The following is a 121,896-nucleotide window of genomic DNA, read 5'->3' on the forward strand; positions in this document are numbered from 1 at the left end:
ACTTAATATATATTTAACCTATTTTTATGTGGATCTGGATGGGAAGTGTTACTCATAAGGAAGTGTTACTTTCATTAGAAGTCATTTTATTAAATAGCTCTTGCTACAATAATGCGACTAATCTTACTGGGAAATCAGGTTCACGAATCATTGGAACCACCTTGATATAAATGAATCTATTCATATCCATCTCTGGGGATGCAATCCCTAATCCCTGTTGTTGAGTTGCCTAACATGGCCTAACACATTCAAAACTTGTCTACCCAAAGATATATTATATGTATATTATACTAAATTATATCATATTAAATTTGCAAAATTTTGAAATACATTTTGTTGTCCATAGTTTCAAAAGCAGCACAATTTATATATTTATGCGTCAAATCAGTAAATTCTGTGATCGGGCCTTGATATTTCCAATTACGATATGATTTTTTATTAATGGCAGGGCTATAACTAGGCTTGATCCCATGCATCTTATTCAATTTAAAACTAACCACATGAAATTAAATAATAAAATGCTCTTTTAGAAATTATTACTTAAGGCTTGGATTTTATGGACTATTTTGAGCTGGCTGCTCAATCTGGAGATCTGCTGCGAAATGGGCGGCAGTTGGATTTCTTTATGTTCACATTTGCTTAAGTATATTCTAGTTGCGGAAAACCTTTTACAGCAAGTCTATTAACAAAACAATCTAGGCTTACGGCATCCAACTATGGGGAACTGCCAGCCGAAGTAATCGAAGACTGATCCAAACGTTTGAAAACAAGGCACGACACGTTGTCTCCAATGCATATATCTACCACGATAATGCTTCCATCCGCAGCGTTCTGAAGTTCTCATGGGTCAGTGATGAGATCGCCAAAAGCAGCAGTAGATATTTGAGAAGGATCCACCGACAACCCAGCTATTGGCCCGGAGTAGCCGGCTAGGAGATGGACAACCTGCCGCTACAATATTTGGATATCGATCCTTATCGATCGCTTGGAAACGGAGCAAGCTATCGATTATCTGCGCATGAACTAGCAGGACCTACGTTCCTATATGAATGAGTTCATACATACGGACAGACGGATAGACGTACGGACAGACCGACGGACATGACTAGATATGCCTGTTACATACATTTGCACAAATTATACCCTTTTTGCCCATTTTTTCAAACACGTTAGTTTACGCACCTTTGCGCCGTTTCTTCTCTTCTCCGCACACTCTGTATTTGAAATACATACTTGATTAGTTTCGTTGTTTTATATCATGTCTTTATTTAATTTTTAGGGCCCAAATATGGCTATGGGTAGGTTTTGTAGGTGGACCCTCAACTTCTAGAGGTGGATTTTGCAAATTAATTGCCGATCGAATGTATCAACAGCACAAATATTGCTTCTCATAATCTATTGGGGAAACATGTCTTAAGTGAATTTTCATAAAGATCTCGAAGCTATTCGGATGGGTCTTCCAAAACCCTAGCTTATCGGTCACTTACTCTACATAAACTAACCTTACAATCTGTCAGTCAATCAGTCAGTCAGTCAGTCAATCAGTCAGGACAAAGTTTAAGCCTCAATGGTGTTTATTTATGTGTATATGGGAGGGAACATATGGTTCTTCTTGTCAAGCTCGGATATCATTATTTAGTGTGGCAAGGACTATTTGATGACATGAATTTTAAATTGAAATTTTAAACAGCTGCTCGAACGCATACAAATGTAAGAAATATAGCGTCATACATGCATAACTTTCATTCATATGGGCATATATATGTGCACATGCATGTATGTGTGGCGGGATATGAAACCAAATGAGTGTCAACAGCGGGTGTTCTTGTTATTGTTGTTGTTGTTGCTGCTGATGCTACTGCCTTAAAAATGCAAATCAAGTTTCAAATATTTGAACAATAATATTTGTGGAATGCCACGAAATGCCTGAGGAAACCCAAGCCGAAGGCGGCAGCATATTTAAAATGTCGCGTGCCGTTAACTCCAAAATGCCAAATGCCGACTCGCATACATTCTAATTAATAGTGCGAGCAGGAATGGGAATGGGAGTGAGAATGGTAACCCGATGTTGCGGGCCAAATGAAAGGCCAGGCTGCCGCATTAGAAAGCAGCCTGGCGAGACCCGGCCAGACGCAGATGACAATGATGAGGCAACGGGTTTCGATAGGCGGCGATGTCAAATTAATGCATTATGCAAACACAGTGTATGTGCTCCAGGTTTGCCAACTCCAAGGCATTTCCGTCGCTCCACTGGTCACTTAGACGCATCCGTCGTTCCTTATCAGCGGCATTCGAACACGGCTACCGGCTGAACCAGCTACCAGCAGCCGCTTGAGTGCCTGGCCGCAGCTCGTTCTCGTTCTCGTTCCCATACCCATAACCATACTCCATGCCCCTTCCCATTGCCGTTCTCAGGCAACGTTTGGGCGCTGATTTAGCCGGCCACCGGGCGCGTCCTGCTATCGACGACACATTGACAGGACATTATCGGCACACTTGTAAGCGGCTTATCTTAATTGCTACTGACCTGCACCACGTTGGGTCCGTGTCCGTGTCCGTGTTTGTGCTGCTGGCCAAGTTATTTTAAATGCGTTTTTCGAGTGCCTGCATGCGAAATGGAAATAATGTGACGATCGCCCTCGAGGGTCCGCTTTGCGTTCTGTTACTGTCACAAATTACTGTTATTGCATCTGCGTCATATTTTGCATATTTGTGGCTGCCTTTTTGGGGCCGCTAATTGGAGATTATGCGCAGCGCGTGTCCCCGGCATTCCGCGGATCGCTCGCCAGCTGGGTGGGATGGGTGGCATGGGCGAGCAGCTGCAAGCTGGCCAAACGGGTTAGACATTAGAAGCCTGAATGCTCCAAAATGGCAATCGGCCAGTCTCGAGCGACTGTTTGCGTTTCTTTTATTCCGCAGAAGTGTAAATTGCGGCTCAATGTGCGAAATTATCATTTCCATATCGGGTCTAAGAATTTTAACGGCCATTTGTGTGCGCAGTGAGCAACAACGACAACTACGACAACAACAACAACAAACGTCAACGAAATCATGTTGAGTCGTACACAAAAGTTGCAACTGGCAACTGGCAACTTGCAACTCGCAGCTCTGTTGGCGGATTTACGTGGAATTGCTAGCGGCTGTCTTCCTGCTGCAGCTACTGAGACAGACAGGTGGACACCCAATATGGCTATTGAGTTATTCACTTTGACATGCCGGCAGCGACAGTGGCATTCCGCTGTGAGGGAGCACCGCCAGCACCAGTTCCAGCTGGGCGGTCGCTTCCCCCTAGCCAATCCCGCTGCTGCTAAACTGCAGCTGGAATGCGTATTAGCAATAACACTGTGCATATTTTATATTTTGGCAGGGGCGCCGACGCCAGCGGCAGAACAAGAATTATGACAACGTCGCATAGTTACCAAAGTATTTTCGGTGTGCGGCAATTAGCAGCTCTGCTCATACGCCGCGTATGCTGTTGCCGTTGCCCGATGCCATTTTGCATGCAGCTATTGCCCGTTATGGGCCAGGCCCTTGCCAATGGGCCAATTTGCGCATAAGGTCAGCAGCAGTAGCAGCAGCAGCACCAGGAGCAGCGCAGCAGCAGAGTCCGAGTTTGAGTGGTGCATGGAGTTTATCAAAATACGCGAGTGTCCCTGTCTGTGTCCTTTCGCCATTATTGTGTATAAGCGTGTGTGTGTGTGTGTGTGTGTGTGTGTGCAATTCCCCCAGAGGTAACTGTTGTTGTTGCTGCCCAAGTCCAACCCTTGGCAAAGATGTCTGCTTGCTCTGCTTGCTGCTCACACACACACACACAAACGCGCGCGCACACACACACACACGCACACTCACAATGACGGCAAACTGGTTTGTATACTCACACACAGACACGGCCAAGGGGTTCACGCTGTGCGCTTGCATGGGGCGGAGACTTCTCTGCTGCTGCCGCCGTTGTTGTTGTTGCCTTTTTACTTGCTCTTATCTGATGGCAATAAGCCGAAACCCGAAGCTGCCGCCACAGCCCCCTCGGTCCAACGACGGCAGCTTGTTGTTGCTGATATGTTGCATGAAATGAATTGTTAGCTTGCCATGCGAATACATCACACCAGGCGCTGCTGTTACGCACACTATGGTCGTCCCGCTCGCACGCACGCCACTCGGCTTGGGCATAGAGGTGGAATGAAACTAAAACTGGAACTGGAGCTGGAGCTGGAGCTGGAGCTGTAGTTGGGGCTGAAGCCATAACCAAAATGTGTTGCTTGGCCAAAGTTTGGCAAATGTTGCAACTGCTGCTGCTCCTGTTGTTATTGTTGTTGTTGCTGTTGTTGTTGCTGCTGTATGAGGTGTGTCGGTTCGTTCGTTTCTTTTGCGCCCGTTTGTTTTAATATTAAAATCGATCCAACGAAGTGAACTGCATTTGCGGCACTTGCACTTGAATGCATTTTAAAGCAGCTCGGGCGCATATTTTTTGCTGTTTCCTTCTTTTTTTTTATTTATTTGTTGTTGTTGTTTATTTTATTTTTACCGAATTTCAGCGATTTCAACAATTTCTGTTCGCATCCACGAGGCATTTGGCGTTATGAAGTGCATATACATATCTGTATGCGCGCGCGTGTTTCCGTGTGTGTGTGTGTGTGTTTATGCGTGTGCATTATTAACCAAATATTTTATATTCATCTCTGCGTCTGTCTCTCTTTTATTTGTTTTTTTTTTTGTTTTTTCGCTCCGCATTTCATGGCATTCGACTCGTCTATTTGGGCCTTCGTGTGGGTCGTGGGCGCAACGGATTCCCTTTTAATTAACTCAATTTCATGCCATTTACCACTTTTTTCTCTGATCCGGACATATTTCATATATGTTTTACTCTCTCTCTGCTGCGGTAATCAGCTTTTGGTTCTGTTTTGCCGCTTAATATGATAGCATAAAATAATTGAGAAAACATGCAAGTCATGCACGGAAAGCTATCAAATATCCGATGCATGTTTTAATTAACAGATTTCGACAAACTTATTTGAAGTTTTTCTCTTTCCTTCTTTCTGGTCACGAAATGGGATAATTTGGCAATCACGTCACGCTGCAAAAAGTTATTTTAATATAAAGGTATTGTGACCAGATCAGACCAGAGAACAGTTATATATATATATAGGTGATGTCTAATGATACCCTAGAAAAAGCCTACTCTTAGCATGAGGTTAAGTGCAGAAAAGGCTTCTTATGACAGAGATGGGCGTGGCAACAATATTCGCTGTTTTTTCTTTTTTTTCTTTATTTTACGATTTTAAATTTTAATGAAAGTACTTGACTTTAAGATGGCGTAGATATTGTATGAACACAAACAAACTATTTTCTGCTTCTTTTTATCTCTAATTTGTATCCTAATGAATAATACACCATATATATCCTTGGCAGAACGGTTCTGTTTACTTAATACTGACAAATTGCCCATTGTCAGTTTCATTTCTGATTAACATGTACCCTACACTGATAACTCCATGATCTTGGTTTTGAAACTGCCTTGCCCTTAAGCTCATGTATTCCAAATGTAATTTGATGTCTTGAATTTAAAAAAAATTAAAATATTAATATGAAAAAGATGGTAATTGGCTACAATTAAAAAAAAATTGCTTTCCTATAGAGCAGCATATTCCATGTAATGTAATCGAGTCAATAATAATGGAATACTAAAATCATTCTTAGATATGTCGAGTCAGTCAGTCTGGACTTACTTGAAAGCATCATCTCAAAGACGATTCAAACTAATTACGTTGAATTGGATAAAATTTGTATATGCTTCTCATTTCTTTTATATAGAACACTTGGATATTGAACTAAAACCCGTTTTGCTTAAAGGAAGGGAAAGAACTGCTCTTTTACTAGTCAAATGTGAAAAGGATCAAAGTACAGGCCGTTTTTAGACGACGAATCTTATTTGTTATTTGTTGCAAATGTTATATGCTACTCGAATTTCTTTCTGTAAGAGAGAGCTTGAGAGGTTGGGAGATTTTGTATAAATATGTTTTAGGTTCGCTTTCTACATATGATAAGTACAACAAATTGTAAAGGACTTGTTCTCCATAGATAAACAAACACTCTAGCATCGGGAAACTTGTGACCAAATAAAGGGATGCAAAAGAAGTTAAGTTTCATTAAGTAAAATGTGCCGCAATATTTCCCCATTGAGTTTATAATCAAAAATGAGTATTTCCTAATGTCTTAACAGAAGGACGAAGGAGTATGAGCAGATGGTCTGTCTTAGGCCGGGCAAAACTAATAAACTCGCCTTTTTTTCTTCGGTTAAATTTGCCCACATCCGCATTCGCATCCGCATCCTCGTCCGCTTTTATGGACTCTTTGTCTTCTTGTTTGAGTCGCGCGCCTCTAATTGCTGTTTAAAGCGAATATCTTGGCCGAGGTGGAGCGGTAGGTTGGCTCCACAAATTTACCCAGCTGTGCTGGCCAAGTGCAAATGCAGCTACAACTGGAGCTCGAAACGGAACATTTTTGTGAATTATTTTCCCATTATGAACAGATTAGGTTTATTGTGGAGCGTCTTAGCAACGGGCTGCAAAGGAGTTTCCACTCAGGCGAAAGTAAACGGCACACATCGGGTTCCGGGCGGCGGGCTGAAGGAAAGCACAACCCGACGCGAGCCGGCTTTAGTCTTGGCTGCCTTGGGGCTAAGATGGAATGACTCGACCCCCAACCTGGCATCAGAATAAGGACTAGAAGGTGCGCTAAGGCAAGACTTCGTCCTGTTGTCTTGTTGTCCCGTCGCGCTGGCTTGTCATGTCGAAACGGTGAAAAGTTTTCCCGTTGCCGTTTGCCGCCTTTGTTAGGCAAATTGTAAAGAACAAAGGGGAAAAGTATTTTAACGCGGTCTGAATTTCAAAAGTTTGCCAAGGTGCTCAATGTGAGTCTGTTTGTGGGTAGGGAAATGGGGTAAATGGGCTGGAGCAGCTGGCAGACACTTGAAATTCCCGCTTTGAAGCGTTTGTTTTTATGCGCATTTTCCATAATTTTCCCTCAGTTGTGTAACGTGTAAATTACTAAATAACTGACAATGTCATTCCTTGGCTCGAAGTACGCAAAGTACAAGATATCTGTATAATTATGTATGTATATACAAACAGGCATGTGTTTTGAGCACACATTAATTAGAATATCAATGGGGCATGTTTCTTTTCCGATATTGTTCTACAGGAAATGTCAATTGCGCCACCTTACACACAAGCAGAAGCAGAAACAGAAGCTGCAGCAGAAGCTGGGAATCGCCTTTCAGATGGCGAGAGATCAGACAAATAAATCACAATAACGCCAGCTCCTGACGTGACCGGCCAACCTACAAAAACCGCACACACACAGGCACACACACACACACATATGCACATCGAGTGCAACCGCAGGCCGGCGCACAAATGAACCCGAAATGAGAGACGAGCTCAGGCCCAGGAAAATGATGTATTGCTTTTTTAACGCTGCTGATAGTCTGCGCAATCGCAATCGCAGGAGCCGGCGACGGCAACGGAGCTGGAAACGCCACATGGATGCGGATGCGGCTGCGGCAAGCGAACCACAGCAGAAGCAGAAGCCGCATCAGTAGCCGGCTGGATGATTGGATGACTGGCTGGATGACTGGCTGCTTGGCTGGCCGTAATCAGCGCTGCATGTGGGATCAATGGACGGACGTGGACCAAATGAGCAAACATGTGGTCGAAATGTGTTAATTCTACGTTAATTTTAAATTGATTTCTGTCTCAGTTCGCGGCTTTGAGCAGCCAGGACATTTGAGCTCGCATGTGAAATGCCAATGCACCTTAGCTGGAGCCCTAACTTGAGCTATAGCTCAGCCAAAGCCCACCTCCCCCCCAATTAGCAGGCAATTCAGTTTGATCGAATTTACGATTGGCCATTAAGTATTTAAGAGCCGGCACGGGCAGGAGCACGGCTACCAGCTACCGGCTACGTGCCACGGAGTAGCCATAAACTCTGCCCGGAACGCCGTGAAATGCCCCAAAGACAACAATCGACTCCCGCTGGAAATGTTGTTTATTTATGTTTGCGTTTGTGGCCAGAGAAAGGTAATGGGAATCGGAATGGGAATCGGAATGGGAATCGGAATGGAAATGGGAATGGGGATAGGCACGAGCACGCACAAATCCATAACAATCCCGAGCACATTCGGTGGCCATAAAGTGCGTCAGTGTTCCGTTCGGATGTCAGAGTTCCGATAGTTCACACTCGACCCAAATGTGCCCAAAAATATCCGTCTTGTTGTTTTTGTGTTTTTATTATTGTTTTTCCATCTTATTTATTATCAACTTTGGCTCCTCTTTTGACGTAATTTAACACGTCAGGCAATTTGTTCCCGTTGACATCTCCGAGTTCTTGTTTATCTGCACCAAAATTAATTTTCATTCAATTTGAAAAAGTTTTCATTTGCCTAACTCACCTATTGAGTATGCAAATCCAGACTTTTGAACATAGAATTTGAGAACTTATATAAACATAAATTAAGCAACACAGTATTAATTCGGGAATCTATTTAACATTAAACACTTAAGTAAAATATTTAGCAAATAACAGTTTCAGCATTTTCCCTAATTCTATTTGAATTATTTTAATTTTACATTTTACTTGAGTTGTATAACTAAATAAGATATTTAGTAAAGGCTGGTTTACACTAAATTCTGGCAATATATTTTATTTAAAACGAAATGAACTATTTAATGTGTAGAACCCTATTTAATGCTATATGGAACCCCGGTCTACTGCATAAACTATTGCTCAAAAAGCGGGTAGATTTTAAATAAAAACGATAATGTTGATAAAAAATAGATAGTTTTAAAGGAACTTTTTGTATGAATGTGTTCTAGGTGCAGACCCAGCTTACATATGTTTATCTATCGCCCTTCTAAGCGATTCTCACAGAATCAACTTACACAAGTTGGGTTGGCAATCTCATCAATTTTATTTCCTCTGTTACTTGCACTCTATCTAATTTTATACCTCTTACCTTATCTTTTCTTTCTCCAGGTCTTACTCTAACCGGTTCTACACTTAGTTTCTTCTCTTAGCGATGCATATTTATTGTATTTATATTATTTGTGTTCCTATTGACATAATTCTTGAATATGGAGCTATGTATAGAAACGTGAAAGCTCAAGAGCACATAGACACAAATTTATTGCAGCTTTTAAGATTCCGACCCAATTCACAAAGTTGTATCCAGAAGGGAAACTAGGTAAAGACAAGGAGCCTCGATTCCCATAGAGGGTTCGGCTTTCCATGCTAAACCAACTGATTACCACACAATGCGACAATAAACTTGTGATGTAGACTGAGGCTGCTTCAGTTCGGGTGCTGTCTTATTTCGTGTTGGCCAAAACGGAAGGAGGAAGTGCCGCCAAAAACGGAACCATCTGTCGCGTCTCCGAGTTGAGTGACAACGTCGCAAAAAAAGGTGCAGGGCGAGGAGCAGACGAAACCAAAAAAAACGAATTTAAACACTGGCCGTGCAGTTATTAAAAAGCGATAAACCCAGCGCAAACGCATTGGCGAATTGTTGAACACCTTGGCGACCGGGGCGGCGGCCCAGTTAGCTCCGCGAAGTTGTTTCGAGTTATGGAATTCTTATGCTAAAATAATGTGAGCACGGCTGCCACAACTACCACAGCCATCTCTCAGTCTACCCCCAAGCCGGACAGAGCCCGAGTCAGAGCCAGAGACAGAGCCAGAGCGAGAGCTGAGCTGGAACCCGTCTGGCAGTTGGTAGAGTTGGCAGTGGCAAAAAGACTTGATGTAAATACGCACACGGGAGCATGTCGCGCGTTTGTCCGTTTCTTTAATTCATGAGCAGCGGAGCAGAGGATCTCCTGGAGAACGGCTGCCGGGCTGCCGGGCTGCCGATCTGGCTGGCCGGCCAACTGTTTAGATTCGATGAGGCGCGCAAAGTTGACCAACTGCGCGATAAGTCATTGAAAGTCAATAATATGTTACGCGCCTTTCATCGCATTGTATAATAGCAATAACAATAAGAACGTCGCCCCAACTCAGGAAGTGCCTGCTCTTGTATCTGTATCTCAACTTGTATCTGTATCTATAGCTGTGTACCTTTGTGTGTGTGAGTATCGATGCAGTAGCTTCCAGCAACGATCGCGGTCACAGTCACGGTCACAAATTTGTGTCTTATTTGTGTCTTATTTATGACTCGAACTGTGCCGGCGACTATCTGAGATTTGTTTTTCATTAATTATGCATCTTCTTAGCTGGGCACCCTCGGTCGATGATAAATAGCCCGAGATTAATAAGGCGCCTGGCTAAATGGCGTGGCAAACATGCACATGTGAAATTAACGATTATTAAATTTTTTTTTTTTTGATTCGTATCGGGCTCTGGCTGGAAGCTCACGTTTGTTCGAATCATTAGCATAAATTATGACTGCGCTTGCTGCTTAGCAGGATGAGACCCGACCAGAAGGAATCATTCGAATGGGTTAAGCAACGTTTTGATTATGTTATGTAACATTGATGCTTATCGCAGCGATTGACAGGGAGCCAGTAAGTCGAAGGTAAGATGAAAGGATTCTCCTTTTATCTTTAAATTTATGAACTCTTAAATACCTTACTCCAGTAAGGTATCTGAAAGGGCTTTCAAATACATCTTCGCAGGCCAAAACTGATATTGTCTGTAACGTTCTTTGATTTCTTTCTATTATTAGACTAAAAAGTCGAATACTTTGACATATCCTTCTTGTGCTTGGAATACATCTGTAGAATATGGCAAATCTTATCTCTGAAGACACACACATAGTTCCAGTATTTCATTCCCAATAAGAAAAGAAAACAGAATTCGGCATTTTGATTGTATTCAAATTGTTTTTATTTTAGTCATGTTTTGTTTTTGTTGCATTTCAATTTGTATAACCTAATTTGTGAAATTCAAAATTGAAGATATTAAACAAAATAAATTCTAGCTTTCAAAGTTTATGTCCAAGTCGTTAACTATACAAGAAATGTTGATTATTATCGTTAGTTTTATTATCGTCGTAGTAAATTGTTACCAAAAAACTCTAACGCAGATAATGCATAAGAATACATATATATATATATTTATATATCTGTATATATATATATATATATGTATATATATTTAAGTTTATATGTACTTGTGTGTATATATATATATATATGTATATTTTTAATTAATATTTATGCGTGTCTAACTTGCTGATATGGGATGCTAAAATTATGGGTCGTACAATACAATACAAAAATTACACAATTTTAATACGCGAATTGTTTACAATTTAAGAGTAAAAGTATATTTAAACCTCACAGACTCACTTTAATTACAAACAAATTTCATAATTATTCAAATTTCAGCAACGTTCAACAGAGGATATTCAATCTAATCTGGTTGCAATACGCGGAGGGGGTGGTAGTGGCAGCGGGGAAAGGGGGCTCATCTCTATCTGTGTTTAACATAAGTTTGCACATTTAAATATATTTTACTTAATATTAGCGGAGCGTCCGTTTATTGTTTGTTGTTGGGTTTCCTTTGCTTGGTTGTGATTTAGTTGCATTATTTGTTGAGTGTCACTTTCTTTTTTCTTTTTTTTTTTTTTTTTTATACATCAACGAGAATTCCCCTCACACCTGCTGGCGTCGTGGGATAACACTAGAAGAGATACCTCTGGCCGTCGAGCGCTTCTAGAACCAGTACAAATCCTTTGACGATTCCTGCACTTGAGCTTCCAGACCTTTTGTAAACAAGTTTAAAAAAAACAAACCGAACAAACAAACACACATTTCATTAAAAAACACATCTCGGCACAGGTCAAGCGCTTTGAGCCGCACCATCGCCATGACAATAGCACACAAATGGACAAATGCCACAAGTCCTCAAAGCCGGAGTCGAGTACGCACCTGCCATTGTTGGGTAGCTCGAGTAGGCTGCCGCACTCTCCAAGGCATGCGCCGTCTGCTGGTCGTGGTGTAGTCTGCAATGTGACAAAGAAAAAGGTTTTTTTATTTTCATTATAGCATGTGCAAATTTTAAGTCTCAATTCAATTGACATATTCTTTTCATGCTTAAATTCAAGAATTTTTCTTTAATGTATAGTATTATAAAAAATAATATTAATACAAACTACATTTTGACCCAAATCGACAAAAAAATCAAGGGTTCACATAACGTTTTTTTCTCAAATCGGGGTCGTTTCAATAATCAAAACTCTTTTGATGATTTTTTCTGACTATCTCGGGTAAATATCGTCCGATTTTGTAATTTTATACCATTTTGGACTTGTAAGGATCAGTACCATTGATTGGCATCAAAAACAAGAAAATCAAAATTTTGACCCAAATCGACCAAAAAGCAAGGGTAATGTAACATGTATTTTGTCAAAGGGTCGAGGTCGTTCGATAATCAAAACTCTTTTGATGATTTTTTTTAATATCTCAGGTAAATATTGTCTGATTTTGGAATGTTATTTTTGAGTTTGTATGGAGCCCTACTATCAATTGGCATTCAAACTTCAAAATTAAAAATCGATGGGTTAACAAGAGTTGTTGACCAAAAAACGATTCGTTTTTAATCAATTAATTAATTGTACAGGAACAAACAACATATTTGTGGGCTGACAGTATTAAAAGGCTTCATTTAGCATAATTGAGATAATAGAGTAATAAAAATTGTTTTCAACAATTGAATACAATATTTATTTTGTCTATTTGGGGTGCTTGGGGATTTGCTTACCTTGTGCCGTGGCTGTACTGCTGGGGCAGGCGCAGCAGGCTGCCGTACTGGGCCATGTTGTGGTGGTAGGCATGCGCGTGGGCTGCATGCGCATGCGCCGCATGCGCGTAGGAACCATAGTGCGCGGCTGCCGCATGCGGCACCCAGGGATCTGCGGCGTAGCCAGTGTCTGTCGCTGTGCCGTACAAGTCGCTAACCTGGATATGGACAGAGATTGCAGAAAGAGATATTGACGGTCAGCAAAGCCCGAATTACAACTTATTTAAAATGCGTGTGTGCGAGTGCGAGTGCGAGTGCGTCTGGACCTGGGACCTGAACCTGCTCGAGGTGGACTCGTAATTGCGGCACGTATTGCAGTTAATCGTTTTCGTGGCCGTGGCATTGTTTTGCAGCCGACACTTACCTGTGGATGTGTGGGGGCGGGTATGGGATGCACGTAATTGCTGTTCCAGAACGATGGTGGGAAATTGCGACTCGACATGGGGCTGCTGCTATCTGAAAGAGTCGAAACCAAAGAATATCGTTAATCCACATGGCCAGCCAGTGTTAGCTGCAATAGTCTTGCATTTGAATTCCCCGCCCGATTGGGGAGTGCCAACAGCATTGGCAATTGCAATTCAAGTGCATAATGATAAACTGAGCATCTGCTGCCGGGGACACACAAATGGGAGCTGAGGGAACAGCCATGGCCACGTACTTAGTTGTCGTCGGCGCCATGGCTTGTTGCAAATAACTGAGCGGAATGTTTGTTGTCGTTGTCGTTGTCGTTGTGGTTGTCGCTGCCGTGTTCGGGATCATCACTTGTATTAAATGGTTGTAAATCTACGCGTTTATGAAATCGCAAAGACGAACACGCAGACATCTCCATTACGTGGCAACTGGCAGCGGCGGCACCAGCACTTGGGGCGAGTGTAATGGAGCTCTGCCGCTTGAAAATTGTTGCCGAAAATAGCAACAACTTTTGGTTGGCTGCCTCGCTGGCGTCTGTGGCATGCACATGTGCCAAGGACTGCAACTGGGGACTGGGTACTGGGTACTGGGTACTGGGGACTGGCACTGGCACTGGGACATAGGCGCATTTGCGTTGACAACATTCCAAACTCAATTCAAGAGAAAAATATACAACAACTGCAGCCCATCCGCTGCTGTGCTTCTGGGCGGGTGGGGTGTGGCATTGGGAATAGAGCCAATGCGATAGGGACGAGAAGGCGGAGGAGGCAGTTACTGAGGGTAGCTTTAGCTTCGAGGATGTGCTGTCGCGAGTCGCAAGTTGCAAGTCGCGAGTCGCGAGTTGCCCGGCACGTTGTGAGTGTGCCTTGAATGCTGATGATGTGGCTGACTGGCTTGTGACTTGGTTGGTTGGTTAGCGATGCCGCGTGCCCCATTCAGCTGCGAAGCCTGGCAAAAAGTCGTCATCATCATCGTCGCCATCTTCAGCGTCATAGTCATTCACTCACTCGCTCAACTGGCGGCCAGGAATTCCCATTAATGTGCAAACAAGCACCAAGCATCAAGCACCAGTTGCAGTTTTCAGCCAGCGCTGGCAAAGATTTGGCGACGCTTCTCTGCCCTCCCGCGTCGCCTACACGGTTTTCACTTTCATGCTGGCACTCGGAATTCAAAGCGAAAGCCGCAAAGGCTGCACTTGCTGCTGCTGCTGCTGCTGCTGCTGCAGCTACCTGGTGGCCGCTAACCTTTCACCTGATCTTGCCGGCCGGCCTAATGAAGTTGCACCTGAATTGACTGCGATGCTGATAAGCGCCGATCCCACGACCCTGGCCACACACTGACCGTGTCCACTGTCACTGCCAGTGTCCTTTTAGACCAGACCACAAGTCCATCCACATCTGCAATAGGATAGCGCGTTACCCAAATGGGAGCGAGCGGCAGGCAAGTTGAATTTAGTGCTGTTTAGGGTTCGGGCGAGTGCGCGGGTCTTGCATCTGCGCCAGCGGCGGGTGCCAAGGAATTTTAAATCGAATTCTTCGAGCATCTAATTAAATACTCGTAGCATTCGAATATCATATGAAAGTGCCACAAAACCGAAAACAGGCAACGAGGCACAACTGAAGGCTGCAGCTGAGGACGTCGTCTCGGGCCAGCCACATCTTTAGGGCGATGTCGACGATATTTTAAGAGCCAGAACAGAAGCCACAACAACTGAAAGTGCAAGCGTGCCACTCAGCCTGTGTGTGTGTGAGTGTGTGTGAGTGTGTGTGTACCATACAATGCGTTGTGAGTGTATCTCGAGTGAGCAGTTAATTGAAATGCATTTTAAAACCGTAATGAGGAATCTATGCGGCATTCGGCATTGGCACCGCCAGACGAACCGCACAACAACAACAACAACAAAAGAAATAACAAACAGCAGCAGCAGTAGCAGCAACTGCAACAACAACAACATCGACCACATCGCATTCCGGCGACATTTTATAGCACATTCCAACTAGATATATATATACACACACACACACAGAGACACACACCTCATGCATATATATATATATATATATACATATCTATTCATATATACGAAATGTATGTGCGTGTGTATATGTGTGTAACTGCACATCGAGATAAAGAGAAAAATCTATATAAATACTGAATAGTTTTTAAAGTACGTACACAAATGCAAAAATGTGTGTGTGACTGTGTTGGTGCCTGTGTGCATGTGTGTGTGTGTGTGTGTGTGTGTTAACCACTCAAATAGACAAATGGCCAAAATGAACTTTAAATACCATTAAGTAGCGTCACAATAAAGCAAAACAAAAATAAATGAAAACGTGAACAAAGTATTTATATTTATTTATTTATTTTTGTTGTTTTTTTTTTTGCTTGAATTGCGCAAGTTTCGCGACTTGAACAACAACAACTACAACAACAACGTCTGTAATTAAAGCCTCATATTAACAACAAACACAATTTTGAATAAACAAAAAAAAAAAAAACAAAATTGTAATTTAATTAAGGCATTGTATAATTTACTTTGTTTTACTTTCAAGCGAAGACGTTCACATTTAAATTGAGAATGCATTTAGAAAGTTTCTTCTGAATCAAAATACCATATTTATTTCATTAGGCAAAGAATTTATGGCATAGATCGGCAGCAACTGCCTCGTTAATATATATATATATATATAATATATTGTATAATAATTAATATACAATATAACAGCCTAATATATCTCACTGTTATCGGCCTTAAGCTTTGCATAGCTCTGTCTTTCTGTTGCAGGCAGTACTATATGTCGAAACCGGATCGAAGAACTATATCATATAGCTGACAATCTGTCAAAAATTAGGTTCTTGTATGGCAAAAAGTGTTATTTTTACCAAACTCAGCATTTATGAGCTTCACAATTGTCTACAAGCGAATTAACTCTTTGGCGTGCCAAATATATCCTTACTTTCTCTCTTCTTTACGGAAGTATTACCTACTTTCAAGTTGATATAGAAAATGTCTGCGTTCTACATCTAGATATAGAGAAACATAATGAAGCTCTGCTAAGCTCAAGGAGCTAGAGCCTAAGTCTGTATATTATTAACGAGCTTGACAGAAACTATCTGAAATATTTAAGTATTCGTATGGATGTATTCCATTCTATACTACTATTCCATGAGAATATTGTAAACTAATTATAAATTGCTTACAATCATTCTCTCTCATGATTATACAAACTATAGGGATGGCACAAACAATCTGTTTTCCAATTGGAAAACTGATTGCAGCTGATTGGATTTATACGGCCAACATAAACGTGAATTTGCAATTAACGCGTGTCGAATGAAATTTGACGAAATTGCACAATCAAAGCGGAAGTCCCGTGAGCCATAGACACGGTAGACAACAACCACCCCGAAACGCCCTTCCGACTCCCGTCTCCCCCCCTCCACCCTCCCCGCTAAATGGCAGCCACAGAAACTCAATAAAAGCCAGCTGAGCATTAAACGCGACTCTCTCACTTCCGATTAGCGGTAAAAAGAAATAAGCCACAAAATGTTCGAGTGCTCGTTGATTGGCCGAATTTGTGGCCGGAGAAGCTGAGCTCAGCTCAGCTCAGCTGAAGGACACGTACGGGACATTAGCGTACCTGGCGGCGTTACCTGCTTAGCATGCAAATGTGTGCGTCGTGATAATTGATTGATTGAGCAGCTCAGCAATTGGTCTAATTCAAAAACAATCTGTCTTTAGATTTGTTTCTTTATTTTTATGGAAACAATTTAATTTTTAATATATACCTTCCTGGTTTACTCGAAGGAAGTGTTTCCATGGGCTTGGGTGTGTCGCCAATGTCTTATATCTTTAACCTGTTGAACCTGACTGTTTGCTTGGGATTAGCTGGTTTGGTTTGAGGATCAGCTTATGGTTAGAAATAAATTTGAACTTAATTTTCATTCAATTTAACTAGCTACTAACCCGCAAGGCACACAATAGCTGGGCAGATTGTTCTGTGATCTTGGAAGATGCAAAGACAATGATTTTATACACTTTGAAAATAAAACGAATATGAAAAAGTATTTGTGCGACAGTCGCCAAAAGATGCAAGAGATGTGTGCGCACAGACATTGTGTTAGGTGGAAGGGTAGCGGGAAGGCGGGGCAGGGGGCGAGCAGAGCGACAGGCATGAACAAACAAAACGTTTATCTTCATTAAAGGAGGTAATTAATTTTGAAATCGAAAGAACAACCGAGTGGCAAGTGGCAACTTGATTTATTTGGTTTATTGTGCGACGCAATGGCATCCAACGTTGGACAACGGGGGGAAAACGGGACGGCATCGGGGCCTTCGGGAGGAATACGTACTGCAAGCGCCCAAGACTGCATTGTCTGCTTAAAGGCAGCTCTTGTTATAATCAGCATTTGCGAGAGTCATTTGAAAAGTTTCCCTAAAGCAATAGCTGAGGGAATGACTTGAATAATATCGGATCGTTAAAACAGAGTCTATTAAAATTAAGATTGCGAATATAGTTTAATATCTAAGGGAAGGGTTACGAAATCGGTTTCCCACTCTTATTTATTTATTATACAGCCCTGTATATGAGAGAACGTGCCCTTCCCCTTCCTCGTTGCCAGTTCCACTTTCATTACCAATTGCACGCGACATTTTAATAACTCGCTCTGATTCTTGCCTAATTATGAGATTTTGTGCCCTATTCTCCGGCTGCGGTTCTGGTTTGGTTCTCTCACTGGCCCTGGTTCTGGCTGTGATTCTGGGTAATTGTGAACGCCAACACGCAAACTGACAGCTGGGACAAGTACATGACATGCGCGGGTCTTTTGATCAACATGTAAATGTTGAGTGTGGGCCGAGGGGCGGGCCGAGAGGCTGTAGCGTAGTCACGCGGATGACATGGCAGATTTGCTGTGGCGAAGGATTACCTACCTTTAGCTTCCTTATTGCTGTAATTGAGAGCCCGAGAGAAATGCTCGTCCACAACGCTGGCCGTATCGCCCGAGTAGTTGGTGAATACAACGCAGGTGGCCGACAGATACTGAGCGCGCCCTTGGCTGCCGCCGCCGCCGCCGGCGACGCCGCCGCTGCTGCTGCTGGTGTCCAGTGGCAGCTCCTTGGACATGGCGCCCGTGGCTGGGCCGACGCCCGCCGAGGAGCCTCCCCCCGTTCCGTGCAGCGAATGCGGGTGCGCGTGCGGATGCCGCGGCGAGTCTGGGCCAGAGGAGCAGGATGATTCATTGTGATGATGCTGTTGGGAGCCCACCAGACGCGCTGCAACGAAGTCAAGTGCAAATGCATTACATTATGGACAAATCAGTAAACAGGACAGAGTGAAAGAATGTGGGAGAGAGGGAGACAGAGAGAGAGAGGTGTGAAGCGAACCGCATTGTTGCATGTTCTAAGTTGCATTTCCGTAATAAAATATGATATAAATTATTAAATGTTAGCTCATCGGAATGTCGGCGAACAATCTCAAAAATGTGTAAATTAATTAGCCTGCTTGCGGCTCTCTCTCTCTCTCTCTCTCTCTCTCTCGCATCTATCTCTTTCTATATATATATATCTCTCTCTCTCTCTCTCCCTCTCCATGCCGTTCTTGAGTACATTTAAACGGCAGCACATTCCAACCATTGCGAGCAATCGATCTTCGACGCTGACAGCAGAAATGTGATTATAAATGCTTATTTTTATTGGATTTATCTCTTACTAAGGTGGATATAAAAAAAAAACATACATATATAAACATATCTGTGCACACATAAAAATAAATCGTAGCATGTTTGTCTTGCGCTGTCAAGAAAACTAAATTTTCTGCTTTTAAGCTTGCAATATGCAGCCTCATTTTGCAGTACGTGAATATTTAGCCAAGTCCAGCTGATCTAGTTATCTATAATTTATATTTATTTAAATTTATTTATATTGATACATCAAGCTAAACATTATTTCCCTATCTTATTATAAGAAACAATTTTCTTGCCTGTCATATTGTACGAAAAAAAACTCTTCTTAAATATTTCGAGATTTTTTGTTGTTGATACGGATCTCTTATATTTAAAACTAACGCATATTATCAGCCTTGGCTAGTTGCTTTTTCTTAAAATTGTAGACATAACTATTCCGTTTATTCCTCGCGAGCAATTTAATATAATTTACATAGATAATTGAAAATAAGTTTAGAGTCAATCGGATGAAAAACAGCAAAGTCAAATCAAAAATCGTGCAAACACGAATTCATTTGTTGATAATTTACATTTATTTAGAATTAAACTTTTAACTTTGACCCCGTTTTCCAACCAAGCGTGGTGGATTTTGCGAAAGCGTGAATATGTACCAATTCACGAAGGAGTGGATTTTGCGAAAAACGTGAAACACGTCTCAAATTAATTGTAACAAACATGTTTAAAAACTGAGTTTGGCGACAATCGGAAAGTAAACAATAAAGTTTCATAAATATCTCGACCAATATTAACTCCGATCTAGCTTTAATTAAGTTTATGTTAAAAATATTTTGTTACACACGTTTTTCACTATTTTTTCACACTTGTAGGTGGATATTTTGGCTCGCTTGATATCTCTCTCACTCTATCTCTGTCTAGTTTTTCTCGTGCTAGTAATGTGTCTCCTACTGAATATTTAAGAAATTTACCAATTCCTTAAGACACATTTTCTGCTGCCAGTCCTCGTGGGAACCATGTTCTAGTTTCTCAAAATAGTTACTTTTCTCACTTACCTTCAGCTTCGCTGCGCGGCACGATGAGATCTTCTTCTTTGGTTTGATGTGTCCGGCTGTGGATGCCGTGGCCGGGTCCGGCGCTTAGCACGGGACTCATGCCCAGGCCGGCGCTGGCGGCGCTGCTGCCAATGGGCAGATTGGAGCCAAGTAATCCGCTGGCAGGGCCGCCGCCAACGCCGCCGCCCACTGGGCCGAGCTGCAGGCCGGAGGAGGAGGCTTGATTGGCCACCGCCGCAACGGCTGCGGCGGCTGAGTTATGGGCGGCGGCAACGGCCGCTGCGGCTGCATTGGCGCTCACCGAGGGCGGCAGGATGGGGCTGCAGGGCGAATGAGAGCTGCCCGAGGCGCTCGAGGAGGCGGCCAGCTGCACGCCCGAGGACGAGTACAGATCCTGGTTGAACTGCAAGACAAACACAGAAGATTGCATTAGTTGCGAGTGCATGCGCCAGTGTAGGCGGTTGGGGAAGATGAGTTATGGGCGCGTTGGTGCAAATTGAAAATGACACAATACGAGAATTTATGTTGATGGGAAATGCAGCGAGGCCATTAAATTTACGAGCGTTCGCATATTGTCACGCAGTTGCCACCGAAATTGGGGCAGGGGCAACTAACCCATTGGGGAGGAGGTCACAGCCCAAAGCCGTTCGTTCACAGGGCGATAATCACGCCGCAATCTCCCCGGCTTGGCGACGTGTCAAACATAATGCGGCGCTCGAGACAATTTACGAGCGCAGCGCAACACCTTCTACCCCACCCCCTACCCGCTCCCCATCCCCCTTACGACTGCTGCTCCAGCGGTGCACCTTCTCCGGGTGCGCGTCTTGCTCTTTAATGAGCCCATTAGCGCAAGCGTTCTATAAGTGGCCGATAACCCGATGTCGTTTCGGCACATTTGCGAGCAGGCGCTTCTAAATTTAAACCAGCCCCGCACCAGCCCGGGGCCCCTTGGTCCCCGCTCCCGCCCCCGCCCACGCGAAGGCGCACGCCAATTATGAGGCTGCCAGGGGTTAATAATGGGTTAACCAGCACGATCCATTTGAAAAGTGCAGCGGGCATCGACAGCTCGTGGCCCGGCCATGATTTATGTGCAGCAACAATGCGCCGCCTGGCGTGGGCGTGGGTGTGTGCGGCAAGTATCTCGTAGATACATTCCACAGCCGCAGCAGCAGCAGCAGCTGACACAGACGCTTCGGCATCTCACTTTCCGCTGCGGCTTGTTTACAAAGTCTTAATTTGTTCCCCCAAGTGCTAGACGACCTAATTAGATAAGAGCATAGTGCCAAGTCATGGCGGGCGCAGGACACGCCGTCTATGACAACATCAAATGTATCTGTATCTGTGTCTGTAGCTCTATCTGCATCTGTATCTTTGGCCGTCAATCGGTTTAAGCACATAATCAATATGTTGCCGCTGCCGCTTATCGGGCGACACGATCGCTGCCCAGCTCCAGCCAAAAGTGGCCCGGCCAAGTGCCAAGTGCAGTAGCCGACGTGCGAACAATGCGCAGATACAAAAGTATCTGCAAGGGCCGCGATTGCAGCTGCAGTCGTTGTCGCTGTTATTAGCTGCAGCGATATTTCGATTATGCTGAGCGGTCAGCTCGAAGCTCACACGGCATAAATCACCCGGCCAGGGCAGACGAACCTGCGACATCTTCCAGTCCAAACTTTGTTCTCTCCTGTTCTTCTGCAGGTTTTGCTGCGACGGGGTTATCTGATCGCAGCTCGGGCTCGCTCGCCGTTTTGATGTGCTCGGCAAGAACTAATGGCGATACACACAATAAATTAAGAGAAAGGGAACGGGCACGGGCACACAAGCCTCTATGCAGGGGCCCGCCAAAAAAGCAAAGTGTCGACGGGACGACAAAACTGTGCGCAACTTGGCCAGAGCCACAGACCATGGGCAAATAAACCGGTCACCGGTCACCGGTCACCAGGCTGGCTGCTGACTCAATCTGCGATTGGCCGGCCGGCCGAGCCGAGTCCAACACCGAACCCTAACCCTAACCCTAAGCCGGGACGTGCGTATGGCTGGCGGCTCGGTGGAGCGTCGTGCGGCGATCCTGGGTTTATCTGGGCCTCTTTATGGTCATGCAAAAGCATAGAATCAGAATCGTGTCGTATCGGTTACTTACATAAAAGGCCAATTTCGATTTGGTGCCGCGGCCTTGTATAATTGGAACTTGCGACACAAGAATTTCTTTGTGCCACAGCGACAAGCTTCAAACACCGAAATGTAGACGGAGACGGAGGCCCGGGCCCCAGCCTCGCCTCAGTCTCAGTCTCAGTCTAAGGCCCAGACCCAGCCAGGGACCCTTTTGGGCAACTGTGAAGCGCTTTTGGCATCGTGAGAACTTTTCTGTACTTGTCACAAAAAATCACAGATATCTTCGAAATCAATGTTAGCAAAAAACGCAAACAAAGCGACATTTGCTGGCGGAATTCCTTGAATCTTGAGGACTGCGTCCACATTGGAAAACGATTTGCGTTTTGCGTGAATTCTTATGATTTGTTTGGCGGATTTAATTATGCCCTGGCCCAAGGCGAACAAATTGCCACTCGAATTGTGCGTGCTTATAATTATTATGTTTGTGCACATTCAATTAACAATAATTAACTAAAACTCACAATCCAAAGGCAATTATTTCGTTTGGATAGTACCTTTAACCTTTTATCGGGATGCTAGCAATATTTTAACTTGATTAACTTCGGCTTAGGCTGAATTTGCAGCGCAAAAGAAATATTGTTGAATATTTTAGAAATGCCTAGCCCTTATTCTAGAGTACATTTATTTTTCAGATTTTTCTATTTTCGGAAGACTTACGACAACATTTTACCGAATGCCTAAAAACTCAGATTGGTGACACTTTATATTAATAAGGCCAAGATTGCAAACAGGTTTATATTCGAACCAGAATTTGTTAGCGATGTCAATCTTTGCTATGCCATAAAGCGAAGTCTCTACTGAACCGTTGCCAAAGAAAACATCCAAGGTTAAGAAACGACGATAGCATATTTAAAAAAGAATATTTTAAAAAAGGGCAGACCCATATATATTATCTAGTGAGAGGTTTAAAATATGAACTAAAATAATAATACAAGACTTTAGTGTAACCAATTGGCACAGAATATGTATATTGGCTAACCTTAGAAATCGCTAGAGGATTTTATGCGTCTTTATTTAAAGCACGCAAGGATATGACTTTCAATGAACTATTCAATTCTGACTCGTATAATATTGAGATCGACATTCTAATCCTATCATATATATATATATATATTCTTCACCCGGACAACCATCTGAGTCGATTTAGATAGATGTCCTCTTCTGTCTGTCTATTTCTATGGAAATAGGATCTTACACTGCAGATAGATCCCGACCTTTTATATTGAAAGCAAAGCATATGTCTTTAAGTAGGCGTAAGTTTATAACTAGACTATTTTCATCTATCAAGCAATTACTAGCTCTCGGGAAAAATCATATTAATATTATACTACTATATCTTATAGCTCCCTAGGACCAATCGTTCGCAAAGTGAACTTTCATAGAAAACACAGTTAGGTATGCTTTCTTGCTGTATTTCAGATATTGAGATATATTTAAAAAAAAAAATGGTGACTCAAAGTTTAGGCATGCGGAATACCTAGTTCGTGAACAAAATCTGAAGGCAAGGCGCTTTAAACTAAAGCAGCAACAAGAATATTAAACAACGTTAAAATAAGTGAATATTATCATAGGTAGAAGAAGAAGATGTTGACGAAAAATGTGGAAAAAAATGTTCCCTAAATGACACAAAATGAAAATTGATTCTAATTTAAGAACATTTTCAGGGAAAATCAATAATATTAATAGAAAACTACTTTCAGAGAATTTTGGGTTTTTCTTTTTTTTTTAGTCCTTCAAGGTAGTCACAATTATTGATTCTTAAGGCCAGGATCATGGATGTAGGCGTAATGGAAACTTACCCTCTCATATTGATAAAATGAACGACTAGGTCCTGCGCGCCCATACAGATATGGATAATAGGCACCGTACATTACTTCTGGGCAGGACACTGCCATCGTCGCAGTTGCAGTTGTAGTCCCACTCAAATCCCGATCTGTCGATTGAAATTTGTGCACTTCGATGTATTATAACGCGACTGTAACACACGCACACACACACACACACACGCGCGCGCGCGCGTACAATAATCACAGTAATCACAGTTTTCCGTGAGCTTTTCCACAAATTTGCAGTGTTCGACAGCCAATTGGCTATCCCAATTGCCGTTGGCCGTATTCAGTTTTTCAGTTTTCCGTTTTCAGTTCTCAGTTTTCTGTTTTCCGTTTTCGGAATCGCAGCAATGGCCGCGCCTGCGCCTGCGCCTAGGCCTCAGCCCCGGCCTGGGCCTGGCTCTGGGCCGACAAAAATAACGTATATATATAAAGAAATTGAAAAAAAAAAACGTGGCTAAACTCAAGTGCCGGCCAGTGTAGTAAAGTGGAGTAATTATAAAACCGGCTCAGACTGAAGTTGCAGTAGCGTGCTTGTGGTCGGGTCTGTGTTTGTGTATTTGCCGCTGACTTCGTTGGCAATGGCGAATTCCAGGAATGAAAACTCCGCTCGGCTAATTATATTTACATATTGTAAAACACCATCGCGTTTGTATCAAGAGCTTTAATTACTTTTCGTCCATATGTTTTTGTTTGGGTTTTTTTTTTCTTCTTTTCGTTGTTGTTTAAGTTGCTGTGCGTTGTTTTTCCTTAGCGTTTTTTCTTTTTTTTTGTTTTTTCTTTGCTGCTTTCTATAAATTTCCTTGCTTTTTTTTCTTTAACTTTCCTCAGCCGCTTTGCTTTGCTTCTATGCGCAGGCGATTGCAATTATCATTTCCACATTGTTGACTGCTGTTAGTTGTTGTTGTTGTTGTTGTTGTTGTTGTTGGTAGTTGCTATTGTTATCATTGTTGTTGCTTGCCTGGCAGCCATTATGGGGCCGTTCCCTTGTCCGAGTTTCCGTTGAAAAATTGCAAGCTGTGGAAAAGACAAGGCAATGAAAGGCATTAAAATTGTTGCTTGCGTCAAAATACGAGTTCCTACACATAATTAGTTATCTTAATGGTGCATCACAGCTCTCCAAGGAAAATCTTCCATCTATAACGGATCTGCATATACACCTACATAAATCCAGGGAAACATATGGGAATATATCTTCATGTTCAACGTTTATCATAGTACATTGCAATATGAATAAATATCCTTGCAGACAGTATTATAGGCTACATTTTCGACAATTTGAAATAAGAATATATTTGTAATCCGTACCAATCGGCAAATATGCAAGGATATTTATTCTTATTTCTTCTTTTGGTATTTGACATAATAAAAAATATTCTTTGGCTTCCTCAATGCTAGTTTATAGACCGTCAAATTGTCTATTGTAAAAGCAAAATTGAATTGAATAATAACAATAGCATTAATATAATAATGCGTAAATTTTAAAAAGTGTAGTGTCAGACTTGATATGAAATAAAATTGTCTACGCCTCGTTATTTATCAATTTTACTTGTGCAAAAGTAGGTTATGAAACCCAAATGAAAAATAAATAAGCACAATTAATAGTCGAATTTCTTTAGGTCGAATTCTTGAACTGATTTTCTTGCTGCGTCGTCTTAAGTCCATTATTTATTATTTAATAAATTGGTACGCAGCAGATAACCCAGAAAGCGCGACTAACAAAACAAGTTAAAAACTACCATTTTTATATACTTTAACTATAATTATTTATGCGCATTTATGGTATTTGTAAGTAAAAAGCTATAGTTCCTATAAATATATATTTATTGATTCAGAAGAGTCCAAGAGATGCTTTTATGAATTTTCCGCCGGCCCGCCGGCATTTGCAACATAATACAATACAATAGATATTTTACCCAATGTCCGTTCTTTATGAATGCAATCGACTATTAATTATTAAACCATATTAAATGGAAACGAAATTATACTTAATTATTGCCTAAAGTTTCCTAATTTAAACTGAATTGCAAGTTGCAATTTCAAAGACTGAACTATTATTTTAATAAATAAGTTTTTTCTATGTTTATATGAAAATAGAATTTATTTAGAATTGGACTCCATATAAAAATTTGGCGAAATGTTATTCTGTATGATTATAAAACATTAGGAATTAAAGCGCTTTCTACTCGATAAGAATAACTTGCTTTGTTTTTCATTTTCTTTATTCGTTTTCACTTCTTTCCCGCCCTGGATTATCTAAAATTGTATATCTTCTTATAGACGCAATTTAAACCTTTGAATCGTAGAAACTAAACTTTCGCAACCTTGGGGTTGGGTATTTCAATATCAACCAAACTGGAAATAATTCTTAAGCTAATAGGGACTTACAAAAATCCCATGTTAGTCATAGTCATCATAATAGACTGTTCTCTTAATAGTCAGTTATCCAAACTACTTTTAGAAGGGAAACTTTAAGTTACATGACTTTAAAGCAGAAAGCTATTGGCAGTTTGCGGGTTACACGGGGAAATACTATCTGGGAAATATGGAAGTAGAAAAAGTTCGAAAATTTCTAAGATTTACATATAGATGATTTGTATCCCATCCTTATTATTTGTATCTTTCTCAGCTAAAACATTGATTGAGATAAAAACGCCTTTATCATAAGCTATATATAGATTTTTTATATACTTACGCGTCAAAAAGTGAAATTTTATAATCCAATATTCTGCTGTTCCAAAATGTTCTGCTCTCTGAATTGGTGTGAGTTTTGATCTGATTTATGCACTTTATCCATAAGCATATAGACTTTAATTTGTATGGGTACTGTATAAGAAAACACTTGGCTTTGTGATTCACATATGGGTATGGGTAAATTTCCACAGACAGTGACGGATTAATGCCGTCGTAAAAACTCGCGTTTTGCGTATTGCTAGCAGTTAATTTAAATAGTAATTAAATTTATAAGCACCGGAATTTACACGTGAATTTTTAAGATTTTAACGCGGCTTTTATGAGTGCGCGGGTTGCGGGAACGTTAACGGGAACGCGGGCGAGATCTGAAAGCGAAGCGTACACAAAAACATTTGCTCGCGCACTCAATGAAAATATTTTCGCTAAATCCACAAATGCCAAATTCCATAAATTCTTGCGAGTTGGCAGCGCGGCAAAGGCGGCGGCGATGACAACAACGGCGACGGCGACGGCGTCGGTGACGGAAACCGCAACTGAGACGGTGACGGAGACGGAGACGGAGACGACCGATGCTCACATGCACATTAGTTTACGTTATGTATACAGCATCAGTTGAGCTTAAAGTGAAGGTGGAAGCGCATCGACAACGCCGACGGCGACGGCGAATATATCTTTTAATTGCACTCAAATTGAACTGCATTTGCTGCGATCGCTCACATTGACTGGGTCTGAGAGGGCGCGTAGAAGTACGCGAGCGTAAGGCGATGCGGAACCGCCGCTGCCGCTCGATTGGAAGGGAGAAAACAAACTGGCTGCCTGCTGCTGGCGTTCGTTCGATGGATGCAGTCGCGACAGCAGCAGCGGCGCAGCAGAAGCGCAAACAAAATGGCATTTCAACCAATTGCCGTCTCTCTTTGCGCTGCCGTCGAAAGAACGGGCTAGAGCGAGACAACTGCTGTGTGCTGTGCGCCAGCACTCAGCACCGCCCACTTTGGCAATGTGTGTGTGTGTTCGTTCCTGTGCCATTTACGTGCATTGGTTGTTGTTGTTGTTGCTGTTGTTGTTGTTAGTATTGGTGCACGGTGTCTGAACAAACGATGCCGCGGTGTGAAAATAAAATGGAGTGCGTCTCAATTGTGTCTTGAAGTAGACGGACTCGTACTCGTGCAGCAGCAAATATTTGCTCCTGCCCTGTTCTCCTCTCTTTTCCACTGTTCTGTTCTGTTATGGTCGGCTCTCTACTGCGTCTGTCGCTCTGTTGTCTGATTTTAAAGTTCGTTTGCCGATAGCAGAAGCCACGCACAGTTGCTGTGCAACACGTACACGCACACAGATTGAAAGGAATTTGTATTCGTCCTTTTGTTTGACCGAAAAGTATTTGCCAACTGTGTCAACAGTGTTCCAGTTGGACACAACGTGACGTATACGTACTTGCGTACTGATAATAATCTGATTGAGACTGAATAAAATTTATTGTGCTTTCCTCGTTGACAAGGTGTGCACAGCGAACACTTGTCCGATAAGTTCAATAGTATGTCAACGGTTCTCAGTGTATCTTCATCATGCTCATGGCTGTTGCATTATCCTGACGGCTTCATAATGAACTCTTAATCAGTGGCTGACAGTGACAGAATCAATTGTTTTAAGCACAAAGTACGAATTTTAATTAAATCAATCAACATAATAATTGCTTGTCATATTTACAAGCATAAATATTAAATTGAAATAAAAAGATTCTCGATGAGCTGTTTGTGCTAACTCTCTCTTCCAACACACTTACACACTTATAGAAAAACATCTTCAATTCCAATTGTATGAAAATATAAATAAAGCTTAAATATTGGCAGCAAAAATTCGAATTTAAATTTAAAAGAGTTAGAGAGGTTTTTTTGATAATAAAAAAGTAAAAATATCGAACTAAAGTTTGCTTTTTTTATGTGAAATTGATTTCGTTGGTCAAGAAAATATATTTATATTAAGAATGTTGTTAAGTTGGGAATTTAATAAAATAATATAAAACAAAAGGTATATGCAATCCATCTTTTTTTGACTTTAGGCAAACTCTCTGAAATATTGACAGTACTCCCGTAGAAAGAAGATAGATTCTTCACAGATATTATTCACTGAGAACTATTTGATCTTTAATCAGCTTTATTTAGGTAATTTACTTTAAAAACAGACCTGTTATTATTATTAAAAAACAGCTTTATTTCTTGTTATCATATAAACTAAATCTTACAATTGGAATTCTACATGTTTTTCAATAAGCGCGTAATTTCAGTTGTCTCTAAGATCCGACAGATTAAATATACGATACGATAGTTTTTTGTTTGCAATCCGATCTTCCGGCTTCAACAAACATTTTAAAGATCTTTGAGAAAATTCATTTAATGAGTGTTTCTTATTTTTTCGTAAAATCCAGCCCTCTTGGAAGTGAAATAGCTATAAAGACGAAGTTTTGGTTGCAAAAATGTTTATGACATTTTCTTCTACGGGAAGATTTGAATTTTCCAAAGACGGGAAAACTGTCTAAAATTTGAAGCAAAAAACTCGGCCCGGCAAGGCCTGGAAATATCAGCTAGCATATATATATATATATAGGTATGAACTAGTGACGTTAACTGACTAACAAGCAGCAGATCGCTGGCTCAAATCCAGCAGCAATTTTCAAAATTCTATATATTTCTAGTTAATATATTATTGCTCAAACTGAACATAAATTAAAAACCAAAACAAGAACAATGAAATAAATGGATGTCAGCAATGATTATAACAATTTGTCTAGTGTTTTATCAATTACAATGTATCTTTTTTGGGAGACCCCATCCAATCGCCGACATACTGGAAACTTAGAAGATCGAAGGCAATATATTTTCATAAATTTGTGATAGTATATAATATTTGTATAGCCTTCTAGAGGTTATTATAGTTTTTTAATTATAATTTGTGAAATGCATAGAAGGAGACATTTCCATAAGTATTTATCGTAGATCATTTATCACGACTTGATATGTCCATCTATCCCAAACTAGTAAAGTAATCTTCATTCGCAGCACAGCTCTTGCAGACATTAGCACAAAAACGCATCGTTATCCAAGTGTTTGACCCTTAGATGTGCCTTATCAATATGATAAAAAGCTGTAGTCGAGATGATCCGATCAGCAGATACCTGTACTCCAAATCACCGCAAGCTGCGCACTTTTCACATCGCGTTTGCAGTTATTTCCCCTCTGTGCTGCATTTTGGTAAATATTCTTTGAAAAAAGCTGCGTTTCTGTCCGATCAGTCCGATATAATGGCATCATATAAGGGCATATAAATTGCACCAAAACGTGTGCCTTTAAAAGACATCCGTTTTATAAGGATAAGGTTACCTGGCTGGGTCGCTGTGTCCCTTTGTTGACACCTGATCAACATGAAAGTTGTCCGTCAACCTCCATTCTCAGCAATATGTTATGAGAAAAGAAACATGAAACTTTTTAAAAACAACGTTGCTCTAAGGAACCTTAACTTGGCCTTTCGAGTGGACCCACTCCCTGGGCTTAAGATCCCGGCTTTGTCCTTGCTGAACAGAGCCAGGGACCACCCCGAGGTGGGTGACATTGTCAGTACACAGGCATATAGGGCGATATTATATTGAATGTCGCACAATGTTCATCATGCGTCTCCATATATGCAAAAAGCATAGTAAACTAACAAATTTCGGGATTGTCCAAGCTATTTCAACAAACAATTTCCTTTTTCCATAAACTTAAGCTCTAACCGATCGTTCCTTTGGCAGCTATGCGACATAGTGGTCCAATCTGATTAGATCTGAAATACAATATGTTCTGCCTATAACGAAAAGACGGACATGTCGAAAGCTTTAAGGCTGAGAGACTTCAGCAGATAGACGACATGGTTATATCAGCTCGTCTGTTGGTACTGATCCAGAATTTAAATAGTTTTTAAGAGTCGGACATGTCTTCGTCTACACATTTCACATTTTACGACGAACTGTAGGTCCCTCTTCAAATAAACATTGAATGCAATTTTCTTGGCAATTATCTAAATGGTTTTCATTTCATGGATATATTGAATGAGGTACCCGTAACAATTAATTAAATGGGTTTCGCTTTGTTAGCTTGTGTGTTAGCAGTGTCTCCCATAATAAGCAAAAATCGTCCTCTTTTTCCTCTAACAGAAGTTGCATTTGCTTAACGAAACAATGCACATAGAAATTACCAAACACACTTGCAAAGATTTATTTCGTATGGTTTTAAACACTTTGACCTAAACAGTCTTTACAAATTTTGTTGTCAGACAACTTTGCAGTATGCAATTTCTTAAAAGAGGATATAGACTTAGGGAGTAGCAGGCGTCTACTAAAATAAAAAAATGTTGAGAGTTGGCGAAGGTTCACAGATTGGAAAGTTAGAGGGAAATAAAAGATTGTAGCGAATTTAATTCAATAAAATATAAGTTATTGTTTTTGAATCGATCACGTTTAAGGCGTTAACCGTTTGGGATCACGTGGGAACATTGACGTCTTTCTAATGTTATCCAAGCCAAGATACAACATAACGACACGCTCCATGCCAATGCCGCCGCCAGCGTGCGGTGGACATCCGTAACGGAAGGATTCAATGTAAGCAGCGATTTTCGTGGTATCTGCAAGAATGTGCATGCAAAGGATAAGCTTTATACTGCCTGGTAGCAATAATAGTAACACCTACCAATGCCGTGGTGCTTGGCACGCTCAATTAAGTACTCGGGATCGTGTATACGTTGCGCGCCCGACAGGATCTCTTCACCGCGCATGAACATGTCATACGAGTTGGAATAGATCGGGTTGTTGGGGTCGGGCATCGTGTAGAACGGACGTATCGACAGCGGAAACTTGTCGAGGATGTAGAAGTCAGTGTCGTATTTGGCTTTCACCAGGCGACCCAACAACTTTTCATTTGGCGTTGACAAATCCTCTTCGTCCCCCGTCTCGATGCCAGCTTCGCGCAGCATAGCCACGCCCTCCGCGAACTGCAGTATAAGCGGCGGCTCCAGAAACTTGAATGGCTCCACCTTATACTGCTGGCCAACGGCTTCGATCTCTCGGCTGTACTTGTCGCGCAGACCCTTGAAGATGGCTGTAAACGTATTGCCAATCGTATGCAACACTTCGTGGTAGTGGTATTTGAATGCCATTTCCAAATCGAGTCCAACGAACTCGGTCAAGTGCCTGTGCGTGTTTGAGTCCTCTGCGCGGAACACTGCGCCAACAGTGTACACCTTGTCAAAATCGGCAGCGATTGCCATTTGCTTGTACAGCTGCGGAGACTGCGCCAGATATGCAGAATCTGGAAAAGCCAAAAATTAAATCGCATCGGAAAGAATTGTCTCTCAAAAAACTTACCCTTGAAGTAACTGACGGTAAAGACATTAGCGCCACCTTCGCTGGCAGCGGAAATGATCTTGGGCGTGTGGATTTCGGTGAATCCCTTCTCGGTCAGAATATCGCGGAACAAACGACATACGCCAGCCTCCAGGCGAAAAATGGCCTGATTTGCTGGTGTTCTCAAGTCGAGTACGCGGTTATCTAGTCTGGTGTCCTGGTTGACGCGTATGTTAAGTCCCTCGGCATCGTCTGCGTTTTCAGGTCGAGATGCGTCCTCAATTTGCAGTGGCAGCTGTGCCTTTGCCTGCGAAATGACGAAAATCTGCTCCACGCACAGCTCCAACAACTGTTCCGTACAAGACTCAATTCTGGTGGGCACAGACACTGGCTTCGCTTGGATGTCGATAATGCTCTCCTTCGGTATGCTGCAATCAATCAGTACATCAATCAATCAATTACGCATACAACTCAATCGAAATATCGTTACGCTTACTTTCCGGCAAATTTGACCATCTGCTTGGAGATGATGTCGCCCACGGCCAGAATGCATTGAACCGTGCTGCTCTGCTGGCGCAGAATAAGGAAGCACTGTTTGCCCTTTGAGCGCGACGTATGCACGCGGCCACGTACCCAGACCAGACTCTTGCCCACATGCGCATTCAGTTCGGGCACAGACACAAACTCGCGCTCGCTGCGCTTATCTTTCGACTGTATCATCTCGGAGAGACCGTAGCGAGCTGAAGCATGATCCGCTGCATTGTCACCGGCCGCATCTTCCGCGGCGAGGGCAGCGGCAGTGCCGGCTTTCTGCTCAGCTTTCTGTGGAGAGATAAAGTAGAAGAATTAATGAGCAATAACGGCACTAATCAATGTTATCAGCGGTATATGAGCTGAGACTTATGCCACGTCGCCAGGCGCAGCTTACCTTGGCCGCTTTCGCTTGCTTCTTTGCTCCCTTCTTGGAGACCGGCTCCTGCCCAGCAGCGGCGTTTGCACTGGCTGTATTCTCCTTTTCCTCGACCATTTTGGAATGCAACAAAGACGGCTGAAAATTGCGACAATTTTTATAGTTTTACAGACACATCAACCGCAATGGTTGCGATAAGCAACAGGCGAGAGGCGGCACGAATTCGGCACTCAACTATTGCGTCACACACATACATATACACATATGTATGTATTTGTGTGAGTGCATGCGTTCTCTATAAAAATAGCAGCGAATGTAGCGTGCACTAATTTGCATATGCACTGCAATTGAAAGCCGCTGCTGCCGGTTACATTCTGCAGTTCAGTCAACCCCACGCATCAATTGCCCACCACATATGGAAAGCGAGCCAACCTTCTCTTTGTTTCGTGCCGCACTCACACATAACCTAAACATACAGCACTTGGACGACAAATTTCACCATTTGTGGCCTTCATTTATTGATTTTGGTTGCACTTGCAAGACGCTTACCAGATCTTTCCTAGCCTTTTAATACACAAACGAATAGATTACACGAGTGTCGGGAGCTATTGCAGCATGCTCGGCCGTTGTGCAGTTGGTAATATTTAGGTTGTTTCTGGCCTGTTATCGATGGTTGACGTAAACTGTATTATCGATATATTTTAATGATGCATTAACCGGTAAACATTTTGAATAATAAAATGAAAATCCACTTACAAATACAAGAAATAATAAATATTTAACGCTCTGCAAATTTTACTTTATATGATGGTCATATCAAAATTTACAGTTGATTCAAAAACTTGCTGATAGCTAGCGATAGCATTTTACCAACATTGGAAATGCACTCCGTACTAAGCTCAACATTCCGTATCGATATATTTGGAACCATGCTATATCGATATTATGTTCATCCCTAAGAAACGCAGTTTTCTGAAAAAACACTCAAGTGGAAGTTTGTTTAATTTGTTGTGCCACATTTCTGTGCGTATTTAATAAGGTAAATATCGCCGATGGCTATTTTAAGAACAAACATTCTTTGCTAAACATATAGAAACAAGTGTTTTTTAGTTTTTTTTCGTCGTTTTCACCCCAAATAATCACTTAAGTGGTCGTGCGAGTGACTCACCAGCCACTATATAACTGCTTTGCCTTACTTTAAGCAGAAATGCGGGGAAAATTTAATCATCTCGCACAAGTACAGTGGCCACATATCTGGCTAAACCTTTTGATTAACAACTGCACACTTAGTATATGCAAGCATATGCAAATGCCTATAGCGACAATTTTACGTATTAATAGGCATCTGCAGAAGGTTCACACGTCATGTTTACTTTATTCCACAACAAACCACGTATTTTAGGTCGGGCCATTTTCCATTGCTCCCGAAATTCCCCTAGTTAGAAAATTCCCTCAAAGCCAGCTAAATCGTAAGAAATCTGACTGGAAATTTATCTGGGTCTATTAGTTTAAATACTTTAGGGAAATAGTTACATGCGCGTTTCTCTTTCTCTCTTTTTAATATATGTGATATATTTGTTTTTGTATGCAAAGGCTTTTATATTATTTGTATTTTGCCTATGGATTATCCTTTACTCATTATTCTAAGTACAGTTAAAACAAGAGATGCTTTTAATAGGCAAAAAGTAATGTCTAAACAAAAACATTTCGTAATGATAAAGCAAATAAGGAAAGTGTAAATTTTTCAACAAAGTAATTATATAAATTAAATTTCAAAATTACTTAATTAATTACGTTCATTAATCGAACAATGGGGGACGTTGCATTTTTCATTAGGACAATACCCCAATTCGTATTGCCACAAAGACCTTGGGAAAATTCCAGAAACGTGGGTCTAAAAAATCTATTTATTATAGATTTACTTTATTATGCATTTCAATATTTGATTTTGCTTTTAAAACTTGATTTCAAAGAAAAACTTGATGCACTTACACCCAATTATCCAAGGTAGTAACACAACAAATAATAAATTCATCAAGTTATTATTCATTTCTTTTATTTTGCAGGTAAAGCGACATCCATTGAAAGTATCGAGCTGTCACAGCGATAAGATCAGCGAAATGCAGGGTGAGTTCTTATATACAAACTGGAACTAACGGTTTCTTGGGTTTACTTTGCAGTGAACACTCGGTATAGTGGTCCCTAGTAGCTATCTGTAGGAGCAGATCGTTCAGTTCAGTTGAGCCCACAAGCGCGACAAACGTTACAGCAATGTCGTGGCAAAGTGTCCCTCAATATCCTCAATACCAAGGTTTAACTTATTTGTACTTTTCATTTGTTGGTTAATTGATATGATTTGATATGCTTTCTGTTTCGTTACCCGTCGCATGCTTTTGTTGCGTTTCATTTTCTGCCATTACTTACATATTTATAAGGCCTGCTAGCCATTTGTAGCTCTGGTCCATTTTAGAGTACATTACGCCTTGGTTGGATGGTTTATTGTCGTATTCGAGTGCTGTCAAGCATCGAAGTACATGTCATTCATTTTAAATGTAAATGTAAACAGCTTTTCTGATACTTCATCTTTTACCAGAAATTTGTGATAATCAATAATTTTGTTGAATACCCAGAATGCAATTTGGTTTGGGTTTGCGACAATTTCCTTTTCCCTGTTCTTACTGAACAAATTAAATATTTGCACATTATATATATACTTTTCTTTATTTATATATTCCTTCATGGTTCTCCATTCGGACTGATACACATCTTAAGATAACAAAACATATGGGAATTATCGTGCGGTGCGTTATTACTAAGTGCTTTCTTATCTATGCGCCTGAATGAGGGTTACTTAGTAACTTACTAACTTCTTCTTTTCTTCTTCTTTTTCTAAAGAGAAAATACTTTTATAGACTTAATTACATAACGTACTTTTGCATAGAGAAGTACGTTCTCCTCATACTCGTGATTCACAATGACTCTTCGAAATCTGAGCGCGAAATACTTGGAATGATTGTATCCATTGTTATTCTGTCAATTGTGAAAATGACTTAGCTTCTGCATTCCATGACTAATCCTCAATTCAACATTTCACTTTACAAGATATGTTTCACGCTTGAGCTTAAGCTCGACATTACAGACTAGACATAAATGCATTTATTTAGCAATATATTTGCGATCGTTTGGTTTTTAAAACCCAATGTTATCTTTCTTTGGTTTTCCTTAAGCTGTGCACTAGATTCTTAATTGGAATATATTTTTAGGATTTCGTAATAAGTGGTAGATGTTAAGATTATTTTTTGAGTGCTCATCAACAGGTCGAGCTCACCATAAAAGGCACATTTCTGTTCTGTTCGGATTGCATGAGCGAATCCTTATATAGAATAGATTCACATATTACTCTTCCCACAGATCCCAATCAGCAATACAACTATGGTGGTGGCTACCCGCCACAGGGTGGCTATGGCGGTGGTTATCCCCAGGGACCGCCACAGGGCGGTTATCCGCCGCAAGGAGGTTATCCGCCGCAAGGAGGTTATCCGCCGCAGGGAGGTTATCCGCCGCAAGGATATCCCCCTTACGCCCAGGGCGGCGCTCAACCATATCCGCCACCGGGAGGATATGCGCCTCAGCCTGGCTTTGTTCAACCACCTTCTGATGGCTACGGCTCCTACGATGATCCGGAGGGTCAGCCCAAGAACTTTTCATTTGACGACCAGAGCATCCGTCGCGGATTCATACGCAAAGTTTACATTATTCTAATGGTAAGCAGCTTGCTTCTAATAGCATACGTTCCCAATTTTTATAACTAAGACTATAATTGAATTTTGGGTTTTATTGCAGGGTCAACTCTTGGTCACCTTCGGAGCTGTAGCACTGTTTTCCTTCCACAATGGCACTAAGAATTTTGTACATAGCAATAGGTGGCTGTTTTGGGTAGCTCTAGGCGTTTTGGTCGTCACCATGTTGGCCATGGCCTGCTGCGAAAGCGTGCGCCGCCAGACTCCGACAAACTTTATATTCTTGGGAATATTTACAGTGGCGCAATCATTCCTCTTGGGTGTATCAGCCAGCACCTACGGTCAGACAGAGGTGAGTACTGTTTGCAAATGTAATGTCAACTCCAATTGATTTCCTTGATTCTGCAGGTTTTAATGGCGGTGGGCATAACGGCTGCTGTTTGTCTGGCACTCACAATATTTGCCATGCAAACGAAAGTGGACTTTACCATGATGGGCGGCGTATTACTCGCTTGCTTGGTGGTCTTTATGATATTTGGCATCGTGGCCATATTTTTCAAGGGCAAAATCATAACGCTGGTCTATGCGTCCTTTGGTGCGCTCCTCTTCTCGGTATATCTGATATACGACACTCAGCTGATGATGGGCGGAGATCATAAGTACTCTATAAGTCCCGAGGAGTACATCTTTGCTGCTCTGAATCTGTACTTGGACATTGTCAACATTTTCATTTATATTCTAACCATTATTGGCGCCTCGCGGGACTAGAACCATGCGCCCAATTAACTTGCATTCGGCAAACTTTGATTTAATGTTAACAGGCAATGTCAAAAACTTAATTGTATTGTCCTTACTAAAGTTATATTTCTAATAACCGCATAATCTCATTTACCAGTCACAGAAACGAAAGCGTTCGAATATTATTATTTTGAGCTGTTTGGTTGCGGAAATATTACACGCTTTGTTAAGTTGCCAATTTCCTTTATATATTGTATTAAGCTTAAGCTAAAATGTATGGAAAATTCGTATGTTGTTATGCATAAAAATGCACTGATGTTTATGTCGTTTACTTGCTTGATATGTATTTCAAAATTATCTAAAGACTCTGCATACCTGATATTGATTGATTATCCAAACCAAATAATGTCTCATAAAAACAATAAATAGTCGTATATGTAATCACATACAAATAGCTATGTACATACCTATATTTAAATATGCATACGTATGTATGTACATATATGCAGCGTCGCTTGCAGTTGTTAATCGTATAAAACCTAATACATTCGCCCCAAATATTCTATTCTGTGCAACGACACACAGTGGTCAACAAATCAACAATAATGTGAATCTATTTATTTATTAAAACGAATGTAAAACAAATAACAAAACACCCAATCGCCAATGTTGTCTGTATACTGAGGCGAACTCTAAGACAGGGCATTGTGCGAGACTTGTAGGTCTTCCCCATAGCTTTTTAGGGCGTGGCAACCAATGCACTTGCAAGTGTAGTTAATGCCGCAGTCAACTGGCGGCAGTTGCCAGTTGGCGTTGCCTGCGAATGGATTAGTCAGTTTCGACATTCGCCCACATAAACAATATCATATTTAGGTTATTTTCTTATCTGGGGCGATAAGTGTGAGACAACCAAATATTAAAAACTTGTGCTACCTTCGCCGCCAAACATAGTTGCGCCCGGGTCGGCCAGTTTTATTCGGAAGCTTCCAGCAGTGCGTGTGATTTACGGCGACGGCAACGACGGCCCCAGAGAGTCATCGAGATATCTGAAAGTTCCAATACATACCATAAAATGTATCATTACCAGGCAGGCAAGTAGTCAGAACAAATATGTGAAAAACAAATTGCGAAAAAGTGCTAAAGATTAGATATTCCGGCTGTGTACATGGCATATCGAACCACACAAGGGTTAACCGCAGAATGCGAAACTTTCTCGATTCTTGTCGCAAGCTCACATTACAAATTCCACTCAAGAAAGTAGTTTCAGTGCGGCACTCTTTCCTTATCAAATGCATTTGATAAGGTTTGGTGATTCACGGCGAGTTGTACATAATTTACCAATCAACAGGTAAATAAATGGAGCCCAGGTGTGTCATATCGATACGAGACTGGCGAGTGACGCGTTATCAGCACTTACCAATACCAGTGCGGGCTCCAGGGAATATGTACTTCGTCTGCTCGCTTTGGCTGTTATCTAAGGCTTTCGATGTGTTTGTGTCGGCGGCTAATCTTCTGCTATCTGGCATATGGACAAGCGAAAAAGGTGTCAGGCAATATCCATTAGCCGAACGGCACAGACGCATTCGGAGCTAAATCAAGCATCAGATACGAATATACATATATACATATAACCATGAGCAGTACCCATTTTCAATACGGTTAAGCTATGGCACAGGTTGTTTCCATTCCGCATTTTCTCAACCCTCTCTTTCTCTGGTACCCAACAGGCGATAACAATGGCGTCTACGCGGATGCGGAGGCGGACAAGAGTTTCGCATTCGATGACCAGACCATACGCAAGGGCTTCATACGCAAGGTCTACCTGATACTGATGGTAAGTGCATCCGGATTGGGATGTTGACAGACGCCCATTAAACGATCCTTTGACAGGTGCAACTGCTGATCACGTTTGGCTTTGTCAGCGTGTTCACCTTCTCGAAAGCGACCCAGGAGTGGGCAATGCACAATCCCGCGCTCTTCTGGATTGCGCTGGTAAGTTGAAGTTGAAGTTGCTTTGGGCAAAGCGAAAACGGAGTATCTCTATATTTATCCATGTTGTAGGCTGTGCTGCTTGTGACGATGATCTGCATGGCCTGCTGCGAGAGCGTGCGCCGCAAGACGCCGCTCAACTTCATCTTTCTGTTCCTGTTCACGCTGGCCGAGTCGTTCCTCCTGGGCATCGTTGCCGGCCAGTACCAGGCGGACGAGGTGCTCATGGCTGTGGGCATCACGGCAGCCGTCAGCCTTGGACTTACGATCTTTGCGCTCCAAACGAAATACGACTTCACCATGTGCGGCGGAGTGCTGGTCGCCTGCCTGGTGGTGTTCCTTATATTCGGAATCATTGCGATCTTCATTCCCGGCCAAATCATTGGACTGGTCTACGCCTCGCTTGGCGCGCTCCTGTTCTCCGTGTATCTGGTCTACGACACCCAGCTCATGCTGGGCGGCAATCATAGGTACGCGATCAGTCCCGAGGAGTACATCTTTGCCGCTCTGAACCTCTACCTGGACATAATCAACATCTTCATGTACATTCTCACCATCATCGGCCTGGCGCGCAACTAAGTGAGCCCGACCGGGCTGTGCGCTATCTAGAACTATTTATTACTTTATTACCTAACTGAGATTATGTGTCGGAATTGTTCAAGAAATACAGTTACAATAACAATTTATATTTGTGCGATTTGCGACTGTTCCAGCGACTGTTGCTTGTGCCGCGCCAGCTGCAGTCTGCCAGCTGCATTCTGCCAGTTGGGCTGCGACCCTGTCTCACGCAGCGGTGTCCAATTAATTAAAACACACGAAAGGCCGTAATGTAATTATGTCCAATTGAGATTTGGCCGCGTGGCGGTAGAGCCCATGGCTTAGCGCTTGGGCAAAATCTGGGCTGGAAATGCGCAAGGCCCCGCGATCAGTTGTGCGCGCATTTGATTCGGATTCGGTTCGGACGGCGCGATGGATTTCGATGAAGTACTTAAGGAGGTGGGCGCATTCGGTCTGTATCAGAAGATTATCATATGCTCGGTGCTGCTGCCGGCGGCGCTGCCGTGCGCCTTTCACGCCTACAGGTTGGTCTGACCACGCCCACAAGTCTCTAGACCGGATTAGCCCCTTTTCTAATACCCTTATGGCCTTGCAGTCAGTTGTTTATTGCAGCCACGCCGAAGCACTGGTGCCGCATCCCGGAGCTGGAGCCATGGACACAGGACTACATACAGCTCGTCAAGAACCTAAGTATTCCACGGGACGGACACGGCGCCTACGCTGAGTGTGCCATGTTCGTCCGCAACTACAGTGAAATAGTGCGTGAATTAATCTTCATCTTTTCTATTTTCATAAATAACAAGTACATATGCATTTGCATTATAATTACCCAATCCTTACAAATCAGGAGATCCTGAAAGAAACTGACGAGAATATTCTACAGTGAAAAAGTGGTCAAATTTAGTTTATAGACTTTCCAACCAAATTGATAGCCTAGTAACTCGTTAAGTAACAATTTTTACATATTAAAAACTCAACTATTCCAATTATTAGGAATTTTTTAACTTTGATAATGGACACTTCCTACTTAAGAATATAATTCGATGGTCGACAGATAGCTGAAATCAATATCTTTTTGAGAGACTCTTTTATTCCAGTTTTGATTGTAAATGATAATATATTGATTTGTGTATATATGTTACGAGGTATTTGCGACGGTCTAATCTTTTGATGAAATATTAAACAAATGAGAGAGCTTTATAATGAATGCCTATAAATCTAGTATGTATCCACTGCTTACATCACTTACATTCACTGCTTACATCAGTTTGCATACATAAATGCTCGTTTGCGTATGCTATGAACATCTCAAGTGAAAGCAGTTGAAATGTGAAATCAAGCAGTGCACAAGCAGTATACCCCGTTTAGATAGTTCGTAAAGCCACTTTATAAGCATATATCATTGCTTTATTAAGAGTATTTATATTTTTGATTGGATATGTTTACCTTTATTGCAGGTGCGTTATCTGGAGTACCGTACGCCGTATGAGCTGCAAAAGGAGCAGGCGTCAAAGTTGTTAAAGGTGGATGAGGAGTCTGTTGTGGCCTGTCAGCATGGCTGGCATTACGATAGATCCATGTATCCCAGCACCGTCGTCCAAGAGGTACGAGATGCTCCCTGATAGAACTTAGTTAATCTTCTTTTGCTTGTAGTGGAACCTGGTCTGCGATAGGAGCTTCTACGTGACCCTAGCTTTAGTCCTCTTCGGCGTGGGTGGTCTGATTGGAAACTATGTGTTTGGCTATCTGGTCGATCTGTGGGGTCGACGTCCCTCCTTCTACGCCTATCTCCTGCTCGAAATAGTGGCTTGTGCGGCCAGCGCCTTTGCCTGGAACTACTACTCCTGGCTGGGTCTTCGCTTTGTTGTGGGCCTCACCGTGCCAGCCATATTGGCCAGTCCCTACGTCCTGGCAATCGAACTGGTGGGACCGGAGCGTCGGGTATTCTGCACAATTGTCTCCAACATTGCCTATTCCCTGGGCCTGGTCCTGCTCGCGGTAGGTACAATCTCGCTTAGCGAGAAGATTGAAGATTTAAGATTTATGTATTCAAAGGGCGTGGTCTACTTGGTGCGTGACTGGCGATATCTGACCCTGGCCGTATCGCTGCCGCTGCTAATGCTCTTCTCCTGCTTTTTCGTGCTGCCCGAGTCACCACGTTGGCTGATAGCCGTGGGCCAGACGAAGCGGGCAGTGAGAATCCTCAAGGTCATGGCTCGTGTCAACGGAATGCATGTCTCTCGGGACTTTGCGGAGCGGCTGCAGCAGCGACTCAGCCGGACGCAGCCCGGGGAAACAACGCACTATGGCATTCTGGACCTCTTCCGTGGCACAAATATGCGACGCAAGACGCTGATTGTGACCCTGATCTGGTTCGCCAACACCAGCGTCTACGTGGGCCTCAGCTACTATGCTCCGGCTCTGGGTGGCGACGAGATCTGGAATTTCTTTCTGGCCGGCGCGGTGGAGCTGCCCACGTACCTGCTGCTCTGGCCTGGCCTTAGCTACTTCGGACGCCGTTGGATTCTCTTCATTTCCATGCTGGTCGGCGGAGTGGCCTGTGTGGCCACCGTGCTGTACCAGCAACAGGCGGAGGTGATGCTGCTCCTGTACTGCATTGGCAAAATGGGCATCTCATCGGCATTCGTCGTGTTGCCCCTGCTCGCCTCCGAGCTGTACCCGACCGTGGTGCGTGGCCTGGGCATGAGCTTCAGCTCCGTGGTGGCCATGACGGGGCCCATTATTATACCGGTAATTAATCACATGGTGAGCTCACTGAGATTAGCTAAATGGTACTCTTCTTAAGCTAACGCAATAATCCATTCTGCGTGCAGGGCCAGCAGATGCTGGTGCTGCCCCTGATTGTGATGGGCGCCCTGCTGATTGTCGGTGGCTTCGCCAGTCTCTTTCTGCCCGAGACGCGTGGCAGGAATCTGCCACAGACTCTGGAGGAAGGCGAAGCGGTTCCGCTCAGTTTCCTGCTCTGCTGCTGCGCAGAATCGGAGCCGAAAAGCCGACAAAGAGGTCTGGGCAGGAGCCGGATGATTCCAGAAGAAGCTGCAACAGTTTATCACAGAGTCGGCGTTGGAGGTCCTGCGTCCTGCAAAATCGTTTGCAGTATTTGTAAAAGAGAAATGCGAACATTGTAATAAATAAACAATTGTTTAAAACCTTTAGTAACAATTGGATGTTTTATTTAAACTTATATTGTATATTTACACGTGCTTTTCGAATTGGTAAAAATAACTAAGCCGAACTATGAGAATGGGATTTGTCAAATATTATTAGTCAGCCTAGAAGTATGCAATGCAATATGTCTATTTCTATGCATGCCCTAACATTTATGGGCTAGTTACGCTCAGAGACTCATTTCGCTATTTGTGACATTTTACATAATAATTAACTTTATAATTGTTTCCCTATAGATTTTAATATTTAGGGAACTACGCCTATTTTAGGCCTTAAGTTCCCTTCTTTTGCGCTTTTGGATTTTCTTAAACAGAGATTTTAGGATACATAACTTCATATCATATGCAAATCTATTTTATTCAATTCATTTTTCCATATAAACATCAAGAAAGAAGATTGAATACTCTATCAAGCGTATAGTAGATTTGTTATATAATTCTCTATATATATTTTTTTTTAGTATTTTATTCTTTCGCATAATGAGTGACACAGTGAAGAAGACATCTTCGGCCGCATAAAGTGTAGTGTAGTCAGGTTAATTAATGGATTCCAAGCAACTTTGGCCCTATGTTTTATTTAGACTCTTCTTGATTTAAGACGCTGAAATCGGATTGCTATATTATATTACATTCAAGGTTTTTGTACAAAAATATCTTATAACAACTTGAACCACGTTCACTTTATAAAATTAAGTATGCTAAGCTTGATTGCTTCACGTTATTCAGATCAGATAGATAAATAAGTTCTAGAAGTAATTTAGTTAACTTGCCCTGAAGGGCATCCCAAAGACAAGAAGCCATTTTGTATAAAGCAACCGCTGCTTGAAAGTGTGTACACAAATGTGTGTGTATGTGTGTGTGTGTGTGTGTGTGTGTGTTTGAGCTGAAGGGTACTTCAGTTATGGGTAAAAGGTATCTATAGTCGATAACACTCAAACTAGTTGCTTAAGAGCTATTTACTTAAGGCTACTTAATTCTATTAATGTGTGCTGTTCAGCTATTTACTTACACACACACACACACACTTTATTTACATACTTACATAAATTAGTATGCATCATTTGTTCAATACACACGCACGTTTATCAGCACAACTATTTATACACCAATACATGTGTACGTTTGCATGAGAAAAAGTGTAAAGTACAAAGTCCAAACACTCGACGAGTGGCTGCGGCTAGTTGTAAAATTGCATTCGCCTTATCAATGGCACGCGGAACGCCGGAGCACAACAAATGCGAAAAGAAAGAGACTCGCAGTGCGGAAGTGGGAGCAAAGTACGTAGCTGGCAAAGTGACAGGTAATTACATGCGCGTATGCATACAAAAATGGATAAACACTTAAAATTGCAATTCTCTTTTGTATTTAAACTTAAGCTATAGCCGAACAAAAGAATCCATACATAAGTAAAACTGTACTGTGAATAATAATGAATATTTACATAGGTGAGTTTTAAGGTAGTTATATGAATATGTATATGAATAGAGGGGCTGGTTTAATTGTCATACTTTCTTTCGATTTAAGTCGATCGATTTCTAAAAAACGTGGTTAACTGTATTTTATGCATTGTTGCAGAAATGACTTCGCTTAACTTTTACCTTGCGAATTGTTCAGGTTCTCAAAATAAACTTTTAATTGAAAAGACTGTAACATTAAGAAACACATTTTTTGGTATAACGCATCGCATTAAAACTGTTCCAATTTGTGCCTCGAAACACACCCTGTTTATATGTATGCAAGTGTCCATGGAGTGTGTATGTGTAACAGTGAGAAACAACGATCAAAACAAACAAGAAAAACTGCCTCGACCAGGCAGATAAACGAAAGACAACAACAACAACAACATCAACGCCAGATGTCGCCAGCGAGTCGAAGAAACCCATGTGCATTCAAAACATAATGTAATCGCTTCGAGCATCTACAGCAATGTACAGCTAGTGCACACACACACACAAACGCACACACTTGTATATACATATGTATGCACATGCCCATGTATGTGCGTACGTATATATACAAACTCAATGCTGTGTTTGTGACGCCTTCGCAATTGATTAAACCTACGGAGCGCGCCCGGCATCGACCATCGAGCAGCGCTGTCGGCGCTGCGTTCAGTGCGATCGCAGACATTGTGCAAAACGGTTCGCATAGGCTCCGAGCTGAACGCTGGAATTGGAATTGGAATTGAAATTGAAATTGATATTGGAATTGAAATTGGAAGTGCGCGAGTAGCTGCGCTGGAACTGTGTCAGGCCAATTTGTAAGCGTTGAAAAGGGCGTTACCCCCACCCCATGAATAGTGGCCATCAATCATTTCAACCAATTACAACGCAGCACAACTCGTGGCAGCCTTGAGGTAGGTCGCGTTTGGCCTCTGTGTTATTTCCAACTAGTGTAAGCCCTAGTGGAACGACGCCCTCCAAAGCTGACCTTATCAGCAACAGTGCAACGTCGTCTTAAGGACCATCTTATCGTGCCACGTTGTCCGTTTTGGCTTTGTTGTTAACAAATCAAATAGCTGTTGAATATTGCGGCGCGTGCTCGGCGCTGATTTTTGTAGTCAAACTGTTATCAGTGGTGCGAAGTGAACTGCTTTGAACTTGTTAAGCGCCCGAGTGCTAATTGATAATATGTATGAATCGACATCGACTATATAGTATATATAGAAGCGCTAATCTTCAAAATTGTCATGCTGAAACTAAGACGCATTTTATTTTCTCTGCGAAGCGAAATTCATAAATTGCATACTTATCGCTTCCATATCAAAAAGTTACCTACACAAAAGTTTGAGCCTCAATATAATATTATTTGCAACTCATTTACCTTCCTATGATTTGTTATTCGTTTCGAAACGCTGCAAAACTTTATCACAAATTGAGTCACTTCAAAGCAATCATACGAGGCCATTATCACACAAAAAAGAATAAAACACAAAACACTTGGAAACAAGAAAGGAACATAAAAAACAATGTGCACACATAATACATACATAATATATACATAATATACATATATAATATACATAACACTCGAGTCCACCAAAAACCCGAATTCACAAAAAAAACAAATCGTTTTTGATATATTTTTAGCTTTATCAATTTGTTTTCTTACGGGAGGCTCGACATTTGTGCTCTCTTCCCCCTCCAATTTATATAGCCATGGATAGCGTCAAGTCGTTTTTCGCCAACCCAAACAAAGAGAATAATCTGGCCAATCAGCAAAATGGCGTTACGCGTCGTTGGGCCACCTGGAACGGCAACATGCAGGCACACTCGGATCCGGGTTCGGTGAATGCGGCCAGGAGAGACCCGAACCGCGGCGATGCCAAGCGCAAGGATAGCGATAATTACTTCTATATCATGTAAGTTCTAGATATAGTCCAAATAATACGGGGCAACAGATTGAGTGCAGCCTTGACTTGCTTATCGATAGAATTTATAAAATAACTGTGCAATAAATTTCTGATTTCGGTTCACTTTTATCAGCTCGCTTTTAAGTTATAATTAACACTTGTTATCAGAGCGTAAACAGCAAATACTTAACAATTTAATTGGACCGAGCCGCAAACGTTCTCTAGCACTTTTTGTAAACCAGTTTTTCGATCTGGTCGTTGTCATTGAAAAATACCAGTATCGTGTTTATAAAACCAACTTTCGGCACGAACAATTCCAAATCGGTGGCAAAAGCTTTTCTGACGTACACACTAGAGAACTTGGCATCTAAACAATCGCATAGAGGGGCAAAGCAGCGGGAGGGGGGGGATTGCTTAGGGGCTTTACGTCGTACTCATTTCCACTTCAGTTAAGAATTAGCTGCGACGAGCGTGAGGCGTTGCTTGAATAGCTTGTCGAAGGCGGGTTATAACCCAAAAATAAACTCACCTGGGTAGCAGCTGGGTAGCCAAGTATAAAGTGAATGATTCAGCACGGCAGCTGGAGCAGTACCAGTTGGCCAACGGGCAGGATTACGTGCAGCGCGTAAGTTTCAAGATCAGCCAAATGTTGACTCATTCTGCTTGAGGGAGGGCCTTCATTTTATCCAGATCCAACTAATCTCTCTTTCTCTCCATATTGCTTCCAGGTGGCGAGCCTAAAGGAATCCCAACAGCAAAGGAGCCATAAGGATTAGGATTTAGTCTAAAGTGACCTACATCTAATTAAAGAGACATCGGCGCTGCGACAGACGTGTTTTGCCCTGTTGCACAATCTCCAAGCCCGTTGTTTAGTGATATTAGTTATTTATTTGTAATCGATTTGTAAACTCACGTTGTCTGATCGAGACTGGCTCACATTTTCCGGTGTTTATGGACGCGTTAACAGCTTTTGGCTTGATTTATTGGCTGATCTGCATGTTCCTCTTTGGACCCATGATGTTCTTCGTCTGCGTTTATCTGCCCGAAGTGCCAGTGCGATATGTGAAGAGCCTGAGACAGCAAACATAGATCTTTTACACCCTACTTAATTGTTTATAAATATACACACCTACTAGCACATAGAATATACAATTTATACTGATATTGATGTACTCGTATAAACAATATAACAAAGCATTCTTTACAATAAAATCATTGATGTGTTATATGCAAAACTCAACTTCTCTTGAATCTTAACTTCAAGGTTAAGCCCAGCTCGTGTCTGCGATCCGGTGAGAGGCTTGCCCGTCCAAAGTTCTCGTTTGTCTGACCCCAGCCATGGCCTTCTATAAGCGAACATTGAACTCTCTCGACACAGCTCGCTGCGTATAAATATATTATATGGGGATTACTTAACGCGTGAATAAGTATAAGAATCCAGGCTCTTCATCTAGTTTCTTTATTTAAAGATTAAGTTGAAATTAAAAACCAAGGCTTATAAACATATATCAAGCCAAGAAGAGCTCAAATAATGGCATGCAGAATGTCTCTAACTACAGGTAAGCTGCTTACAATATTGAAAAAATTAACCATATTTTAGATCGGGCTAGATTCAAATAATTATAAATACCTCCAGGGTAAGCTGGATTTACGTGGCTTGAGCTTTCTTCTAGGTAGATAAGTGCCAATCCACCTTGCTAACATTTTGGCATGTCGATTAACTATATAGGAAACACCCCTTACTTCTTCGATTACCTTTGCAAGGAACGATTATCATTATTGTGTTTCACTCTAGACTGTCAACATGACTTTATAAATAAACTTGGACCCAATGTCAAGCCCCTGTGTGAGTTAAAGAGCTTTTCCTGGCTTTTCACTTAGTCTCGCTCTGCTGAATGAATGTTGACTGTCAAATTAGTCGTACGAGCTGTGTATCCCAAGTAAAGGTTAGAGAATAGGAATAGCTTTACGCAGCCAAATCGATATGCAAATGGCAGCTAATGCCTGGGAGCTGGTAGAGCTGGGAGCATTAGCAAATTTCTATAGTAACTCGAGTAAACAAAGACGTTGACGCTGGCAAAGGAAAAGCAAGCGGCGAATTCCATTGTTCTATTTCACAATTACGTAAAGTTTAGACTGTGAAAAACGAAAAATTTGTTCAGTTAATGTCAGGAAAACATTAGTGCCTCCACATGAGTGTGTATAAGTACAAAGAGAAACACGTTTAGAAGAAACTTTTCGCAAAAAAAACAAAACTATCCACAAGCCACATCAAAGCCGAGTAACCCGGAAACGAATACTGCTCCATCATGCAGGTGGCTAAGCCCAAGGAGGGCAAGCAGAAGAAGGTAAACAATTATTCCAATATTCCAACAAAAAAAAAACAACACTTTGCACAATTCCATACGAGTCCGGGTCCGAGTCCATCCGGTCTCTGTGCATGCGAACACTTTGCGAGCTGTCAACATTGTGATTGGGCTTGGGGCAAATCCTTGTCAGCGTCGCGCATTCCGTCGTCCTTCGTTACCAGGAGTCTATTTTCGTATTTAAAAATTCGCAATTACTTTTTAATAAGTTCGCTGAAACGTAGCGCAGCAAAAGTTATTGGCGCTCTGATGGAACTTTGTCACGAAACATAATTTGCAATTTGGCCCAGGCGCAGGGCGGGTCAGGCCGGGGGGATTGGAGCTGGCAGGTCAGGTGGGCTGTTGGCATGTGCGTGCCGCCAAAAGAGATGGCGCTACCAGCTTTCCAGCACGGTAGATCAGTGCAGAAATGCAACTGTATCCAAGAATTTCTAGCCGAGTACTCCCGCTACGATTGAGTGTCGCTGGCAATCAAAGTCAAGTCAGCTCCCTGCCTCAACGCAATAAAAAGAGTCAATAAATCAGACATTGATACGACTCTAGACTCGACATAAAAATAAATAGCTAAGTGAAAGCGACGCCAAGTCCACCCAACAGTACGTCGGGATCCACTTTAATCGGGCTGTGTGCAATTTGCCTTTTATTTACGCGCCCAGCCGGAAATGTCAACACCCTCTCGGCTCCAATCGCATCCTTGCCCAGGACGATGACGTGCCGTAGACGTCAGCGTGGCAACTTTTGGCTGCGCGTCGAAAGTCGAAAGTTTCGCGAACGTCATCAGCTTCGTTTCCAGTCACCTTTCGCAGGAGCTGGCTGCCTCGAGGTTGGCCCAGGCCAAGTCTCAGTCGTGTTGCGCCCTCCAAAAGGTTCAGGCCTCGCACGTCTCGTGCCTTGATATTTCCTACTAGTGCTCCGACCGTACAGATTGCCGAGATGTGGAAGCTTGCCAACAAGGCCATGGCGGTATTTGAGTATTCAATCGTAGCGATCAGTATCTGTATCTGTATCTGTATCTGTAACCATATATCTATCTGTATCTGAGCAGTTTTGTACTAGACCTTATGCAAGTTGCTTTTATCGCAAGTAGTGCAAATTGTGTGTGTGTGTGTAAATATATATATTTTTTGTGTTTAGTTGTACAGCAACAGCAACAAGCCAAACAAAATGTAAATACAATCTTAGACTACAATTCTGTAAATACAAATCTTATTTTCCAACTATGTATGTAGATCTTCTCATTCAGTCAGTCAGTCAGTCAGTTTGTCAGTATGTCAAATTGTGCGTACTGATCGACAGCTGCATATACTGTATATAAGTGCATAGCATCTTTACGTAGATTACCTGTCTACTTCGCACCTGATCCATTAGTGTTTAGCTTGTACAACTGTACAAGTAACTACTCGTCAAATATGTCAGATACCGGTGCCGCGGGTCTACCGGAAGACCAGGATGAACAGACCATGAAGGAGCAACAGCTACTCGAGGAGGTAACTGCAAATGTCACGCCAGCCAGTCGAGAGCTCGGCTCGCCGAACACAAATGCCCTTTCCAAAATAACTCATGGAATAAATAAAAGTTAAAAATAATATAATTATTGTGATGGACCCTTTTTGAACAAAATGTACCATGTTCAAAGTAAATTAAGTTTTTATGAGAATAACAAATAGTCAAGATTATCAAACGTAATATCTGAGTCCGATCCTCAACCGCAAATATTATAAAGAATCTTATTATCTCCCTCGCACAGCCATAAAATCAATTCTGAATTCCTTATACATAAGCTTTAGATTAATGTTGTTGTAGACTTTTGGAAAGAGTAAATTGGCAAGTATTGAAGTAGCTTCGATTTGAAAACTGAAATATATGCATGCCGTGGGATTTTGATTATATTGTAGATATATCGAACCCACGAATCACGTAGCTTAAAATCGATGCACCCTTAATTCGAACAATTGATGTTAGATTCCTGTAAAGTATCCTATGTCATCGAAGGTAAGTCTTTGACCGGTTTTCCATATGTCCCGCTCCCAGATAAGCTAACCATTATCGCACTTCCAATAATGATGCCCACACACTTCACACTGGACTCTTTGCCGTGCTAACTTCGTTTGATCCATTCATACCTTAACCCATTATTTATTTTATTAAAAAATAATAGATCAGAGGATCCAAGAGCAAGGGAGAAGGTGGCGGCGGCGGAGGCGATGCCGATGACTTTGATGCTTGGATGAAATCGCGCCAATTGATCAAGCCGGATGACCAACTGGATCTGACAGAGGCCGAGCTCGGGGAGGAGGTCACCAAGGTGCTAACGCCCACAAATACAAATGTGCTACGTAATTTGGTTGTGTTCAGTTTCAAGGAAGGCGAATATGTGTCGGCACCCATGCCGGGCAATACTGTGACTTTAATAAGCTTTCCGGGAAATTCGCTGCACGTGGACTCCGAAGAGGCGCGCATCCAGGTTGAGGAATCCGATGAAATCGGTTACCCATTGCCCATGCCGAACTATTCGGTGGTCGAGCAGCGGGAAACTGTAATGGAGGGCGAAGAGGAAGGCGAAGGCGAAGAGGACGAGAAAAGCGATGTGGGTAGCAAACACGGTCATATCGCCGCCGAGGAAGAGGAAGCCGAGGAAGAAGAGGACGAGGAGGGTAAGGCAACAGAGGGCGAAGCCGCCACCGAGACCGAGGCTGCCGGCGAGGACGAGGAGCAGGGCGGAGTACAGCAAGCAGTTTCTGCTCCAGGCAAAAAGCGTAAACTGATCAATCAATTCAACTATTGTGAACGAGCTACTCTAACCTATGTCAATCCCAAGCGTGTAAGTAGAACCATAATAACCATCGAATCATTTCTAAATACAATCCGTAACGTGTTTCTAGAATGTGGACACCCAAACCATTCCGCCGCCTCGTTCCCAGTTCGGCGCCAACGTGCTGCAGTGGGTCATCTATGACACCTATATGGAGGACTTCGAGGAGCAGCAGAGAACGGGCCACATCCATGGCGATAACAGAAGACGCTCGACCAAAAAGAGCTTCAAAAAGAAAACCGCCTTGGCGGAGCAGCTCAACCGCAAGTATGTCAGATGCTGGCAGATTCTGGAGCGTATGATAAACCAGAATATATACGACGATATTGGCAACGACTACCGCTATTGGGAGGATCCGGCCGATGAGTATCGCGAAGGAGAGGGCAACCTGCTGCCACTTTGGAAGTTCCAATACGAAAAGACCAAGAAAATGAACGTTACCGATATTACGTTTAATCCGTGCTACTACGATCTATTCGCCGTGTGCTTTGGTTCACGTAAGTAAACCCGCTGTTGTTGGGAATTCCCCACCTGCTGATATTCGATTCCTTGCAGATGATTTCCTAAAACAGCCCAATGAGGGCTATCTGTGCCTGTTCACCGTGAAGAACCCCTCGTACCCGGACTACATAAGTGAGTTTGATAGGGCTCCACGTCAGACCTCAGCCCTAAATGTTTTTCTACTCTAGTTCAAACGGATTGCGGCGTCATGTGCTGTGATATCCATCCACACTATCCGTTCCTTGTGGTCGTCGGTCTGTACGATGGCAATGTGGCCGTCTATGATCTGCGCGATGGCTGCAAGGAGCCCATGTACATCTCTAGGGGAGTTAAATGTAAGCACGCCGAATGCGTTTGGCAGATCAAATGGGGACCCGATATGGTCGACGGCGAGATCAACTTCTACTCTGTGTCCTCCGACGGCTGCGTCTTCAGTTGGATTCTCATGCAGAACAAGCTGTGGGTAACCACCATAATTACCCTCTATCTAGAGAACGGCATTGCGGATGGGCCGGATGGCACCAAAGTCACACTCAAAAGTGGCGGCTCCTGTGTCCAGTTCCATCCCTCAGATACATCCGTCTTTCTTGTCGGCACCGAATGCGGTCTGATCTACAAGTGCAGCACTGCGTTTAGCTCCAAGTATCTGATGACCTACTATGCACACAATATGTCCGTCTATCGCATCGACTACAATCGCTTTGATTCGAATATATTTGTGTCCTGTAGCGGAGATTGGCGTGTCAAGGTCTGGGAGGACATGCGAGCCGATCCGCTTTTCATATTTGACCTCGGCTCCGCCGTAGGCGATGTCAAGTGGGCGCCCTACTCGAGCACCGTATTCGCAGCGGTCACCACCGAGGGCAAGGTGCATGTGTTCGACCTGAATGTGAACAAATACAAGCCCATATGCGTGCAGGCTGTGGTGCCCAAGCGCAAAAATAAGCTGACCCGGCTGGCCTTCAATGAGAAGCTGCCCTTCATTGTGGTGGGCGATGAGAAGTGAGTATCACGGGAATATTTGTATGCTCCACACGGGATAAATGCAAGCTTATCTTTTCCAGGGGAGTTACCACCTCCTTAAAACTGTCGCCCAACCTTCGCGTCATGGTCAAGCCACCGAAGAAGCAGCTCTATCTCGACCAGCTGACGCTGCAGAACGCAAAGCTGGAGAAGCTATTGTCCTTGGTAAGGGAGTTGCCGGAGGGCTCACCGGTGCCGGATGCAGCTACCACTGTGCGGACTTAGAAGCCAGCTATTACGATAATAATGTATTATATTTTGATAAGTTGCCGTATTAAATAAGTACGAATAGTACACGAGATCTTTATTGAATGGACTGTAGACGAGTAGGTCCGAGAACCTTGGCTTGAGGAATAATCGCTTACTAATGTAGCTATATCTATAGACAGATGCGAGCTAGCTATCAACATAAATATGGCGAGCACAGAAAGGAACACATAACCTTAATCTTACAAATAGAGCTTAGCACAACGATCATATAGTACATACAACTTTTCCTTAACGATCTTTAAATGGAAACTTATGCTAAGAGCTAAACACAATTGATGCTAAGGTGGTGCTAAGTATCATCTAATCTTCGGCGGCATCATCCGAGCTGACCTTGATGTTTTTGCCTTCGAGGAACTCCAACACATTGTTGGGGCACATGACACTCTTGCCCAGAAACAACACGGTCGACATGGGATGCAAGTAGTCGGAAGCGAAGGTGGATGCTTTCCAGCCGAAGAAGCCGCTGGCCCGGACCTCGTTGCCGCTAATCTCGTAGGGTAACAGATTGACGCCCACCTGATTAACCTTGGAGAACTGCACACGGAAGTAGTGGCCATCGGTTGCCTTTATCCAGTAGAAGCCCTCGCCGTCCACGTGGGGCTTGCTCTGCGACTTCTTCATGGCGTTCGACCGCTCCAGGTCCTGCACATTGAAGCTGATGTCAATGTCGTAGGCATCCGGCGAGAGCTGATTGGTCTCGATGGCGCTTTTCAGAGCATAGTTGTCCAGCCAGTAGCGTATGCCCACGTTCTCGAACTCCTCGAGCACATGGTTGAAGGTGGTCTTCAGCTTGTCCAGGCAGCACGGGGGCGTGTGCTTGCCCAGATAGTGGTAGAAGGGACGATTGTTGTAGACGGTGCCGATGCACGACTTGGTCGTTCTCTCGCAGCCAAACAGATCAATGTCCGTAACAAGCGGCAGCGAGAAGTTGGACGACGAGAACTGTGCATCCAGCACGGGGCTGTGCGGCTGCCAGTTGCCTTCACGTGCTGTGGACTTGCCGCCGACTCGATGGGTTCGTCGCACCAGGCGCTTGATCTGCAGCTTCTTATACATCTCACGGAACTGCCGGCGACGCAGATCCATGCGTCGCTGCTTCGTGTGGAAGGAGGCAAAAAGCCGACGCCCCTCCAGAAAGGATTGAGGAAATACGGTCGTCTATGCGAATGGAATACTTCGATATAAAAGCGAGCTCAGGGTAAGTACTATAAGACTTTATGTTACCGTTAGGTTGGCAATCTTGGCCTGCACGTAGAGCATCTCCGGGAAGGGCAAAGCGAATGGCTCCGGCATAGAACCAAGTGTTGCCACGTCAATGAGAATCGCATGCTTCTGCAGGAACTGGAAAGCAGAGTACATTTTATGTCTATATCATATGGACTTCATCTTCATTTACCAGGTCGCAATGCGTACTATCATTGCGTGCATCCAATTCCATAGTCCAATTGGGCAGGTCCAGGTTCAGCTTGGCGCAACTGCTGAAGGATTTCTGGTTGCCCGCGAACGGCACGAGTACCAGACGACGCACAGTCTCCTCCGGCGCGACGGTCACCCGCTGCTGCGCTTTGCTAGGCTCCCGCGAGCCGGACTTCGTGTTCATCTCGCGCAGAATCTTCTGCAACAGATTCTTGCTGCTCAGGCGCACGCTGTCCGGCATAAGGAGCGCATATTTGGTGTGTATTGCGGCGAGTGGGTTCAGTTGCTCGCGAGTCCGGCGCACATCGAAGGCCAGACTCATAAAGTGAACCGTCTGCTCCTCGCCGCTGGTCAGGTTCCGTTCAAAGCTAACCGGCGGGTAAGCATAATCGGCGGCGCCCTCCTGCAGCACCAGGATGGGTATATTGGGCACAACCTCCAGTATGCTAGGGACACAACGAGTGAATCAATCCCAGTTGTAAGCACGTGCACGTAGTAAACTCACCTTTCGATGCTGGGCCGCAGATCCTGTTCGAAGTTGTAGTGGCCATAGAATACGATTGTTATGGACTTGCGTATATGTTTGTTGGCGTTGCGCGCCTTGTCCTTTGGCGAGAGCTTCGCGCGCATGCCATCGCTCTTTGGCCTCGCCTCGCCGGCCTCGCCCGATAGCGCGCTGCTGATGCGCCGCCAGAGCAGCGTGTTCCAGGTGTAATAGAAGAACACCAGGTTGGCGATAATAAAGCCAAACAGCAGCAATTTGACCAGGCGAAGTCTGAATATCTTCATGATGCTGAGCCTGCTCGGGGAAGCGTGTGCTCAATGGCTGCTAAACAGATTATCCTTGCGGGTGCGAATGCAACTATGAACTCTACGGATGACACTTCCACTGGCCGTGTATCCCATCAATGATGCGGCAGCCGGCTCGAGTTCACATTAGCATGTGTTCGTTTGCAGTGCAAACACATTTTATTTAATAATTTGTCACTTTTGTTTTTGTTCAGTTTCCTTTTCAGTCAGCTTTCCGAGAATACTTTTCGCCCCGAAAGCTTTTCACAATCCCAACAGCTGATTGTTTCCAGCAAGGAGCAGCTGGTTTGGCAACGAGCTAAAATGTCGCCAAGCACATCCTGCGAAAGCTTCCGATGAGCTTTGTGCCGAGAAACGGACGAGTCGAAACATACCCTTAACGCGGGTACTCGCTCACAAATTGGAAGGAAATTTAAAAAAAACACCAATGCAAGATATATTTTCTAGAGAGTTATTATAATTTGATAAGGACTATGTAACACATAGCAGGAGGCATTTTCCACCTTGTATTCCTTATGTTTAAGCCTTGTCAATGATAACTTTTTAAATTTACCCTACCTGTCCTGTTATAGCCGATATTGATGGCGGGCTTAACTAATAAAACATATAATAAACAAATTTAGCAGACTGTAAAAAATACACTTGATGAATACCAACAGACGAGTCAATATATGGTCCATGTCTGCTTTTATGGATATTCGTCGGTCAGAAAGCTATCGTTAGCAGCCTTGCCTAGGCTAGACCCCACACCCAACCGGATCAAAACACGATATCCTACAGCTTTCATTTGAACAACTTTCTTGTCTTGCAAAATATCGGCACATATTAGTTTCACTATGTTTCTCAAACATGAGCAAAAACCTAACAGTATCCATACAATAATTCAAAATAAATGTGCAAATATTTATTCGTTGATTACAACAAATATATTTTATTTTGATTATATTAAATCTTGTTTGAAGTTGCGAAGCACATACACTACATTTTATGCCGCACATAATTATTTGGCATTTAACAACAACATTTGCTATAATAATTTATTTATACATGTAGACAAACATAACATTTATTAGGGAAATTCAAGCATCGAATATATAGTCCCAGATCTTGGGGTAAAGCTATCTTCATCGGATTACACAAATCTGTATTATCAATTATAAAAATGCAATCTTTTGTTTTTGGCACTACGAAATTTTTTAACTGACAATTACATCCATCAATTTTGTGGTATACAATTTCTTGAGAGCTTGCGCTTAGCTTTCATATTAATATCACACAATATTTCGAATACTATTCTCTGTCAGGTAACATTTAGTTTTTTTACTATTTTTTGGTTCAGTAAAGAATTTTATTTTGGCTGTAGCCGACCGCGCAATACTCTACTCAGTTGAAGCTCAGGCTCTATTTCCATTTGTATAGATTTTTCCGCATGGTTGAAAAAAGCCTTCCACGAATTGTTTAAAAAAGTCGACCGTTAACTCACAGGTACTAACATAATCTCTTTTACGTTACGAGCAGGGTATAAACAATTGAACAACAATTATTTTTTAAAGCAATTAAGTATTTTTGCGCCAAATGGTTAACTTTCTTTTTAGATTAATTGCCGGCTAGATTTGTACTTGAGATGTTGGGTAATGGATACTCTGCGTTGGCTCACTTTCCCATGCCGGCGAAGAGCAGGGGAAAAGGCACCTCGTCAGTGTTTAGGAGCGGCGGAGTGGGAGCACGCGCCTCAGCCTCGGTGGTGCTATTTAGCCAGTAGGTGGTAACGGTGCCTTTGCCCTTGAGCTCCACATCGCCCCTGTGCTCCAGCTCGAATGTGCCAAACTTGTCCAGGATGGCCTTGGTGGCCGACGAAACATGAATCTTTCCAGCTGCAAATTGAACGATATTAGAATATGAAAAGCCTTTAAAAGGTCGATGGCCACATACGCATGCCCGTGGTCTCCAAACGTGAGGCAGTGTTCACGGTGTCGCCAAAGAGACAGTAATGAGGCATCTTCTTGCCCACGACGCCGGCACAGACGGAGCCCGAGTGCATGCCGATGCGAATCTGGATCTTGTAGTCGGGCTTGTGCCTGAGGTTGAACGAGCAGACAGCCTGGAGTATGTCCAGGGCCATCAGGGCAATTTCCCGGGCATGCTTGTCGCCATTCGGCTCCGGCAGACCAGAGACCACCAGGTATGCATCGCCAATTGTTTCCACCTGTAGAGCGACAAATCAGGTTTGTAATCTATCGGGTTGTGAACTTACCTTGTACACATCGTAGAAGCCGATGATGCGATCGAATGTACTGTACAGATCATTGAGGAAGTTCACCACGTCCATGGGTGTGCTGCGCGCGCAGAGCTCGGTGAAGCCCACAATGTCGCTAAAGTAGATGGTCACGCTGCTGAACTCCTCGGGCTCCACGAGATCGCCGGCCATCAGTTGCTGGGCGACGGGGCGTGGCAGGATTTGATACAATAGCTCCTCGGTGCGTTGTTTCTCCAAGCTCAGCTGCCTGGTTTTCTCCTCGACGAGGCTCTCCAAGTTGTTGGCATAGTGCTCCATGCGATTCAGCAGATCGTCCATAAGATTCTCGCAAAATCCTCTGACAAACCCAAGTGCATATGAGAATTAATGGAAAATCTGAGACTCTCTACTCACTTCATGATCGTGCGTATGTTGCTCCTGATCGTCGAGAATGCGGGACGCTCCTCCTGATTGTCGGCCCAGCACTTCTCCATGAGTACCAGCAGATCCGGCGGGCACTCTCGCTCGCGAATCAGAGGCCGGAAGGGTGGATACTCGCACTGGCGCACCTTGTGCAAAATCGTGTGCACGTCCATGCCCTGTTGCCGTGCCTCCTGGTAGGGCCCACCGCGGTTGACAATCTCCTCGAGAATAATGCCAAAGGAATAAACGTCGCCGCGCTGCGTTGCCGGGCAGCCGGGTATCGATGTCATCGGCAACAGCTCCGGCGCAATCCACAGCAACTCTGGAAAATCAACTTGGTTAGCAACAACAGCAAATGCCAACACATGTATTCCAAGACGCCACTTTCTTACTGGTATAGTAGTTCTGGTCGCGCACAAAGTCGGAGGGCGTGGTCAGCGTGCTCAGGCCAAAGTCGGAAATCTTCAGCACGAAGCGTCCGTCGATCAGGCAATTGCACGAGCGCAGCTTGCCGTGCGCGACGACATCGCAGTTGTGCAGATAGCTCATGCCCTTGACAATGTCGTGTATGAGGGACATGCGGAAGTTCCAGTCCAGCTCGATGGCCTCGTTCTCCAGCACATCCTTGAGACTGCCGCGCGAGCAGTATTCCGTCAGGATGAGCACAGTCGGTCGCGGCAAATCGATGCAGGCGCCCACGAACCTTACCGTATTCTCATGGCTCACGTCGCGCGCCTGCTTGATCTCCCACAGCAGCGTCGAGGTCACCTCCACCTTCTTCACGTTCACCTTCTTGATAGCCACCCGCTCGCCCTTGAACTGCCCAATTGTCGTGTACACCTGCGGCGGCAACGAGGCGAAGCTGGCAATCGAAGCTCGTCCAGAATGTATGCCGAACTGTTGCAGCGAAATGTTCTCCACGTCCAGGCGCTGCAGTCCACCCTTGGAGCCGAACATGCCGCCCATTTCTATCAGCACATCTTCGGGTCGCACGCGCCAAGACATATTGTGCAGCTCCTTGCTGAGCTTCATTTGCCTGGAGACAGAGGCGCGACTGAACATTAGTAGGTTCATTTATGGCTAGTATAGTACAAGCAACTAAATCCCTTTATTATTTATTGAGTAGATAAAGTTGTCCACATAGTTATACTGAATACCTGTCTTCAACAAAACTACATAAGGAGAGATCCTTGAATTGTCGCAAGTATCTTTATAGAGATACTTTGGATTAGATGCTTTGCTAAATAGGCCGAAGGATAATATTGGATCATAGAGATCTACCTTATAACCCAAATCCATTGAAAATGTCTAAAATTTTAGCGTGGTTCTGGCCATGTAAAGAAGAAAGAAAGAAGAATCTTCATTTCCAAGAAACTTCATTCTTGGTCTGGACAACGATAGAGTCAAACTCGAAACTCGAAAATAATCAGAGCTAAAGATTTGAAATATGAAATACATATGTTCTAGTATATAATACGCAGAATAAGTCCATTTTTTAATTTCTTCCTTCCTTTCCAAAATTGAATAAAATGATAAGAACAGGATACACCAAACTTCGTATGTAGGTATATGGTATAGTATAGTACTGAATATTGCGCTATTATTTCATTATAATCGGACTATAAGCACCGAAGCTTTTCGAGAATTCAATTCCCAGTACAGAATCAAGCAGGAGCTGCTCTTACTTGCTTCTTAAATTTATGCCTCCAAGAGTTCATTAAAGTCTCGAAAACATGTATTACATCTGCAAGAATATTTAATCTTCGGCTGATCTTTGATCTTACGTGTTCTTCCTTGTCTGTCTTTACTTACCTTTGCAGCAGACAGATGACCAAAAACACAAGTGCCAAAAACAACGCCAGTCCGAATACGGAATACATGATTGTGGTTTCTGGAAGGGGATCAAAATTGAATCAAGTGAAGTCAGAGAATGGATTATGAGCTAACCGTTTCCGTGACAGTCGGGTGAGTTGCCCAGAAAACCGCAGGGTGGAATATCCGGTGGAGGTTCCTCCCGGCCACCGGGCCAATGGATCTTCTTGCCATGCGCAGCCGCATATTTCCTGGAATAAAACGCAGTTAAAGAAAGCCTTCGGCAAACAGGCCAAGGATACACACACCTGTGCAGGCCGTAATAATGTGCCACCACTGAGAATTTGCCATTGATGGGATCCAGATCAAGTATAGAGTAGTCGGCATCGCGGTCCCCGTTATCGTCTATGCGAACGTGTCCCGTAATCCCGTGAAATGTGCGATTCCACATGCGGCGCGTGATATTGACACCGTCTCGAATGTCCCCGCCCTCGGTCAGCGTTTCATTCAGGGCCATGCCCAGCAAGTAGACCCCATCGTAGAAAGCCCCGATGAAGAAGTTAACCTCCTCGCCCTCGCCAAAAGTGTAGTTATACTCGGAGAGGGCATTCTCGCGCACATTGTCCGCAAAGTCCTGGAAGGTGGGGCTGGTCGGTTGCAGCAGTGAGACGCGCAGCAGAGCCTCGTACGCTTTGCGGGCACGCATATCGTTCTCGTCGCCCAGCTCCCAGTCCTTATCGCCCCAGTAGGCGCTCTGGAATATCTCCACATCGAGGAACACCCACTCGCCGTTCGTCATGCCCAGACTGTGCGCGGCCAGCATAAACTTGCGCACGAGAACACCGCGCACAGACAGGATGACCACTAGGATCGGAGCACAGAGACACATGTGTCCAATTTTTAACATTCAAATCTGTCAGATTGAGTTGTGAGCCTTACCCCGCGCATACATGCTCGCGTCCCTGAGATAGTTCTCGTATATCTCCTCCTCGTTGCCGTTCAGCTCGCGCACGAAACTCAACAGTCCCTCCTGACGCAGTCCGTACTCCAGATTCTTGCCAACCGTCAACGAGAATAGTTCCGAACGATCCACCAAGAGCGCCACATGCTTCCAGTTGAACTGACGAAAGACGCTGGCGAAGACCAGCTTGAGGCGACACTGGCAATAGGACATTCGCGTCAGCGTCGGATACTTCGACTTGTCCTTGAACATGCCCTGTAACAAAAGTCTCGTTGCAGCCACACAGTACTACGAAAAAGTATCTGAACCTCTTGCAGATGAATGTTAAGTCTATCACAACAACTTGAAAGAAAGACTTATTAGAAGCGTTAACAATCAAATTTTAAATCTTCCCTTATTTTAGTCTACTTTTTATATATAAGAGTTTGTCCTGACTGACTAAACGACTGACTGACCCAATTCGACATCCAAGTACGGAAAAATGAGGGTCAAAGCTTGTATGAAATACATCATACATCATACACAAGGGTTGCCTGCGCGTCGGACTAGCAAGCGAGAAGATGCAAGTTCAAATCTCCTATTTTCGCAAGTAGCGCGAATTGAACCAAACAATTTCGGTACAATTGGATTGTCATTTAAGTCCGGCGATCACGAGTTATTATATATGGATATATAATATATATTTTATATTATTATTAGATGTTATATATGGAACATATTCCTGGAAAAGTATTTCTCCTGCGCTATCATACTTAAGCTCGGAATATTTCATTGGGATGGGCCTATAAAAACCAAAGTTAAAGGGTTCAGGGTATCTGCTCGTCGAGCATATCTTATTTAATTGTTTTTATTTTTTTGTAATTAAACTTTGGGATGATTCACTTACCGTACTCTCGTTTTTCCACTTGTGTATTCTGCCCAGAATGCCGGAGGTTACGGTCAGTTCGCCCTCGGATGAGGGCGGCTTTGTGGAAGAAAGAAAATGGAAATGCGTTTATTGAATCTGTGCCACGTCTAAACATTGTCCAAGCAACTAGTTTGTACAATGATTCAGTTCCAATTGGCTTTCGTGGAATTGCTTAAAAATCCCGTTTAATTGTTAATGCCAGGCAAGGTGTGGGGGGTGGAATGTGACTGCCTGGAGCTGTGTGGTGCGAGGGATTAGTTGGCTATTATGCACCAAGCCGAGCATATAATTGAAAGCCACTTGCTGTGCCGCGGCAGACATGGCGGATACGCGTTGAGAAGGGCACGGACAGATGTCTCACTCACCTGATCACCCATTCCCGTTATAATGGGGGTGTTCCAGTAAGCGGCCAAACGGGCAACCGGCTCCAGAGCGAAAGCGCACGCGGGTCCTATGAACGCGATGACATCGTCCTTGAAATGCATATCCGCCGCCAATCCCGGCGCCCGGGCGCCCGAGCACGACGGGTAACTGGAATGGGTGGGCGGCACAGGAGGATTAAGGCATAGACAAATAATTTGTGCAAAACATTCTCGAAATGCATTGCATGGAAAGCCGAAGGGGCATGGAAATGGGAATGGGATGTGGTGGATCAGGCCCGGAGAGCTCAAGAGTGCGGCCATGAAATTCGAGTAATTAACTGACTCGTGCAACACGCAACAAATGCGATAGTCTTGGCCGGGCAGAACTTAAACTTAGGAGGCAATTGGGAAACAAGTTGGGCAAATCAGGACATACCTGGCCTTCTTCTTGACCAGCCGGATGTTGTGCGGGCTGAGGAAGCGCTTGTTAATCTGATCCAGGGCCAAGTCCACAGCCGGGCCGCAGCGTTCCAGGTCAAAAGGTGAATCTAAGGCAGGTTACATGAGTTTGACTTTATGCTGCTGCCCCCAGCCCGCCCAGTCCACTTACCCAAATGGGAGGCCATTAGAACGCCAACATTGTAGACACGCATCTTGCTGATGTCACTCTCGTTGAATGCCCCAGTCTGATTTTTGGACTCTCTTATACGCTCGAACACATTGATGTCGATGCTTTCATTCAAGTGGCCATTGAAGTTACCATTGCTGGATCTTGCCAGGTGCGTAATGCCATCAACAGCACGTTCCCTGCCCTCCCGAGACTCGACCTGATGCAATCCAATCCCAAATGCGGGCATCAGCAAGCCCAGAGACGTAATTAGGTTGGCAATAAGCAGCATATTCTATATTTCCCGACACTGAAAATAAGAAAAAAGCCTAAAATTCAACTTTGACCCCCCATCCCTATCAAAGAAACGCCTCTGCAAATAAGTTCAAGACCATTTTCCGTCAATTTTCCACAATTGCGGGTGAAATTCCCCCAAAAAAAAATCCCTGCTAGCGTGCACTTAAATCCCATAAGGTAAAATCCACAAAATAAAGCTTTCCATCTCATATGGCTTGTGCCGTGCTTTGATCATCAATCAGTCAATCAATTAGTCAATCAGTCAATCACTCAGCACGAACAGTTTTATGTGCAGAGATAGGATCCTTTCCCATATAATAAAGCCCCATCAAGCTGAAGAGCTTCAATTTTGGACTAGTCGTATATCCGCGCTTATGACAACTTTAAGAATTACAGAATTGATTGAACGAAACAATATCAAAATTATTCTAAATTTAAAGCATTTCATATTTATCCACTAATTTACTTTCTTTCGCGCTGGCAACATAGAAATGGGAAATTAATTCAAATCACACTTACAAAAGATAATGAGGCGCAAATAATTATTGTGAGTTGTTGCCTTTAAATGTTGCCAAAAGTTTTGAGACTTTAACAAAGTATTCTAAAACGGGTTAGCTTTAATTTTAATTTAGCTTTCACTTTAAATTCAATATTGGAAAAAAACCACTAACAAATATTTAAATTTTGTTGAATACAAGAGTTAGATTTGTTCCGAGATATACTTTGGCCGAACTTAGGAAGTCGCGTCTATCGAATGAGCCAGATGCAAAGCCTGGACCTTTTATATAGGCAGGACGCTGCTCGGCAAACAGGACGCCTCCAACCCGGACGCGAAGTGGATGGCATCGGGCACGAGCGACCCAGCCAATGGCAGGCATTCGCCTGTGGGTGAGATGGCGCCTCGTGGAGCCGAATCCGGAGCCGGCATCGTGTCAATTGAATTGCGAATGTCTAAGGTTAGGCGAGCAATGTCAGCGGCAATGTCAGCGGCACAGACTCTGGGGCAACTTTGGGGCTGCTGCTGCTGCTGCAAAAAAATAAAAATAAGGACATAATTGTTTTCCTTACACTGCGTCTGCTTTCACTTGTTGCCTTCCGAGCGTGCTCCATTTGAATTTAAAGTGTTTGCCAGCCAGAGGAGCAACAGTCTAATAAAACCGTGTCGCGTGCCGCCAACAATTAATGCGTCTCTGCGTCTCTTGCTACGGGGTGTGGGTAGGATTTGGCCCATGCCATTCGCCAGCGAGCTATAATCGTGTCTGCTTGAGCTGAGTTTATGGCCCAGTGCATGTTGAATTCCCGCCTAGTCTGCCTGGCATTGTTGTCTCTTGCTTTACTGTCGATACTTAATCATAAATTAATCATAAACATGCGCATAATATAATATATATACTTTACTAAAATATATTTAGAATATATATGGAAGCAACATATTAGGATATTACCTGAACAGGAATATTGTTGTAAGTTAAGTTAAATTGTATATAAAGAATGTATTAAAAACAAGTTAGCCTTACCCTTAAAGTCCAGAATTTATGTTATTTTCTGTGCTTCCTTCTTGAAGGATCCTCCTTTAAAATTGAGTTTCTTACAGTTATAGGCAGATTGGAGGGTAGTATCCAAAAAGCTATATAGTTTCGATTTGTTAATACTATACGAAAATCTACAAACTGCTAGGTACTGTGCAGATTTGCCAGGAGAACTGTGAAGCTTGTGATTGTTAATTTTTCTAAAACTATCTAAAAAATCGAAGCATTTTTCGAAAATGGATGATTATTTCTGTAGAAAAATCTCTACCATATCCTAACACAGTGCATTTTATCCTAATCTTGGCAAATAAACTTCAGCTTTTTATTGATCATATTCAGTATAATGCTTCCAGTGTAAAGCATGTGATAAGATTTTAATTAACATGACTTTTATGATTGTGCTATGCATTAAAATCGTAAATTTCACAGTTGCACATTTCATATTTTCTATGTTCATTTATTTTTGATATTCAAGAGTTTATAAACGTCAATTATCTACACGCTTGCAATGCATTTGAATCTTTTCGTTGTTTTTTTACGTGTTACCAGCTTACAGGACGAAATTAATTTGTGATTCCTTCTAGTATTTAATATAAATATACAATAAGTATCGATGCTAAGACCCATTTTTTTTTATCGTTTAATAGGATGTAAAAATAGCAAATAGCTAAAAAAATAAGTAGGGTTAATAAATTTCACCATTACAAAACATTATTTGCAATATGTTTTAGAAAAAATGTCTGCCGCTTGTATAAAGTAGCAACATCATAATTTTAAATTTCAAAATGAGCAGTTGCTTAAACGTGCATCAATCAGTGGAAACACTGGACATATCGTTGGTTTCTTGGAAATCGATAGTTTGCATTATTATCGATGTATTGATTAAGTCGATTAAAAATAATGTTTTTAATATTAAAACAAACACTCCATATTTTAAGTATTAGCCACAATGAAATTTTAATTAAAAAGCTTCTTTATTCTATAGCTTCTACACATTCGGTCCAAATCCTAATATAGAAAACTATCGATATATTTGTTCCCTTATTGAATACCAAACTAAAGTAAGGCGACAACTCTGTTCGGCGATGACAAGTATAATTTGGCAGAAACAATACTCGACGCCGCATATTTGCTTAATTTCATACAAAAAATTGTCTATACTTTCAAATTAATATAAAATGGTAAGTACATTTTATGCACCATCCACAATTAAGCTAATCTGATGTAAGCATAGAGTTTAACAGACACAAGCTCGTCGGCTTGCACATGCATGTGCAATTTGCCTAATCACCTTTATAATTCTTTTTCGCCGACTTTTCCAGGCGCGTCGCTATGATTCCCGCACAACTATCTTTTCGCCCGAGGGTCGCCTCTACCAAGTGGAGTACGCCATGGAGGCCATATCCCATGCCGGCACATGCCTGGGCATTCTGGCAGAGGACGGTATTGTGCTTGCAGCCGAATGCCGCAGCACAAACAAGTTGCTAGACAACGCTATTCCATCCGAAAAGATTTACCGGCTGAATGAGTAAGCTACAAAAATGTACACCAATGAATTAAATAGTAAATTCAAAATGTAATTTTTAGAAATATGGTCTGCTCCGTGGCGGGCATTACGTCCGATGCAAATGTGTTGACCTCCGAGCTGCGTTTGATCGCCCAGCGCTATCAGTTCAGCTATGGCGAGGTGATTCCATGCGAGCAGCTCGTCTCCCACTTGTGCGACATCAAGCAGGCGTACACTCAATACGGCGGCAAGCGCCCCTTCGGCGTGTCGTTGCTCTACATGGGCTGGGATAGCAAGTATGGCTATCAGCTATATCAGTCCGATCCCAGTGGCAATTATGGAGGCTGGAAGGCCACTTGCATTGGCAACAACTTTGGTGCCGCGATTTCTATGCTAAAGCAGGAGCTGGCCGACAAGGACAACATTAAGTTGGATGAGGCCAAGGATTTGGCCATCAAGGTTCTGAGCAAGACTTTGGACACAACAAAGCTGACCACAGAGAAGGTCGAAATGGCCACTTTGCAGCGCATTAACAACACAACGGTGTACAGCGTTCTGGAAAAGCCCGATGTGGAGAAGTTAATTGAGAAATACAACAAGTTGGAGGCTGAAGCAGAAGCCGCTAAGAAAGAGAAGCAAGCTCAGCAACAGTCGAAATCCTAAGCAGTCTGTGTTGCATGAGATGGTACATGAATAACTTGTAATTAGAATGGAAAAAGTTAATTTTGTATATGAAATAAAATTTCAAAATTATGGGTTTAGGAAATGAAATTGATTGGCGATAGCGATGACGATAAGTATGCGATGTGGCAACTCTGACAATTCAAGCGAGTTGGCAGTCATCGTCAGAAATTGCCTAAAAATGACCTGTTTTTTCGTATGCACTAAAAAAATACCGTACAAAACATTTTGTGGAAATTCCGTCGCTTTTTGCAGTTTTTGCTCCTAAGAAACTAAACTAAATTTGTAAAAATAGTAAATAATCGGTTTCCATTGATGGAAAATTACTAAAATATATTGCGCGCATCGGTATAGAAATAAAAGCAAACATTAGGAAATTTTTCCTACGCAGCAGATCATCATTGAGCGCGCGTCGGTGTGAGTGTGTGTCTGTGTGTGCGTGCCACAGAAAGTGGCAATCAGGCAGCAGCAATTGTTAAAGTGTACAAATATTCGTTAAGCATTTGATATTGTTAATTTATGCAATAAAATGTGAAACCAATGGCAATATCTCAATGTTGTCAATACAGAAAAAAGTTGTGTAGAAGCAGCCGCAACAGCGACATCCGCAGTAGCCGTCAACGTTAACGTATAAAAGGGCAAAAGAAAAATGATGAAAATGAAATAACACAAAAAAAAGAGCTGCGCTGTTGCGAGCAAGTAGAAGAAACGCGAAACACACAAGTAAAGAAAAATCGAAATAATAAAATACATACGTACGTACTGTATGTATGTGTGTGTATCATAAAATTGTGCTTGTATGCGCAGTGCAAGTGTGTAAGTGTATGTGTGTGTGTGTAAGTGAAACGTATAAATAAAATTCAGCCAAATGCAGAAACCAACAACAAAATGGATAACAAAACTACACAGTTGGATTTTAAATTACTGGTAATTAAATAATGTTTTCTATAAAATACCCTGCCTGTCCCAGCCCCCTCGCATTTAACTAAATACATAAATGTGTACATTCATGCTCACATGCATACACACAAGCATGCATGCGTATATGTACATATGTATATGTAAGTCTACATTCCGTGCGACTATCAAATGAGAGTGGCAAAACAACGTGTAATGCGTAGGCAAAGAAGAGAGCGGCAGAGTCGCATGGAGAAGCAAAAGAGAGAGAGAGAGCGAAAGAGATAACAAATGAAGTGAAGTACAGTGTGCACTAACAGTTTAATTTCAGCTGTTGTTTTTGTTGTCATCTTTTATTATAAAAATGTGCCGAGTATCATTAAAAAAAATGAGTATTTTTTAAACCTTCGAAAAAAAAGTAAAACAAGAAATTGCGCGCACACATATATGTTAAGTATTTATTATGATCCCTTAGGTACATGATCTGTAATCAATATTCATCATTATATTATAGCTCTGCTTTTGGGGTGGTGCAGGCAGCTGCTTGTTTTATTATTTAAAAGCTTCGTTCGTTTAACCTGCCCCTTCCGTTTTGCCCGCCCCACAATCAGTTCTTGCACAATATCCGCGCGCTTAAGCACACACACACATTCACACACACGCAACATGGATATTTTGTGCTTGTGTCTGTGCATGAACTTCCGCAGTGTAGTTGTGTGCCCTTGCCCCACCCCTACCCCAACCCGTACCATTAACATCACCTTCTACCTCCTAAGCTCTCCCCCACCTACTAACCCGTAGCACTCCCTTTCCTCATTTCCCATGCCAGTGCCACATAAAAGCATTATTCTCTTCTCTTTTATTTTTTCTTTTCTAAAATGAATTGTAGTTTTGTTTTTCTTTCCCCTTTACCCTTTTCCCCTCTTTAGCCCACAAGCCAGTCAGTCAGTCAGTTTTACTTCTCCCACTTTCGACCCATTTTCTCATTGCCGTAGTTGTGGGGCTGGCTATTATTCACTTTTGTTTTGTTTTCTTCGTCGTTTTGAGAAAATATTTATTTTTATTTTTATTAGTTTATAACAACATTACATTACTTGAATGCACACACGCACACATCCATACGAAAACACTTATGAACAAGCGTATTTACATAGCTTAATATGTTTGTATGTATGTGCATAAATACTACAAATACTACGAAATCCAACTTGTGCGCGCCACTCTGACTACATATACAATAAAAACAACAAGAGCGCCAACACTGGCAACAACGAGAGAGCGAGAGAGCATGAATTTGATTGTATTTGTGTTTGTGTGTTTGTATGCTTGTGTGTTTGTGTTCGTGCTCGTGTGAGGGGGAGAACGAATGGACGAGCAAAGCACAAGTGAAGAATTGTAAACAGCGTGCACAGTGGTAAAATAAAAGGTTGCAGGCAATTTTTCATAAATTTCTCGATTGTGTTCTTGTTAGAATTCGAATAAGAGAAAGATGCTAAAGCCAATTGGTGCCATTCGAAAACCATAGAACTAAGATCGGATAGATATTGTCTAATTGTACTTGAATGTTGCGTTTATAAATGAGCTTAAAGTGTTTCAATTAAACATTTTATCGCTGCTGATTCATTTAATTTAATTAAAAGCTACAACAACAAGAGTACACTGTGAATTTGAAAGGGGGGAATGATGATATACAAACAATATTTGAAAATACAGGCTTAAGTTTTGTGCATTCAAATTAAAGCTTAAATAATGTACGTCGAGTATTTGATAAATGTTGAGCCACTGTACGCAAATTCATGTCTGTATATGTTTGTGTGTATGTATATGTGTATGCATGTGTAGCTAGTTTTGTTTCGCTTTGTGCCAATTTCATTAATAAAGAAGGACAACGTAAATGCTATTTTTATTTGATTAGTAAAACTACACACACACACACACAAATGTATGTGCATAGTGCATGTGCGTGTGTGTGTGTGTGTGTGTGTGTGGCTGTGCATGTGTGCACAACGTACACGTTGCATGCGCTCAAAATGTAAAACATAAGTTTGCTAAAAATGCAGCCGCGATTCTTGCCCCACTTCAGCTACAGCTGCAACTGCAACAGCAACGTTTACAGTTTGGCAACCTAAATATGTGCTTTGTATGTAAACAAATACCTCGAAACATGTATATATGTATGTCCACGTCTGCTTGTGTGTGTGTGTGTGTGTGCTCTCACTCTCTTTCTTCTCATCTCTTCCCCTGTTGCTTTATCGCTGTGCTTGTGCGTGCCGAACAGGTACATAACAATATCAAAACGAAGCAGCCCAAAAAAGAAGCAGCCAAATCCAATAAATCAAGACAAATTGCATTTGTATTTCAAATACATGTGTACATAGGCAATCGTTTATCGAATACTCCCCGGTCTATTATACCATTAACTTTATAAAGCACAGAGGAAGCCACAGACTTGGAACTTCCAGGAAACAGACTTGTCTAGAAGATAGTTATATAGAACTTCTAGAAATCAGACTTGTCGAGAAGATAGTTATTCGCATGTTCTATGAACTTTCTTGTATCAAATATTTGAAAGCCCGCTAAAACTGTTCCACATTTGACTTTCACAAGTTCTGTGCGATTTGCTGTGTGAAATAAAAAGTAATTCGTGCTTTAATTGGAAAAACAAAAAATAGTTCCATATTCATTACACTTCTAGAACCGATTTGAGGTTCCTTACATATGAATTTAGGTTTGTTTAGTCCAGGTCTGAGACACACATGTTATGTTCATACCAGGAACTTTAATGTTATTTCACACTCACGATTTATTCCCTTTTTTATTCATTAACCTTTTGCTTTACTTCTTTTTACCAATCTTAAAACATTCCTTGCCCTTTTTGAGTTCTTTTATGTAGTTTGTAACCGAATCAGGTTCAGACAAGAGAAGTTTATGGTAATTACTTATAAAACCGACAGAATATTTGAAATTCCGCTCTTATGTGTGGAAAATAAGTGGAAACAAATTCTGTACAAATTAAGGGTATAGCATTCGATCGAATTTAAATGGATTACGGGTTAATATTGATTTTCCCAAGTGCGGGATTGCTATAAATATATCAAAATGAATAAGAAGCATACGTAGCACGGGCAAAACCGGACAATAACTGCTACAATAAATAAACAGTTACATAGATATACGAATACGTACATGTTAATTGCTTTTAATGCTGAACAGCTGCAAATAACGAAACAAACAAAATAGAACACTTAACATCTTGCTAAAGAGCTTTATCAATTCTATAATAGTTGAGTTTAATTGAGTAAAATAAGTTTTTATGAGAAAAATCTCAATGTTTATATGATTCCCTGAGGATGCATTTTAATGTAAAGATTTCAATTCTTTCGGTTTAACATTTTGCCTGTCAATTGAATGTTAATTTAATAGTTCGGCTAACGATCCTTTGATATAGAGGACACAAAGTTAGAAGAAAGAAAATTTCAAATAATTTATTTCTTAAGTCATGCGACTAACGCCTTAAATTTGTCTTAACTCCCTTCTGATAAGTATATTCAATTTCATGCAGAAACTGAGAGTCTTATACATGTCGATTGCGTGTAAATGGGCACTATTAAACCCATAATTTATTCGGTATCTCGATTAATGTGAGGCAGAGCATTTCCCGTTAAAGCTAAAACTTAGATTTACATAAATACAATAAAGGAATCTAATCTAAATGAACCATAAATTTGAAGTGAAACAAAAGAAACAAGAATTTCTCGCATGTTGCGCCAAAGAGAACTTGAGCCTTTGTGCTTAATGCTCACATATATGTGTAAATACTATATGCATGCGTAAATGTATCTGTAAGATATATATGTATCTATAAGATATATATACACGCACGCATTACTTATTTATGTACTAGTTGCTGTGCTCAATTTAGTTTTATAGATATTTCAGGCACTTTTACATGCATATTTATTTATATATATCTGTTAGATACAATTTTACCTTATTTATCAGGTTTTCTTTGCCCAAAGTATCTATGTATTTATAAGATATTAAACCGGCAGCTTAATTTCCTGCTCGCAAACGAAAACTTTTTCGTTTTTAAAGTAAAATAAACCTAATGCAAATGAAGCTGACAAATGCTTTTAGTCGGGATTTGTATCAATTTATATTTATTTATTTATTATTGTGTCAAGCGAACTAATATTTTAATCTGTGCTTTCTGCATAATCACTGGAACTTAATAGAACAAAATTGCCAAAAATAATCTCGCATTTTAATTACTAACTAGCCTGTTTTATATTAGATTATCCAAGAGTTAGGCAAATGCCATTGGGATTTTCTATGCGCTTGGATAATTTAACTCCCCTCAAGCTCGTGATATTCCAGGCCAGAACTGAAGATCCTTCGTACCTCTAGATACCGCTTAATACGATTCTCGACGAAAGAAGATTCTAATTAAACAGGCTTGATAACATTATCTAAATGTGCAAAATGTGTATAAAGCAATAAATGTTAGCAATATTTATTACTAAAATAAAAAGACATCTTCTGGAGTCGGTAATGCAAAGGTATATTTAGATATTTAGGGAATTAAGTCAAGAATCTGAACTAATGAAGTATATAGTACAAAGCATATACATGTAGCTGTGCACACACACACACACTCACACACACAGGCATACTCGTGAGTGTGTTCATATTTATGTAATTAAAATCGTAATTTGTTTTTCCTTTACCTTGCTTGCGCTCAAGCTTTGCAACAGGCACACACACACACACACGTCTTTATGTACATGTATGTATGTAGTACACACGCACTCTCTTACAGCTGTACATGGACACACACATAAGTATTGCTGCACGCACACAAACGCACGTGGGCTTTCAGTTTTGTGCGCTGCCCCGTGCTCTTCCCCGTGCTCTCTTCTTCTTCAATTTAAGCCTGCAACAATGTTAACTGTCAATTTCGAGAAGAACGCAAGCAAAAAGAGTTGCCACCGTCAATAAATTTTACACCATAATTAGAATGCTTCGGGCCGTAATTATTTATAATTTCCTGATGCTGGCACGTTTCCCGTTAGATATTAAAGGTTTTGCTTGGCATTCCAGATTTTTAAAAAAAGAAAAGAATCATTCTATATTTTCTATATTGCATTTTTTGCTATCTTAAAATGCATTTGCATAACTTTTTAGGGTTCTAACTTTGTGATGCGATTGTTTTAGTACTTCGAAAATAGAAATACAAATAATTTAGTTTTTAGTTCATTTCCATTGAACATTGAAAACCCATAGTTTCAATTCAAATTAAAGAGATACACCTTTTTTTTTTACCTGGTATGTTTATGTAAATTTGATGCAAAATCTGGTTTCGATGTCATAAATATAAAAGTATTATTAGTGAAAAGCAATTCGCAGTTATTCAAAATAGACACAAATAAGCTTCCAAACTATGCAAAATAGTATTTGGAATAATAATTATTATTTAAAAACAGTTTTTATAATACAACAAATTAATTCGCGTTTTTTTACACATAAATAATACACATTTGTTATGCAACAATATTATCAAAGTGGGTCTCTAAAGTCTAAAGTCTCTAAAGTTAACTCATAATTATGATGTTTTTATAATCTTTTTTTCAACGCTATCAAATAACCCTATGCTTTTTTTTTTAAGTTTTGTTAAATACAAATGATTACATTTTAATGTGGCGACATTAAATACATTAAATGCAGAGTACACATAAAGTAAAAAAAACTCTAATGTGATCTGCAGCTGCTGCGCCAGCCCAAAGAGATTTCCATCTAAATATATAGTGAATTAGTAATTTATTAATATAAATATATATATAAAATATATTAAGTAACCAGTTATTGTTTTGCCGTAATAAGTAATTTTCTCAACTCGATAAACATCTTATTAAATTTATGCTCGTGCTAAAAGAATATTTAAAAACTGGCTAGCATGTCCATAGTTTTGTTGTACAGTGCCGTTGCCCCCAACCCGTTCCTTACAGTTGCCGTTCACACACTCTCGCTCCCTCTAGCTCCTTCGATATATATATATATATATACATATATAAGAGAATATACATGTCTATATATTTGTTAACCTCTCTCGCTCTCTAAACAAATGCCAGCCAGTGGGTGGGTTGTGGGAGAGCAATTTAGAGAGCGCCATCATGTTTTTACAACTACAACTACAACTACAATAATTTGTTGACTCGCTGCTTTAACTCTCGCACACACATAAATATAGCCGCGCGCGCACACACACACACACATGTACATTAACATTATATATATATAGAGATGGCAACATTGTGGAATGGGGAAAAAGTAGCACAAACTGTGCGCTGTTTTAATTTCTTTGTCCCCCCTTTAGCCGACATCGTCGCTGGCAGCACGCTTCTTTCTTTTTTTTTTTTTATTTTTTATTTTCATTATTGTTGTATATGTGCATATACATATGTATGTATACATAGACATAGCATTTTTATTTTTCCTGCTATTTTTTATACACTTTTGCCTTTTGCCTGCCATCTTCGCTATGCTGTGCGCTAATCGTTCGCGTCGGCAGCGCAGTTACTGTCGCTGTCGCCGCGCTGTCTGCTGACGGTCTTCTCATTGACGACGACGTCGACGTCGACGCTGGCTGAGCTGAGCTGAGCGCGCGCGCTCTTGGCGCTCTAATTGCATTAAATTGTTTGGAAAATCATAATCAGTAATTGCATTTGATGACAGTTTTTGAGTGCACGTGTGAGTGTTGGCTCTATTCAACTTAATTGGAGTAAAAACACACACATACACTCGTACTTACAGTGCATACATAATTGATTTAATTGAGAATTTCATTAATTATACCATTCTGGGAGCACGTGACAACACTGCCACACATTATTGTGTGGGCCGCGCACCTAACGGAAGTTGGCCATTTTTACGCGTCACTTTAATAAATATTGAATAAGCTATTAATGGAGCTGGCCAACACCAACAATAGCGACTACTTTAAATATGAAATTACAGTGGAATCAAGAAGTATATATTATATATTCAATCAAAGTGGAAGCCAATTTCATTTCCTGGGAGTCTATTTAATCGAAATGTATATCGCTCCTTCCTAGGAGACGTCTCCGAGCCTTCAGAACAACTTTTGTTGTTCCTTGTTGCTATTTTTTACGTTATCCCTAATGCTTATATATTTTTTTTATTTTGCATTTTACAGGTGGATCAGTCTGTGAATCTACTGGATAGTCTGAATGCGGCGTCGCGGTGCGATGCGATCAAATTTCTGCTGCAAACGCTTAAGTGCAAATATCCAGAGGCCTGCGACAGAGTCGTCAGGAATCTGTTCAGTCACAATCCGAATGATAATGGCGCCGGGACGGACGCAACGCAGCTAGCGAAGAGCGAACAGTTGCAGCTGCTGCTTGCCACCAAGAAGGAGAAAACGGAGCCGGGCGTTAAGATAAAACGGGAGAGCGAGGATGAGGCAGCCGCTATCGATTTAAATCAAAACTTTGAGAAGATTCTCTGCAAGGAGGAGTTTATGTGCCTCGACGAGGAGGATGACTTCCTCGATGATGACGCCGATACCGAGAACTCGTCTTCCATGAGCAAGCGTCTGCACTTTCATCGCGCCATCAGCGCGAGCGCCAGTGTCAGCAACAATGTGGATACGATTACCGGAGCGGGACCCATCCTCTCCGGCGATCCCCTCGATCTGATACATACGGCAGCAGCGGCCAGTGGCTTGGTGAAGCGCAAATATGCAGCGACGTTCGACGAGGAGGCGGAGGAGGACTATGAGAACGGCGATGACTATGACAATGGCAGCAATAGTAACAACTGCGAAGAGCTCTTGATGCGCCGGCAACAAAGGCTTATCGGCTCCACGTCGTTGGTCAAGCGAAAGCGTACCAACAACAGCCACGTGGCCAGCCTGGACGTTATGGCGCCGGCCATACGCTCGCGCCTGGGCGAGGGCTATGTGTTCCACGAGGACAACCAGTACACGCTACGCTATCACCACAGCAGCGGGGAGTTCAGTGAGCGCGCTTTCAGGGCGCAGTTTCGGGTGCTGCTACGTCTGGCGCTGAGCCAACATCACAAGCCCTTCCTTAAGCAGTTCTACGACAACTTTGTGATCACTGGCCGGCTGCTGGGCACAACGCCTTCGACACGCGTGCTGAAGGAGCTGCGCGAGCAACGGTTGGACGAATGGCGACGACAACGCGAGCGCAGACAGCTTGCGAAGGCCGCCGCCGATGCTGCAGCAGCTGCTGCTGATGCTGCTGCCGCTGCCAGGTTGCTGGGCCAGGAGCAGGAACAGGAGCAAGAGCAAAAGCAAAAGCAAAGCCAACAAGTGGACCAACATCTCGAAGTGCCGCTGCAGCTGGAGAGCCAAGAGCAGCGCCAGCTCAGATCCATTTCGTTTGGCGACTCTGAGCTAGAGTCCGAGACAGAGTCGCAGCTATCGTCGGCTCAGGAGATTATGAAGTTCGAGGAGTTCATTGACGATGGTGTAGGCGCAGGTCGTCTCATCGATGGGCTGGAAATGGAGCCTGAGATTGACGAAATGCTGGCTGGTGTAGGCAGCGGATTGGACAGCGTAGCTGGCACCGGCAGCGGGAACAGCAACAGTAACAGCAGCGCCGTCCATGACAACGGCATTGCCTCCCTTCTCATGGACACCAGCCATGGGACGCAGATTCATTCTACCCATCTGTAAGTCAACTAATCCCAAAATAAATTCCACAATGCTCGACTAGCAGATACCGTGTACCCAGACATAGATTCATATTCACATACACACAATTATGAGTTGATTTTGCAAGCACCTTTCCATTCATTCAATGCTTTAACTTGTTGAGAATTGTAAGCGTCAAGCAACGAAAATTCAATACAACCAAAGTTAAATTGAATGGAAATGTTATATATCTATCCTCTCTTTAAAGATGGAATAACTTAAACATTTAGGCCACGGTCTTAGGCCTGGGTACAGGATATCTACTAGTCGAGCACACTGGACTAGTGCTTACTTTTAGTTTCATTTGCACTCGAGAATTAAATTTTGTTTTCTCTCATTTTATTTTGCAGCAATAGCAGCAGCAGCAGCGGTGCGAATCTTGTGATCAATGGCCTTACATCGTCAAGCAATATTAACAACAACATCAATTGTAACAAGAGCGACAATGCGCTGTCCCAGCAGCTGGGAGCGGAGCATGCCGCCAAGCAGTCGGCGTCGCAAGGACAGATGCAGACGCAGTCGCAGCATCTGGCAATGCCCATGAGGACTGCGTATGGACTTGAGGGTGTCGCCATGTCGGCGACGACGCAGCTAATGTCTGGGAGTGAGATTCAGCTGCAGAATGAGAATCAGAACCAGAGCCACAACCAGAACCACTATAATTCAAGCAATAACCCAATCTCAATGCCGCCCATCATTGAGCAGATGATGCAAATGCAAATGCAACAACAGCAGAGCCCCTTTCCACAGCATCAGCATGCGCAAATGATCAATAATCGTCAATCGCATCTGCATCCGCATCCACATCAGCAGTCGCAGCCGCCGCATCTGGCTCCATCTGGAGTCGGATCGAATGCGTGTCCGCAGCTGAACTCCTCGCTGGAGTTGGATGATAACGAGCTGTCGGGCGAGGAGGAAGATGACGAGCTGGACAATGAGATGGACGAGCTGGACGCTGCCAAGCAGCAGCTCATTGATGGCGGCAGCAGCAGCAGCACCTCCCTGCAGGCGCCGCCCTCCCAGCTCGGCGGCAGTCAAACGCCTGGCAGCAAGAAGGACAAGCCCAGCTATAATTGCTTGCTGTGCCCCAAGTCCTATCGGAAGCGCAAGTCCCTGCTGGACCACTACAAGCTGCATCCCGGCTACTGTCACGACTGCGGTCAGCCCAATGGCAACACGCTGGAGGTACGAACGCGAACCATTCATATGCTTTAGACCAAAAAGATAAATATTAAAATATTTACTCTTATTACCCAAGATCCGCTTACCAAGCATTGGTTGATCGTTCTTTAATGTCATATTGCTGCTGCGGTTCAGCAAACTTATGCATTAGTATCAGAAATACCGAAATGGATTACAATTATATTCCTAGTCGCATGTAATGGATATTGTTGATATCGACAGTTCGTAGAAACCTTAAGTGTTAAATATTGTCGGTCATTCATCTAGGAATTTACATGATTTATCATTTGCATTCCAGGTTTTCATTCATTCATTCATTGCTTTCAATATTTATTGGATTCCCATGTTTTTACCTTTAGTTAAGATTAGAGGAACAATGACCATTTTTTGGTCCAAGCCGTTTACGATTAAGCCCAATTTGGAGCCTCTTCAGAAAACTGGGTGAAAATTTGTTGGATGCAAATTTGTTTATCAGATAGATATATAGAAGTAGGTAATCCTTCTGTATGTCGTATATTGGTGGATAGTTAGTAGGAATACCTGTGTTGATAGGCCATGTTATAGGCTAGCCATTATTTGGGATAGAGGACTCAGAGCAGAGTTTCTTCAATAAGAGTTGTGCACCCCTTCATGAAGGAGGTCGGTCAAGACAATAGACAAAAGACTTTTACGAGACTTCCTTTACATTATTATTAAAACAGATAAAGTACTTATTGATGATAATGTTATTGCAGGAAATAATTCAGCACAATCGCACGATGCACGTGAAGGAGTTTCCGTTTGTATGCGAGACCTGCGGCGAATCCTACTCGCGTCGGCAGCAGTTCCACGCGCACGTCGAGTCGCACAAGAAGGATTTCAAAAGTGAGTCGACGTGAATGTAAATTTCACCAAAGCCGCCGGTGCCCAGTAAAGCCTGGTCGAGGCATTTTATCTTGTATATCTATCGTTAAAGCGAAGCTTTTAATTAATATCGTTGTTCAATTGTTGTTTGCAGTCTTTCCGTGCGGTGAGTGCGGCCTGAAACTGTCGCAGAAGAAGATGCAGCAGCACTTCGAGGAGACAGGTCACAAGGCCGACGGCGCCATCTGCGAGGTGTGCGGCGCCGAGTTTCCCTCAAAGAACGCCCTATATCAGCACATTATTCGCGTGCACAAGCGAGACAACTTCTTTGAGTGCCACATTTGCCATAATCGCTTCACTCTCAAGGCCAATCTGGAGCGGCACGTGCAGCTGCACACTGAGGTCAAGCGCACCTACGTGTGCGACCTGTGCGGCTCCTCGTACTTTACATATCCTGCGCTCAAGGAGCACTACAGCAACGCCCACGTCGATGTATCCGAGTGCAAGTGCACGCTTTGCGGAAAGCGCTTTGGCTCCGCCAAATCGTTGCAGCGCCATTTGCCATCACACTCGGAGGAACGGCCGCACTGCTGCAACCACTGCGATCAGGTATGTTTATTTACTCATATTATTATGTGTGCATTAAACTCAGCTTTTCATCTCTGTAGACCTTCAAATGGAAAACACATTTGGTCCGCCACAAGCAAACAATGCATGGGAATCAGCCGCCGCCTCCTAAAAAGGGTAAACAGCGTTTTCCCAAATCGAATGATGAAGGTAAGTGCATGCTTATCCGGTGACTGTTGACAATTTACTTAACCGCTTTCTTTCTCTCAGAAATGGCGCCACTGCCTGATATGCCAGGACCACCGCCGGTTAAAGCTAGCAAAAAGTCCGCAGTCAGCAAGGCAAAGTCACAGGCAGGAGCGGCAGCTGCAGCCGCGGCACAACAGCAACAGATGCAGCAGGGCGCAGGCAAGGGAGCTAGCGTGGGGGCAACGCCCACACCGCCGCCGCCATTGTCTACAACGCCGGGCTGTTCACAGCAGGAGCAATTCAATGCCGCCATTGTAAGCAGCAATAGCTCGCAGTCCTCAACGGCGTCAACGTCGCAGCACTCGGTCTCCACGAGCGAATCTCAGCAGAATTCCATGTACAATCAGAGCTTTAGTGCAGACAAGCTACAACAGCAGCAGCAGCAACAACAGCCGCCGCCGACGCAACAGCAGCAGCAACAGCAAAATGCGCTACATCAGCATCAGCAACAACAACAGCAACAGCATGCTGCAGCGACGCCGCCGCCAACGCAGCAGCAAGCGGTGCCACCGCCTCAGCAGCAACCGCAGCCGCACCATCGCCATACGCCCCATACACCCCATACACCCCATACGCCCAATAATAGCACGCCAGAGCTGCATATGCAACGGATGAACAGTTTTGGTGGCCAGGAGAGCCAGTTCCACTTTGAGCCCACTGGCAATACGGCGGGCGGCTATCAGCAGCACCAGATGATAAGTCAATATCAACAACAGCAAGCGCAGCAGCCGCAACCGCCACAGCAGCAGCAACAACAACATATGCGCAGCCACACGCCCCAGAGCCCACATCCGCATCCCCATCCGCATCAGGCGCAGCAGATGCAACAGCAGCAACATTTCACCTCGCCGCACCACATGCCCCCAATGCATCACCAGCATCAGTTAATTCTACAACAGCATCGTCACACCCATTCGCCCCAGCATCAGCACTCGCGATTGCAATCGCCGCAGCCGCAGCCGTCGCCGTCAGCCGCTGCGTCCGCAACGCAGCAGCAATTTATGCAGCAGCAGCAGCAGCAACAGGCAACTGACTCCTGGGGCAACATGGGCTTTGGCGGGGCACCAAACAACCAGCCAGTCGAGCTCAAGGACAACAAGTTCTACATTGTCGACTCAACCGAGTTTCTCGGGCTTCCAATGAACGTCGGTGCCCCAGCGCCGTCCACTCAGCAGCAGCAACAGCAAGCAGCTGTCGGTGTCAACAAGGCACAGCAACAGCAGCAGCAACCACCACCACAGCAGCAACAGCAGCAGCAGCCACAAGACCCAGCGTTGACTGGCGAACTATTGGGCTTCCAGCACATGTGGCCACAACAGGTGCAGCCTCAGCAGCAGCAGCAACAGCAACAACAACAGCCACAGCAGCAGCAGCAGCCCCCTACGGCACAGCCACAGGCGAACCAAGTCGGACCGGGAGATGCTCACAACTATAACAACATTGGCAGCATTCTCACGAATCTCATCGACACGAATCCCACGCCTCTGGAGTACAACTTTGATCTAATGCCACAGCCGCCGCCCCAACAGCAGCAACAGCAGCAGCAGCAACAATCACAACAGCCGCAGCAACAGCAGCAGGCGGCACAGCAACATCACAACGCCGGCGGCGCCTATGGCAGTGGTCTAATGCGGCATGCGGGCGCCGGCAATGTTTACGAGCAACATTACAATCACAGCGCGCTGAGCGAGCAGCTGGTCAGCGAGCAGCAGAAGCATAACAGCTTTCAGCCATACCATGCCCACGCGCATGCGCACGGCCTGCAGCAGCCGCTGCACTCGCTGGCGGGCGCCACGCACCTGTTGCCTCCGCCGCCGCCGCACGGCAGCGTCTATGAGCGCACGGCGCCGCCCGTGGGTGTCGGCGTAGGTGTGGGCTATCCGATGCTGGGCGATGATACGAAGTCAGTGCTGCCGCCAATCAACGACTATATGCATCATATGCAGCAGCAGCAGCCAGATCTAATCTACTATCCAGTGAAGAACGATTGACAACCAAAGTAGCCGGCGCTGGGTGGTGTCCCAGGGCACCACCAGCACCACCACTACGCGCATAATCATAATCATAATCATAATCTAACGCGCTGGTGGCCAGCACCAGCAGCAACTTTAGGCGCCAAGAGAGGCGATGTTTTTCATTGAAAAACATTAACAATAAACATTTGTTTAAGTCTGTACGTTAAAGTGTGCGAGATCCGGATCGGGAGCGATTCGTAGCACTTGTGTAGATAACAAAGATGATTCTAACTAGATAAGGTTAACAATAACAAACATTAACACTGGCATGTTATGGAATATAGAGCAATAACTTGAAGATTGGAGCTGCGATGCTCAGTATATCTAATCCGACCGACCCTATGAGGCACGTGTATTGTATACAATAAACTGAATTATAATTATAATAATACAGACAGACAGACACAAAATCAAATGCAATGGCAAAAATATGAACATGAACATGACTACAGACATCTATACATAGTAGCGAGTAAGGAAAACAACAACAAACAAAGAGTAATAAACACTAAACATAATTACGTAAATGTTGTAACATGATGTAGCCTGTAAGCATGTATCAACAATAACGGCAGACCACAGCAACAACAAACTTTCGAACAAATTTTGCAAAATATTTTATGCTTAACACAAATACGTACGTTGATATATGTATAATCAAAGCATACGTATCCCATATGAGTCGCAACAGACAGACCCTTAAAAAAAAACACGATAAAACAGATTGTAGATTTATTTGATTGAATTAACGCTTGGGGCCTGGCATCACACCATAGGAGGCAAGATCGCGAACCGGACAACGTGAGAGTTGTTCTTACCATATCACGAGGCCCTTTGCCGTCAAATAATTATATATTATATATAAATAATAATTTTAATTTCGATAGTGCTTGTTATTTTCTATTTAGTTGAACAATCAATGATTATATACATACATACATTTATTGCATGCAGAAACATATGCATAAATTTGATTAACATGACCTAAAATGCGATTGAGCCCACATTTTTGTTAGATTAGTGCCTAAGTCTAAATGTATATCCATTTTGTGGCTTTTTACACCCAAAACTTGTGTAATTATATAATTAAATTAAAAGTGCATACTACTATATGCTGTATGCCCCTCTATCTCCCCGTCAATAGTTGCATATGCAAATGTATTTGTTCAAATCTTTTGGGCGCAAACTATTGAATACAACTTTGTTTGTATAAATTGTAAGCACACATCCAAATCTCCTTACTTCCTTCGCTTCCAAACGCAACTAAAACATGTTTATTGGTATGTATGTATTTCCTTAATATTTTTTCAGACCCCCCCGCCCCCCTAAGTTAATCATATTAATTATAGCGTTGTTCTTGTTTACAAATTGTGTATTCAATTCAGCTAAGAAACATTACATAAGTGAAAGTTTAAAACGATACAAGTGTAAGGCTACTTTTATGAACAAAAAAGCAACCAACAACTACATTAAATTAGATTTGTATTCTGGATACAAAAATAAGAAACAAACAAAAAACAAAACAAACAACAAAAAAATAAATAAAAACAAATTAAAACACACACAAAAAATATAAATAAAATTTGTATATTTAATAAAAATAGCAAAATAAAAATAAATAAAATTCTTTTAAAAAAATACTTTTGAACAATGTTATTCCAATCGATCACAAAATCTTAGACTAGCAATACCATTTTGTAAGTCTAATGGAAATTTGTACAAAAGTCAAGCTAATCAAACTTCATGGAGGAAAATAAAAGGATACCTGATTTTAAAATAATTCAACTTTACTTGCTAGCGTTATATATAGAAAGTCCATATTGAAATTTCAACAATTTATTTGCACTTTTCATACATTCCCAAACGTATCTATTTGAATAAAAATTTAGATATATTTATCTAGTTTACGCCGCCGATAAGATTTACAACGCGATTCTTGTAACGTTTTGAAATATCCTTTTCAATAAATGCTTGCAGGGTCCGGGTTTGCTCAATCAGCTCATCTAAAACGGGATTCAATTTTTGACGCTCCTCCCGTAATTCCACGGCACGCTTTTTCAGCACCTCCCGTGTTGTGCGCAGCTTGTCCACAGCCTTTGTCATCTGCTGCAGCTTGCTGGTCAGCAGGTCGGCGTACTTTGGCGAATGTTTAAGTTGGAAAAGATGACTCGTCTGCTCATCGGAGGTCTGCTGAATGATCTTCACAACGTCGGCCAATATTTTGCCAATACTCTCGCTGTCATGCGTAGAAATGTTGTCCATCAGTGAGAACATGATATTATTGGACGACTCCAAATGATTGAGCTCATAGAGACGCATTTGCAAAAATGCCTCCAACTCGTGTATTTCGTCCAGAAAACGCTCGCGATAATTGGGCGAATCTAGTAGCGTATAGGCCTGATCACCTGAAAGATGCAATCCATATTTTAAAAAAGGGAACAACACATTATTCTGAATGCAGACCTTTGGCAGTTCCACCGTCCATGCCAGTGCCCTCGACTACAATGCCGTACTCTTCGACGGGTATATCAAAATTAATCTCAACCGCATCTGTGGGCGCGCTTTCAATGCCCCAGTCTATGTTGCCGCCATCCGTTTCCTGAAAGTCTCCGTAGTCAATAATCTCTGCGGAGACTGTCGAGGATGTGCCGCCGTTGTCATCCGTGCCAAAGTCTATTTCATTGCCATCGTTTTCTTTACTCGTGCTGGAGCCGCTAAAGTTAAGCCGCACCTCCGGCTCCTCAATAGCAAGAGGGGCTTCTTTGTGGATGTACTGATAAACTGTTGTGTTTCCGTGCTCCACTAAATGGCGCAGAATAGGCAAACATTGCTGCTGTCCGCTAAATTCAGCGTATAAATCAATACCAGCTTGCACTCTTCCAATGTTTCGCAAGGACTTTGCGTACAGGTCTGGCAGACCTGCCAGCACTTCTATGAATTCAGCATGTAGGTTATCACCTTTAACGCCCAGCTGCTCCAACAAGGCGGCGTGCTCGGACAGAAGCTGTGCCTCTGGTTTGTGCAGGTCGTGGGCTCGCTTTAAGCAATCATCCGTTTGCTGTTCCAGTTTGATCATTTGCTTCCGCACTCCGGGAATTTCATAGTTCACATTGCGCACGAATATTTGCGCCGTCTCCGCGAGGTATGTGGCATTCTTCTCGTACAGGCGGCAGACTTCCTGCCAGTCTTTCATGCGCTGACTGCCATAGGTGCCAAAGACGCTCTTCGTGTCCTTTTCCGTTTGCTTAAGTATTTCGATTATCTCCTTAACATGCAGATAGTTTATATCTGCAATAAAGTTACGACGATTAGTTGCGAAGGAAACTTGTATACCAATCTGGAAACCTACTGGAACCAGATAACAATTTAATTAATTGATCATTGGCGGGCATATCATGTAGAGCGTTGCTGATTTTTGAATGGATATCCTTGATCGGAGCCTGAACATTCTTTGGAACAATACGTCTGCTTATAAGCCAATCCTGAAGCTTTAGCGTATGGATGTCAATTGGTATCTCCGATTCCTGATTTTAAACATGAACAGGTGAGTCAAAAGAAACATGTAAAAGTTATATAATTGTAGCGCCCAATATTTAAGCAATTAGCAATTTTGCGATGTAATTAATAAAACTTACATTCATTTTAACGTTGTTGACGTAGCTGTTTGTTTTAAGAGTTACAAGCGCTATGAGGTTGTGCACGATAGTTCGAATATTAATTTGCGCAGCGCCTACGTCACAAGTGGACCTATCGATATGTGCACAAATCGAATCGATATTTTTGAATTTCAAATAAAAACAAAAATAAATAAATTCATTTATTAGACTATAGAGGATGCGTTCCATAATTATCGTAGCACAATGTATTTTATGTAGAATGTCCATAATTTGTAGAAAGAATTTATGTAAAATATTTCAGTGCTTTTGCTCTCTGGGCTTCCCCTTGTATTGTATTTGTATTCCATTATTTAGTTTCACAAGGAATCTCGAATCTCAATTATATTCATTGGTTTTGTAAACAATTATACATACGTACATATATTTCTACACTTAGGGAAAATATATATACATTAGGTAGGGGAAGGTAACTAGGTGCATTAAAATACATTTGAAATATTCGGAATCGCGAACGTTTCAGAATCTTCTCTGAACATTTGCGACACCTGGGCACTGGGTAGCACCTTTTGGGAGCTACCCGTTTTTGTTTTACGCCAGTGATCCCACTCATTTGGATGCATACGCTTTTTGTGGGAGTGCATATTAGCATTTGAGTTAAAGGTCCGCGGGCAAAAGGGGCATTTATAAAGCGGTTCGCCAGTATGCTGAGCCATGTGCTCCTGAAATGTAGATATTATTAATATATGCATATATACGCAGGTAATTGAAATATAAAACCTTAAGGCTAATATCCTTTTTGAAAGTTTTACCGCACTGTTCGCATGTGTATATCGTATTCGAGTGCGAATAGCGCTTGTGTCCTATGAGGGCGCGCGAGTTCTTACAGCTCTTGCCACATTCTGAGCAAATGAACGATTTACCCTCGTCGTTATGGCGCCTTAAATGCTGTTTCAAATTATCCTCATCTTTGAGCCAGCTCTCGCAGTCTGGTCGAGGGCATTTGATGCGCGGCCCGCTTTCTTCAAAATGCAGCCGGACGTGCTTCTCGAAGACAGCCTTATCCTTGATTTCTTTTCCGCACACATGGCACACGTTGGCTGCCTTGCGGTGCTGCATACTTATGTGAACCTGCATGTGGTACTCGGTGGCAAATCTGGAAATAGATGTGTGTTTTATTTGGAGCTTTTCTTTAGTAATATAGCCGGTTACGCACGCATTATGTTTGGGACACTCTGGACAGACGAACTTCCGCTCGCTGGCTGGCACATGCGAACCCTTGTGCAATTCCAGGAGATTGCGCCGGGAGAAACGCTTGCCGCACTCTTCGCACTGGAAATCACATTCCTCGTCAGGCACATGGTGCACCAGCCAATGCGCGCGTAATACGCTCGAATTGGCAAACACCTTTCCGCAGTCGTTGCATCTGAAAACCAAACATATAAGTAGGACATATAAATATGTTGGTACATTTGATATGCATCAATTTACTTGATGTATTCCGGATTCTCGTGACGCCTTGCATGCTCGACAATTAGGCAGCGTTTATTCAACTTGCGACCGCAACATTTGACGTAGGGGCGCTCGTTTGGGTGTTTGTCCTTAAAATGATCTCGAATGCCGTCGAAATCATCTGCCAGGAAAATGCACAGTTCACAGCCCATTACAATATAACGTTTTATTAAGTCCTCGTCCTGTTTACAAAATGGGGGCCATTGCTGTTTCCTGAATGTCCTTTTTGTCGTGGATTTCCGCTTCTCATGCCCTTTGGCTTGTCCGACCTTTTTCACTTTGACTGTCCTCAACTTATCACTCGTTTCGGTGTCACGTTTCCGCTTGCGCCCGCTTCGTGTAACGATAATATCAACATCGTCCAATTGGTTGACGAACTCGTCTGGCGTGAGTCTCTCTAGTTTAATGTCTAGTTTGCTTTCGGGATTAACATGCGCATATGTTGACATTTCCAGGTCTAGTTCATCTAAGGGATTTACGCTAAGTTGTGTGCTGGTATAATCGTTATTTGTGCCGCCATCCACTGTGAGCTCTTCGGCCGGCATCATTACCTCCTCTGGCCACGACGAGCTCATCATATCCGGATCAGGATCCTGTTTGAACTTCGGCGCATTGGCATAAATCACCTGAGCCTCTTGTATGGACACGTAGAACTGATGAAACTCAGACACCTGCGTCCAGCACACATTGCACACAACTTTCGATATTGCATCGTTCGGTAATACCTGCAAGAAGAATGATCGAGTATGTGAATAAATGTCAATGTGTGCGTTTATCACTTGGCTCACCTCAAACCAAAAATGCTGGCGCAGAACTTCCGCAACATTTGGCACGTTACCTTCTGCACCTGCATCGCTGCTAAAGATTTGAAGACACATCTGGGAGCCACAACCACGCAAGCATAGCCGACAAATTTGTGGTTCCATTTTAGCAGCTTATTCAAAGGCTCTTAACGCCTTGCCCAGCAAATGAGATCTGTCTGCGTGGACTGGCAGTTAGCGACCACAGTCTATTTTGTTGTACAAAAATTATTAACTTAATTGTGATTAGGGATGTTGACTTCATATCAATATATCGATATTTCACATCAGAATTTACGATATTGTCATCAAATGTGTGATAACGACGATATCGATACTCTCAGTTATTCGTTTGTTGCTATAAGAGTATTTGAATTAAATTTAAATAATTGCTAATATGCAGAAAACTTTATTTATATATATAGCGAATTAACTATTCTATTATATTATTATAATGATATAATATTATCATATAAGCTCAGTTGGTATACTAAGTTTTGAGTTCCTATTGATGGGGTTCCTTTGTTTTCTAATATTTATTGAAATTAAAGCACATTGTGTTGATTACTTAAGTTAATTTAGATTTGGAATACTTTGGATTGTGGATACTTTCTATTGAGAAAAAAGATTTGAAATACATCAAAAGTCGTTTCATGCAACGTCGACTTTCGTCTTATGCATGATGCGCATGAATGAAATGCAAACAATATCAGAGTTATCGATATATGTTTGCAGGCGATATCGATAAAATTTCCGAGAAGAAAATTGTATTTCTAAAAATAAGAACATAAATGTTAAAAATTAAAAAGCACACAGCATAACAGCATGAAGGTAAAACTGATAAATAAACAAATTGCGAGCGAGTATTATACGTTTATCTATTTAGCGCATTAGCGAAAAAAAGCTGGAGGCCTTTACGGTCGGCACATTTTCCAAGCGGCAATTGGTGAGTTCTTAGAATATAAATATTATGCCTTAGAATAAACAATAACAATTGTTTTAGTCCAAAAAAGAATTAGAGGAGCAGAAGAAGAAGGAGGATGAGGCCGCGGCGGCACATGTGAGTTTAATAACGCATTATATTTGATTCGTTTTGTAATAACTATGCATTTATTATGTTCAGGCGTTTAAAGAGTTTGTTGAGACGTTTCAAGAAACGCCCACAGCCTCTTCGAAAGTGTGGGTGAAGGCTGGCACATACGATGCGGGCTCCAGGCGAGAGGACAAAAGCGAAAAGGGCAAACTGTACAAGCCGGGCTCCAAGCTTGATAAGAGTGCCTCCGAGAAGGCGGAGGACTATGCTAAGCTGTTGGCCTCTGATCTTAAGAAAGATCCAACACCGCTGAAAAAGAAGAATCAGGAGAAAAAGAAGAGCAACTTGGAGCTGTTCAAGGAGGAATTGAGACAGTAAGACAGTGGCAATTTCATTAAATTACCACCTGTGTGTGTAACGTGTCCTTCATATATTTATAGAATACAAGAAGAACGTGAAGAGCGACACAAGTACAAGCATATGGCAGTAGCGAGTGCTCCAGTTTCACAGCAGCAAAAGCCAGAGCCACAAGCTCCGAGCACTTCACAGCAGGCGAGCAACGCTCGAGATGCTGGGGGTTCATTTGACACTGGCGATCCGAACACAACGAACCTGTATTTGGGCAATTTAAATCCCAAGATTTCCGAGCAGCAGTTAATGGAAATCTTTGGTCGCTATGGTCCGCTAGCCAGCATCAAGATCATGTGGCCACGTTCTGAGGAAGAGAAGCAACGTGGCCGAAATTGTGGCTTTGTAGCATACATGAGCCGCAAGGACGCCGAGCGGGCGCTACGCACTCTAAACGGACGCTATATAATGGGCTATGAAATGCGTTTGGGCTGGGGTAAAACGGTACCCATCATGAATACACCAATTTTCGCACCGCAAGCCCTGTTAGAACTAACATTGCCGCCACCTCCCTCGGGTCTGCCTTTTAATGCTCAGCCGCCGCCTAGCGAGGCAAATACATTGCCCAAGAAGAACTACAAGGATTACGATTCTATTGAGGACAAGGAGAATATGGAAAGAGTGAGTCACCCATCTTATCCACAAGAGCATTAATATATTTAATGTGTTTAATTTGTAGGTTCTGAGCAAATCCATTGTAAAAGTCTTTATACCAACGGAGAAGTATGGTTTCTTGGAATGCATTTAATTAGATTGGTTCACATATGTATGTCTGCATTTTAGATCTGTTCTGAATATCATACATCGCATGATCGAGTTCGTAATACGAGAGGGTCCTATGTTCGAAGCGCTGATCATGAGTCGCGAAATGGAAAATCCCATTTTTTCGTTTCTCTTCGACAACGAAAGTCCAGCGCATATATATTACCGCTGGAAGCTCTTCTCGCTGTTGCAGGGCGACACACCGAGCGAGTGGCGGGAGCAACAGTTTCGCATGTTTAAGGACGGGCCTGTCTGGAAACCTCCTGTGGCTAATTTCTACACCCAAGGCATGCCTGATGAGTTGGTCGTCGACCCAGATGCACCTGTGGTCCATAAAGGCGCCTTATCGAACGCGTAAATCATTTTGTTTATATCCACAAACTTGTTTATTTATAAATCGTATCTTGAATGGCAGGCAACGTGATCGACTGGAAGACCTGATACGGGCTTTGACACCAGAGCGCGCACGCATCGGTGACGCAATGATATTTTGCATTGAGCATGCTGATGCCGCCGATGAGATTTGCGAGTGCATTGCCGAGTCGTTGGCAAATCCAAAGACGCTGGCTTCAAAGAAGATTGCGCGGCTATATCTTGTCTCCGATATATTGCACAACTGCACTGTGAAGGTGTCAAACGCATCTTTCTTTCGTAAATCGTAAGTTTATGTGAGTTCATCTGTAGCCTTCACTGATTGGCTTGCTTACAGCGTGGAAAAGCAATTGGTGGACATATTTGAGAGCCTTCACACTTATTATTTGGCTATTGAGAGCCGACTGAAAGCTGAGGGCTTCAAGACTAGAGTGTGTAACGTGATACGCACATGGGAGGAGTGGACAATTTACCCAAAGGATTTCTTATCCCAATTGCACGCTATATTCTTGGGTCGACAGGTATGTATAGCGATGTATATGTTGACAAGATAATATTCATAGCGGGTAAATAGTTTGCAGTGCAGTCTACCTCACCGGTCCAAGCAGATGAGTCGCGCTCAGAGGAAGCTCTAGATGAGGACATAGACGGTGCGCCACTTTCTGGGGAGGAAAAAGACGACGAGGATTTGGATGGTGTGCCACTCGACGGTGCTGCACTGCTAAAGAGCGCTCTAAAGCTTGTCCTACCAGAGTCAACGGTGGCCATGCAACAACGAGATACACCCAAGCGGGAACAATATTTTGACGAAATCGATGGCGTGCCCTGTAAGCCTTTGTATTGAGAAATATGTTAGTGTTGATTGTATATGTAATTAATACTTTCAGTGGATGAGGATTTGGATGGTGTGCCGATGGAGCAAGTGCAAAGACCAACAGATTCCAAGTCACAGGCTAAAATGCCCGGTTTTATTCCATCTAAATGGGAAACGGTTGACCCACAACAGGTTGAGGCCCAAGCCATAACAACAAGCAAGTGGGACACGTTGGATCCCCCAGATCCACCAAAGTTCTATAGTTCGGATGATGATAGCGATGACGACAGCTCACAAAAATTCAGCGACGAGAGTCGCCAAAAACTGCGCGAAATTGAAGTGAAAGTCGTGCAGTATCAAGATGAACTGGAGTCCGGAAAGAGACGCCTGGAACCGGGCTGGACACTTTCCGAGCAAGTGGCATACTATCGTAAACGATTGCTCAAGCGGGTAAGTCATCGTGCAAGCACTTACTACAACCTTAGGTTAGTCAAACTTACTTAATTTAAACTGCTTCACCCACAGAATTCCCCTTCGGATTCTGTAGACTCACCGTTGAGCTACATGCACTCGAAATCGAGAAGTTCACAGCGCAGCGAGAGTCCTGACACCAGGCATGCACTTAGCGCTCACTACAGCAGCAGCTCCCGCTCCAGCCCCAGCTTACGCGCCAGTCGCAAGCGATCCCATTCGCCGTTTAGCGGTGGCGAGAGCAGTCGCAGTGGCAAGTCTACCAAGCGAAATCGGTCACGAAGTCAGTCGGACTCGCCCAAGCGCCACTCGGAGCGCTCAGGTCGCACCTCTCGCAAATCCCCGTCGCCAGCAACGTCATCCTACAGCTCACGTTCGAATCGACGCACCAGCGTGTCCCCAGGACGCCACCGGTCGGAAAAGCAGAAGCACAAACATCGCCATTAATGTGTTCAGAATTTTCTTGTAATAAGTTTATATATTCAGTAATTCAGTGAGCAGCCAAAGGTCTCGAACAAATGATTTTTGGTTTGGACTGAGAATAAATAAAATCATGCAGGAATGGCGAGTAGGTCAAAAATTGCCAATTGTTGATAACAATGATGCGTTGCGGTCGTGGTTGGTTCAGTTGGCCTTAAGAGACGCCTCGTGCTTGTAGACTTCAATGACATCCTCGATGATTTCCCACTGATTCTCTCTGGTAAAGTCTTTGACCAATGGCTTGTACCACATCGAAGCCTCGTCTGATTCGTCGGTCAGAGGCACCTGCACGCCATACGTTTGCAGTGCCAGAGACAGGCATCCAATGGCAACGTGCGTGGGCTTGTACTTTAGTATATTTGGACTGTGGTGAAAGTCCTGCAGGTACGAGGCGGCCGTCTTGGCAATCGGTACAGAGTTCCACACATCCGATCCCACCCAATCCTGCAGTGTCTTCATGTAGTAAAGCAAATACTGCGCAAGCGGAAAAAGAGAAATTGCATGGATTAACTGGCGCGCCAAAGAATTGCAAGTGTTACCTTGTGCGCAAGTTCAATGTTCAGGTCAAAGCTTAAGGTACGCGTTATCAACAGCTCGGCCTGGACAATTGCGTCGCGCATGGCCCAGTACTCATCGTTCAGATCCAATGGAGCACTACCGCGGTTCAGTGTGCTGTATGCCACGTTGATGACGTCGCGGATTTTAACCGTGTCGTCATCTTTGATTTTCCCAGCCAAGTAAAGCGAGGAGGCGGCTATCAGCTGTAAACAAACATTTTGAGTATGTGCGCCATGGCGGGGCAACCTGATACTCACGAACTCGTCGTAGTCGCTGGGCTTGACCTCCTTGAAGAAGCGATGATAGACAATGGCGGCGCATGCGGCTGTCAGCGGCTTCATCTTCAGCTTGGCAGCACACTCGAAGATGTAAAGCGGAACGAGACCTGGTTTGGTGGATTTGCTGGAATATTTATACGAGGATAAGGATGGAGTTGTATGTCGGAAATTGGAGCGCGAATTGCACAACTGACTCACCGATAATCAATGGGCTTCATGTTTTGTGCTTTGCTTGTCTCCACGTGCTGCTGCAATGACATGACATCCAAAACGTTTTTCATTTTATTAGCCGCAATATATCACGAATCGTATACTCGAATTAGCTTAAATGACGGTTCTGCGAGCCGAATTCGGGTTCGTTGCCACTAAACAGCAAAGAGACAGAGATTCAGACCACTTTAATATGTTTATCTTAACCGTTTCCACAGATCAGCTGTCTGCGACCGAACTCTAAAATTGACTGCAGGCAAAACGCCAGACACGATGAAAATTCGAGACTCTGGCACGACAATACCCGAAACCGGTTCGACAGAAGCGGCCGGGCCGACTGCACAGTGGACGCTGCTCACGAATTGTCGCCTGAGTGCACAGTGGTTAAAAGCAACAACAAAAACCCAACCGAAAGATACCTTTTTTTTTTGATTTGGCTGAAATTTGCGACGCAATATAATAATTTTCTTGGCTGCGCCTAGTGACAGACATTGGAGTAGAAATCAAGCGATGTGCAAATGGAAAATAGTGAAAGACAAGTATTCGAGACAAATGTTTATTTATTATGCATGTAATTAAGAACTAATGGGATATTTTTTTTGATGGACTTGCGGCTCAAGTAGTTCGCTTCGGCCTAGCAAATTTATCTAAACAATCTAGATGCGCGCTCAATTGCAAATAACATTTAAGGAAAAGCTGCCGAAAATCTAGACCTTAATCCGCCCACGGTCAGCCAATTATTTTGTCGTCTTTCTGCTCCAGATCCACGCTCGAACTGCTTTAAGCGCACCAACAGGCAGGCTCACATTTTATTACATAGTATATGTGATATTATGATTAATTGTTATTAGGGTCTACATTTAAAAGTAAATACGAACGGCCTCCTCGGCATTCTGTTCGACGGGACAGTAGGGGCACTTTAGGATGTGCCCATTGCTCAGCTTGTGCAGGGCGTCGTTCGAGATGACATGGCCGCATGTCAGCTTCTTCGGTGGATTGTCCTCAGTTGTTTGCTGCCTGAGAATCGGGCAGGCGAAGATAGAGTGAAACCGAAACTCTGGCTGCAAATCGATCTCAATGGGCAGCTCGTCGCAGCCATTCCACATGCCAAGCACCTGGCGCGACTGCATTACCTGCTTGATGTTTAGCAGCGCAGGCAGCGCGGTGCAGCCAGCGTTTACGACCACCGAGAGGGCCGAGTTTTTGCTGATGCCCAACAGCTGGCAAGCGTCCTTGAGGAATGTGAACGATAGCTCGGTCCACATTTCCTGGGCTAGAAAGATCTTGTACGGCGTTTTCTCAAGGCCACCGGGCAGATATATAAAGCTGGCCATCAAGTTGGCAATCTCATGCTCGTAACGCACGGCAAACTTTTGAAAGTTGGTCCTGGCGTACACGATGGCTTCGTGCTGTGACTCCAGGCCATACGAAACCAGCTGCATGAATCGCATACGATGCAGCCGAAACTCGATGAGCGAATGCCGCTCCATCAGCTGGCTCGAGTGCCGTATGGCCCACTTGAGGGCTTCAGACAGCTCGCGCTTCTGTATCTGTATCCAGATGCTGTAGATTTCGGCGAACTCGCGCTCCGAATCGAACACATCTTGGGCATCGTTCTCGCTCATTTTACATTCCTTGATTAGCGTGCGGGCAACCTCGTCCATGCCCTGACGGCAGTAATGTTTGGCGATGGCCTTGTTTAGCAGCATTAGATTGTCCTCGTCCTGCAGCGCGTCCACGCGCATTGTCGAGCTGAAGTCCGAGCTAAAGTTGCGATCGATGGCCTTCCCAATCTTCGAAACGGAACCATGCGAGTCACGATGTTCCGTCGACAGCTTCTGCACGCGATCATTGCACTTTAAGATCGCTTCTCTGATTATTTCCATTTGGCTATCGGTGAGACGTTGTGGAGCTGCTGGCTCTGTCTCCACCTGCATGTTCACACCATCGCCCATGGGATCGTCTGTGCTGCTCGTGCCTGGCGCATTCACTTGCGTACCAGCATTGAGCGTGGTAACCAGCATCTGCTCCGCATTGCCCAAAACGTTGACCAGCTCTGACATAAGGGACGCAACGTCTCCAATTTCGACCGAAGCGATCTCGTGCAGTTGCTCCAACTTGCTCACAACGCGGTCGAGCTCTTTCTCAACGGTCAAGCATGCCTCGTCGTCCATTATGTCGAACTCCGTCTGTGGCTCAGCAATAAATTTGGTTAATTTGGAGCGACGCCAATCAACAGCGCGCATTAGGTTTTTAGCCAAATACAATTTACGACGTTTCACACGCTATTTACTGCGACGCAAATCCGCTTTTCACTCCACGTTCAGTGTACCAATATGTATTTATTTGGCAAATCTCAATTTTATTTTGGCTTTGTCTACAATAATAACACAAAGAAGAGCACCATCACTACCAGAGTTGCACTGCAGCTCATTTAAGCCCTTTATTTTCCGTATCGCTGGATGACAACTCTGGTGCGCGGAGCAGCTGTTCATGCTATGAAGCACGACACAAACGCAAAATATGTATGCATACGTGTATCACCTCAGAAATTCAACTTACCCTGTGCTGTTGGTTTAAGTAAATGATGCTGGAGCTTATTTCGATTAGTGTCTGTTTAATTTAACCATTATTTTGCTACATAATAAACCGTAATACGCGTTGACATTTAAGCCGGGAGAGTATATATGCCAGGGTTGCGTTTTTGCTCAAGGCACGAACACCCAGCAGAACCCTTCCGTATAACAAAAGCACTTTACACAACCTGCTTTGCCGACACAGGCGAATTTTCCAACTCTGCTCAATCTAATAAGAATATAGTTGCCATTTTTTGCCATGGTATTTATAGAGAGATAATCGTTTCAAGCCGGCTAAAAACTATGAAATTATTATAAAGGTTGTTGTTGATGTTCGCAGAATGTCGAATAACTTGTGTTATACAGGGCTGACAAACAAAGAATAAATCTTAAAAAGCGGATAGAAATGGAAATAATTGGCGCCTAACTGTTGATTATATTATATTAATTTGTCTAAACGTTTTACAGCACTGCTGATTTTACTATCGATAATTTGTGGTGGTGGACCAATAAGTTGGCCAGACGTATATTGATTTTCCGACCACACTTCATAACGACAAACATATAGTTTGAATTTAGCATTTAAGAGTTTTTGAATACTTAATTTAAATTAAGGTAAATGGATTGGTATGGTATGGATTAGCTTGTGTTCAGCAGAAATTGTGAAGAAAAATTGGAATGTGTGCATCAATATAATTGCGTCAAAACTGTCACAATTCGAGCGTTACAAATCGGTATATTTATTTATAAATAAGTTATGAAAACATTTGTGAACTGTGCGACATTGACTTCTTACAATGCCCGTGACTCTATAAATAACCAAAGCGAGGAGCACTGGACATGGACGGCGAATGTCAGATCTTGACCATACCAACAAAATAACGAAGGCACAAGCATTTAGAGATACTTAGCTGTGCCATGCGACTTGTTAATTGGAGTATGAATGTATGTATGTATGTGTGCACATGCAACACTTTCGCTAGTCAATGAGCTCGAAAGCGAAATGAAAATTGTTAGAGAGACGCTACTGTCTGGTCCCGGCAAAAAACATTAGTATTTACAATATATATATATATGTATGTATGCATGTTTACAGTCAAAAGAGCGTGTGCCGTGGAAATGATAGTAAATATGAAAACAAACAACGAATGTAAATACTTATGTATTGGTATGCAAATTCCGTTATGCGGCCGATCAGCGCGTGCGCTTGTGTGGTGCGCGGGACTGTCAAAACGCGCGCGGCGAGTGCGGGCGAGGGCGTGCATGTTGCAAATTATTTTGTCGTATTCATTATATTTTAGTTTCGGCGGCACAAATATAACAGACAAACGCCCAAATTATGGCCGACTGGCGGGCTGGCTGACTGGGCTCGCGACGCGAGCAGCGACGCGACGCGTCGTCGTCGCTGAGCTGTTTTTAAAAATTCGCTAATAGTTTGAAAAATTTTGCTTGGCCAGTTCGGCAACAACATTGGAGCTTTGCGTAAGCATTCGTCGTCGTTGGCAGCGCCATTGAATGGAACTCTTAGATCAATAAATTTTAATTATTGCTCTTGTTGTTATTGTTGTTGCTATTATATTGTTGATTTTGATTTTGTTTTGTGTATTTGTTGAAATGTGCGATCGTTTCAGTTTTGAATGCAATATTTATGGTTCACGGCAAGAATTATTAGACAGCCAAAAAGACTGAAAAGACTGAAAAGTGTGAGCGCTAAAAATAAAATAATCGGGACTGCTATTTATGTAATAAAATTTTTTGTGCCCAAAAACATCAGAATTCAAATACTCTGTAATTGCGAGCAGGCGCAAAGATGGGTTCAATGTGAACCTTTGTGCCCAAATACATATAGTCTATGCATATAGATTGAAAATTGTATGTGCGTATTTTTCAGATAATGCAATAACAAGGCAGCTAAATAAATAGGAAAACTGCATTAACAAACGTAACAAAAATGAGCCAACGCCAAAGTTAACCTCAAAAAATATTCGAACGCCGAACACAACAATAAGAGCATCAGGTAAAACACCAAAGAATTCTCAACTGGAGCACGAGCAGACACGGAGAGTTGCCTTACGATTTGAGCTTTAAAAGGAACGCCTGCGATCAAGTCAACATGTCCACAGCATCGTCGCAGCAGCAGCAAAAGCAGAAGCATCGCTCAGCCACGGAGGAGAGCATGTCGCCCAAGAAAATGGGCATCATTGCGATTGTGACCGTGGTTGGCTGCATTGCCATATTATGGCCAAAAGTATTCCATCCCATGATGTTTGGCGGAGCGCCGCCCAAGCCAAGCTTTAAGGATCAGCCCCAGCGCGGCGCACCTGGCGGTGAGTTTCGATCTTCACATAATCTAATCTAATCGTATTATTTTAATTTGATTAATTTCTTTAATTATTGAATATTGTACGTGTGCGTGTGTGTGTGTTTTGGTGTTGTCCTGCTCTGACCAGGTTGTTGTGATGTCGTGCTTGACAGGGAGCAGTTCATGAACGCCTCAAAGCCGGGCCTCGAGCCGTTCGGGCCTCATTTGTATCGCAAACAGATCAACTTGTACACGGGCGAAATAAGTAGGTGCAATCCGTGAAGCGTTTTCTCCCCCTTTCGTTAACTAATCTTCAGCTTGACTAACGGCACGATTGTCTTGATTCTAACCAATCTAACGGCCTTTCTCTGCATCTATCTGATAAATACTCACATATTTAATCGCTTCACTCACCGATCTACAAACATGTTGATTGTTTTCCTAACTCTCTGTACACGTTTAATTGTTTGCCATATGTTTATTTCGCACAGGTCTGCGTCAGGAACGGCCAGCCCACCTGCATCCGGAGTCCATATATCAGGCGATGCGTGAGCGGGGCCGCGCAATACCAGCCACGCCCACCGTTCCGATAGTCGAGCGCAAGAGTTCGCCAAGTAACCCACCGCCCCGCATCGTTGACGGCCGGGTGAGTTCCGACTTCGATTTGCAGCTCATTTTCCATTGACGACGAAGTGACGCGTCATCTCATTCGCATGGTCTTCGTTGGGGACGCTGGGGATGAGACATCGGGCCAGTCCTATAAATAGATGCGTTTATTTTATTTGGATTTGGGTTTTGTTTTTATGACACTGCACGCAAATTGAAGGCAAAAGACAGCCGAAAGAAAATATATACAAAAGCAACCGTAAAGGAAGAGTGGGATGAGCAAACAAAAAAAAAAAAAAAGAAAATACAAAAAAAATATTGTTCATGTTGAACTTGTGCCAAATCCAATGCGCCACCTGCCCGCGCATCCATTTGTTGTGCTAGGAAACTACACACGGTATATGGAAGTGGAAGTGTGTGCGGTTCCGACCTCTAACACATACATATGCAGAGGAACTCTTTAGAGCAGGGTCTGAAGCCGATATCAGGTAATTAGTTTATATTTATAGTCGAGCATATTGTTATAAGACAATATTACATTCGTAGGCCAGGGATTAAGACCCGTCGACCCCTCGTTATTTGGTTGTCTAATCAGGAGGTCTTTCTATATGTAGATATTGATCGGATTTTTGAGGTATTTCCTATGACGAAATATAGATTGGGAAACTATAGAAGATATAAAGAAGTGTATGCGGACACAAGAAGTCTTTATAGCAGCTACAAAGTCCGACATCAGCTAATTCCTGTCCAATTGACAGTCAATTATGCTACATAGATTTCTTAAGATTAACAGTGGAGGATATTGTTATAGGTAGGATTAGACGACATATCCTCGTTATTAAGTTGCCTCATTCTATATATAGAGGGGCTGATATTATTCACATTTAGAACTTAAATTTTGATTTTTATTTTAAGCCTGGACCCATACCTGGCATGCGACCGCCAATGGGAGCGGGTGCCTTTCATCAGCCTCAGCAGCGAGCCGGCAGCAGCATGGGCTTCCTGATGCCGCTCTATACCATTGGCATCGTGGTGTTCTTCGGCTATACTATTATGAAGGTGGAAGAAACTTGGATTTACTTATTCCTTGAACCATTATTTACTTATATACATACTCACATGTTATAGATTGTATTTAAGAAGCAAGTACCAAATGCACCGTATGGACCTGTTCCAGCGGATCCAAGCTTCCGCCAAGAAGTTTTTGGCCAACAGAATCACAGCCAGGTGGAGGATTTAGGCGGCACCAAATTGGGTGAGTTGAGCTCCATGCTGAAATATATATAGATGATGATAGAGACTTCTAGCTTTACGATAACGACTTTTTGTAGTTGCACATACTGCATCCTTATATACAATAAACACAAACACACACACACACACACACACACACACAGATACACAGACACTAGCACAAGTACTTAACTCATAATCAATTACTAACCAAATCGTTCATCTGTTTTTTGAATTTTCTGCATTGCCATTTGCGAAAAGGTTGGCGCGAGCATCAGACAAGTAAGCTAGAAAAGATTTTGTTATTTTTTTAAATTCTTGAGTTTGAGTCTTTGTACGCATTGAATAGTCGATGTTGTGTGAGAAGATGCGAGATCTCTGATCGCTCTGGTTCAGTTTTAAAATATGTCCTCCTCATTTGGTGTAGTTAACCAAGAGCATCGAGGGCTCAAGCCTTTGATGTGTTCTGTTTAATTTTTAGATTTTTTATATAAATGTTGTACTTGTTTGTTTGTATGTATGTATTTAAGTGTCTACTAATTCACAAGCCATAACCAAGCCAAACCAAAACCACATTGGAGTAGTTAGAGAATTTTTGTCATACATATCGTAGTGATAAAATACGATTTCACACCGTTCCCGTTCTCTTACCTTATTATCGTTAACTATTACAATTATATTTTGTTGCTGTATATAAATGACTATGCTAGCTGTTTCGTTGTCCTTGCCTCAACATAATTGTTAGTTAAAGCAAATCCTACGAACACTTTTTAGGAACTGCGACGAGCGCAGCGAACGGCAGGCGCAACGACAAGGAGCTCTACAAAGCCACCTTGTCGGCCACGGAAATGGCCACCAATTTGTCCAGCACGCTGAAGGCGCACCAGCAACAGTGCCACGCCCAGGCACTAGCCCCTAAGACGCTGGCCGAGGTGGAGAAGTCGCTGTTCAATAAGGAAACGGAGCAGTTGATGGAAATTGAAAAGTTGCGCAAGAAACTCGAGGACACGGAGCGAGAGATGGCAAAATTAATTGCCGAAATGAACACCGATCAGTATGAGGCAAAGGTTAGCATCCATCCAAACGTAGCTAGCCGCATTCATGCACAAGTGTGCGCTGCTGTCCTCCACGTCATCTCGTGGAAATGGTAGCGCCATTGTCCATGACACACATATCCATTTAAACCATATGAAACCATTTAGATTTTCGCACAAATTTAATGTACACTCGTACATCTGTATGTATACATTTTTGGTTGACGCGCGCAGTTTTCATCGGCGTTTGATCTCATTTATTAATATGCTATATTTTTGTATTCTCATTTTCAAGATGATTGCTATGAAGTTTCTCAAGCGGCAGCCAAATTTCTAATGCAACCAACATTTATTTACCGCATATATAATACGAAATCACAGATATAGACCAAACTAAGTACAAGTCATAAGTTCGTTTCTACTTTTGATTTCTAGATATTACCGAGTTTTATCTATACCCGTACATGTACTATACCCTAGTCCTCGAAAAGTTTGACATTCTGTTTGTGTAAAGCCACAGATTCTTAAACCAGTGTTGTACAAGTCCGTCAGCTCCTGATTTGCATGCTGGAGCGCGGCTTTATAATATCGCTTCTGTGGCCCGCTCAGTATCCCATTTATCTATGACCTTTCTCTCTGTTTCTCTCCTTGTTATGCTCACGCTTCAGCCTGTTGCATGTGTGGGCCTCGATATGGACTGAACTCTCTTCCCCTTTCTCTCTGTCATTCTTTGTTGCACTCTTACTAAACTATTTGCCGTCTTTCTTTCTAACTGTGCTCGTCTGCGATCGGCATGCGAAACTGTAGCCATACTAACTAACTATCCACAAATACTAAATACTACTAAGTATGTATGTTTATACGTAATTGTGTCTGTAGCTCTCTATTACTATATCAATACTTATGATGGGGGACATATTTTAGAAACCAAAACAAAGAGACTGGAAATTAATCATACATACATACATATGATATTTATGTATGTGCTTAGAAACTTTTCGATTCATAGTTTACCTTTTGCCAAAACTCATGCCAATTCACAATTCATACGAACTTACATCGAAAAGTTGAGCCTTAGTCAAAAGCAAAGCCAATTGCCTATTGCCAATGCAAAATGTTTATTAAATCTACTTACATTCTGTCGTTTCTTCGTTTCCATGTAACACATGTACAAATATATATATATATATATATATATATGTCTCTCCCATCTTGTATATTGTCGAAAAAATCTATACATATATAAATGAAATCGAGTAGTTGTAACGGCTATACAAGGTCTTATAGACGCTGCCGACGAGCAATTGAACGGTCGAGACGTGCACGGGGCGAGGAGCGAAACTGAAACTGAATCTGAATCTGATTTGAATAAGGTTAGCGTCGACGACGGGCCCGCCGCAGCAATCGTTGAAAGTTTGTTAACATTTTTGTTTTGTTTATTAACCAGCCAAGTAACTGAGAAACCCCAATTAATGCACTTTTTTCGTTGCGTTTCTTAACAACAATTAAGTAAATATTAAAAGTAAATATTGTTTAATTATTCTAATTAATTTAGTACATTACAAATTAATTTCAATTATTTTTGTCTTTCTTTTTTTTTTTACTTTTGTTGAGCCAACCAACTTTAAAAATGCTCAGTTCTTTTGTTAACTTTAAATATTTCAATGTTATGCCAAAATTAATGATCCGAAAATAATTTTCAAACAGCATCACGACGACAACGAAAAAACGAATTTGACAACTGTAGAAAACCAGAACATTTCCAATGGGCATACAACTAACGATCAGGAGCAGAATAAAACACAGGGTATAAAGGATGCGACTAACACAACACAACAACAGCAGCAGCAAAGGAAGCGACGCGACATCAGCGCAGAGCGTGAAATGACGGTAAAATTAAATATTAATTGCAACTCTGATTTGTACAGTTATACTATTATATTGTTTTTGTATATACTGGCATGATATGTGTATAAAATTGTATACATACATTGATGGGGTGCAGGTTCTTGGCATGGAGGTAACAGCCAGTTGCGAGGGCGGTCAAAGATGGACTGGACGCCCTCCAACGCCTGTCTTCCGCGCAAATAGTGAACATGTAAGTGCCTCTGCTGCACCTTATTACGATCAAGCGAATCCTGCCATAGTCAAAGAAATTTCCAAAAAGCGAAACACTTTGAAAAATATCTAGTGCTTATGAAAATAGTGTCTGCCATATGACTGACAATTGGTGTGCTTTCATTTCAGTCCAAATTGGAAGAAAATCTACCCGAGCCGCAGTCCATTTACTTGGAGGGCGCATTGGCACACGACTCGCAGATTTTGGTGGCCGATTCACAGACGAAACGTGAAGAGGTCTACGATTCTGAGCTGAATGGATCATCTGAGGAACCGGCAGTAAATAAAACAAACTTCTTAAATCACAAAGAGTACAACGAATTTTCTTTCTTATCGCAGGTCATACTCAGCAGCAAGATGACGTTATCATTAATTAATTTGGATGCAAATCAACAAAATGGTAGCGAAAACCAACAGGAAATTGAGAGTCCCTTGGCTGATGATATTGAAATAATTGGACACGACGAACACTAAAATGTCTACTACTTTTATATAATGCAAACTATATATTCATATGTATGTTTGTCGCAATCATAATGCAAACATCGAACCCTATCGCATCGCTTTGCCTAACTTGCTACTTTCAAGTTTATTTGAAAACAGGCATCACATGATTGGAAGATATGAGTGAACTTTACCAGATTCATCACGAATGTTATGACTGATTAAACAAACATAGATCCTGTTCGTAATTTGTCATTTGATATGTATATAATTATGCCCATATATGTATGTATTTCTATATATATATATGTATTGTGTGTTTTATCGATTTTGTTCTCGAAATCATATAGTTTTTGCTTTGTATCTGCACCTGTTCGGTCAACTGAACTTCTAAATGTATGCCAAAAAAATTCATTAAATGGATATCCATGCCTCCTTATTAAAAGTGCAAGATTTTACGTGTATATTGTTAGTTGAAAGGCAAAAAACTAGTCTACCATCATTTAAGAACTAAACGTATTCACATTTGAAATCAAAAGAATCATTTTTAATTTTAAACGATAATTTTTCAAATAAATTACATCCTCCATAGAACCCATACAATAATGTTCGATTGCACCTCATGATCAAACATTAATTAATGTTAGTGCCACAGTGTTTGTGAATTTAGAATAAAAAGAATACGTGTAAAAAAAAAACATTTTAATCATGATTTAAGAAAACTTGGATTTCTTTTCTTTTTAACTTGACTAAAAAATAGATTGCTAACAGTATTTTCAAAATAGACATTACAGTTTATTAATTTGAAAAATGTTAGGAAAAGGCGCTACTTTTTACTTTACAGCATGTTAAACTCAAAATGGCATGTTGTTAGTATTTTTTAAGTATTTTAATGGTTGTATTTTTCTCTGGTTGGTACACACTGGTCAACAGCTGTTTTGTCAAACTATTTTGCGTTTGGGAATAATTACGTAAATTCGGCAGGTTAGTAAATTAATGGATAGTTTAAAGCATTTATCGTTGAATTAATTGTCTCATCAAATGATAATGGACCAGGGAAATGTTAACAATATTCTGCAATGCCCAAAGCGCACTGTAAAAACACTTGGCCAATGAGCGGTAGACAGATTAGTTTGAATATTTCTGTGATTATTATTTACTTGCATACATATGTTTTTTATGGTATCTAGGCAAATATGTCGATCTTACGCTCCAAATACTACGACCATCCTGATGGCGAAGATGCCTTTGGAAAGATTGTGGCCACAAACAAATATGCCTTCGTCGCCGGTATGGCGTGGTCCGCATTCGACGTGTTAACCCTCACCAAGCCACAGGGCTACATACCCACTCTCGGAAGGTTTGCCTACAACACGGGCCCGCTTATGGGCATGGCTACAGCATTTACGCTAACTACGCTCGCTGCCACAAACGCCCGCGGCAAGGATGATAAGTGAGTGTTAACTGGTTTGAGCTTTCCAATTCTTATTTATACAAATGCCATCACTTGCAGAATTAACTACCTGATTGGAGGCTTTGCTGCTGGCGGCGTCTTTGGCGCATGGAAGCACAATCATGTAGCAGGCCTGTGTGCTGGTCTATTCCTGGGTAAGTCGATCTAGGCTCGATATAACAATTGTGGCTAAACGTTTTATTTTACTGCTAGGCATTGCCGGTGTCATCAAAAAGATGTCCATTGAACAGGGCTGGGAATTCTTGCCCGACCCTCCCATGCGTCAGTATGGTGGCGTGAATATTGCCAAGAACGATTACACTATTATGGCCGAACGTCCCAAAAACTGGACCACGGAAAAGAAGTAAAGAGCCAATCACTGAACATGGTTATAAGCTCTTTCGTGTTTTTAGTTATTAATGTACCGAAGGAAAACCGGCAATTGTGTAGCTTACAAACGAATGTAAACGAATAAATGCCAACTGAGAAGTGATACCTAAAGCATATGTTCGCTTAAAGAGGCAGCTGAGCCGAGAAGAAAGCGAGCCAATCGCGCAGATATGCTAAAGTATGAATTACAAGATGTCACAAAAAGCTTTTCAGCGCTTGGGCGCGCGAATTATTGATGCCAAAGAGCCAGCGATCACATAACAGTCAACAATAACAACAACAACAATAAGAGACAATATTTGGAATCCAGTCACGCTCACAGTTAAGCCAACAGTTTTTGGGTTCTTCGGGTGCCCATTTTAAAAGCCATGAATGTGCACTTAGTCACTTGGGTCTTTTCTCTTATGCCTTTTTACCTTTCTTAAGCGTGACCGTGAGTCATGCGGCATGTATCTACCTATGTAGTATGTCTATATGTATATGTGGACAGCACACGCATAGCAATCATAAAGCTCTGGCCAGCAAGATACAATAAACTTGCACATGGAATGGGTGAGTGCACATGGTTTAGATGCTTTACATTTGAGCAAATTAGCTGCTAACGTGTTACTAAGTAAACATTATCAGTTTGTAATGAGCAGCTAGCGATCGCAGTCTATCTATAGAGAACAGGTTTTAGGCAAAACTTAAAGCTAGGGAAAATCTGTTTCGGTTCACACATAAGCAACTATTCTTCATGCACACTTACAGGAAATTCCGTCGAATTGCCGAGAATTGGTAGGCTGGAGCTACTGTTACGACCATTGCTAACGCTGCGTTTCCTGTTACCAGTTCGAAAGTTTCTCATTTTTATTATTTTTTATTGTTGTGCGTTTCTTGTTGGTGCTAGCTGCTGTTTTGCTGCACTTCGCTTTCTTAACCTTTGCCAATTCTGGGCTGAGCTCAACATGGAAATTGCAACGCCAGCAACTGCTGAAAATCAAGATCTTCTGTCTTAAACACGAACAATCGCGGCTGCGGTTCGTTTAGCTGAGCTGAGCTGAGCGGAGCTGAGCTGAGCGGAGCGAAGCGCTAACCATGTGAGAATGCGAATGAGTCTGAGAAAGCATGAGGGTTAAGACCTCTTCGTTTTTAGTGTTTCATAAATTTTGCGGTTTCATTGTGGCGTCGTGCTCTTTTCTTTTTTGATGGAATAAAGTTTTGTTCTGTGACTGACCTCTAAGCTGGGAACCGTTAAACTTGCATTGCGTAAGATGATGCTCATTTGCTCAAGGGCTTGTTGATGAATCTTTTTTATATAGTATTTCATTTATTTATATAGTTACACTAACACAAGTAAAATATTTCGATTTTAGTAGTAGTTACTTTATTTATTGTACACCAAATATATAAATATTAATTTGCGCAGATGCCGAAGGCTTTAGAAATCCAGCTTAAAGAAGCGGTACATACATTTTGTAGTATTGTGAAATTCCCAATTAGTGTAACCAAACTTACCAAAGACAAAAAACTTTAAATTTATCAATTTCTGTGTTGCCAAATCGCCACAGATCCTTGGAAATGCGTTTAATGGTAAGAAACCGTTTCCAACGAATGTGCACACTTGCGAAAGTTTTCGATAGTTATGTGATTCAATTTGATTGGCATTATACGGTTTTAAACAATATATTAGTTATATATTCACCTTGATCTTTGTGTACGTTCCACGGAGCAGCTCCCCGCAACTGCTGCTCCCCTTTGCAGGCGCGCAAACCAGTTGAGCAGCTTGCCCCGAGAGAATTGAAGTGCGCCAGTGCCGGCAGTCACTAAGACTGACTAATCTCTGGCAGCTGCTCCACTTCGCTGTCTGCCGCTTGGCGTGCAGCCGCCGTCGCAGCCGCAGCCGGGTCTCCAGCTGTCAGACATGAGCATGAGCATAAACTCCGCGATCGGGCCGTGATTTATGGGATGCTTTTGTGTAGCAGTGCGCATTTGCTTGGTTGCCTTGGGGATGACATCATCATTGGCAAAAATTCATCCATCGCAAGTAAAACAAATCGCATATTTATACGAAACATTTGCGGATCCCACTTTCGCGTTGACAAGGAATATCAAATCGGACGGAAACGCTGTGCAACAAGACGCTTAACAGTCCCATGCATCATACATGCCTCATAATATCGGGAATAGCTATGGAAGAGACACACACACTCACGAGCACACACGTAAGTATGGAACATTTAAATATGGTTAAGCGACTCTTAATGACACTTTTTACTAATTGGCGGAACGCTGCCGAGCCCGACCCTCTGTTAAATGTCAATTATTTGCGCCCCTGATGACACTTATCCTGCTACTCGGGCCCTGGTCCTTCTCCCGTGGGCTCGCGTGTCAACAGGATACAAAAACTAAATATGCAAATGTCAAGCAAGGATTACAGCAAAGGTCTCTGGGGATAGCTCGCAAAGTATTTGAAGTTTATGGAAAGATCTTAAAGCTTTTAAATTAATGAGACACTTGAAAACACAATGGAAGACTTCAGTTTGTAATTGTCATGTCACAACATTGTTCCGCAGCGTGTCTGTGTGTGTGTATGTGTGTGTGTGTGTCTTGGGTCTTGGGAGAGGCGTTCGTAATTAATCTTATTACGACTGCAGTTGCCCACATATACCCTCCCCGACGCCAGAGTCTAGCTGGCGTTTATGGAATTGCTGGTCCATCGGATGTCGCACATTCACGTCTTGTAATCCTTTTAATAAACCCGCGCAACTCACGCGACACCAGCGTCAATTAATCACCAAGATCGCAACGGACACGGAGGCGTATGGGTAGATGGGTAGATGGTCGCTCCGCCGAGTCACAATGCACATTCATCCTCATCTATGGGTCGGCAACACAATTCTGCAATTAAAGATCGGCGACAAGGCAGCGCACAGCGCAAAAGAAGATACACTCGCACACACACACACACACACACACACACACACACAAGCATAGATACGTGTGCAGCTGTGTGTATCTGCATCTGCAACTAACATACTATACACATTTGTTGTCATTGAATCGGTGTCAACTCCAACGACTTCGCCGCGCACAGTGGGTCAATATCAATTGTGTTTCGAAACCCTAAAAGGATGGGAATAATATCATATAGTTAAATGTGTTAGAGTAGTAATTCATCTCAGTTGTAAAAGTTGTACAACAATTCCACTGAGTGATTGGTGAAGAAAAGGTTGCATAATATTTGTTTATGTTTATTTACCAATCTGCCCCAAATTTATTTTTTAAGATATTTGTGAAAACTCAGTTTTGAGATGTTTCACGCTTTCGCCAAATTCAGCCCTACGTGGTGGAAAATGGGTGTAAAAGATGGGCATAGTTCGGGGCTCAAATTAATTTCCCAGAATCTTTATGAAAAATTTATTTAAGACTTATTTCACACTTTTTTGTTAAATCCATCCAACTGAGCGAGTTTAAGTTTAGTCCTGGAAATAGCGATGGCTACATATATATTTTGTTTTTCGTCCGGTCGGTTTCAAACTAATTTTCTTAGAAGTTTTTTTCGATGATTCAAATAGCTAGTGAACCACTGTGCCTGTGCGCACATCAGATGATTTTGCTACTGCCTAAGTAGATACACATATGGGGCCAGGGACACAATCCATCAGTGCACACAGCTAAAGCATTGCGCAGCTGCAGCTTGGCTGCGGTGCGGGGGCTATGGTCAAAAGGGGGAAGGGGAAAGACAGAGAGAGAGGGAGAGAGAGTATTCATTGCTTGACATTCTGAGTAGCCGCCGGCAAACAGACAACAGACAACAGCCTCGCTTTCGAGATGCAAATGCAACGGCAACGGCAACAAATGCACGCGGAGCAGAGTCCTTATCGGATTCACTTAACCCGATCGGCGACAGCCCGCGCCGGCATGGGGGTCATAAGTGCAGAGTAAATAAAATATATTTCTGAGTTAGGCAAGAAGCCGACGACGAAGATGATGCCGGGTCCAAGACGTAACAAATAAAGTGATTGAATGCATTTGGCAGCTGTGTGAGCCGAGGGGGGAAGATTGTGAATGGGGAACCGGGCGAGCTGTAAGCTATTGGTGTTCCAGCGACAATAGCACGCTTTGGGGGTCTCCTCGCGATCATTTTAGTTGTTGTTGTGGCTGATGTCTCTGCATCTCAAGTTGGATAACAACAAACAAGAGTCAAAACCGGTCGCCAGCGACAGATTGATTTCTTTTTCGTTTCCTTTTCGCATCCATCAATTGTGGCAGCACTTTTGCTGCTCAAGTTCCTACAAGCTGACATATTTCAATATGCTCTCCACTATATACTCTTCCATATATGAACATACATATGTTATGTCGTGGAATGCCTGCCCATGCTCCAGTTGTTTTGATTGACATCTTTCAATGGACCGAGGGCATTGTCGTTGACAATAAACTGTTGCAACACCAAGAACTTCAACAGCACTTCGACGATCGTCCGGGTGCCTCACTATTTACAACAATTGGAAATGTCGTCTAGGTTCCACAGCCTGAATGGGCTTCCCGTTTGGAGCCACCCTAATGGCAAACATGTTGCAGATGGAAATGTTTATGTTGCAATGAATTGTTTCTGATTTGGCCATAAAGTGCGTGGAATTGTGGCGCAAATGCATAAATCAAGTTTAAATTCGTCACAAGCGACTCCCAGATTTCCCGATCTGGCAAGAGACAGGCAACATTTGTTGCAAATGAACTGCGGCATATTGCTGCAGCTCCTTAACGGGGCGTGGCATGGCAGACACTCTTCATACTCTCTGCCAACTTGCAGCATATTCAATTATGAGACTTGTGGCAGCTGCTAATTTTCTTTGTTGGGTGTCTTCGTTCCTCGATCCCATTCCACACACATACGCACATACTCACACACACTCGCACACAGTTGTGATTTGAATGCGAATATGAATACAGAGATGAATACTTGGTGGCGTCGCTGGCTCCTCGAGTGGCATTCTTGGGCTGCCGCTGTGCCCCATGCCTTGGCCTTTCTTTCGAGTGGCTTCCGTTTGCGGCTGGTCGCACAGTAAATCTTCGGCTGGGCGTGGTGTGGGCGAAGGCGTCGTGACTCATGTGAACTGCAACGGCAACTGCAACCTTCGCCGAGGCAACGCTCAGCTCATATGAAATCAAACTTGAAGCACACGAGTTGAACTTTTTATTGCCTGGCATTTAAAACCAATTCCGGCTGCATCGCCTCCGTTAAGTGCCCCTAATGGCAGTCGATTGACATCGATCCATACGCAAGTGCTGCGATCGCCCAGATCCAGGCGCAGGCGCAGCTTACCCCATGCCTCATGCCCCATTCCCTATTCCCCATTCTCCATCAATTGCCGCAACTTGAAATCTCAGCAACATTGGAAGCTTTCAATTGCCAGCTACTGCTACGATGGCTACTTGAGGCCCCCTTCCCCCTGGGCTGCTGCTTCCCCTTATTTATGGACTGCATTTCATGCCACTCATTTGCTCTTTTATGCTGGCAACGAAAAAATCTCTGCAACGCATTGTTCCCAATTCCATTTACAATGCATTTTGTTCGCCGAATTTCCATTAATTATGAATGCTGAACACCACGAAGCGAGGGGTATACACGACTACACATATGAGTTGTATGCGGCAGAATAAGGTCCACATTAAAAATCAACTTTTCAGTTATAGAGTCAATATATACTTAAAATATAGATGAAAGTTAAAATGTTTTTGAATATTCTTCGCTCTCTTGTTTACAGGGTATTCTTTTGGTCTATTTAATGAAAACATTCGAGTAACTTAATCATTTTTGGGTTTGTTCGGCCGTCACTTAATTGATTCAATTATGCAGAGCAAATCATAATTTTCGTTTGATCAAATCTCACGAGAATTTCAATTGTTCGGCCCCATGAAGTCGGAACTTGGACTCGATCGTCTCTTGATTTTGTGAATTAAGCGCTTATAGACAAGATTTAAAAACAATTCCCCCCTATGAACAGAGTTAACTTTTTGATTGATTACCACGTGTCCGCTTAATCTTTATTAGAAACTACAAAAAATAAAACTTCTGCACATTTATAGAAACGAAATATATATTATACGCTAGGGAGCAATAGGTTATAATCGATTGGGGAAGTAAATTTTACAGTTTGTTAAAATGTTAAAAATGTTATACAAAAAAGTTGTATTTCTGATAATACAGAATCTCTAATTGTATGCACATACATATAAACTACTAACTGTGTATGCACTGAGAGAAAAATTAAACCAAAATGTAAAATTCTTGAGCATTCGACTATTTTTAAATACAGAGATTTCTATAAGTAGTTATTCTTAGACTGTTAAACAATTAGGGATAAGTTTTAGAAAGTTTATGTAAGATATTTTTTAACCTAAATGTGTCTCATTATTCTCCAAGTATCTTATATTAGCCTATATGCATAAAGTATATTGCATTTAAACAGTTTCTTCCAGACATACAATTATTCTCAGTTAATAGGAGCTACTGTATTTTGTACATTAACTTGCCTTTAAAGGCCCATTATCCATAAGTTGAATTTCGAATGGAATTTTAGTATGCGCTGAGCTGGGCAATTTTTCAATCAAGAAACAGGCGTCGGGTGCTTCTGGAAAATGTGCATACATCGAGTTTTATTCATAGCTATATCGGGTTCCGGCATCTCTGACGCTTTGGGGGCGAGTCCATTTCCATCTATCGCCACAATTGGGGCCAGGGCGAGGGCGAGTGCGACTTCGATTGTTTTGTCTGCGCGACTTTTACTTTGTGGTTGGGTCTATTGTCGAGACCCACTTAGACACATGGACAGACATCGAGACAGCGTTCAATTTGCGGTGCTTCTTTGGGTCCCCCTTGGGTCCCCTTTGGGTGAGCTATGAGCTGCTCCGCAGTTATCTATTGAACACATTTAGCTCTGTCTACTTTTTCACTGTGTCACGCTTTAATTGTCGTTGTCTGTCGTTTATTTTGTCGTATCTGTCGTCAGTTACTTTAATTTCGGCTAGCTTCCGTTTTGTGCTCTGCTATTTGTACCCAGTACTTGTGGCACAAGGGGTTAATAGGTATCCTTTTACAGCCTGGATCCGGGCTCGAGTCTTAGGCTAGGATATCTTACAGGCTCAGCCGAGTGTCAGGTATAGTCGGAGGTGATCGGGGCTGTTTAAAAGGTATTGAGGATCTGACAAATCTATCCTCTTTTATCCATGCTGTGCTTAGAAGAAGGAAACAGATATAATCCTAGATATGGAAAGATCTTTGTTGTAAGGAAAAATCGTACACAAAATAGATAATCGGAGTCAGAATTGGAAGAAGGTTAAGTCAAGTTTTACATAAGCACGACTCACTCTTAAGTCAACAAACAAGTGTTAAGATTGATTGGTTTGAAATTAATGAGAACAGTGTTGGTAAACGAATATAAATGCTTGTAACATTCTGTCATCAAGTATTGTATGTACATATGTATGTATTAAATACATTATAATTTAACGTATTTGATCATGTTTGTTTTTTATAATAAAATGGAATTATTAATAATAATAATAGAATAGAAGGCATTAGTCCAATAACAGAATCCCGATTTAGTCCAGTTTTAGATTATGTGTACCGTCTGCCTTCTAGATAGTTTTCTGGATATTATATTAGCAGCCAGTAGAACCGGAATATACCCGATTTAACCTTTTTTCTCTCTCTGTAGTGCTTGTCATTTACGAGGTATATCGAAAGTTGTGAATTCGCTAGTTTTATTCTCGCTTTTGTGCGCCAATTTCGTTTTGTTCGACTGTTTACTCTTGATCGCATTGTATCGTTTTTATTATCTTTGGGTGCGCTACTTATTGGACGCACTGTGGACATTTGAGTGGGTGCAGGTGGGTGGGTGCAGGTGGGTTGCCTGATTGTTGACTGTGTATAGAGACTCGCACATGGAGAATACGCATTTCGGTATTGTCTCGCTTCCATGCCTCTCTCCTCACTCGCTTGGTCAACTGCGCGCAGCAATTCGTGACAATTTCCATTTCTACAGGGTATTCATCTCCAATTTACAGTTGCTGCCGCTGCTGTTGCTGTTGTTCTGCTCCCGGTAATAGAGATTCTCAGCACACTTTTCGACATGCTTTTGACTTTATGGCCAGCATCGAAGATTTGTCGCTGACAACTCGCAACATGTGGAACTCCCGGAAAGTCGCAGCCGTGGTAATTACGACCATCACGCACATCGCACATAAAAACGGTGCATCTTGTCGTCCGGGGGCGGTGGCATGTTTTTTTCTTCATTTTAGTGGCAATTTAAGAGGAAAGTTCTTTTACAAAAAAATTGATTCGGTGGCAATGGGTGGGCGTTGCACTTGAGTACGGAATAAAGCTAGATTTTATTTGTAATATATGGAACACGAAGAACCAAGCTGTATTTTCATGTACCCAACTTTGAATAGGGCTTCAAACGGGCTTTGAGCCGAACCAGTTCCAGTTCGTGAACCAACAATTCTTTGGTTCCAAATAGATAACTTTTAAAGGGAGAACTTAAATATACCCAAACCATCAATATAAAAAAAAAAAACAAAACAACTTAAAAGAGCCAAAAACCGAAGGAAGGGATTTGTTTTTCAGCCCTGGTAGTAATATTTCTTAAGTCTTTAAACTCCACTTGTACATACTTAACTTTACATTTTTTATGTATTGAAAAATTTGATTGCCGTTTTGAATGTCCATTAAATGCCTGTGATAAAACTGCAATCAAAATTTTATAGAGCCCAGTCAAAGAAATCAAATTGCACTAAATCAGGACTAATGTGCCTTTTACTATGCGAGCTTGTGCATATATTTATTTCCATTTCCCTGTTTATGGAGTGTCGCATTGTGAAATTTATGGACATCGCACATGCCACAACAAGCACCCGCCGGGGCAAAGACACAGTACGGCCTGTACCTAGTCAGAGCTGGAGTCGTACTGCAGTTAGAGCCTTTGTGCCCATGTCAGAAACATTATCGAAATTGAATCACTTGAGCAATTTGTAACGCAACCCACCCCGGCGGACTGTTAACCAACAAGCTGGAAGGAAGGAGGCTGTCACAATAACAAACTAAAGTAAACTCGCGAGTGCATATGACACTCGTACTCCAGGGAGGGGAGCTGGGTGAATCTGGCCTTCTGTCTGATAAACATGACCAAAAAATGTAAACATACGCTGTTTATTCTAAACTCTCGCAAGTTACCAAATCCCCCAACTTTGTTTCGCTTTCTGTCTGGCACCCACTTTCTATTTGCGTTGCATCAATTTTTGAGTACAGTGGAGCTGGGCCAGGATGACGCTAAAAAGGGAAACCCCGCGACGAAAAGAAAGCAAAATAAATGGAATTACCGGCACGGTAAAAGGACATAGCTGCGGGCATCCTGCGGCGCAGCCTGTTGAGTAATGTGATGGCCGCACGCGTCTCGCAAAATGGAAGGAACGTGCAACTTACCCCCGGAGCACACGGCAGCTACTGCAGCACCGAAAGGGCTGATATTGGACTGGTATTTGGCGTGGGCGCAGACCAGCTGGATCAGCTCCTGGTGCTCGGTTAAGCTTGCTGATTTCATTACTTCGCCTCATGTTTATGCTGACTGCACCGAAATCCGGGTGCCAGGCCACGCCTTGCCCTTGTTGTGACAACCCCTGATGACTTCCCGTCCCCGTTTTATGAGCCCCTTGTCCATGAACGTGCATTTGGTGGTCTCTAAAGACGGCGCTTATCAGCAGTTAAGTCCTCTGGTAAGTCAAACGTAAACAAATACAACCCTCGGGACAAAAGGGCCTTCCAAAACTGTCTTCGGGATATTTATTGCCTTCGTTCGGCTTTCTTTTAATAACTTTGCTTTCGATGGGGCTTAGCTTTGTTTCTCTTCATATTTTATATGTTTGTTTTTTAAATAAACAAACAAGAAATCGCTGAGAAAATACACTTTAATGAATTTTAAATTTAACAGACTTTATTTAGAATTTTGTGCTTGCAAGAGTTACTTTTGTCCCACTGTGCGCAGTTTATGAATAATATAAATAACTGCCATATAGTTTATGTCACCCATATTTACTAATTAACATTATTCGGCTCTTATTTCAGGTTTAGCTTTATACAGCTGGCAGCGTGAAATATGCACCAAATCTCTGGCTTACTCAACTTCCACGAACCAAAAGCTATATGGAAAAACAGGTGGGTGAAAATTTCGAAAAAATTTGCCATTATTCAAAAGGCTCGTAACTTTATATATATAACGGCTATAATAAACAAATGAATTGCAGCTTTAATAACAAACAAAAAAAAAACAGAAGTCAAGGCATTAATTAAGAAAGGGTTTCACACATTTCGCACAATCCACCCCCATGCATGAAACATACCAGTAAAAGTTTTAGTGGGAGGAGTTGAAATTGTAAACTCTTCTACAATTCAGACCTTTTGAGTACGTTTCCAGCGAATTAACAAATTTCATTCGTTCATGTGGAAAATTGGCGGAAAACGGTTGAGGGCAACTTTTTTGTTTACTTTTCGATCGGATGCAAATTTATTTTAAATAATCTTAGTAAGAATTTTGTTTAGATGTGTTGAATATTTTTCCCAAAATGTAGCCCTTTTAGATAAAAACTTTGGTCAAAGGTTATATTCTGATATTGTACGAAAAACGTTGATTCAAACTTTTTCTTCTAAGTTCTTGGACTTCTCAAATATACTATATTAAATACTCGAAACATGGAAATCATGGAAGTACATTGGTTTATTATGAAATTACAGTTCAATTTTAAAATAAATTAATGTTTAAATAGATCGTATGTATGCTTATCTGGAATAGAAAAAAGAATGTTTGTTGAAACTAACTACATACAAGAGTTGTTAACATAACAAACATATCTTTATAAATGTCTACAAAAAATATTTGTGTATAAATTTTAAGCCGAGGCTAGTTATGAAAAGATTTGCAAAGTGAGCTTGCGGGAGAAATTACATTTAAAGAACCCAAGTGTCTAGGTCCAATTAGAAAAGTTGAATGTGTCCAATTAGAAAAGTTGTGTTATTCTTTAATTGAATGAAAAACAAAAGCGAAAGTAAACAACGCGTTAGCTAGTCGTCGGCATTAACCCGTATTAATTATAATCATAAACTATAATTTTCACCCAACACGCGGCCAGTAAAAAGAATCACTGACCGGAAAGACTGAACTCTTGCGGGTCTGTTGGCTGAAAAAGAAAGCGAGCACACATGTATGTATATATGTATAAGATATATAGATATATACTTTTATGTACTATATACATTTCGTATAACTCTCGAGCCCGACCATGCTCCCAAACCAGAACAACTGCTCGCGTCGCGCGTTAATCTGGCCAACAAATTGTCGAGGGGCCAAAAAGACAGTTTGCCATTTTATGCGAAATGTTGGCACAAAAGTCACATGTCAAATAGGTCGGATAACATAATGCCCCCTCCGGTAGTCTTGGTTCCTGGATATATCGTTGCAGTTGAGCGTCTTTTGCGTGCAGAAACCAGAATTTCAATTCTCCTCGACGCAGACATTCGCGTGGGTGCCCAAAACCTGACTTCGACAACAAGCTAAAATTGTCAAAGCGCGTAGTATGTAAATTTGGGAGCTTTACGGAGACATTGGGCATTCGGTGTGACGCATAGGTTTTGCTCTTTTCGGGTAAGGTTCTAATTCGAGCAAGTACCATTATATGAAACCCGAACGAATAACCTTGGTATCTGCAAATTCTTATATCATTTCGAACATGGATTGTGTTCTTTATTCATCTAATCCAGAATAAAATACATAGATAAAAGTTTGTCTTGTGTCTAACTTATTATTAAGTACCCATAGACAAAATATCTGATATTATTATCTGGGTTCCATTTCTTTAAAACAAGATTTCGTCAGTAATTAACAATAATTTTCTATTTAAATTTTCCTGATACACAAGAACATTTTATTAGAAGCCTAATATCAACTTGCAATTGTTTTCCCACACTTTATAAATATATGTTTATTACAATTTATCTGCCCACACACCTCCTTAACGCAGTATTTGTTATTTAAATTTTAAGCAAGCCCACCTACTCAAATTCTCAAGATGCCTTTCGGCACTTTTATGTATGTCTGAATATATGCACATGCATATACATATAAGCTTTATCTGCCGTTGTAAGTTCACATTTTATCATCATCTTTTGCATTTTACACGCAACTCTGTTGCGGAGGTGCCGCAAATGTCTTGAAATGAAACTGGATTTCGTGGTGTTGCATGTGTGGGTGTGAGTGTGCGTGCATGTGTGAGTGCATTTGGCATGGGGTTCGCCTGGCCGTGTCCGTGTGTTAGTGAGTGTGACACTTTTCTCTTTTATTGCATTATGACATTTATTTATGATCGCTCTCGCGCCCCGACACAAGCCAGACCCAACTGCAAGGGGAGTGTTGAAAAACGACATGCAAAGGCAATTCTAGGGTTGTTTCTTGTGACACTCTTCAATGTCGCATTCGCAATGGTCATGTGTGTGCGTACGTTTGCTATTTATTGCTATCAGCTCTGACTTCAGTTGAATTCGTTTTTCATACTTTTTCTTTCTTTATAATGCGAGCTTCCTCACGATTTGCTCTGCTTTCTAGGAAAATTATCACGAACATACATAAGTACAAGCATGCATATACATATTTGCATGTTGTATGTATGTACATAATTATGTAAACGTATAAACGTATGCCAAAATGCCAAATGCATTTCCAAGACCGAACTGAAAGCTCGAATCTGACAGCCGAATCTGGGGCTTGACTGAATCACACCTTTGTTGCCGTTGCTGTTGAAACTGATAAATGAAAAGTTACGTTTATACATGCATACATATATGAGCACCTTAATAAATATACGTGCATGTGTACATACATACATACATGCATATGTATTTATGTTGTGTGCAGACTTCCAGTAATATGCATGCGTCAGTCTGTAGCTGTTGCTTTGAACGAGATCTGAAAGAGCTTTGGGTGTGATATTGCGAATAAACCATACAAAAGTCAGACACACACACACACACACCAACACACACATACACAGAGAACTACACAGATGTCTAACTGCTATGTACTTTATTTTTCCACATACTGTTTTTCTCATAATTGTTTTTCAAGAACAGTTAAATATAAACAAAGCTTGCGTAATGCATTTAAGCTTGAAGAGCATGAAGAGAAACAGAAATAGAGAGAGAGATAATATCGAACAGAGATGACCAATGGCGTAGTCTTTTCACACAAAGATCGGTCGCCGGAGCGCAGAACAATTGAAATTCATTCAAAAACTCGTAAACTTAATTACCGAACGACGAACAGCAACAACTTGCAAGTGTGGGTCGCACGCAAACTAAATACATACGTAGCAAAAATGGCATCTCAAACAATATTCAGTGTCAATGTGAAGTGGGGGAAGCAGTTATGACAGTATATGTATGTATGTATTAACATACATGCATACATACATACATTCATATGTATTGACTGTCGAGAAAACAATTACAATGCAGCATTGCTACAAGTACCATCTGAATGAATAATTATTGTGAATAGTGAACATTTACTTTAAGAATACATATTTCGTGGCATCTTATGGCTATATATGTATGTGCCTATAATATAATCAACACTTTTATTTGTGCATAAATAAAATTGTTTTACCAATCCAACCCACATACCTACAACTGTTAACAGATTATGTTAAATCTTTGCCATCAGCAAATGTTATTCGACTGTATGCCATTCTATTCGTATCCTATATTGTTTTTTACTACTATATTTTCTTAAAATCTACATTAATATAAATAAGTTCAAATCTGGTTAAACTAACTAATCGTCATTTTGAGTTCTATTAAGCCGTTTATAAATACAAGCAGGAGTGCCCGACTAGCAAACACCCTTCACAAACATTTACAGACACTCACACACATGCACGCATGGAAGATGAAGACTATGAAATTTGTAGAGGCTTCATGGGGATTAAGCGTTAAAATAGGTTATTTCCAAATTTGGGGGAAATGAGGAAAGGTAAAAGTGAAGTAGTGAGGTATTTCTCTTTGTTGAATGTAAAGAATCAATACATTGAACGTAAAACATACTGAAGCCTACTTTTCTCGTCAGATAAAACCTTAGTGAGCTTAGTGAATAAGCAAATATTTTGACCAGTATAGAAAACAAATTCAAATCGAAACTCATCTAAGATCAAAACATTATCATTTGACTTTAAATTCCGGTGTTGTTTGTCTGAAAAACCCGTATACCCGCAAATGAAGTTCCGGCGCAATCCATTGCCCCGACGACTCGTAGACGTCCTATGTTTCCTAACGATAGTCGTTGTGATACCCCTTGGGATTCTCTATGACTTCATATTTGTGTTGCCGGCATACCATCAGCCTGGAGGATATGCATATGCTTTCACGGTCCTTACAGTTATATTCATGTTCCTCAACGGAATCGCAAACCTGATTGCCTGCATGATAGTTGACACAAGCGTCGACCGTGAGTATTGATCGACCCGGAGCTGGAACTATGTGACTTCCTTTCGCCTTTAGAAGAGCGTGTCGTGCTGTACTCCAGTGGGGATGTGGAACCTCTCAATTGGCGACACTGTGCGATCTGCGATAAGCTGGCACCTCCCAGATCCTGGCACTGCAAGGCGTGTGGCGTTTGCATATTGAAACGCGATCATCATTGTATGTTCACGGGATGCTGCATTGGGCATCTAAATTATCGATATTTCGTGTGCTTCGTGTTCTACCTGTTCGTTTTATCGGCCCATCTGCTAGCTTATAATTCGATTCATTTGAAGAACTTTTTCAGTCTATTGACTATTTTTCATTTCTGGACCGAACCATGGGGAATGCTACACAAGCATTTGCTTTCTCTCAATGTGCTGCTATTCGTCCTAACGTCCGTTACTTTGGTCAATAATGTGCCCCACATGTTACGGGGTCGGGTCTGTACTGAGTGCAAGTCGCCGCACAAATACAATTGTGGAGTCAACTACAATTTAAAAAATATTTTTGGCCAGCAAATGTATATCGCTTGGCTTTCTCCTCTGATCGAAAGTCAATTAGCTGATGATGGTTACACGTGGAAATCGAAGACGGTAGACGATAAGTTGGAATAGGTAAATGCAGCAAAAGGAATAGCTAATAGCTAATGTATTTGCATTTTGTTATATATTTGTTAAAATTATTGTAGAAATATTAAAATTATAGGAAATTTTGTTAACCATGGTCTATTTTTAAGGTCGCACAGGTTCCAAGATCATAAAATAATACTTAACTTCAGTCCAATTGTTGCTTACGAAACAGACTCCTTTAGCCTACATTTGCCTACGATTTCTCCTAGGATGCAAATTGGGGCTTATCTGATTAAAATTTTAGATAATATTAGGTCGCTTTTTCTGGGTGTAAGACGTGAAATAGACTTTTTGTAGGATATGCTCTACATGAACCTACATACCAAGTTTGTTGTCTTATGATCTCATAGATAAATCGATAATTATCGATTTTTAATCATGGAGTAGTCTATGAAGAAAGCTAAGCTTGATTTGCTCATGATTTGAGCGAATCAAAATTTATTCAAAAATCAAAGTCTTTTGGCTTTTTAGGTCTCTTGGACCGAATATGAAGTCATCTAGTTGCTCTAAAAGGCACATACATATGTGTTTTAATAAAGAAAACTATAGACTGAGCATGGGACTCAAGAGGTTGGTGTTGGCATTTGCATCGGAGGAAGGTGTCTTAACGGATTTGGTACGTGTTGTCTGGACCAATCTTCGGGTCGGCTGGCGGCAGTGAAACAAGCCCCGGTCAAGCCGAGGCCCTTAAGTGTAAATTGGCCATGTCCAGTGCTAATGGATCGACGCACGCCAGCGCAAAAGGAAAATGTGAAAACTGTTTATGGGCACACAGCATTGGAGCAGCATATAAATGGCAATGAATTGCCGCCGATCGTGCAGGAAAAATGCCATGGAAAACATGTTCAACACGAAAAACACGCGCCAAAACAATTCCCAGTGCGCTGAGAAAGTCGAGAGGCCGATCGGAGTAACAGATGTTTAGAGTGTGAAAAGCTATTAAAGAAAAAGGGGTAAAAGGTGCTTAGGCTTTCCCTATTCGCCCTAAAAGATTCATTGCAAATCTGCTAGAGATAGCTTATAATTAAAAATAATAATATCTCTGTGCATAGTTTATCAGTCCTTTCATTATTATATAAACCAAGCCAAAAGAAAGGCGAAAAATTGAAGATATCTAGAGAAATGTTTAGTTTTAGCTTGGAGTTCTTTTTTTCTCTAAACAAAGATTACTTAAGATCTTTGTGGTAAGATTGTGGAATTCTTTTGTCCGCCCAAAAGCCATTCTGATAACGAAGTTATTTTTATTAAAGCGCACACATCAAATTATAATCGCAGGCTCAAAGGAAGACAGAAGAAACGCTTCAAAAGTGCAAGCTTGAAAATATTTTTATGTATAAACAAGGTGCAAGGTAAATAAGCAGAGAATTTATATACGAGAGTCGCGTCTAGATACCCTCTCCCAAAGCAATTTTCTTAATAGCACTTAAAACTCTTCATCAATTTAAATAATTAGTGTAAGCTTCACTCAGCCAAAGCAAGAATTTTGTTTTAATTAGAGCTAGAATGAAATACTTAATTAGTTGTACTAAAGTTAAGGTAAGAGTCAGTATACCCTTTGTGAGGGTGTTAAACTGCACAGAGTCATTCGCAGGCAGTTGGTCGAGCTGGTTAGCTAGTAAGCCGAGTTGCTGCTGGGGCTTTCATGCTGGCCAACAACTGCAAACGGTTCGTAAACTTGAAAACTGGTAACTGTCTGCAAGGAGGGAAGGAGAGAGAGAGAGAGGGCAGATATCGAGAGAGAGTGAGAGGAGGCGAAGACCGGTTTT

General features: G+C 42.3%; 20 protein-coding genes across 47 annotated transcripts; 12 read left to right on the top strand and 8 right to left on the bottom strand.

The window, feature by feature from the left end:
• Positions 1 to 11,627: 11,627 nt before the first annotated feature.
• LOC115771089 (protein vestigial) lies at positions 11,628 to 28,043 on the bottom strand. 2 transcript variants are annotated; one of them, XM_030716646.1, is made up of 8 exons: positions 26,631 to 28,031; positions 23,906 to 24,952; positions 19,938 to 20,340; positions 18,137 to 18,478; positions 13,157 to 13,248; positions 12,754 to 12,950; positions 11,922 to 11,995; positions 11,628 to 11,755 (listed from the first exon to the last, which is right to left on the bottom strand). In XM_030716646.1, the coding sequence occupies exons 2-8, from the start codon at positions 23,999 to 24,001 to the stop codon at positions 11,706 to 11,708; spliced, it is 1,254 nt and encodes a 417-aa protein (XP_030572506.1). In that variant the 5' UTR covers positions 24,002 to 24,952; positions 26,631 to 28,031; the 3' UTR covers positions 11,628 to 11,705. The 2 variants fall into 2 exon arrangements, with proteins under 2 accessions (XP_030572506.1, XP_030572515.1); XM_030716655.1 differs by lacking the exons at positions 11,628 to 11,755; positions 11,922 to 11,995; positions 12,754 to 12,950; positions 13,157 to 13,248 and adding an exon at positions 17,790 to 18,079 and having other exon boundaries at positions 26,631 to 28,043.
• A 2,806-nt stretch (positions 28,044 to 30,849) lies between these two features.
• LOC115771079 (aspartate--tRNA ligase, cytoplasmic) lies at positions 30,850 to 33,550 on the bottom strand. Its single transcript, XM_030716634.1, has 6 exons — positions 33,457 to 33,550; positions 32,926 to 33,045; positions 32,494 to 32,819; positions 32,019 to 32,425; positions 31,345 to 31,962; positions 30,850 to 31,279 (listed from the first exon to the last, which is right to left on the bottom strand). The coding sequence occupies exons 2-6, from the start codon at positions 33,022 to 33,024 to the stop codon at positions 31,116 to 31,118; spliced, it is 1,614 nt and encodes a 537-aa protein (XP_030572494.1). The 5' UTR covers positions 33,025 to 33,045; positions 33,457 to 33,550; the 3' UTR covers positions 30,850 to 31,115.
• Positions 33,551 to 33,870: 320 nt separating this feature from the next.
• Positions 33,871 to 37,831, top strand: LOC115771672 (protein lifeguard 1). 2 transcript variants are annotated; one of them, XM_030717499.1, is made up of 5 exons: positions 33,871 to 33,946; positions 34,974 to 35,034; positions 36,319 to 36,671; positions 36,751 to 36,999; positions 37,056 to 37,831. In XM_030717499.1, exons 2-5 carry the CDS (start codon positions 35,028 to 35,030, stop codon positions 37,413 to 37,415), a joined length of 969 nt encoding a protein of 322 aa, XP_030573359.1. In that variant the 5' UTR covers positions 33,871 to 33,946; positions 34,974 to 35,027; the 3' UTR covers positions 37,416 to 37,831. The 2 variants fall into 2 exon arrangements, with proteins under 2 accessions (XP_030573359.1, XP_030573350.1); XM_030717490.1 differs by lacking the exon at positions 34,974 to 35,034 and adding an exon at positions 35,088 to 35,218.
• A 338-nt stretch (positions 37,832 to 38,169) lies between these two features.
• On the top strand, positions 38,170 to 40,047 carry LOC115771690 (protein lifeguard 1). 2 transcript variants are annotated; one of them, XM_030717518.1, is made up of 4 exons: positions 38,170 to 38,476; positions 39,113 to 39,219; positions 39,276 to 39,377; positions 39,447 to 40,047. In XM_030717518.1, exons 1-4 carry the CDS (start codon positions 38,458 to 38,460, stop codon positions 39,951 to 39,953), a joined length of 735 nt encoding a protein of 244 aa, XP_030573378.1. In that variant the 5' UTR covers positions 38,170 to 38,457; the 3' UTR covers positions 39,954 to 40,047. The 2 variants fall into 2 exon arrangements, with proteins under 2 accessions (XP_030573378.1, XP_030573370.1); XM_030717510.1 differs by lacking the exon at positions 38,170 to 38,476 and adding an exon at positions 38,956 to 39,043.
• Positions 40,048 to 40,210: 163 nt separating this feature from the next.
• LOC115760692 (beta-alanine transporter) lies at positions 40,211 to 43,081 on the top strand. The gene is made up of 6 exons (XM_030702160.1): positions 40,211 to 40,456; positions 40,528 to 40,690; positions 41,390 to 41,536; positions 41,586 to 41,930; positions 41,988 to 42,698; positions 42,767 to 43,081. Exons 1-6 carry the CDS (start codon positions 40,344 to 40,346, stop codon positions 43,079 to 43,081), a joined length of 1,794 nt encoding a protein of 597 aa, XP_030558020.1. The 5' UTR covers positions 40,211 to 40,343.
• Positions 43,082 to 45,235: 2,154 nt separating this feature from the next.
• LOC115762044 lies at positions 45,236 to 47,286 on the top strand. 2 transcript variants are annotated; one of them, XM_030704121.1, is made up of 3 exons: positions 45,236 to 45,476; positions 46,210 to 46,481; positions 47,201 to 47,286. In XM_030704121.1, the coding sequence occupies exons 2-3, from the start codon at positions 46,279 to 46,281 to the stop codon at positions 47,211 to 47,213; spliced, it is 216 nt and encodes a 71-aa protein (XP_030559981.1). In that variant the 5' UTR covers positions 45,236 to 45,476; positions 46,210 to 46,278; the 3' UTR covers positions 47,214 to 47,286. The 2 variants fall into 2 exon arrangements, with proteins under 2 accessions (XP_030559981.1, XP_030559990.1); XM_030704130.1 differs by having other exon boundaries at positions 45,236 to 45,380.
• A 39-nt stretch (positions 47,287 to 47,325) lies between these two features.
• Positions 47,326 to 47,698, top strand: LOC115762056. The gene has a single exon (XM_030704142.1). The coding sequence runs from the start codon at positions 47,424 to 47,426 to the stop codon at positions 47,559 to 47,561; it is 138 nt and encodes a 45-aa protein (XP_030560002.1). The 5' UTR covers positions 47,326 to 47,423; the 3' UTR covers positions 47,562 to 47,698.
• An 894-nt stretch (positions 47,699 to 48,592) lies between these two features.
• Positions 48,593 to 53,469, top strand: LOC115758471 (dynein intermediate chain 2, ciliary). The gene is made up of 6 exons (XM_030699151.1): positions 48,593 to 48,820; positions 50,997 to 51,659; positions 51,721 to 52,147; positions 52,206 to 52,283; positions 52,340 to 53,153; positions 53,216 to 53,469. The coding sequence occupies exons 1-6, from the start codon at positions 48,782 to 48,784 to the stop codon at positions 53,397 to 53,399; spliced, it is 2,205 nt and encodes a 734-aa protein (XP_030555011.1). The 5' UTR covers positions 48,593 to 48,781; the 3' UTR covers positions 53,400 to 53,469.
• A 188-nt stretch (positions 53,470 to 53,657) lies between these two features.
• On the bottom strand, positions 53,658 to 56,110 carry LOC115758483 (fukutin-related protein). The gene is made up of 4 exons (XM_030699163.1): positions 55,366 to 56,110; positions 54,841 to 55,306; positions 54,669 to 54,785; positions 53,658 to 54,602 (listed from the first exon to the last, which is right to left on the bottom strand). The coding sequence occupies exons 1-4, from the start codon at positions 55,647 to 55,649 to the stop codon at positions 53,745 to 53,747; spliced, it is 1,725 nt and encodes a 574-aa protein (XP_030555023.1). The 5' UTR covers positions 55,650 to 56,110; the 3' UTR covers positions 53,658 to 53,744.
• A 1,165-nt stretch (positions 56,111 to 57,275) lies between these two features.
• LOC115763131 (atrial natriuretic peptide receptor 1) lies at positions 57,276 to 63,270 on the bottom strand. The gene is made up of 13 exons (XM_030705578.1): positions 62,982 to 63,270; positions 62,808 to 62,919; positions 62,375 to 62,540; positions 61,989 to 62,066; positions 61,081 to 61,357; positions 60,450 to 61,005; positions 60,277 to 60,392; positions 60,142 to 60,220; positions 58,722 to 59,365; positions 58,321 to 58,651; positions 57,925 to 58,264; positions 57,603 to 57,876; positions 57,276 to 57,544 (listed from the first exon to the last, which is right to left on the bottom strand). Exons 1-13 carry the CDS (start codon positions 63,268 to 63,270, stop codon positions 57,324 to 57,326), a joined length of 3,483 nt encoding a protein of 1,160 aa, XP_030561438.1. The 3' UTR covers positions 57,276 to 57,323.
• Positions 63,271 to 65,888: 2,618 nt separating this feature from the next.
• LOC115771782 (proteasome subunit alpha type-4) lies at positions 65,889 to 67,064 on the top strand. Its single transcript, XM_030717645.1, has 3 exons — positions 65,889 to 65,985; positions 66,127 to 66,332; positions 66,392 to 67,064. Exons 1-3 carry the CDS (start codon positions 65,983 to 65,985, stop codon positions 66,972 to 66,974), a joined length of 792 nt encoding a protein of 263 aa, XP_030573505.1. The 5' UTR covers positions 65,889 to 65,982; the 3' UTR covers positions 66,975 to 67,064.
• Positions 67,065 to 67,258: 194 nt separating this feature from the next.
• On the top strand, positions 67,259 to 82,389 carry LOC115771774. The gene is made up of 7 exons (XM_030717633.1): positions 67,259 to 67,919; positions 75,103 to 76,604; positions 76,977 to 77,811; positions 78,543 to 78,672; positions 78,806 to 79,260; positions 79,320 to 79,428; positions 79,489 to 82,389. Exons 1-7 carry the CDS (start codon positions 67,881 to 67,883, stop codon positions 81,456 to 81,458), a joined length of 5,040 nt encoding a protein of 1,679 aa, XP_030573493.1. The 5' UTR covers positions 67,259 to 67,880; the 3' UTR covers positions 81,459 to 82,389.
• Positions 82,390 to 83,302: 913 nt separating this feature from the next.
• LOC115758235 (CDK5RAP3-like protein) lies at positions 83,303 to 85,207 on the bottom strand. The gene is made up of 4 exons (XM_030698793.1): positions 85,118 to 85,207; positions 84,832 to 85,006; positions 83,946 to 84,770; positions 83,303 to 83,887 (listed from the first exon to the last, which is right to left on the bottom strand). The coding sequence occupies exons 1-4, from the start codon at positions 85,121 to 85,123 to the stop codon at positions 83,382 to 83,384; spliced, it is 1,512 nt and encodes a 503-aa protein (XP_030554653.1). The 5' UTR covers positions 85,124 to 85,207; the 3' UTR covers positions 83,303 to 83,381.
• Positions 85,208 to 85,397: 190 nt separating this feature from the next.
• LOC115758245 (transcription factor grauzone) lies at positions 85,398 to 87,661 on the bottom strand. The gene is made up of 5 exons (XM_030698804.1): positions 87,397 to 87,661; positions 86,588 to 87,333; positions 86,313 to 86,522; positions 85,877 to 86,252; positions 85,398 to 85,818 (listed from the first exon to the last, which is right to left on the bottom strand). Exons 1-5 carry the CDS (start codon positions 87,532 to 87,534, stop codon positions 85,579 to 85,581), a joined length of 1,710 nt encoding a protein of 569 aa, XP_030554664.1. The 5' UTR covers positions 87,535 to 87,661; the 3' UTR covers positions 85,398 to 85,578.
• Positions 87,662 to 88,156: 495 nt separating this feature from the next.
• On the top strand, positions 88,157 to 91,731 carry LOC115765500 (U2 snRNP-associated SURP motif-containing protein). Its single transcript, XM_030709148.1, has 12 exons — positions 88,157 to 88,239; positions 88,295 to 88,354; positions 88,412 to 88,468; positions 88,532 to 88,815; positions 88,882 to 89,470; positions 89,529 to 89,572; positions 89,633 to 89,965; positions 90,027 to 90,269; positions 90,321 to 90,504; positions 90,558 to 90,810; positions 90,871 to 91,247; positions 91,323 to 91,731. Exons 1-12 carry the CDS (start codon positions 88,234 to 88,236, stop codon positions 91,713 to 91,715), a joined length of 2,823 nt encoding a protein of 940 aa, XP_030565008.1. The 5' UTR covers positions 88,157 to 88,233; the 3' UTR covers positions 91,716 to 91,731.
• Positions 91,727 to 95,497, bottom strand: LOC115765677 (cyclin-Q). Of its 3 annotated transcripts, none has more exons than XM_030709529.1 (5): positions 95,357 to 95,497; positions 92,783 to 92,832; positions 92,564 to 92,708; positions 92,288 to 92,509; positions 91,727 to 92,222 (listed from the first exon to the last, which is right to left on the bottom strand). In XM_030709529.1, the coding sequence occupies exons 2-5, from the start codon at positions 92,800 to 92,802 to the stop codon at positions 91,893 to 91,895; spliced, it is 717 nt and encodes a 238-aa protein (XP_030565389.1). In that variant the 5' UTR covers positions 92,803 to 92,832; positions 95,357 to 95,497; the 3' UTR covers positions 91,727 to 91,892. The 3 variants fall into 3 exon arrangements, with proteins under 3 accessions (XP_030565389.1, XP_030565302.1, XP_030565231.1); XM_030709442.1 differs by having other exon boundaries at positions 92,783 to 92,949; positions 95,357 to 95,496; XM_030709371.1 differs by lacking the exon at positions 95,357 to 95,497 and having other exon boundaries at positions 92,783 to 93,038.
• LOC115765580 (E3 ubiquitin-protein transferase RMND5A) lies at positions 93,337 to 95,224 on the bottom strand. Its single transcript, XM_030709264.1, has one exon. It carries the CDS (start codon positions 95,038 to 95,040, stop codon positions 93,655 to 93,657), a length of 1,386 nt encoding a protein of 461 aa, XP_030565124.1. The 5' UTR covers positions 95,041 to 95,224; the 3' UTR covers positions 93,337 to 93,654.
• Positions 95,498 to 95,891: 394 nt separating the features above from the next.
• LOC115771566 (resistance to inhibitors of cholinesterase protein 3) lies at positions 95,892 to 103,355 on the top strand. 22 transcript variants are annotated; one of them, XM_030717320.1, is made up of 12 exons: positions 95,896 to 95,985; positions 97,262 to 97,697; positions 97,821 to 97,937; positions 98,164 to 98,318; positions 99,194 to 99,337; positions 99,407 to 99,533; positions 99,773 to 99,793; positions 100,286 to 100,578; positions 102,253 to 102,435; positions 102,551 to 102,643; positions 102,793 to 102,942; positions 103,003 to 103,355. In XM_030717320.1, exons 2-12 carry the CDS (start codon positions 97,484 to 97,486, stop codon positions 103,135 to 103,137), a joined length of 1,632 nt encoding a protein of 543 aa, XP_030573180.1. In that variant the 5' UTR covers positions 95,896 to 95,985; positions 97,262 to 97,483; the 3' UTR covers positions 103,138 to 103,355. The 22 variants fall into 22 exon arrangements, 19 of the variants coding, with proteins under 19 accessions (XP_030573322.1, XP_030573331.1, XP_030573339.1 ...); XM_030717327.1 differs by lacking the exon at positions 95,896 to 95,985 and adding an exon at positions 96,770 to 96,852; XM_030717345.1 differs by lacking the exon at positions 102,551 to 102,643 and having other exon boundaries at positions 95,895 to 95,985.
• A 662-nt stretch (positions 103,356 to 104,017) lies between these two features.
• On the top strand, positions 104,018 to 105,061 carry LOC115758182 (NADH dehydrogenase [ubiquinone] 1 alpha subcomplex subunit 11). Its single transcript, XM_030698726.1, has 4 exons — positions 104,018 to 104,091; positions 104,298 to 104,560; positions 104,621 to 104,715; positions 104,774 to 105,061. The coding sequence occupies exons 2-4, from the start codon at positions 104,304 to 104,306 to the stop codon at positions 104,926 to 104,928; spliced, it is 507 nt and encodes a 168-aa protein (XP_030554586.1). The 5' UTR covers positions 104,018 to 104,091; positions 104,298 to 104,303; the 3' UTR covers positions 104,929 to 105,061.
• A 14,092-nt stretch (positions 105,062 to 119,153) lies between these two features.
• On the top strand, positions 119,154 to 120,191 carry LOC115758663 (probable palmitoyltransferase ZDHHC24). The gene is made up of 2 exons (XM_030699405.1): positions 119,154 to 119,484; positions 119,538 to 120,191. Exons 1-2 carry the CDS (start codon positions 119,253 to 119,255, stop codon positions 120,113 to 120,115), a joined length of 810 nt encoding a protein of 269 aa, XP_030555265.1. The 5' UTR covers positions 119,154 to 119,252; the 3' UTR covers positions 120,116 to 120,191.
• The last annotated feature ends 1,705 nt before the right edge of the window (positions 120,192 to 121,896 follow it).

This window comes from Drosophila novamexicana, unplaced genomic scaffold (assembly GCF_003285875.2).
Source record: "Drosophila novamexicana strain 15010-1031.04,08,12 unplaced genomic scaffold, DnovRS2.1 tig00000008-arrow-pilon, whole genome shotgun sequence".
NCBI classification, from domain to species: domain Eukaryota; kingdom Metazoa; phylum Arthropoda; class Insecta; order Diptera; family Drosophilidae; genus Drosophila; species Drosophila novamexicana.

What these genes read in the sequence shown, in the direction of transcription:
- LOC115758245 (XM_030698804.1), bottom strand. Translation starts at nt 87,534, where the DNA reads ATGGAACCACAAATTTGTCGGCTATGCTTGCGTGGTTGTGGCTCCCAG. An exon ending in GAGAATCCGGAATACATCAA is followed by an intron (nt 86,523 to 86,587) that starts GTAAATTGATGC and finishes TTTGGTTTTCAG; the next exon opens with ATGCAACGACTGCGGAAAGG. An exon ending in GAGTGTCCCAAACATAATGC is followed by an intron (nt 86,253 to 86,312) that starts GTGCGTAACCGG and finishes ATCTATTTCCAG; the next exon opens with ATTTGCCACCGAGTACCACA.
- LOC115758483 (XM_030699163.1), bottom strand. Translation starts at nt 55,649, where the DNA reads ATGAAGATATTCAGACTTCGCCTGGTCAAATTGCTGCTGTTTGGCTTT. An exon ending in CTGCGGCCCAGCATCGAAAG is followed by an intron (nt 55,307 to 55,365) that starts GTGAGTTTACTA and finishes TTGTGTCCCTAG; the next exon opens with CATACTGGAGGTTGTGCCCA. An exon ending in ATAGTACGCATTGCGACCTG is followed by an intron (nt 54,786 to 54,840) that starts GTAAATGAAGAT and finishes TCTGCTTTCCAG; the next exon opens with TTCCTGCAGAAGCATGCGAT.
- LOC115771089 (XM_030716646.1), bottom strand. Translation starts at nt 24,001, where the DNA reads ATGGCAGTGTCCTGCCCAGAAGTAATGTACGGTGCCTATTATCCATAT. An exon ending in CCGCCCCCACACATCCACAG is followed by an intron (nt 12,951 to 13,156) that starts GTAAGTGTCGGC and finishes GTCCATATCCAG; the next exon opens with GTTAGCGACTTGTACGGCAC. An exon ending in GAGCTACCCAACAATGGCAG is followed by an intron (nt 11,756 to 11,921) that starts GTGCGTACTCGA and finishes TGTTTACAAAAG; the next exon opens with GTCTGGAAGCTCAAGTGCAG.
- LOC115771079 (XM_030716634.1), bottom strand. Translation starts at nt 33,024, where the DNA reads ATGGTCGAGGAAAAGGAGAATACAGCCAGTGCAAACGCCGCTGCTGGG. An exon ending in AGCAAGCGAAAGCGGCCAAG is followed by an intron (nt 32,820 to 32,925) that starts GTAAGCTGCGCC and finishes ATCTCTCCACAG; the next exon opens with AAAGCTGAGCAGAAAGCCGG. An exon ending in ATGGTCAAATTTGCCGGAAA is followed by an intron (nt 32,426 to 32,493) that starts GTAAGCGTAACG and finishes GATTGATTGCAG; the next exon opens with CATACCGAAGGAGAGCATTA.
- LOC115765677 (XM_030709442.1), bottom strand. Translation starts at nt 92,865, where the DNA reads ATGAAAAACGTTTTGGATGTCATGTCATTGCAGCAGCACGTGGAGACA. An exon ending in ATGAAGCCCATTGATTATCG is followed by an intron (nt 92,709 to 92,782) that starts GTGAGTCAGTTG and finishes TAAATATTCCAG; the next exon opens with CAAATCCACCAAACCAGGTC. An exon ending in CCAGCGACTACGACGAGTTC is followed by an intron (nt 92,510 to 92,563) that starts GTGAGTATCAGG and finishes GTTTGTTTACAG; the next exon opens with CTGATAGCCGCCTCCTCGCT.
- LOC115758182 (XM_030698726.1), top strand. Translation starts at nt 104,304, where the DNA reads ATGTCGATCTTACGCTCCAAATACTACGACCATCCTGATGGCGAAGAT. An exon ending in GCCCGCGGCAAGGATGATAA is followed by an intron (nt 104,561 to 104,620) that starts GTGAGTGTTAAC and finishes CATCACTTGCAG; the next exon opens with AATTAACTACCTGATTGGAG. An exon ending in GTGTGCTGGTCTATTCCTGG is followed by an intron (nt 104,716 to 104,773) that starts GTAAGTCGATCT and finishes TTTTACTGCTAG; the next exon opens with GCATTGCCGGTGTCATCAAA.
- LOC115771782 (XM_030717645.1), top strand. An exon ending in AAGATTTACCGGCTGAATGA is followed by an intron (nt 66,333 to 66,391) that starts GTAAGCTACAAA and finishes TGTAATTTTTAG; the next exon opens with AAATATGGTCTGCTCCGTGG.
- LOC115758471 (XM_030699151.1), top strand. Translation starts at nt 48,782, where the DNA reads ATGCAGGTGGCTAAGCCCAAGGAGGGCAAGCAGAAGAAG. An exon ending in CCTATGTCAATCCCAAGCGT is followed by an intron (nt 51,660 to 51,720) that starts GTAAGTAGAACC and finishes ACGTGTTTCTAG; the next exon opens with AATGTGGACACCCAAACCAT. An exon ending in CGCCGTGTGCTTTGGTTCAC is followed by an intron (nt 52,148 to 52,205) that starts GTAAGTAAACCC and finishes GATTCCTTGCAG; the next exon opens with ATGATTTCCTAAAACAGCCC.
- LOC115758663 (XM_030699405.1), top strand. Translation starts at nt 119,253, where the DNA reads ATGAAGTTCCGGCGCAATCCATTGCCCCGACGACTCGTAGACGTCCTA. An exon ending in AGTTGACACAAGCGTCGACC is followed by an intron (nt 119,485 to 119,537) that starts GTGAGTATTGAT and finishes TTTCGCCTTTAG; the next exon opens with AAGAGCGTGTCGTGCTGTAC.
- LOC115763131 (XM_030705578.1), bottom strand. Translation starts at nt 63,270, where the DNA reads ATGCTGCTTATTGCCAACCTAATTACGTCTCTGGGCTTGCTGATGCCC. An exon ending in CTGGTCAAGAAGAAGGCCAG is followed by an intron (nt 62,541 to 62,807) that starts GTATGTCCTGAT and finishes CACCCATTCCAG; the next exon opens with TTACCCGTCGTGCTCGGGCG. An exon ending in GCTTCTACGATGTGTACAAG is followed by an intron (nt 57,877 to 57,924) that starts GTAAGTTCACAA and finishes GTCGCTCTACAG; the next exon opens with GTGGAAACAATTGGCGATGC.
- LOC115760692 (XM_030702160.1), top strand. Translation starts at nt 40,344, where the DNA reads ATGGATTTCGATGAAGTACTTAAGGAGGTGGGCGCATTCGGTCTGTAT. An exon ending in CCAGCACCGTCGTCCAAGAG is followed by an intron (nt 41,537 to 41,585) that starts GTACGAGATGCT and finishes TTTTGCTTGTAG; the next exon opens with TGGAACCTGGTCTGCGATAG. An exon ending in TGGGCCTGGTCCTGCTCGCG is followed by an intron (nt 41,931 to 41,987) that starts GTAGGTACAATC and finishes ATGTATTCAAAG; the next exon opens with GGCGTGGTCTACTTGGTGCG.
- LOC115765580 (XM_030709264.1), bottom strand. Translation starts at nt 95,040, where the DNA reads ATGCGCGCTGTTGATTGGCGTCGCTCCAAATTAACCAAATTTATTGCT.
- LOC115771774 (XM_030717633.1), top strand. Translation starts at nt 67,881, where the DNA reads ATGGATAACAAAACTACACAGTTGGATTTTAAATTACTG. An exon ending in AGTTGGATTTTAAATTACTG is followed by an intron (nt 67,920 to 75,102) that starts GTAATTAAATAA and finishes TGCATTTTACAG; the next exon opens with GTGGATCAGTCTGTGAATCT. An exon ending in TCCCAAATCGAATGATGAAG is followed by an intron (nt 79,429 to 79,488) that starts GTAAGTGCATGC and finishes TCTTTCTCTCAG; the next exon opens with AAATGGCGCCACTGCCTGAT.
- LOC115758235 (XM_030698793.1), bottom strand. An exon ending in TAAATTGTTATCTGGTTCCA is followed by an intron (nt 84,771 to 84,831) that starts GTAGGTTTCCAG and finishes ACTTTATTGCAG; the next exon opens with ATATAAACTATCTGCATGTT. An exon ending in GGACGGTGGAACTGCCAAAG is followed by an intron (nt 83,888 to 83,945) that starts GTCTGCATTCAG and finishes TGCATCTTTCAG; the next exon opens with GTGATCAGGCCTATACGCTA.
- LOC115771672 (XM_030717490.1), top strand. Translation starts at nt 35,179, where the DNA reads ATGTCGTGGCAAAGTGTCCCTCAATATCCTCAATACCAAG. An exon ending in TCAATATCCTCAATACCAAG is followed by an intron (nt 35,219 to 36,318) that starts GTTTAACTTATT and finishes CTCTTCCCACAG; the next exon opens with ATCCCAATCAGCAATACAAC. An exon ending in AAGTTTACATTATTCTAATG is followed by an intron (nt 36,672 to 36,750) that starts GTAAGCAGCTTG and finishes GTTTTATTGCAG; the next exon opens with GGTCAACTCTTGGTCACCTT.
- LOC115762056 (XM_030704142.1), top strand. Translation starts at nt 47,424, where the DNA reads ATGGACGCGTTAACAGCTTTTGGCTTGATTTATTGGCTGATCTGCATG.
- LOC115771690 (XM_030717510.1), top strand. Translation starts at nt 39,019, where the DNA reads ATGAGCAGTACCCATTTTCAATACG. An exon ending in AGGTCTACCTGATACTGATG is followed by an intron (nt 39,220 to 39,275) that starts GTAAGTGCATCC and finishes ATCCTTTGACAG; the next exon opens with GTGCAACTGCTGATCACGTT. An exon ending in CGCTCTTCTGGATTGCGCTG is followed by an intron (nt 39,378 to 39,446) that starts GTAAGTTGAAGT and finishes TCCATGTTGTAG; the next exon opens with GCTGTGCTGCTTGTGACGAT.
- LOC115765500 (XM_030709148.1), top strand. An exon ending in TTCAAGGAGGAATTGAGACA is followed by an intron (nt 88,816 to 88,881) that starts GTAAGACAGTGG and finishes ATATATTTATAG; the next exon opens with AATACAAGAAGAACGTGAAG. An exon ending in CGAAATCGATGGCGTGCCCT is followed by an intron (nt 90,811 to 90,870) that starts GTAAGCCTTTGT and finishes TAATACTTTCAG; the next exon opens with TGGATGAGGATTTGGATGGT.
- LOC115771566 (XM_030717320.1), top strand. Translation starts at nt 97,484, where the DNA reads ATGTCCACAGCATCGTCGCAGCAGCAGCAAAAGCAGAAGCATCGCTCA. An exon ending in TCGGCTATACTATTATGAAG is followed by an intron (nt 99,338 to 99,406) that starts GTGGAAGAAACT and finishes CACATGTTATAG; the next exon opens with ATTGTATTTAAGAAGCAAGT. An exon ending in TTGGCGCGAGCATCAGACAA is followed by an intron (nt 99,794 to 100,285) that starts GTAAGCTAGAAA and finishes AACACTTTTTAG; the next exon opens with GAACTGCGACGAGCGCAGCG.
- LOC115762044 (XM_030704121.1), top strand. Translation starts at nt 46,279, where the DNA reads ATGGATAGCGTCAAGTCGTTTTTCGCCAACCCAAACAAAGAGAATAAT.